The 144,179-nt window shown below is 39.5% G+C and overlaps 1 protein-coding gene and 1 non-coding gene across 7 annotated transcripts; one reads left to right on the top strand and one right to left on the bottom strand.

The window, feature by feature from the left end:
• Positions 1 to 63,211: 63,211 nt before the first annotated feature.
• On the top strand, positions 63,212 to 140,947 carry phf14 (PHD finger protein 14). Of its 6 annotated transcripts, none has more exons than XM_046416996.1 (18): positions 63,212 to 63,342; positions 65,876 to 65,986; positions 67,407 to 68,146; positions 69,319 to 69,451; positions 77,586 to 77,745; positions 78,574 to 78,685; positions 79,341 to 79,478; positions 80,422 to 80,568; positions 80,817 to 81,087; positions 82,597 to 82,703; positions 84,834 to 84,929; positions 90,941 to 91,047; positions 91,349 to 91,480; positions 95,191 to 95,341; positions 101,802 to 101,864; positions 103,734 to 103,855; positions 122,310 to 122,427; positions 139,593 to 140,947. In XM_046416996.1, coding segments are annotated over exons 1-18 (2,784 nt in total). In that variant the 5' UTR covers positions 63,212 to 63,341; the 3' UTR covers positions 139,668 to 140,947. The 6 variants fall into 6 exon arrangements, with proteins under 6 accessions (XP_046272952.1, XP_046272949.1, XP_046272953.1 ...); XM_046416993.1 differs by having other exon boundaries at positions 95,191 to 95,353; XM_046416994.1 differs by lacking the exon at positions 63,212 to 63,342 and adding an exon at positions 63,598 to 63,841 and having other exon boundaries at positions 95,191 to 95,353.
• Positions 113,475 to 113,556, bottom strand: trnal-cag. Its single transcript has one exon. It is a non-coding gene; the product is annotated as a tRNA-Leu (tRNA).
• Positions 140,948 to 144,179: the final 3,232 nt, after the last annotated feature.

Raw genomic sequence — 144,179 nt, 5'->3', positions numbered from 1 at the left:
TGGAGACTCATTAATTACCCCGAGCAGGGCGGCCATCCGCAGCCTTCTGGTTGGCCTGCCCATCACCTGCCCAGTTAAAGTTAGAAATCATTCACTGCTTCTAATGTCCTGGAAATGCATGTGTCCTCATCAAGGAGAGAATAGCAGCCAGTGTCAGACTCTGTCAGGGCTCTTTTGTCAACACAATTTGAAAAAAAATGAACAAGGCAAGCAAGGTGAGGTGAGGTGCTATTATGGTAATACACTGTAGCGTCAAAGAAAGAGAAAAAAAGAAAGAAGGAAAATATAAATGACGGACAACAATTTATGAGCCATAATTTTTAGTTGAACACAATTGAGCTACGAAAAGGAAGTGGAGGTGTCAAAAACAAAAATAACAAGAAAGTGAATAGTGAATTCTCAGCTCGTAGACTAAATGATGAGGGGCTTGTTCTGAATAGGTAAGTAAACTACTCCGAGGTCTCCTGGAGGCTTGTACTGAAATGTAAAAAAACAAATGAAACATACATAAAATGGCTCCATGCAGCTCGTCTGAATTAACCCCGGACTCCAGAAGCTGCGAGATCCCAAACTGATTCGTAAAGACATTATTTACACCCTTTTTAACCGGTACTCTTCACTGTAGCCGCTAAGCTAAAGGCATTAGCATGAACCCTGTCTGAAGTGAACTCCATTATGCATGCATGCAAGCCAGATGAAATGGGACACGAATCAGTTTTGGGGGTGTTGGGGCTACCACAAACTAGGACTACTCTGATTATTTGTGTTTCGACGATAAATCATCTGATGGCTGAGGAGGGACAACGGAGGCCGATGCGGAGTGCAGAGGTAGCTGTGCAGGGTGGACTGAATGATCCACAACGGGCAGGTACAGACTGGGAGCTGGGCAGGGAGTGTGATGAGTGATTACAGGAGAAGAGGAGAGGAAGGTGGAGATGACTGGCAGACCAGGCTCACCTGTGTATTACGTCTTTGTGTTCATGTGTGCATGACTGGTTAACATCGAACTTTTGTGTGGTTTGTTTAATGCGGTTGTAAAATGATTTTAATGAACTGCTCTTGTGTTTCTTATCTATGCTGTGTTTAGTGATGTTTACTGGGAGCAAAGTAACTGTGGGCTAAATTAATTTTATTGTCACTGTCTCTAGATGATACCATATCTGTGTGTTTGTGGTTATGTTCAGGGAGGCTCATAATGCAAGTGGGTCCAAAACTACTTCCAGTACTCAATTAAATGTTGAATGAACGTTTAGACAACGCAACCATTCTCTGTCAAGCCCACTGAGAATACCCAGGAAGAGAGAGTCGCTTAAAATGTTTACTGTTTTGTGGAAATATTAAAAATCCAAAGGCTTGATAATCAATAACCAGACTGAAACAGAGTGGGAAAAAAAAACCCAACAAAACAAATCTTTAGATATTTCTTGCATGTGTAACCAACCATTACATGATGTCAAGAAATCATGAAGATGAATTTTCTCTATCATTATCATCATCATTTGTGGGTGGATTAATCCCCAAAGTATCAATACAAGTATTAATGTTAGCATTATTCGGATGCCAAAAACTGTACTAATAATATTCACTTCAATGCCCATCAAATAATTGAAATGTATATCATTGCATACATTTCTAAAATAAATCATTCATAATAAATGCATTTTTGTATGTCTACGATGAAACATTTTGGTAATAAATGCATTCTCATGGGTCTAAAATTGAATAATCAAATTTTAATACTTTCAAATATGCTATGTGTCCGAAGTCTTCTAAATATACATTTTGTTGAGACATTCTTTTCTCTCCTGACCTTAAGGCATTTCTGTTTTCTCCAAGAAGGTCAAGGAAAGGACATTGTGCTTAATACTTTCTGTGGACAGCATTTAGTTTACTAAGGTAAAAAAGACTTCAGCTCACCCAGAAAGGCATTTTGAACTGTGCCTCAGCAGCCATGACCTGCTTTTCTACTGTAATGGCACTGCATTACAGCCAGTTCCAGCTTACTGAGTCTTAAGATTGAGCCCTTTGCAGTTCAAACAGGTGTGACATTCAGACAAGCTGTTCTCCTTTGTCCTTGGCCACAAATCGAGATCTCCCAAAATGTAATGTTCTGTAGCTGACTGATGCTTGAGTAGGCAATGGGAATGCTGGGTTGAATTTATCAGCTGACATTCACTGTCTCAAGGTGAGTAAATTATGTGTTTTGCAGTTCTCTAAATATTGGACAAATAGGAAAAAATCCAACAATTTGGTAAAATATCCCACTTAATTTCAAGTTATTCGGTCAATGGTAAATCTTCTAAGGAGATTAAGTGTGTAGTCTGAGGTTTAACATGAAACTATACAGAAAGTTTAAGCTCTAACACTCATATTCCAAATTATGTTCACATGGCAGTTTGGTTGGTGTTAGAGGGGAAAAAAACATCCCTCTCAAAATATTAAATATTAATTAAGATTGGAGGTTAATTCTTGATATTGGAAATAGCAGTTCAAAAAAAAATAATGACTCAAAGTTCATTATCTCTGGAGCTCTAGTCAAATCCCATTGGCTTCATCAGCAAATGGAACTTCTTCCATGACAACTGAGCAAACCCCATTGTTTGTGGGCACCTGTATACTGGGAAATTTGACATTTATGTGATTGTTCCTTCAGTAGTGCTGTATATATGCTGTGGGGTTTTCTCAGTGAGGTCCTGATAACAATCCTGCAGTCCTCACATCAAATCAGAATCTAAATATCTCACCTGCGTCAAATCACCTCATCCTTCAGGAAGCTGCAAAGCAAATTATCCGGCTTTCTTCTACTGTTTCCTGTCCCCTACTGTTTCCTATGTGTCCCTACCAACTCTGCTCATCTTCCCTTTCCAGTGTCTTCTCCCCTTTACATTAAGACATCCTAATGTCGGAGCAGTCAGTCACCTTGCACTGATGGGACCTGAGTGTTATAAAATAGTGAACTCGTGATATCCATCAACTTCAGAGTTTCTTCTATCTGACTTGCTGAAGAAAACATTTTTGTGGTTTTTGTATTTTTTTTCACAATTCTCAAAGATGATTGTTAGCATCCAACAGAGTTACAGCTCCTATGGAATCTACAGGCATTTGCCATACAGTTTTAGCTGCAAATAGATGCTCTCTTCGTGAACTGGCCACTGAACTCCTCTGGCCTTTCAGCAGCTGCAGTTCAGACTCCTATATATTGCATCTGCATTCATTAAAAGCTGCTAAAAATAGATATATTAAAATTATAATCCTTTCGAATTTTAGGAAATAAAATGCTGTTTTATAGCATTTATAGTGTATTTCTTCATAAATAGCCATTAAACATATTTACAACATAAAAACATTCTATAATTTCCTCTCTAACTGGTAGTTTTAATTGACAGTATAAGAGTCTGTCATTCCCACAGTCCTGATTCAAATTTCCTTCACAAGCATGAGAGATTCACAGGAAACAATCTAGCATGTAAACCAGTATTACTGTTTGTAATTTGATCTCACTGATATCAGCCTCACTGTTTACTGTTCACTCTCACAGTATCAGAGCCGGATTAAGGAAATTCAGTATTTCTTGCTGCTACAGTTTCACAGTAAAAACATCTTGCAACCCAAATGAGGCATTTATCTTCTGTCTTTACCATATATCTTTCAGAGCAAGGAAAAAAAATTGTTCCGTCCAACTGTTTTAAATTATGATGACACCCTATACGGGCAAGCATCGGTCTCATTACTTTGTAGGCTTGATCCTGTCTGTTATATAATGTATTTTAGCACATCCATGTGTTAATTTGTTATTTTTTTATAACTCATCACTGTAATTTATACATGTTGAGTGGCTGAAAATAGCAATGAAATTGTATTTTAAAGAATTGGGTTTTTTTGTGTAAATGTATTTGTAACTTAACATAATAAACACAATTATGTCATTTACACTGTATCAACAGATTAAGTCATAATTAAAAATAATTATTTGCTTGTAGACCTAAACCAGAAAATTCATATGCAATCTAAAATTATGTTTATTTTTAACTTATGAAACGAGGAGTTTTACTGTTGGAAAAAGAGAAAAGAAATACGAAAAGAAACAATTTTACAGGACAGTCGCTTGGTTTGGAGAATAACTTTGCTTTCACTTTGCTACATGCAGACAGACTGTGGTATCATGGCTTGGTTTCTAAATAAAATCTCCCTCTGAAGTGTGTGCTTCTAACTTGTGATTTATTCATACTGAATGCTCAACATTTTTTCCTTTCGGGGGCTTGAAGCAGCGCTCGATTTGTTTATCAAAAGCTGATAGAAAAAGCGTAATTCATCCTGGAATGAAGCCGCTCATTGCAGTCAGTGAACATGAAAATTGGATTCAGGTAGATAAGTCAATCTGTGGGTCGGATCCTTTTACTGTTGACCTGAGAGAGCGAGAGTGAAGAGGTGGAGCAAACGCTGCTACAGCGTTTCCATACCATATCAGTCCATAAATGTTTATTTACTTAACTTCATTTTTGCCTAAAGAAAGAAAATTTGTTTTAAAGTCAGAGATGCTTTCTTGTTATATTGAGTTTTTGCTTTGATTTTCTTACACTATCACACCAAATGTAAGTATTTCTTGCAATTTAATGCTTTTAATTACACTTTATGGTCTGAAAATCATACAACAACTAGATTTAGTTTTATATTCCCCCTTGAAAAAGACAATGCTCTATTTTGGAGGGAAATGCAAAAGCAATAAACTTTGCATTATAGAGCTGGCTTTCAGCAGAGATGAGTATGACTTGGCACTTAATCTAACTGGCCAAACACCAGATCTCTATGTTGTATTTTTAGAAAATGCCTTTTGCTCAGAACAACACAGCCTTCTGTGAACGGCTTTGCATTTCTCATAAAAATGTGGTCCCAGGACATGCAAATGTGTCTGAAAACACTGGAATTCACTACTGAGCAATGAGTCAGATTCTGTTGGTTGTGTGGTTTATTCACTTTCAGAAGAAATCCTATCTGGCTTCCCATAAACAGCAGTTTGTGGCGTAGCCAGTAGCTACATTTTCAAAGTAGCTTTTCCAGTATGTATCAAGTCACTGGACCACTAACCTATCTTGTTCTAACAAACTCTGAATGAACTGTGTATACTACAGGAAATAGAAACAATGCAGGGGAAAGACTTTGTATTAAGATTCGATCAATATGAGTCAAAATAAGGCAACATGGAATATAACTTGTCAAATAGCTTATCTCTATTGTTGGATGTATAATGAAGCAGTTCAGTGTTATGTCCTCATAAAGAGGGATTATCACTCAACATTTGGCCTGTGATTTGGAAAGTGCTGAGGACTGGTAGTGGTGCTTGTAGTGGTGGAATTACCATGGAAAACACTCCAGCCTGGGCTCCCAGAAAGACGGTTAGTCCCAGCAGGGAGTAAGAGCAGCTTGTTTATCAAAGGCTTGACGCTGCATATTTTGTTATCAGCTCAATGCACGGACGGTTTCCTGTTGGTGGGAAGTTGTGGAAGAACTGGCAGCCCTTCCATTCCTCTCCAGTGAAGAGCCAGGCTTCACCCCAGCCTACAGCAGCTTTTGTTCTCATGCCAACACAGGGCTGTACTGGGGGCTTCTCTCCATCAATGCGGAGAATTAACTCATGAAGAAAAATAGTATAATGAACACTAAACAACATTTACCACAAAGAAAGAAAATCATTTCATGTAATAATGTTGACTTTCAATAATACTGTTTCAAAGCCAAGTTAATTCCAGTGTAGATAATCTATTTAAGGAGACATTTTCTAATCCTGTTTAATCTCTTCCTCTGATATTCTTGCACATGTATGTTTTCTATAGTTGTATTTTTAACATATTAAACTTCATGATTAAGTGTCAGAATGTAATGTTGTCAATTGTCCCTCAACTCCTCACATTGATTCAACACCGACAAAAAGCACTAAGTCAGGAGAGAATCCTTGCTCATGTCCCCGTCTTGTCCTCTTAGATTGACTACTCTGACAAGATTGTGTGAGACCAGTCGGTCTTACTGCCAGCTGACTGCTTTGACCAACTGCAACAATGTAAGAAATGCATAGTCATCCCTCTACAGGTCCTTTTTTGTTTTAAAAAATGTACTGATTCTACCAGTAATCAACAGAGATGTACAGATTTTAAGTGAACATCATTTATAGTTGAAAAGTTGTCATGTCTATGTATAATTAACAAACAACTGGGTACAACAAAGCAGCTTCAGATACAAAATTCAATTCAGTTCAATTCAGTTTATTTAAATACTGCCAAATCACAAAGATTGTCTCATGACACTTCCCAATTAGAGCAGGTCTAGACCAAACTCTTTGATTTTTAGAGTGACCCAACAAAACCCCTATGAGCAAGCACTTAGTGACAGTGGTGAAGAAAAGCTTCCTTTTAAAAGGCAGAAACCTCAGACCAGACCCTTTCTTAATGTGGGTGGCCATCTGCCTTGACTGGTTGGGTTTGGGGGGGGGGGTGGGAGAGAAAGAGCGAGAGAGAGGGAGATACAGGGAGGGCAAGAGAGTGTTTGGGTACATAGACAGAGATGTATAACAAGCAATAACAACAGAATACTGGAATGACAATGACGGTATTAACAATAATCATTTTGATAGCTGTAATAGTAACAGTAGTAATAATAATCTAAAAATATAACAGTTGTCATTGTCAAGCAGGACCACAGCGGGAAGTCCAGACACGATCCACAGGAACCTGAGAGACAGTCAGCACCCAGACCAAAAACAGGCTTTATTTGCACTTCCCTGATCAAATAGCCTACTACTTGGACATGACGAGGAGCACATGTCATTAGGAGAGTCTCTTCCCCCTCCCTTTGCCGTCTAAATGTAGAGACAGCTACAAAATGACAGACATCCGCTGCATGGAAACATCTGTGGCCTAGCCTGACATTAGTCCAGCTCTCTATTTGGCAGCTCCTAATTCCTGTTCCAATTGAAGGGTGTCTGCATTGCCAAGAGCTAATGGGTCATGTGACGTACCCTCAGGACACCTGCCTGCCTCCCCCCCCCTCTTGTCGTTGACATTTGATCATGCAGAGATCCTCATATTTATTTTGGCTCATTTCTGTAACACATCCATTCAGAGAGAAATTGACGGCCTGTTTTAACTTAGCTGTATTCACAGAGAGTCCAATTGAATTTAAGCGCTGGTCTAAATTTCCATACTTAATAGTGTCATTATGACAGCAGCAATAGATGCACTCTAAGCTGATTGAACTAATTTACTGCTTTCCTCTTTTGTGCTGTTTTATTGTGCAGCTTAAGCTAGCCAAGGGGGGATTTCCTACAGCAGGTTTAGAATGCAGATACGTTCAGCATCTCTCTGCCAAACTGATCTCAGAGGCTTTGTCCTCACCCTTGTTGAACCACTGGAATTGCAGGAGGAGGATTGAGGATGATGTGGTTGTCTGCTGTTTCAGTTCACCCTGTCACAAGCTTTTAAAAACCTGTTCACAATAAGCAGCTGGCTGGGGACGCTCTCTTTTCGCGGCTGGCATGCTCAGACGCTCCCTGGATGCGTCTCCTGGCCGTCCTCCCTATAAAACACTCCTCGTTGCATGTGTAAAAAGCCGCATTTAGCATAATGAAATGTAGGAAGCAATCAGTGAGAACACTGACAGAATGCAGGCTGACACCCGGGATATTTCCTGCTTGGGAGAAGTCTAATGTGGTTTATACTCACATCTAGTCTCATAACTGCATAAATAGAGGCAGGACAGCTATGCAGATGCTACCCATCCGAGCCGCTTCGCTTCACCGTCCGCTCTGATGTGCACACACACACACACACACACACACACACACACACACAAAGCACAAAACAAATTAGGTTTATTTACATTTTTAAAGCTTGCTCATTGCTCTGCATCCTGTGCATTGTATTTTTTCTTTCTTTCTTTCTTTGCATTGTTCTTTTTTTTCTTTTAGTTTTGAAGGCTTTAATTACTGATTTTGGATCAGAATTGAAAGGGAAAGGTGTTTAATTTGCAAGTAGCAAATAGCCATAGCCATACACGTAACAGGAATTTTGAATGCCATACAGTGTTGCTCTCAAATCAAACCAAATGCTGTTCATCATAACCTGTAATAATCACAACAGTGTTAAAAAAGCTAAAAGAGTTTTATGCACTGACAATGTTGAAATCTGTGGAGCAACACAATAACTTGGACAATGAGATCTTTAAGTATGTCTGAAAACTTCATTTTACAGTATTCAAGCGCTGGACACTGCACTGGAGTAAATTTCCAGCTGCAGACAATGTAACAGTAATAATGCTTCAATAAGTGGAAGTAAAAGGTTTCAATTTGCTAGACGTAACATGTTTTTGAAAGTAGTTCACTGGTATGGGTTACCATGGTTACATCTCTCCATTCGGCAAGGGTACTGTGAGAAGGTGAGCACCCCCCCTTCTCACTGCGTCGGACACTTTGTGATGACGTGGCCTGCGAGGCAGCGTCTGAGCAGAAGGACTATTTGGACTTTGTGGCACGTGTATACAGGGTGTGCATAAACACACACACACACACAGAGATGGACTCTTTAACAGCTTGTATATAGTTTTAGTGCTTGGTGACATGTTTGGCGTGGCGTGACGCTTCGGCGCCGGAAACTCGGCCCGTCCACTCTTCATCTGTCCGTTTGTAAAGACTCTGGTCCTTTATACACTCACGTACACGTACTCACCTGCACTCCCGGTCCGGCGCCACTGCTCCTCTGGGGAAGCGCGCGCCGCTGCAGGGGCGGACTTTATTGAGCGTGGGGCAAGGGGGCGTGTCCCACTGCGTTCAGGGGTTTTTGTATTTCTTTATGTTGTTGCTTATGGAATATTTGTACAAAGTTATTGTGTGGTGTGTGAATATATGGTGTGTGGGTAAATGAAATGGTGCATTCTTTATTTTGGTATTAATTTATTATGATTAATAATATTGTATGGACCATTATGATTTTCAGTGATCCCCTCAATAATGGTCTGAACCAATTGGACTCAACCAGCAGCCCTATTTAAGGGAGCCTCATTTAGCTTCTGGTCATCTTGGAGAGAACTGCTATGATGTGCTGTGAGTTTATGCTATTGCTGTTTTGGCCTTGTGTTTTGTCTGCTCTCAGACTGTATTTAGAGTACTTGTGTTTCAGGAAAATAAAACCTTTTTTTTTTTTCTTCCTGGCACCTGAAGCTTTGCTGACTCCTGTTTCAAACCTCTTCCAACTGAATCTGAACTTGCCAAGAGCCCTTTATTCGGGGAGACCACTCTGGTCCCTCACAGGGATGCTGAAGAAGTGATATGATACATGTTGAGCAGTACATTCAAAAAGATGCATTCTACTGTTTATTCACAGAATCCTATGTTGAACAGCAGAACACATGTTGAGTATGTAGTGCAAACTATGTGATTTAGGATACAGCGTCATTTAGCCTCCAAAACTTTTACGATATCAGCAGATGTCAAGTCTAGTCATTTCAGCTGTTTACAGTAACAATGAACAGTGAATTGAGACAATGTTTCTCCAGGGACCAGGTGCTACACTAGAATTTAAATACACTTATAATAGCTGTACATAGTGCAAACTGAGGCTATACATAATGCACAGGACTATACAGCCCCCCCAAAAAACAAGGAGCAGCACCGACCAGAACATGGTCCTGTTATGGAAAGTTTAAGACAGCCATAAAGTACAAGTAGGGACAGTATTGTAAACATTACAAGGTATAAGGTGACAGTGTGCATGTTGTGTTGTGTAGTGAACTCTCATGGTTTGGGGAAAGAAGCTGTTGGTTGTAAGAGCCTGAATGCTTTGGTGTCTTTTCCCGCAGAAGAGTGAACAGTTTGTGTGATGGGTGTGCAGGGTCATCAATGCTGAGGGCTTTGCTGATGCAGCGTGTGGTGTAGATGTCCTTGATGGACAGGAGACCCTGATGAACTGTTCTCACTACCTGCTGCAGGTCCTTGCGATCCGCTGTGGTGGTGGTATCATACCAGGAAGTGATTCAGCTGCACAGGATGCCCTCAGTGGTGGAACGAGGTGAGGATGGGGGGAGGAAGATGGCCTTTCCTCAGCTTTCTTAATGGTGGAGCTGGTGTTGAGGGGCTAGGTGAGGTCAGAATGCTGTGGCTGGCTCAGAGTGGTGTTGCTGGAGATGTTGCTGCTGACTTTCTGGACACTGGTGACTTCTAGGGCACAGGAATGATGGTGATATCCTTGAAGCAGGTAGGAATGATGGCACAGCTCAGGGAGATGTTGAAGATGTCTGCGAGAACATCCACTAGCTGGTCTGCACATCCCCTGAGCACTCTGAGCATGTTGTCCGGCTCAGCAGCCTTCCGTGGATTTACTCTGCGAAGAGTCCTCCGCATGTCAGCTGCAGCAAGGCATAGTACCTGGTCGTTGTGAGGAGGAGTGGACTTCCTGGCTGCCACGTTGTTCTGTGCCTCAAACCATGCGTAGAAGTCGTTCAGCGCATCATCGAAGCATCGTTGTCACAGGTAGGTGTGGTCATCCTATAGTTGGTCATGGTTGGTTTAACCTGTTGTTGTGCCCCTTCCCACCCTCTTGGATGTATATTTGGAATGCATACCTTATTATTGTTAACGTAAGACAAGACAGGACCGGCCATCTTGAAGATGAAAAGTGTGAAAAGTGGGACAGTGTTCTGTTCAATAATGGCACGTGCATACTAGTACAGTTAGCATAGAAAAAAAAGCTTATACATGCTGTGCTTTTGATCACTAGAGATTCAATTATGGCTATGCTTTAAAGAAACCCTGTAAAATTGTTTTTGTAAGAAATGTTTTTATTTGGTGTCACTCTCCAAAAACCATTGTCTGCATTCTTAAAGCTTAACAGACATGGTCAGTGCATTGCCTCCCTTGTGAAAAATTTTTCCAGGGCAAATCTTTTCTTGAAAACATACTCTGTTTGCATTGATGTTCACTTGCTAGCAGTATTCTTCTACTGCCTTTCACATTTTATGATGCATCACTATTACTTGGTAATCTGAAATTCTGTGACAGGATGTGTATCATGTCATCTGGATGTTTGTGCACATGCATCCATCCATCCATGGGTCTGTTCATGCTATAACATCACTTTATTTTACATGAGAAATATTAATGGCTGCAGCTTAAAGGTGGCAGGCTGATGTATCTGTACACTGGCCATTCTTCACTCCCACTCGTTCTCCGTGTGTCACCCTACAGAAGTCATTCCTGCATGTAAAAAGATGGCTGAACTGGCATCTTTGCAAGTTTAAACTGCACTACATCCCTGGTTGCTGTGACTCCTCACAATCGTAACAATTTGTGACACGGATGTTGATTTTGGGAGGTGAATGGTACATCTGTCCTGGGAAGTGCCAGGAAGTGCAGCACAAAGAGCTGGTTTTGTCACCGATAGTCCTTCTCTCTGTGGCTGCCTCCGTAAGCCATAGAGCCAAAGCAGCCTCAACTGGCAGACAAACGACACAATTGCGGCACCGGAGCTGTCAGTCAAAGCTCCAGGGAAGCAGAACCAAAGGGGGGTCTCATGTGGTCTGCAATTTTCTTGAGGCCATTAAACCTACTCTTTTTAATTCCCTTTCTAATTCTCATGCTATTCTCAGTGTAAAGTGGTCTCTCAATGCTCAGCTTCCCATCTAAAGCTGAAAGACAGAAATGTGAAAAGCACTTTGCAAAACAATGATGAGCACATCGGCTAATTTCTCAGGATAAAGGGTAATGTAATGGTGGACATATTCATTCCGTCAAGACTCTCTGAAGAATCTCTGGCTGACAGGTTACTGAGTATTGTGGTGTAAGGACATAATCAAACACTAATTTGATTTTATTTCCATTCTTTGAGCACATACCTTTTAACAGTCAGTACTGGTTTCTTTTAATCATGACCAAGTTCCCTAAACTTAACAAAGAAGTTGTTTTTAACCTAAATCGTAATCTTTCCCTAATCCTAAGTAATTCCATTAAGGTCTCCTAAATTGTATCATAGATCATCAAGGTTCTGATTTCTAGTCCAAGTGTTGGGTTCTCCCATTGGTATCAACACAGGGGCACAGGGGCAGTCGTGGATCAGTGGTTAGGGTGTCGGACCCGTAACCGGTGGATCGCTGGTTCAATTCCCCGTACCGGTGTCCATGGCTGAGGTACCCTTGAGCAAGGTACCTAACCCCCACTGCTCCCCGGGCGCTGCACGCAGTCGCCCACTGCCCCGGGTTTGCTGTGTGTGTGTGCACGTCACTTGGGTGGGTTAAATGCAGAGCACAAATTTCGTTGGAGTGAGTTCCCTCCAATGACAAAATATGTCACTTTCATCTTTCATCACTTTCTTTCAACACCACAACAGTAGACAAATATTTCATACATGACTGATCTGTATCATATTTTAATTCTACACTGTGTGCACAATTGTTAGACAAGTTGTATTTTTGAGGATTAATTTTATTATTGAAAAACTACAGTGCTCTCGGCCAATCCAAAATTTTAATAAACCTCAAACCTGAATATTTAAGTTAGTAAAAGTGAGGTTTTGGCTTTCTTAGGAGAATATCTCTGTGTGCACAATTATTGGGCAACTAAATAAAACATTTTCCCATCTCACTTGTTTCAAAATTTACAGATAAATATTTCTGAAAAAAATCAGTGACCAATATAGCCACTCTTCTTTTTCAATAACAATCATGGAGTTTGTGAGTTTCTTGATCTGTTGACAATCAACTTTTTGTGCAGCAGCAACCACAGCCTCCCAGACACTGTTCAGAGAGGTGTACTGTTTTCCTTCACCGTAAATCTCCCATTTAAGAAGGGCCCACAAGTTCTCAATAGGGTTTAGGTCAGGTGAGGAAGGGGGCCATGTCATTATTTTTTCATCTTTAAGGCCTTTATTGCCTAGCCATGCATGCGATGGAGTGTTGTCCTGCATAAAAATAATGGTCTTCTTGAAAGATAACTTTTTCCTGTACCACTCTTTGAAGGAAGTGTCTTGAGTTGATTTTGAGTCAATCTTCAACCTGAAAAGGTCCAACTAGCTCATCTTTAATAATAGCAGCCCATACCAGTACCCCACCTCCAACTTGCTGGCGTCCGAGTTGAAGTGGAGCTCTGTGTCCGTTACTGATCCAGCCATGTGCCCATCCATCTGGTCCGTCAAGAGTCACTATCATCTTATCAGTCCATAAAACCTTTTGAAAAATCTATCTTCAGATATTTCTTGGCCCAGTCTTGACATTTTTAACTAATGTGTCTAGTTCAATGATGGTCGGGTTTCAGCCTTCCTTACTTTGGCCATGTCTCTGAGCAGGGACGTGCAGAGACCTCTGGTGGGGCAGGGGCTCAGTTTAGCAACCTCGATGAGGTTGCTCTACATTACACAACCCAAGGCAAAAAACAGCCCTGTCAAAAGGGCACTTTGAATGTCCATCAGGAAAAGGGCAGGTGCCTGAGCCCCTGTAGCCCCCCTTATCTGCACGTGCCTGTCTCTGAGCACTGAACACCTTGTACTTCTGGGCACTCTGAGTAGGTTGCAGTTCTGGAATATGACAGCAGTTGAGGATAATGGGTTCCTTGTAACTTCACGTTTGATTCTTCTCATATCTTTCGCAGTTAATTTGCGTATTTTTTCCCGTTTCTTGCGACCCTGTTGACTATTTGCAACAAAACGTTTGACGGTTCTTTGATCACGTCTCAATATCTTAGCAATTTCAAGAGTGCTGCATCCCTCTGAAGGACAATTTTTAGACTTTTCAGAGTCAGTTAAATCTATTTTTTGGCCCATTTTGCCTGAGGAAAAGAAGCTGCCTAATAATTATGCACAACTTGATGCAGGGTGTTCATCTCCTTAGGCCACACCCTCATTCAGTAAACACATACACATCACCTGATATTCTTACATGTTTATACAGCTTGGAGTTGGAAAATATGCATAAAAATGATGACATGGTCAAAATACTCACTTGCCTAATAATTGTGCACACAGTGTAATTCAGCTTTAACTTTAATTACTTAAATTGGAGAAACAGACAGCTAAGCACAGTACTGGTGAGGACAGGGGCAAAACTTATTTTAGCCACCTAAAAAAAGGCGATAAACTGGTAAAAAGTTGGTCTGTCCTTTCAACAGAGGAAACTGAATTGGAAATGGTTTCCTCATGTCATCATCACAACCCATTTGAGAACTAAATATGTGTCAGTGTGGTCCCCCTTCTCCACAACCAGATAAATGACATCCCAGATAGTAATAGTTGTTATCCTACCTCTGGTGTTTCCTCAGTGCATATTAAGATAGCTAGTGTTTTATCAGTTCTTGTTTATTTGAGTCCTGTATTTGTTCTGTTTGTTCATAACCCCACAACAGTGTGTCTGTGTGCTGCCGTGTGTGTGGGGAGATTTATTGTTTTACTGTGTAAAATAGTTTGGGCTTGTATGAAAAGTGCTGTACAAATAAAGTTTGATTGATTGAGCTGTTAATTCAAAATTGAGTTGGATGAAATGCCAGCATTCCTGCAAACTGTGGACTTGGGAACAACAATTTTAGGGGGGTGGGGGACACATTTATTTTAAATAATCATAATGCACGCCGTGATGAATAGAATATATTAAATGACAAAGAAAACTAAATTATATGTAGGACCGAATGAGGAAAATAATGAAATGTTGTTTTTGAGGAAAATGAAGGAGGGGGAGTCAAGTCCTCACCTGGAAAAAATCTATATTAAGCTGCTGAAACAGCTGAATACTAAATGATCATCTTACACATTATTGTTGTGGAAAACTAATAGGCTACACTGGTGACTGACTATGACAATGACAATGACTGGTCATTGAATAAAAACAAGTAATCAAACCCAATTTTTTAACATGTAGGCCTACCATTATCTTGTAGTCTATCGGTTGTAAATGGTTATTAACTACTTAGGCCAACTCAATTTTGTGTAAACAGAATTGTTTCTTATAGTTATATTAATATTATTATTATTATTTTATTTTTGAGCATTGGCTTTACCCAGGAGCTACAGGGAAAAGTCTTTCAGAAATTCTAAATTTTTAGTTTGCTGGGTTTATTAATGCAATTTTGTTCAGTTCAAACAAAATCCCCATGAGCAAGCACTTGGCAACTGTGGCGAGGAAAAACTTCTTTTTAGAAGGCAGAAAACCTCGGCGCAGACCCTGGCTCTGTGCCTTGACCGGTTGGGTTGTGAGAGAGAGATTAATATTATACTGTGATGTTATGATCCACTTCATGCATTTGATCTGGAAGTAAATCTGTACTTTTCTGTAGTTCTGATCTGTAGTTTTGGAAATATTCCACTGTACACTGGATTATTGTAAACCTTAAGTAAATTTAAGGTTTTGAAACATTTATGAGTAGATTTTTTTTTTTTTTTTACTGAAACAATAGGTCTAAAGTTCATTTAGTACCGATGTTGTATAAATAGAGAAAATGTCACCAATGATTTTCATTTCTTGTAGTTGTTTAGGGTAACATTGTTTCATTACAGTAAAATCAACTGAAATTCCACTCCAGGCACCCTTTTAGATAATGAGTTAATCAGTATTGATCAGATTATTGATCAGTGTCAGTCATGACTTAAAAGGTGACATATAATCAACATCAAACATAATGAGTGCTTTCTGTTTGGTTTCAATGTCGGGTATCGATATAGATTTTTTTTTTTTCATTTAACCATGAACCATATGCATGGTGGATCATATACATGTACCATTTTGAGTGGACTAAACAGCAGTGGAACAAAGACATTAGTGTAACAGCAACAAGAATGACTGATTTCAAAGTAAAATATTGGAAGGATTTCCTGTTTAGGGATTTCCATGTACTTCAACACAGGACTGTAATCACTTCACTTTTAGATGATAGATTTTTTTTCTCTTATCTTTAGCTTAGCTGTTTCAGTTTAAATTTTACTTATAACTGTACTACTGTCACTTCCTACTTTGATTGTTTAATCTTTCAAACTACATTGCAGTAAATTACTCTTCCAGCCCATATTGTGCTCTAATTAAAAGTTAAGTATCATTATTATTATTGTTAGTACCAGTATTATTTAGTTTCCTCATCCATTCTCCTCTGTCCCTCACGTGCCTCCTGCATGACATGCAAGGAAATGATTCATGGAGTAAACAAAAATTGGAAAAATTGAATAACAAATCAGTGACATGACTGTACTTTAAAAAAAAAAAAAACATGGGATTGAGTTGATGTTGAAGTTAGTACATTGAGTATATGGGACAGTGGAATATCCCATTAAGAAGGTTTATTTCTATTTACCTGGGAATGGAAGTGAAGAGCAGAGATGGAGCTGAAGTGGGCAGAGCTGAGGGGAAGCATCGTTTGCAGGGATAGCTTGGATTTCAGGAAGTTGCTGGCAGGCAGACAGGGAGATGAGGAGGAAGAAAAAAGAAAGAAAGAGACTATGCAAAAATTAGCAGGCAGCAAGAGCATATTACAGCAGACATACAGATCATGGCACCCAGCCATCCCACACTCACAGCAAAGATGAAATAATGGCTACATGCAGGCTGACTCCACTTACTGACATTACAGTTTGATTTCTTTTAAAACCGGTTCATATAGGGATTGATCTTGGCTATGTGAAAGGCACAACCCGAAGCTACTGTGCATTACATTTCAGCACCTCCGCTGGTTTAGATATCAATCAACTTTGGCCACTGGCCTGCCCGCTCAGAGGAGGCTATATTTGTGATGTACTTTCAAAAACCTTTTTTTTTTCCTTTACTGAATATTAAAACAACCTTAAAGATATTTGGCTTTACAAAGGTTTGAGCTTTGTGATTTCAATTTGAAAGAGCTGGATAAATGACATTGTCATCCAACACAGCTTTATAACTTTTTTACTTGCTTATTAATATTCAGTCAGCCGATGGATACGTTAGCAAGTGCTGCCAAAAGAACAAACAGTTTTACTGCTTTGCCCATACCAACATACAGGTAATGTAGATTGAATAAATAACTTGTTAAACTCCTGAAAAGCAGCTTACCTTTTATTCCCCTCCCTCCCTCTTCACATAAGTGTGCCATACTCAATTTCCAGCTTCAGTGAGAATGAAGAAAGATAGGGGGAGAAAATTGGAAGTTTGGTTTAGAATGCAGACAGCCCTGGCTTTCTGCTTGACGGCCTGTGACATCTCCCCGCACCACACTTTGCATGGCAGAATAGGAGCTTGTAATAGAATTTCCCCCACCGAGGAGGTTAATTATATCCCCCCACCCCCCACCCTTGCTGCAAAATAAAATAAAATAAAATGCGCCACATCGCCTGCAAGCTTCTGTGACAGCCGCAGATCCCTGTCGCCATCTTACCTTTAGATTTAATTCCAGGTTAACGTCTGCCATCCTGTCACATTATAGTGAGACCCTCAGGGGAACCTAAGGGGCCTTCAGCCAAGATGACTGACATGACAGCTTATGGCAAAGAGGAGAGAAGTGGAGGGAAAACATGCTGTCTGTCACTGTTCCATGAAGAGAGGTCATCGTGTAACTCGACTGAGAGGGTTTTGATAATGCTGAGGTTTGAATTTATCACAAAGCACATGTCAAAGAATCGATGGCAGTGGCTGTACAGAGGTTGTTATTTAGCTGAGTTCTTGCTGATATCTTGAAATCCAGATCAGATTGCGTATCATCAGGTTAGAATAGCAAAGGTGAGACAAAGTCATCATATTACAAGCTTCTTATGAAATCCCACGTCAACACCAACAAGTCCCAAGTTAAAATCATCTAAACATTTGAGCCCTAAACAGGTTATTATGAAGCTAGGAAAAGTAGCAGCTGTAGGCCTTCCATCAAGAACACCTTGCTAACACACAGCAGAAGACTGTTTATTTATTTCAAAAACAAGACCTGTTCACCCTGACAGTCAGTTGTTTTCTTTATTGAGAATTCATTGTCTGCATGTTTGTAAAGTTAACTAAGCAAGATTGTAGCTAAGGTTAGCCTTAGCTCTAACTTGCCATTATACATTAAAATTAGCTTCATCTTGTTGTTTTTAGTAATGCCTCAAATGTGCAACAAAGTTAGACATTGGCATCTCCTTAACCATTTATTTCACTGCACACTTTTATGAGTTAAGTTCATCTTTGGGCATGATGAGAATATGAAGTCATTCAAGGCTAAAAGCCAAGAAATTGAGCTGGGCTAAGGGTCAACAAATCTGTGACTCACAGCAAGTGAAACAGTATTAAGGCTTGTTTCTACTTGTGAACATAAATGTCGTTAATCCTGATGTCCTGCCTAATTAGTCAAGTTCATGCCCCAAGATCTGTCTGCCACCGCATGCTCTGAAGAAGCACGCAGCGATGTACTCAATCTTTATACAAGCAAGTATGTACAAGTCTAAAACCTTGTAAGGAAATCCCAGAGAGTAATGTCCATTACACTCTTCAATACCTGACTTTGGGATTAAGCAAGACTCTTAGAGGTATTGAGGTTAAAACCACAAAAAGGAAACATTTGAATAAACAGAGATCATTGACCTGGGAGCAAGCTTAAAATTTTTTTTAAAAAATCAATAAATAAAAATAAAAAATAAAAAGCTGTATATCCTGTGTGTGAATTTGATTCAACGCTTGTGATACTGGGGAGGTCATAAAAATACCCAGCCTGTAAATCATTGCATCCACACTACAACTAATGGTGTAACCTAAAAACAGCTTTAAGCCAACACATATGTATTAGGGTACAAATTACTTGCATCTCAATCAAGGGATTGGAAATTCACTGTTTAGCTTTAGCCTTTGTGATAATGGGCACACAAGGAGTGGCTCATTTCAAAGGCTTCATCAGATACGTCAAGAATCAAAAATACGACATGATCATGATATCATCTGGCCGCTCGTGCCTGTTCCTGCTGGATTTTCAGCAGTTTCACAGACTTCTATGTATTTCAGTGGGTGTAATGTTATCCTAAACAACGGCAAGAATGGCGAGAACAATAAAAATAAAACCTAAACAGAAATAAGCTGCAGTTTGTTTAAATACTTTTCTGATAGCACAGAAAGTTTTAATCCACAGCACTCAGTCTGCACTGCCCTCATCAGGACCAATATGACCAGCGTAACAGACTGACATTAACTTTTGGCTGACGTATATTTTTCTGGAAACTTTCTAAACAATTGTGGTTGCTTACCACAGAGGGGAGAGTTTATCATTTCGTCATAGATAATAAAATCCCAGGGTGTCCTGCCTTTGATCCCCCACACTTACTGCTATCTGAAGCAGCCGAGATGCAGCCTCAAAACATATTGGTTCATGCATCAGTAAGGCATGGTCAAAATCCTACCACAGGCCACTGTACTGCAGGTTTGAGAAGTGGAAAGAGTGGGAGGACCTCCTCCTCATCCCTTCAGGAGGTGCATCATCACTTCTGATCCATCAGCCTGCAGGGGCTGTGGCAAAGGGGATTTCTGTCACCTCAGGTAATATGGCCAACTGCCCATACAGGGACTGAACATAACTTACTTAGAACCCTGGCCATGGATGTGCTCTTCCCTTTACAACTCTGTCTCCATCATATTCACATTATGTGTTTGACCAGAGTTGGCCTTCTCCCAAAACCCGTACTTCATATCAAAACCTTTACCTCATATCTGAAAAGAATCCACAACTCGTGAGTATGTTGTATGTCAGATGTCTGACCAAATAAATCATTGCAGTGGGATGTGAAGGGATTTATCTCAACAGTCAGAAAAACCTGCATCGGAAGTTGTCTCAGTCCACTATGAGGAATCTTTAAGCCACCTGGAAACTTTCATTAGCATGGCTTTTAGTGGAGAGCTTTAGTGTCCCATGATGGTTTGAACCTTTTCACCTAAAGCACTAAAATTTTTTCATGCATTTTGAATAGAGATACTAAACTACAAAGGCGCCAAATACGGTCACATAATACTGTAATAATACTGTATTTCAGCATCTTTGATTAACCACAGAGATTTTGCTTCTCTGATAGCCATACAATAACTAGACGTAAAAGTTCTAGGTTTTTCCAGAAGGTGTTGCTATAGGAAAAGCCATTTAAATCAAGTGTTTATCCCAGAGAGTGAATGTTTTATGTTCATCCATTTTTTAAAAAAATTTCAAACCCTGTAAAAAATATGCCAGAGTGAAGCTGAAATACGAATGACGGATGAATGAATGTGCATAAATATCATGGCAGTCTGGGGAAAAAAATTCAATGAAAAACGTTGCAAATAGCAGTATTATTTTAAAATATATTTTTTTCCTATAGATTCCAACATGGGAAATTCTTGGAGCCTTTTCCGACAACTCTAAATTAAACAACAAAATATGTCATTTGACAGTGTCCTATAGAACAACACATAGAAGTGTTTTCTGATCTGACAAAAAACTCTTTCGTAAAACAAGTCAATTTTATGATGTGACAACGCTAGAGTCAGTGATATACAGTAGTTATCATGAGCCTTAGTGCACGTTATTATGAGCAGTCATAGTACTAGAGGATTACTGTGCAGTTATTTGATAATAACAGTAAAAATAAGTAAAAACAGTAAAAATACATAAAAATACATAAAAATACATAAAAATACATAAAACCAAGGATGGAATGCTATAATTCCTGCAAAATAAGGTAGGCAATGAAAACAAGTCCAAACAGAAGTGACCTTAGTGTCCTGAGGTTGACAGGGTCATGGTGGATATGAATAAGAAGCAATTGATTCAGGTGATTTAGACATGGACAAATTACAAATTTAGTTGGTTCATTTAGATAACTTTTTGGAAATGGCTCAAGGAGTTCCACGAGGTGAATCGATGAGAATGAAAATGATCACAAAGCTTCATGTCTTATTCCCAGTGTGTCAAATACCACTGTTTTATCCTGTCCATTGGCTTTAAATGACCAGGATTCAATTGACACGCTAATAGAAAACACAAAACAATATTTCATTCAATTGTCTTTTGGTGAGGCCAGGGTGCTCTACAATATTTCATGGCAATCATTGCAATCGTTGTTGAGATAACGAAGTGGACTGACAACCACAACACAATCCCAACTAAAAAAAAATCCTCACATAACCCCCAGACAACACATTCTGAAACACATTTGTCAGTGCAGCCAGCCAGGCTCATCCAAGAGTGTAATGTTTGTTTAAACATACAGAAGCATATAAGGTACTTCCATCAGCCCCACAGCTTTACCACAGTGTGTGGCTTTGAATAATCCACTGCAGACGATCATTGTTGGACGCCTCAAATCCAGCGTGCTTACTCTGACCACAGAGCAGTAAACAATGACAAGATTACATTTTATACTGAAATATTTAACGGTTGAGCTCAGACGTAATCCCAAGATTAATCAACCCTCCCTGAGAGCTTACATTGATCTTTAAAGAATAAAAGGCAAAGTAGTTTTTTTTTCTGTTTTTTTTTTTTTTTTTTTGAGGGAGGAAGAGAAGTAATAACAAAAATAAGTTGTGTTTAGTAGGTTGGGTTGGGGGGATGAAGGAAGTTACATTCTATGCAAGTCCACACAGCTGTTTATTATTTTGTTGATGTAGGTGCATTGCAGATAAAGCGTCCGGAAGAAAAAAATTGCAAAGGGGAAAAGTTGAGGGTTTATTTTTGCTAAGCTTAATTATATTTCTAAATGCTTCAGTGAGGTTTTCAAGAGCAGCTATCTGTAATGTGTAATATTTCATATTTATGAAGCATCTGCGTAATAAAGATAAGGTATTCAATTAACCAAGCTATAAAAACTCCATGTTATTAAATATTAATCATTCAACATATTGCTTTGATTTCTAACTACTTAATTACAAACACACTGCTCTGCTCTGGCACTGTGAGATGGACATTTTGTCGTCTTTTCACCGACTTTAAAGTGGGTAGCAAAACACTTCCCGCACAGCAATATAAAGGCATGTATGAGCTCAGTGAGGCCCGCAGGGCGCCGCTCGCGCCGCCGGCTGATTCTCACGCACAGAATGTCACTAGTTCCTATTTTGACTTTTCTATGAAAGTGACATGCAGCTGGTTATGAGATTAATTTGTGATGTGACCAGCTTCCCCTCCTCCCTGTGTATGCAGTATGTAATTGTATGAATGTTTCCTGGTCTGGCACTCCTAGTAACACAACCACTAATTTCTAATTTATCATTAATAATTCCCCATTTCCTGTTAAAACAAATCCTTGCTTAAGAATTAAAACATTTTCTTATGTACCATCACTATTATTAAGTTTTGGTCTGATTATGTTAAAGGGATTTCACCTACTTGCTGTTTACCTCACCTACTTGCACTACTTCCACCCTGTACTACCTCACTTTTGTACTACGTCCAGAACCATATTTATTTTACTTATCTTATTTTATTTTGTTTTACCTTATTCTATTTACTCTATTTACTTTACTATCTATCTATCTAGTTACTCGTTCTTACGTTCTATGTATGCACCAATCACCAAGACAAAGTCCTAGTAATGTGAAACCTCTTCACTTACATGGCAATGAAGACAATTCTGATTCTGATTCTGATTCTGATTCTGATTCTGACAGTTCACCAGAAATTCATAAACACATTTCTCAGGAGTTAATGGAGACCAAAAAAGAGCTACAGAACTAAAAGAGGACTGATTGTTGGACTTCGGTTCATTGGGTGGGTACATACAAATGAATGCTAATGTTTCTTATTATTATCAGTAACTGCAACATAAATAAAAGGAGCTTTTCCTCTTACCTGTAGCTCTATTTATCCATTCAGCCTGTTCTTCTGTGAGTTTCCAACTTTTGGAGATATCAGCTATGGAGATGTCTGCTTTATCTTGAATATAATAGAATTAGATGACACATGACTACATCACTTTTGGTGCTCAAAGCACAAAAGGAAACGTGTCTCCTGGTAGATGAGAGGTTTGTGCTTGTGACAGAACAGGATGCAAACATTGTAGAGCTGTAACATTAGCTAGTTCATTTACACTAAACAAAAACAGAAACACTTTTTGTTTGTTCTCGCTTTTTTCAGTTGATCTAAAAAATTTAATGCACACAAAAGACATATTTGTTCAAATGTGACAAGTGTGAGCACTTCTTGTTTGCTAAGACAATCCATCCACCTGACAGGTGTGGTATATGAAGATGTCGATTAAACAACATGATTATTGCAGGTGTGTTTTGGACTGGCCACTTGAGCCCTCGTCTAAAATAATTAAATTATCCATTGTTATCTGTTTGATGCCAAAATCAACTGCTGACACTATTCTTGCAGAAGAGGCACCCACTCCAACCCCCTGAGATGGGGTGTGTGCGAAGAAGATTTTGGCTTTTAAAGGGTGTAAATAACATCTTTACAGTTCAAATTGGGATCTCAGGGCTTCAAAGACATGGATTATGCCAGATGTGCTATATGGAGTCATTTTATGTTTTTGGGGTTTTTCTTATTTTAATTTGTTTTTGTTTTTTTGTAACATTTTAAAACAAGTTCCCATCTGCTTCACTTGGAGAATGCTATGGCACTGTTAATTTAATTTGTACTTAATTTGTGGACAAAGACACTGAATCTGACTTTCCATTGGTATGGGCTGAGTAGATAAAGGCTTTTCAATTATGGGCGAACTGTTCCTTTAAGCCTGACACAGAGAAGAGCCAACCCAACACCAAAGCAGATGGAACAGATCCAGTGGCAGCTAGACTACCAGTTTAGCAGTCCCACATTTATTTTATTACGTTTTCACCCTTTTCAACCATATCTTTAGCTATTCCAACTATTAAAGCCAGGTGCCAGCGTCCAGGATGGAGTGGCTGAGGAGGCTATTAAAATTTGCAATATACCTACACAGAGCAGTATTTACAAGCCACTGTGTGTGTGTGTGTGTGTGTGTGTGTATTGCTGTACTTGTGGGGACAAAAATCTGTTTATGCAATCATATTGCGAGGGCCCATCTTGGGGACAAAATGCAAGTCCCCACAATGTGAATCATTCGATATTAGGGTGGAGACTTGCTTTAAGGTTAGGTTAAGGTTAGGATTAGGTTAAGGTTAGGCAATAATGTTTATTGTTATGATTAGGTGGTGGTTAAGCCTCCAGGAAATGAATGTAAGTCTATATAATGTCCCCAAACTGATGGAAACACGACATGTATGTGTGTGTGTGTGTCTGTGTGTGTGTGTGTGCTTGAAGAGAAGTATGAATACATACCAGATGCAGTAAAAGGTCAGAACGAAAGGCTAATAACATTTAGCCTCTTTGCTGTTGATCAAACACGTTAGCATATATAGATTAATGTAGATTAAATATGAATTCATCAAGCTGGATCAATCAAAATGTCAGAAAAATGCTTTATAAATAACCTTTCCTTTCTGACATTGTGACCTTTTTATCATTGTGGCCATTGTGGCCTGAGGGACATGGATTTATGTCTCATCTGTTTCACTGGCTGCCTCATTGATAAATTCCACTGACAAACAAAAGGATAGCCTTGGAAACTGCTGTTTTCCCCTCTGCTTAAGTGTCAATCACACACGCACACACACATGGACAATCACTGAATTGAAGTGGCTATCTCAGATGTGTGTGTGTGTGTGTGTTTGAAGCAACAATACACAAAAACAGGTCAGGCAGACTGGGGCAGGAATCAGGTCTTTAGCCTGCCAGCCATGAGGTTGCAGACCAAGCTCCCCTCAGCTCTGCAGCATGAAATCCAGGGCTGTAGAGGGGGATTTGGCTTCTTGGTCTAAAGCCAAGCAGGGAATTGCATGACTGGCCATCACTGGCAGCTACACCCGAACCCGACGACGCTTCCCCTCTTATCTGCCCTTCGCCATCAAGCCGCTGCAGCTCCTACCTCGTGGTGCATAAGCAATATTTCCACCAGCGTCCTCCCCAAACCCTCCCTAGAGATTTATCTGGCTGTTGAAGTAGAAAATGAATATTTTACAGTTCACTTGCCTGATCAATTACCTACAAGCTGTTGCTGTATTTTGTGGCTGGTCGGAGAGAGCGCTTGTAGGTAGTGATAGAATGGTCCATAGGGAGCCTTCTCCTCTTCCACAACAACAGCAAAATCAAAAAAAAAAAAAAGAGCAAAGGAGTTCTGAATGAGACGGTCTCTGGTGAGCCACTCCATTTTGTGTGCACACAGCTCCAGAATTGTTGCGAAACAAATTAAAGCTTTTAGGCGTTAATTAGAGCAGGCTAATTTCTAGAAGTTACAGACACACTGGGCTGATTGTAAGTTGCCAAGTGCTCCTTGATTCAAGGCCAATTTGAATATTTACTAAATAAATATATAATGTCATCAGTGTTCACTGATTAACATCAATCTGCATGTAGTGTCTTCAAGGAATTTCTCTGTGATAATAATTGTGACTACCTGCTCAATGATGACTGTGCTGCTTGTGTGTTATACCATGCTCTGAGGAAAACAAAACAATAACCATCATTATCAGCACAACAGTATCTTAATGTTTAGGATAGTAACCATACAGCCCAGATGTCTCCTTATGGATCTCTTTGCACTGCATGGATGGATTATTGAACAGGTCTACCAGGCTGAGGCCTCAAAGCAAGAGACGCTCAAGTGTCTGTTACTTACATTTGTCCTTAGAATGTCAAAAAGCTCATTGAAAATGGTCACAGAAAGACATAAAGAATTCATTAGGAATTAAGAACTGACCAGAGTATCAGTCTATCTAAAGCTTTAGCTGTTGCAGGAAGCATGCAAGGCTGTGTGCAAGCTTACTGTTCTAGGGTCTAGTGATAGACATAGACATGTCTCTGAACCGGTACAGTACAACTACACACTTTTTTCATTGTCTAGCACCCAATTTTATACAAGTGCAATTGATTTGATTTCAATAATTTATTGCATTCATGTTGATATTTACATTTACAATTTGACACAACAGAGAACCAAATCATCTGTGGAAAACCAATATTAATATTAATCCTTGGGAAATGAAAGAAGGAGCTAAAAAAAAAGGATTAAAAGACAGAAAGAGAAACCATAACACCATATCCTAGACAAATTACACATTAAGTGATCAAATATGTATTCACATATTGTCAAATGAAATATGCAGTAATACACAGAACATTTAGAAAAAAAAGGTTTTGAATAACGTGAGCATTTGTTTTGTTTTTTTTTCTTCAGGCTTCACACACACACACACACACACAAACACACACTGTCTGCATATATAACAGCCAGCAGCAATACCCACACCCAGAAGAACACCACAGCAGAATACATTTGCCTTTGCTAATTAGTAATGTATAACTGTAATTACAGACAGGTTTGCCATTTAAGAAAGAAGAAAGAAGAACATGTGTCACACATGAGCAAAGACAACTGACATCAGGTTCAGTTCAGGTATCAGAACTCTAGTGAATTAGTTTTCAGCAAGACCTTACAGTAGAACATGGAACATATTTTGAGTTAGAAAGATTTAATTATGACTTACGTGGACATTATTAACACTTTTAGCTTTGTGTTTCAATTTCAATTTATTTATATAGCACCTTATACAATCAAAATTGTCTCTAGATGCTTTACAGAGACCCAGAGCCTGAACCCCCGAGCAAGCAGACAGTGGCAAGGAAAAACTCCTCCACCTTTTAACAGGAAGAAACCTTGAGCAGGACCCGGCTTGCAAGGGAGAGCCATCATAAGAACAGACAATATTTACAAAATGTTATTAATTTTTGGAGAATTAATTAATGAGAATCTTTGTGGTACAGTGTTCCCTCATCTCAATATCATGGGACTGTGATGGGACATGACCTCCAGGTGCCCCACAGACAGCGAATCAGATTGGCCCAACAGGAGGACAGACAGTATAAAGAGCAGGAATATTTAATACCACAGCAACAGGCAAAAGGTGTAAATGGCTCGAGAAAGAAATTAGGTAGAGAGAAGCTCAGGTGAGGAAACAGCAGAACAAGAAAGGAGATTATTGGCTGCAGGGTCAGGCTAACAAAGCTGATGCAGGGCAGGTTAGGGGAAAAAAAGCAAAAAAGAAGAACACGAAATAAAATCAGACAGAATTGTCAGGACCATGACACAATTTTTGACCATGACAGTTTGACACGAAAAGTAACACAGTCCCTCTCCCTCTCTCTAGACTAAACAAGCTGCCACTGACTACAAAATATCCTTATCAGTCATCAATGTTTTTCTGAAAGCTAAATGAAATTACCGCAGTTTATTTGGAAGTTTTGTCAACTGTTGTTTGTCAAATGCGTGTGCTGTAACTAAATTTTGTGAGATCTAATCTGACCACGGTTGCTTTTAGAAAAGACTGCTTTGACCTCTTTAGAAGAAGGACTTGGACGACTGTGTGATTTTTACCTCATGTCTGCATGCTGCTGATTTTCCTTTTAAGTCAAATTAGTGAAGTGTCTGATTACGTCTCAATCAAACACATCCATTGTCCTGCAATCAATGCTCTGATTGCAGGAGAGAAAGCAACTGTGCTTGGTAGTTTTAATAATGGTGTACTATTCATCAGGGGACATTCAGACATGGAAGTTGGCAAACCCTGCAATTCTTCCATGCTGCAATTTCACTGTGATCATGGCTACAACAGATTCAAATACACTGACTGTGAATATTTGTGTGAAATTCCGTTTGTTAAACAATAAAAATAGAGAAAATAAGCAACCTAAAGAGGTTTGTTCATAGTCACCCTGCCGTCCTACCTGAAAATCTTGTCAAAAATCAAACTTGACAGTCACTCACTCATATTAGCAATCCAGCTCACTCTCATTCCCAATGCATCAAATCCAGAAGCCTAGTTTTTGGCCCTGTGCTTCTTAGTGTGATGCTGCAGTTAGCCCTTTAGTATAATTTAAAGGTACTGCTCTAATGTATCAATACAAGGAGCGAAAATATACTATTGTATAATACGTTACCGGCATTACACCAAGAGGGACTTTAACATCGCATTCCTAATACACTTTGCAGCTATAACAAATTCCACTCTTGTTTTTCTGTTTCTGTGGGAATTTTTGCCCATTCATCCATTCCAGTTTAGCCAAAGGTGTGCAATGGGGTTGAGGCTGTGTGGTCCAGTCAAGTTCTTCCACACCAAACTCATCCAACCATGTCTTTCTGGACTTTGCTTTGTGCACTGGGACACAGTAATGCTGGAAGAGAAGAGGGCCTTCAACAAACTGTTGTTACAAAGTTGGAAGCATATGTCTGTATTGTGTAGGTCTGAATCAGGAAGGGCGATCAGATGGGTCAGACACACTGCTTTCTCACAGGAGAGCATACCTCAAGTCCTGTAAGTGACCAAATGTTGAAATTTCTCTGCTTTATATAATTAACTAACACATTATCAAAACAAGGCTTCAGCACAGTTTACAAATGTAGTGTTTCATTCAGTGAAAAAAAAAAAAAATGTGATACAGGCATAAAAGACAAAATGTCCACGTGCACGAATCTGAAAATTGAATCTGAAAATTATATTTTGTGACTATTTGACAAACTGCAGTGATACTTTGTTATATAACTTACATAAGTGCACAATTTATGTAAGCTATGTACGTTATTTTAGCCCAAAGCATAATGTTTCATTGAACCCAACCAAACAGCTGTTGTGAGTCAGTATTTCTATTATTTTGAACAGATGTATTTAGGTAGCTAGCCACCTAAAAAATTCAAACACCAGGACATTAGTTTCTGAGACACCGTGTTGTAGCTTGTTACCAGTGGTGATCAAGGTAAACACCTGTGTGGGGGTTAAAAAGAAATAACCAAATTAGTCAGCATTAGTTGGAATCATGGACATTCCAGTACGTTGCATTTGACCAAAAAGTTGAGTGAAATGCATTTGACAAAAACTAGGGCACGAACCCAGATTCATAAACGTGGTTGGGAGTGATTATTTCTGGCCTGGATAGTGTAAATTAAATCTGACTTTATTTTTGCTTCTGTTTATCAGGGTGGAGATGATAAGATAATCCGGATTGTGAAAATTGCTGGATTACACAGAAAATCATCACAATGGGAGTGATTGAGACTTTGCAAAGCGCCTTTCTGTCTGGCAAGAAGTTGATGCAAGTACAGATCATCACATCAGATATGGAAAAAAGTAATTTAGGCTTTGTGAATTTTAACAGTTATTCCGTGCTAAGAGCTGTAACAAAGGTTTTGGTAATCCTCAGCTTTCATTCAACATGCGAGACACACATGATGGAAAAGATTATGATGGAAGTTATTTGATGAAAATAGATCTGCTGGAGAATAACCACACCAAGTTTGCACATGTGACAATGTAGGATGTAGAATCCTATAGAGCACCAAACCTGAATTATGAAGAGAAATCATCTCCATTATCAGCGCTCCTTTTATCTGTCCAAACCAACAGAATTCATTCCATCTCAAGCTCATCAACTCATTTGTGAAATGTTGGAAATTAATTTCAGTCCAGTCTTGCTGACAGTGATAGAGCACATTCACTAATTATATTGTTACCATAGTGACAGTGTGGGACAAAGCATGGCACTGCAGGTTTAATTTCTAAAGAACAATTTTCCTTTTCAGTAATATCTTTTATATCTGATATATTCAGCATGTAAGTATTCAGTTCTATGAGGTTCCTTGCCTGCATTGCTCTGGCAAAGAGGCTGAAGCTGTAAGCCTCAACACTAAAATAGCAGCAAGAGGAATAAATGCAAACACATGTGCATGAGGGAAGTATGGCTTTTATGACTTTTTATGATTCTTATTATATCTTCATTCTCCTTTTATTGTAATGTAGCACATACTGTATGTGTTTCATGCCTCTAAAGGTTAGATGGCCTATATTTTATATGTGTCCATGCAAAAGAGACGGTTAGTCTGTTGGGTAGTTGGAGAATTCGCTCTCATCAACTCATCAAGATGTTTCCTTTGGGTGTGGTTTTTTTCAGCTCTTTCATTTGTAAACCCCAGCTGTGTCCTTTGTATAGTAGTTGTATAGTTGGACATCTGGACAACCAGATAACACTAAGGGCCAGATTTACTTGGAAAAATGCAAAGCGCAATGTGTAGTGTGGTTTTTATTGACTTTGTGACCACAGTCTTCATGTAATCAATGTCAGATTGCCAAGGCAGCAGGCCATTGCAAAGTTAGCTCCGTGTCAGCTTCAAACATGTAGACTAATGGTTCATTCAGACAGACTTCTCTGATCTGCTTTCAGTGTCTTACTGGTACTTAAAACAACACAAGTCCACACCTGCTAGTGGCTCGAGCAGTGCTTAATTCTAGCTCATGTCAGCACATTAATATGCTCACAATCATGCGAATCCTCTGGGCCATTTACTGACAAAAGCCACGCCATTTAATAGTTAAGAAGTATTTCATTTGGAATGACTGGTGGACAGGAAGAAGATTGTGTTTGGAGGAATGATTACGGGTTGAGGGGAGGGATGGAAGGGGTCGAGGGAAGGGATTAAAGGGAGTTGAAGGACGGGATGAAAAGGGCAGGAAAGGCCTGTGGCAGGAAAGTTTAGGAACCCAGAGGTAGAGACTCAGGGTGGGGCACATCTCAGGGAGCTTATGGCTTCATCATCCCCAAAGTCTCTTCAGGAGAGAGAACGGGTTTGTTGCACGTTGCTGAGGTATGCTTGGATGATGGAAGGTTGTACCAATGGATGGGAATAGCTTCTCACAGGTATTTTCTTGGTGATTTAATTAGTGAGAGGATGGCATGGTCTAGTTCCTGAACTTAAGTTATAATAACTCTATCATACATCTGTAAAACATTTAGTGCCAATCCATTCAATAACTGCTAAGACCTTTCAGGGAACTGAAGTGGACTGACCAATCTATAATGCCATAAAGCATCATTTTGGATGCCACTGCTTTTCTTGGCAAAATCTGCCCCACTCTGCCTCTGACTGGCTTACCCAGAAATTCTTATCCTAACAGCGTTTTATTCTGCCTTCTATAATGAACATTCAAAGATCGACAGACTAATTCCCAAAGCGCCTCTCATTTCCTGTCTTGATGCTGAAGATCATTCCTGTCCCTAACTCAAAAGGCAACTGTTGCCACATTCCTGACAAGAAAATAGAGATCATATAATCACTATGGCTTACCTGTATCGGCATCCAATTAATTTGAAAGTCATTACATTATAGCACTGAATGTTCTAACCCCAGCATTCATTTGTGGGTTTTTGTGGGAGAATGAACCTCAACCATCTGCCATCAGGTATAAATGTGACCATTTATTTCCTCTCATTGCTCTCACAAGGTATTTATCTACAGAGAAAATCTAAAGAGAATTCTCATTTTTATAAATCTATGTTTAGGTAGTTCCTGTTTGTTGTATATGATCTGTTTTGTGGATTGTTTGTCCAACTGAAGGTAGTCCCCTAGTCCAGTGCTGCTTTGTATTATTTTCTTGCAATTACATCATTAATGCCAGTCATGGTTTGTTTATTTGCCCTCTTATTCTGAGGTAACAGAAATATAATGATTCTTAGTTTCAAGTACACAATTATGTGTATCACATTCCATTTCTGCTAACAGATCCCCAGAATACTAGAGAATGCTGTTGTACCAAACATCTTACATCATTGCCTCATCTGTGTGTATCTGCAGGCAAAATCGCCTGGGGGAACTGAGGTCAAATGCAGGATATATGAAATACAGGAATGTATTCCCTGCATTTTTAATTGATTAAACACTGATCTCTGAGCTCTCCAAAACCTAAAGAAAGCTAACTGGCTGTCACAAAATACATAGTTTCACTGAAGTATTGCTACTTCATATCAGTGTACATGTCAACCAGCTACAGTGAACACAACAGCTGTAGGCCTCTAAAGTGAGCTTCTGTTACTCACCAGGTTATCTTAGTCTTTGGACAGGTGTGTGTGTTTTTCAACAGTGTGACCTGTCTTCTTTGACATCTTCTTTGAGTTGGTGTTGAATCACTTTTACAGAACTACCTTGTGTAGTATGTATGGATTTCTTGGAAGGTGTGTATATACACTGGAATGCAGACAAGTGCATGACTGACCAGAGGGGTGATTGGTCACTTCTAGATTGTGTACATATCAGGAAGCAAACATTTGTGATGATGCATGTGCATGGGAAAGCAAAGGTCAGATGCTGTACCTCAGTAACAGACAGCAGGCAAATCACAGGAGTAACAGGGGAAATCAGTAATGGCTCTCTTCTGCTGATGTATGTCAGTGTGTAATGGCAGTAGACCAACATGCAGTGTTGGTGCCTTAGAACTTGTAAACCAAAATAGAATCCAGCTATTATTAATTAAGGTTATTAAGTACATCTATGAGTTTTGTGCTAGGTCAAACCAAAATGGCTCGCTTCTAATCTGAATTTACTGCATTGGTAAACGTACGATCACTTCTACTTTTAATGCTTATGTTTAATGACTATTTATTGTAGTGAATACCCAGAGCCCAATTAAAGCTGATGGATTGTTCAGTACCTGTAGAACATCCTCTTGAATTTCACACTCATTGTAGCATCTAAGGCTCAGCTCCTGACATCCCTAATGTGAGCTGGAAAATCATCTAATATCTGTTCTCACTTTGACCACTGCCAGATGAAAGCACAGAGATGTTCATCGTGGTGACAAGCATGCATCTTAATTTTCTAAGTACAAGCTAATAAGGTGGTCCTAGAAGAATGCTAATTAGTTCCAGCAATAAACACATTTGTTCTGTTTGTCAAATCCCTTAAGTCTTTTCAGGCTAATGTGATTTAAACAAGTTTTTATTGTTGCAAAATGTGCTCCTAGAAAAATTGCATTATGCCCAGCAAATGAATTATATCAAGTAGTTAAAGCACCTCTAGCAGCTTCAACATTAAAGTGATGAACAAATTAATGCATCAACAATTAAAATCCAACAATATAATGTTCAATATTCTGAAAAATGCTATTCTGTATTTAATATTATAATAATACTCACTTTTGGTACTTACATTTTGACACTAATACTTTTACTCTTTTATCCATCCATTCATCCATCCACCCATTTTTTACACCTCTGGAGCCTATCCCAGCTGACTACGGGCGAGAGGGGGGGTTCACCCTGAACTGGTCGCCAGTCAATCACAGGGTCAACACACAAAGACAGACAACCACACACTCTCACACTCACACCTAGGAGCAATGTAGAGTAGCCAATTAACCTAATGTGCATGTTTTTGGTATTGTGGGAGGAAGCCGGAGTACCCGGAGAAAACCCACGCAGGCACAGGGAGAACATGCAAACTCCACATAGAAGGGCCCAGACCGGGATTCGAACCTGGAACCCTCTTTTACACTTTTATTTAAGTAAAAATTTGAATGCAGGACTAACAGAGTATTTCTACACTGTGGTTTTGCTGCTGTTATTTAAGTACAAGATCTGAGTACTTCTTCCACCTCTGCAAGTAAGAAAGACGATTTTGAATTTGTATTTCAAGACACTAACATTGTTAATTTGTTATAAGAACATAGGCAGTTTTTCCTCGCCACTGTCGCCAAGTGCTTGCTCAAGGGGGAATGTTGGGCTCTCTCTATTTACAATTTAATTAAAGAGTTTGGTCTAGACTGGCTCAAATTGGAAAGTGTCATGAGATAACTTTTGTTGTGAATTGGCGCTATATAAATAAACTGAATTGAATTGAATTGAAATATGTGTGTACAATAAATGTTGACTGAGCTGTGACTGTATTTTCCCCCTAAATGTTTTAAAGTGTTGCTTTTAGATGGTTGTATCTGCATAGACTTACATGTGTGTAATAATACAATAACTATAAATACTATCAATATTTGAAATAATTTACAGTCAATACTTTAATCAATATTCTTTGTAATTGCATTGTACCTATCCTATGCCCTGTACCTATTGATCCTGATGAGTTGATAAAAATGTATTTTCATAATCCACAACAAAATGTTTGATCTGTTTCAAACAAAAACTCTGCCTATGGTAAAGTTCAAGACACAAGAGGACACCACTACAAAAGATTTAAATGTATCTGTAATGACAGCTCAAAAGCAGCTGATGGATACAGATGATAGCAAATTAGCAATGCTAGCAGCTGTGGCCTCAAATAAGCAGCCATGTTGGCAGGCTGCAGGTCAGGTCATAAACCCCTGCCCTTTCATGTTCCAGGGACGTAAATATTTTTTCCCAAAGTTTAAGTTTTCCCAAATTACTGTAAATTTATTAGCATCTTAATGTTTCAAGTGTTCATTTTCTGATAAGTTTGGTTTTAATTAGTTATTTGATGATAAAATATGGTGAAATGTCATATTTGACAGCTGAGCACTGCCCACGATTGGATCAGGCAGGTGTATGTATGGGAACTGTATCCCGTGGTTCCGGTGTCTGATTACTACTGTGCAGACTCTGGCTCCAAATGACATCACAAGCACAAGATGGCAGCACTCGTATCTGGAATATTTTGGTTTCATTTCCTTACAGTGGGAAGACATGGAGACGCGACAGTGGGGTGGAACATGTCTGTGTTTTTGGTTTCAGTATAATTTTTGACTTGTGAAGACCTCTTAACCAGAATAAAATCCCATTCAAAATCCCATTGACATCTTTTACTACACTAACAAGTAAGGGACAACAGTTCATTCAGAAGTGTTTATAATAGAGCGGATTTTTAGACAGGAACTGAAAAAAAATTACTTTAAAACTGCAGAATTTTATGAACAAAGACAAAGGTGATACTTGCTCTGTACTTTCTGTACTTAGAAAGGAATTGTTTCATTTTATTAAAATCACGAAATATTGACTCACTACTGACTGCTGAATAATTTCAATTTCTTATATATATTGATATAGTGGATGCTAGTGGTTACAAACCAGGCTAAATGTGTTTCTGCCCTATATTAATCAGATATTTTTATTGTTTGGAATGTGTGTGTGTGTGTGTGTGGAGCTGAGTCTTTGTAGGATAAATATTAATCAAGTGGTTATGGCTGCCAGTTAAACATGCTGATGATAGAGGATTGGAAACAGAAATTGAAATGTTGAAACTGGTTTCTGGGACTACTGCTACTACTGAAGAAGCCCTCCTTGGACAGTTTTTTGGAGGGTGTGGACAGATAAACAGAGCAGCCTGGGGCATGAAGGGAAAAAAAAAAGCTTTGTAATAGCAGAGCATATCCTCCTGTCCTCAAGTGCAGCTTACCATATTTGCATCTCAACTGCATGTGCTTTGAAGATTCAAGGATTTCTCTGGGTCTGGACATGTACCACGGATTTCTGTTCCTTTACTGTCAGTCTAATATGTACATGTTTACCTGCTCTGTGTATGCATGTTCTGTACTGTATGTGTACATAATGTGATATATAAAGCATGAATTATGGGTCAGTAGTTGAATCTGCTTTGCATAATCATCTTTTTACCTTTTGTTTTTGCTGTATATAGTCACACACGGTGTACACTTGAGGATAATTGGAGTGCTGTGTTTGTTTATTTGCCGTATCTATGCAGAATATAATGAGAGCAGAGATTTAGCCATTGAGTAATTAGAATGATTAAGTAGAGAAAGACTCATCTTGTGCCATTACAATGACAAATCTCTAAACTTGAGGAAAAAGCAAAATTTAAAGTACCTTCATGAATAGGGGAAAAAAAATCAAAGCAGTAAAATGAGGAATGTTACCACCATGCAGAAAATGTGCACATTTTATGTGCGCAAGTTAATTATGCCACTTCAGAGGAGCCTGTGAAAGGATAAGGAAAGCTGCATAAATTTAGCTGTAATCCAGGCAGGCAGAACTCATTTGCAGGGATGGTCTTATCTGGGCACTGCAGCTTTCTCACAAAATTAACCTTGGATATTTGGGCCCAATTCAGCCAGCGTTTGATTCTCATTCTCTCTCTCTCTCTCTCTCTCTCTCTCTCTCTCTCTCACTCTCTCCTTCGCTCACACACATTCTCTGCATACAACCCCTCCCCCCATGTGCCACCCCCCCCTTCACTCTCACTCTGTTTGTCTTACTCTCTCAGCGTATTACAGTGTGTGAGTTGAGAGTTTATCATTGCAGTGTTACAATGAAATAAATACACTTGTGAAAATCCAGGTAATTTTTTTTTAATTAAAATTACCAACATTCTAAAATGTAACATATTGTCCGTAATTGCTTAACATTGTTACTTAACTTTATACCTTTCTTACACAGCTCAAAGTGCTTTACACGAAGAGTAACAACTGAAAATTGAGGAAAAAAGCGGCCAATTCAGACTTTAAAACACATCCAAAAAGATAAAGAAAACAATAAAGTAACAGTGAAATAGTACTCAATATAATGATGTATGTAAAGACCCTAGTGGTAACACTGAAAAATAAAGTTGCAAGAGCAGAGATTTGTGGCACTCCATATGAAATTGGATAGATAGATAGATAGATAGATAGATAGATAGATAGATAGATAGATAGATAGATAGATGACATATGATATAATTACCAACATTCTGACATATAACGTAATAAAATATTCACACAAGGCACAAATAATAACATACTGATTGCATTTGTATTTAGCTACAGTTACAGTTTCCCTCTTCTCCACTCATTCATTCACACACACACACACACACACACACACACACACACACACACACACACACACACTGATGGCAGCAAGCTACCCTGTAAGTCACTATCCTTACCACTGGGAGTGACTGGAGGAGTTCAGGATTTTGCCCACAGCCTTGCAATGAGTAGCTACCTGCTGAGCCACAGCTTACTCATCAGTATCCACAGCTCCCATGAGTGGGACATGTGATTAGTAAGTGGAACTGCTGAATTTGAAATCACTCCCAGCGTCCCTCAGCTATACAAAAATGTTTTTAGCCTCTTTTCCTTGCTTGTTTTGGTTTCACAGCAGCAAGTCTTCCATTTGGTTTGGTCTCACCGCTCTGGTCATCAGCAGGCGGCTTCAGTGGAAAAAGCTTGGATAAACCCACTGTATCCTACCATTTAGCAACAAGTTGGTGAACAGCTAAGGAGGCAAATATTTTTTCTCAGGAGTTGAAGGTGACCAAACCAGAGCTAAAAGGAGATCGAGTATTGGATTAAAATTCATCAGGTGGACACAGACACAACTCCAAATGAATTTTAATGTTGCTCTGTGTCTGCCAAATGTGATCACATTGATTTTATTTTTTTTTTTCCTGCCAAAAGATGAAACAATTGATTTTCTCTGCTGCCTTAGGACTTTTTGGGTGAGTAGACAAATGATTGTTTGGTTTTTTACGCTTCACTTTAATGTCAAAACTACTCCACCAAATGAAATCTGCTCAAAGATTGTAGGCCAGCCTCTTGAGAAAATCTATGGTCCACAACAGTGTAAAGTTTACACTGTAAACCCCAGTCATGCCCTGAAAAATGTTAATAAATCAGATTGGTGACAGAGGGTCCCACAGTTAATAAGGTTACAGTGAAGCTGAAGCACTCTTCAGTACAGCAGTCAATCCTAAAATTAAATATGGAGCTGGATAATCTCAGATCAAATGCATGTAGATGGACCTTGAATTTTCTTAAGTTATTGTTATGTCAAATGTATTTACTTTTCTTTCTTTCCTTCATTTTTTTTTTGTTCTGTGGCGCTACAAGTGGATCTGCTTTGCAATGAAAATTTTCAACTTGATCTGACAATTACGTATCATCATCTTCATTAGCATGATCACCATAAAATGTTAATCATGTGTTTCCAACTTGTTGCGATTCTTCCAAGTGAAGAATATCACAGGTTCAAGTGCTGACCAACACTATTTGGCAGTTCCCTTCAGAACGTTTTGTATCTTAGGAACTACTTTGTTTGCTCATGTCCAGTATGTCTATACACTGAAGCCATTTTCTGCTCTGGGCAGTGCTACATGCCTATGTAGATGTCTGTGATTACTTTGTTTTGTGACTTGTCATTGTTCCTACATGTTCCTACACTTGCAGGTGGGATTAGAAAATCTTTGTTGTCTGTTTTTAGTGATTTGTGAAGCATTACTTATGTCCTCCCCTTGACAGGTATCGTTTCCTATCCACCTTGATCTTGCAAACAGTCCTCTCATACAGAACTGTGCTGTATGGTGTCAACTGTATTTAATGGCAAAGTGATAGCAATCATAAAGTATAATAGGCCATGAATAAGTCATAAGCTCACATGATGTGATAAATCTTGTCAGAATCTTGGCATGTACCCAGTGAACTTATATTAGTTGCCTTTATCACTGTAATTGAGTTCTGCAAGAGAGAGACACTTTCAAGGCATTCAAAATTATTGAATTGTCATTTGTCTTGCAGGAGAAGTGTTTTTCCTCTGATGCTGACAAGGTAATCTTCCACTAGGTGCTCTGAAAGCAAGTGAAGCTTTTTTTCCAACTTTGACGCTACCCATAATCCTCGCTGCCTGCTCCTCTCACATCATTTTGGCAGTGCGTCACCTGGAGACTGATGATCCTGACAACGTCACCTGTCCCCATCTGTAACACTAATGTCCCTGTCAGGTGATGCCAACAGAAAACATAAATCAGCCCTTCTGCCGGGCTGCTAATGGGACAACTCCTAATGTATGTATATCCCCCCTCGGATTCATTCTGTATGCTGGAAACATATGCTAATCATGCCTTGGTGACCGTGAGGCATGAGTCTTCAAAGTCAGCCACAAATCTAAAATTAAGATATTTTCTCCTTTTTTCCCACAAAAAAAAAGCAAAATATTTTTCCAAGGTTCACTTACGTTTTATGACTAAGAGAGAATTGCCATTTCTCCTTCACTCATTCGGCCCTCTCTGTCCTGCCATATTGTTACAGCCTTCTCTCAAGTAGTTAGAACTACTTCCTGTTTCTATCCACAAAGCTCTGAAGATTGTGGAACTTAGTGTTTGTTAAAACCCCAAAAAATTAAGTAAACACAGTATTACCAGTTTTTCTAGAGCTGCACTAACCAATATTCCTATATGAATCAAAAAGTTAAATATGTACGTGAAAAGTCTGGCTTGTGCTGAAAAACCCACAGAGAATCATCACCTACACTACCTGGCCAACACGAAACAGCAGACAGACTTTGTTAGCTGAGTAGCTGGTGGAGAACGTGGCCAGAAATTTGACTCTGGATAAATATTGCACTGTCTGCTGTGTCTAACAGATTCAGAATATGACCTTTATGTGGAAATAATATGCCAATGTGCCCACAACTTGTTTCGTTGTACTCAAATGGGCAAAAAAAAAAAAAAAAAAAAAAAGTGTATGAAGTTAGCCACTGTGAGGGCTAGCATAGAAAAGTGATTTCAGAGAGAAGCACATAGAACAGTTTATATTACTATGCAAGGATATATTCAGGATGTCAATGTGTTAGGTGTAAAAAAAAGCTCTATACACTGCTTCTCTTACGCCCCTCCCCCAACACACACACACACACACACGCACACCCACACTCCCAATATTTTCATGTAACGTGGTGAATTAAGGTTTTATTTTGACCAAACCAGGTGAGTTTGGATGATAATGTGTCTGGTACAGTAAAATTATTGTTTCTTTGCAGTGGATTCTGGTCTAATTAGTGAGAGCGGCACTGGTTGGTTGGTTGTGGTCCATCGAAAATGTCTGTCTCTGTAGGGATCCTTTCCATAATGTTGTTAGAACAATAATCTGAGCCTGCCAGCTGCAAAACAGGTGTTTTTAGTGAACACCTGCAAACAGGTATTGTATTGTAGCCATTGCAGCCCATCTGTATACATTAGCTTCAGCAGCTAGCATAGCAGAAAGATACTAGTTAATGATCGATGTCATGAAGGAAGAGAAACTTATATCTCTTTCCAACCTCTCCAGGTATGGATCATCATTATTACACATCCCCCAGGCACAATGTTTAACAATAGCTCAAAATCCACAAAACTAACCTAAAAGTGAAGAAAATCTGATAAGATTGGTACAGGAATGTAGTTGTTGGACCCTGTGTTGGGGCTGGCCATTCCTACGTTATTATTGGCCTGTCTGTATTAGAGAGGCAGGACTGAACATTGGGTCAACTGATGCAGCTTTAAAAAAAAGAAATCAACTTCTTTATTTATACAAGCGAAATTCCAAAATCGATTCTTAGTCATTTCCTTGATTAACGTGTTGATGTGATTTGGATGCCAAATCGTATCAGTAATCATATTAGAGATACAAAAAAGGTGTGATTTTGGTATGCTTTTTCACACACATACGTCATGTTGTTATTTAGAAATCCATGAAGAACATTCTCTGCTGTGATCTCCCTCACCTTTAAGTGCATTGACATTTCAAATTGCCTCTTACCTCAGATAGGGGTCTTCATCCAAATGGACTGCTTTTGATCCTCTCAGACATCTCCACAGTAAAGTGTGATATACGAGCATTGTGGCTCCCACACTGCCTCATTTATTCACGAGGGAGTTATTAGTCACCAAATGAGCTGAACTTTCATTTGGTGAGACTTTGAAAATTCACTGCTAACCGTGCTGAGAAAATGTAAGAACTCAAAAGAAGATTGTTTAAGACATAATGTGATAACATATAACATATTCAGGGACACTGGAACATCTTTGCTGAGCATGACTTCATGACAAAATGAAAGCTTGTCTACAGAAAGATCCACCCATTAAAGTTATTTTCTATGGAGGTACAGTACGTGCATAGAAATGAAAGGAAGAAGACAGTTCCTCGCTATTTTTTTCTCTAATTGGACTGAAATTAAGTGGAAGAAATTGCAAGACAATTAACTGTGCTTTTTTATCAGGGTTGCACAGTCTGAAGGAGGTTCAGTGGTGGCCCGCCTGCGCTGCCAGCCACAATCTTTCCCTCTGCTTTTCACAGCCTTTGTTTATCTCATTTTTCAATTAACCTCCACGATTTAACTCCCTTCATAGAGCCTGGCGCATGTTTGCTCCAAAGAACAAATAAAATGGTCTCTTTCTCTCTCCTTCTCTCGTATGCTATCTTTTCTTTTTCTGTTTCTCCGTCTATCCCTCTGACTCCCTTCTCTCTTGGCTGCGGTGTTCTTTCAGCCCAGGATGCCGAGCTTTACGGCGCCTTGCAGGGTTTTAGCAGGCATGAGGCTGTATGTGTCAGATTAAAGAGGGGAAATCTGTGGCGTGCAGGGAGAGCTTTGTAGATATGGCAATTTGGTGATAACTTCCTCTTTTCTGCACCCTCTCTCCTGCCTCCTCCTATCCTGTGCCTTCCATTTGGAAGAAACCACTGGTGGACAGGAGGGGATGAGGGGCAGGGGGGGGGCTGCTGCCACTGGAAAGCTTGGACAATCTTTTTCCCAGATCGAGTTCGCCCTGCCTCTTATCAGAGGGGTTGGAATACATGTTTATTTTATTCAGACTGTTTCTGAATTTGCTTTCTAACTCAGCTGATCTTGTACTTTGAATTTAAACTCGCCTCAGACAATCAGTTCATGCAAAATGATTCTGAGCTTAATTAGAAACGTGTCTTGCCTCTTCACACCTGAGAAATTTGTCAATGCCTATAATCGACCCTATTGATTTTAAATGCTGCAAAAAATGTGAAATCCAACCCGAGAGAGCGGAGCTCATGCTGTGTTGTTTCACATTACTCTAACACTGGTTAAAAGTAAGAGACCAAACCCCAAGAGTCAAGTGGGATACTCCGTGATTAATCATTACTAATGAGGAGGGAGGCCCAGGAAGTACACAGCAAATGAAAATGAATTAATTGCCTGAAGAACTTCAAGTAGGAGAGTAATTGCATTACTTGTTTTTAGTGTCACAGGGGTGCCATTCCCTTTTGAAATCAAAGGCCAGTTTGAAAATCAAATACAGTACCATCTTGAGGCTGTACCACTCCTGACAAGACTGATTGAATGAATGTATCGCCAGCGCCAAGAAACACACACTGTTTGCCAATGACCCCCCCTCCCTTTTTTCCTTCCACTGTAGGGGGGATGTTTATCAGTGCCGCAACTGCATGGTTATGGATGATCCAGGTGCGATGTAGCGAAGGTTGTCCCACCCCGAGGAAGCCGAGCGCTGCTTATTTCAGCAGAAAGCTTCAGTGGGGAGCGAGCATTTAGCAAGCATAAGCACAGGACATGGTGGATGTGATGTCAACAGAGGGCCTCTAATAAATCAATCTGACCCTCCCAGATAAATCTGGGGTTTTATGATCTTGAACAGTGTACTGCTCCTGCTCCCACTCAGCAAGTCAGTAATTCGAGGATATACTGTTTCAAGAATTAAAGAAGTGACTGGTGAACCTTAGTGTGCAATGATGAACCATCAATCACTCCCAGCATGTTTTAAATAAATCTTTTCCAATTTTTTTTCCCCCTCAAATTTATGTATCACATTAGTGATTCAAGCAAGTCTTCCAGATTGACCGGTTGTCTTTAGCCTTTGCACGTCTCTTGTTTTTCCTCAGTGAAATCCTAAATCTATCGAAAATTAACCCTCTGAGGGTCATTAAAATCTACACTACATTTTATTATCCTTACTTTATCTGTGAATTTGAGAGTTTTAGCTGTTTTGGATAAGTCAAGTGCAGTGGTGCAAAATAGCAACGTCAACTTTGCGAATGTTTTAAATTGTCTGGGTACAATTTTTACAATTTTATTTTTAGCATGTTAACATACTGCATGTTAAACAGAAGGTACATCTGAGGGTCATGGAAATGTAAGTAGTTTTGCAGGTATTTGGTGTGTTAAGAGAGATGGTGGCAGTTGTATTAATACATCTTGAAGAGCATTAAACACACAGTGTTACAAGTCCACACAAAGATAAATCGCTCTGCATGAAAGACTTTTTCAATCTGAAGTCTGTGGTAACTTTGTCATGCTGGCACACTTGTAGTGATGTATGTGTTTTACACCAACCGGTTTTCACTTGATAATGAATGGATATGTGTAGAACAACAGCAAATAATACCATATTCATTTAGAGACTTTTAGTATCATCAAACACACAGGACACCGAGACAGTGTGGTCTTGTCTTGACGGTTTCGACTCCATGGTGCCTTACTTGTCATCATTTATGTCTCATCAATCTTTTCCAGAGCTCTCTTTGTGACCAGCATACAAATGCCAATATTACCTTCCGCAGCTGATACAGCAAACGTGTTAGCAAACCTTTGTTTATTTATTCATCCACGGCGCACACATTATCAATAAAGTAAGCTTTGTGCCCATCTCAACCATCTCCTGAGGAAAAATACCTGACTCTTTGGCTACCAAATGCTATGTTTTCCAGCTAGCCACTATCTTAGTCTGTCTGTTGTTGTTGCTGGGCAGGTAAAGAGGGTTTATCAGAGGTAAGCAGTCGTGTGCTGCTGCTGGAAACTTGATTAAAACAGAGTAGCATGCTGGAAAATGGAAAAAAAACAAAAGAAATACTAGGGGCTAGGGCTAAAATACTGAATAACACAGTTTTGAAGAGACAACAAAGTTGCCAACCTTGCTTTCTGTCCTCACAGGAAATCGGGTGCCTGGTTTTAAACTGGTGACCTCAGTGTTTAAAGCCATCACAGACTTTCCCCCCTCTGCTCACATTCTGTTCACGCACGACCAGCGAAGAGAAAAAAAAAAAAAAAACAGCAGCAAGAGACAAATTACCACTAAGGCATAATCCCTTTTCTCTGATCTCCCTGATTTTGGTTTAATATATATATAACAGGAAAGAATTATTCAAATAAAACTGCTCAGTGGAAGTCTGTTCCGTACCTGCGGCCATTTGGAGGGAGGCAGGGGAGGAGAGACGAGAGAGATAAATTGGAGCAAAGTATTGAAATGGCCTCCAAGGTTTCTCTCCCTGATATTTTCCTTCTCACTTTCTTCTCTTACTCGCTCACCTCCCTTCTCTCTCTCGGCCTTTCTTTCCTATGTTGGTGAAAATCTTAGCTACTTTAGCTCATATCCTAGCTAAGCCTGGTAATTGACTCTGGGCTGTTTGGGTTGATCTCCTAAATCAGACTCTAGAGCAGAGACCTTCAGCCCGCTGAGCTCACAGCCCAGCTTTGAAGTAATAACTGATAGGCTGCTGATAGCCAGTCAGTGCAGTTAACATTCGTTTGGAGGAGCATCAGACCAACATCAACATAGTTCAGGACTCATCCGTGTGAACAGAGATAAAGAGCTGCTGCATAGGGAACCTGCACAGGAAGGGATCAGCGTCCATTTATTTTATTAACCACGACCAGATGATGCTTTTACTAAAAATACAGGAATTTTTGATTTGAAGATTACAGAAAATGGAACTAGTCCCTGTATATGTCATTAAAGCAGTTATGAGCACTAACACGGTCTTACAGGGTCAGGGTAACCCTAGTCTTACATGTTAAGACTTAACATGACTTGTAAAGTCAGACAGAAAAGAGGTTGCTGACAGTCTAAATAATTATTTCACTGCTATTGTCAAAACTCTGGTTAATAAATTCCCTATCCTTTTGATTAAATTTGGAGAAAAACAAATTAAGACCATCAAGAATATTTCGTGTGTCATTTCATGCATTTTAAGTTTTTCAGGCCACATTTTATGAGGTCTGGATGAGCAGGGAAAGATGAAGTCAGGTAACTTTTGTCATGTGACCTTCACTGACAAAGCATTTGTATATCTGATGACCTGGGATGAGAACACGTTGGGTAATAGCTATAATCAGGAGTTATTTCTAAATGATAACTGTTGTGATTGGCAGGGTTACACACACACATGTGTGTAGCTTACTTATTTTTCTTATTAGCTCGTACAGCGTTATATGACAGAATAAAACATGCTGTCATCATAATGACAATGCAGTAGACTAAAAGGAACATATACATACTGATCAACACACAGTAGCTTAATGGTTTAGTTAAGTGATCATTTGAAAACTGCAGTCTGTTCATGCATGTGTGTGTGAACCTGGTGGAATGCTGCTGTTGCTGCTGCTGCTACTGCTGCTGCTGGATGCATGGTGATGATGCTGGCAGTCAGGTAAAGCGATGGTACAGCTGGAGAGTCCTGCATAATCCCTCAGTGTGAAAAGCCCTGCCACTGGCAGCTCATTTTGCTTCTGTGGTATCAGTTTGTGCTACAGCCTCCCACTACAAATCACAAATTGTCCCTCCAAAGCTGTTTATGCAGTTAAAGCAAGTGACAACATGTCCAAACCTGTTTGGGATTAATGCCATCTACTTTATTGCATGTATATACTATAATCTTGTGATTATGTTTTGATTGTATTTTTTGTTGTTTAACCAAAATGCAACAAGAAAGTATCTGACAGGTAAAACGGTCAGCAGAAGATATTCACTATCAACTTTTGTTTTCTGTATTCTTTCAAAGTTCTGGTGTACCAAATCAGGTACTACTACTACAAATAATAATAATAATAATAATAATAATAAGCTCAAACTAAACACAAATAATTCATTGATTATTAATGTAGTATTGTATGCTTGCCTGTACACAAATTTCACATTTATCTTGTTCATCTGACCTGCCATAAAACTCTGCAGGTATTAATTAATTCATTGAAAGGTACCAATTAAACACTGTCTCTTTTCCCTTTAATTAGTGCCAAATTATTAAGCTCCTTTCAGGAAATCCAAGCACAGCTATAACCGTGGTAGGTCAAAGTTGAAGCAAAGACTGCATCTGTCTGGATCATTTGGGCAATCATTTTGCTGCTAGCTGGGGATGAGCGAGTACGCCCTTTGTTTGTATCTGTATCTGTTCAGCCAAGAAAATGGTGTGTATCCATACACGCGATGGACGGAGCTTAAACCATAAGTGGGTGGTGTTTACAGCTGATGTGGTTGTGGTTAAAATGAAGTTGTTAATTTAAACCTGAAAATATACAGGATCATCAGAAGTTGTAATATTTATTTAAAAACTATTTACAGAACAGCCTTAGAACTGAGCTTCAGATCAATGTTTCTCATCACAAGAATAAGAAAACTAGTCACAATTTTTTTTTTTAATTTGATTGAACAATCTTCAGCTATCCAATGAGGATTTTCCTTCATCATGAGATACTAACATTTTACATGGATGTTACCTATGCTTGATTCAGATGAGTACTTGCTCAAAATTATTTTTTTATATATGTGTTTTCCTCTTCCTAATAAATTTGGCTAATGTGGGGCACAGCATTTGCTTTGGTGAGTCATAACAATAGAAATGAGGGCCGACACGTAAAGAATTGAAATGGCCCATAGCTTTCCATCATAGCTTTAACGATACTCACTGTGGTTCATAAGGGAGCTCAGCTGACAATATACTGTAGATTGAGTTAATGAGAAAATATTAACAATAGCCAATATTGTTTATCAGTGCAATGGCAAAGGTTAATAAATTCTTCCCATTATTGATTTGATTAGCTGCAGTTTTGGTCGTGAATGCTACTTTTCACCCTCACACCACCACCTCAACTGTATCTCAAGCCCACATAGCTGTTCATTCAGTGTACTAATTACACTGGATATTAATAATACTGCCTGCCACTATCTAGAGCTGTCTTGCAAGTGGTAACTATGAGAATTATTCTCATCAGTAGCTTTCATTGCAAATGACATGAGCTTACCACAAGCTGATGTGTACCCACATTTCATTTCACCTGGGAAGGGGTGGATATTGTGTTACTATGGTCGTATATGATAAAAATGTTTACCATAAGTTTTTCTGTGTCATAGAAAAGTTTACATTTAAGATTTTTTTCTTCTGTTCAGAATGCATTTTTCATTGGTATTTATCCTGTCAAAGTGAACCAAGGAGGAGGACAGTGGCTTCCCAGGCATGTACCTCGATGTGATGCCAGGGCTGAGAAACAAGAGAATCAACTTCTTTTGGAAGAGCTGTGTGGCAGTCAACAGATAAAGGGAGAAAACTAAGCTGTGATGGAACCTGCTGCCAACAACCAGCTTTACTCAACCTGCCAATTAACTGATTGTGGGCAAGTGATCAGCAACAGCTGGCATAACAACAACTTCCACCTTGCATGTTACAATCTACAAATACATGAAAGTAGTCAAATGGCAACCCATTCTACATGCATCTGCCTTTTTATTTTGGGTATATGCCATGCTGTCCTTATCCAGATCAATGTCAGTAACATGTGTCCAACAGCAGAAGAATCCCCAGTCCATGAATGGACAACATACAAACACATAATGAGTGCAATGCTGATGCAGGATATTACTGACCAGTCCAAGCTACTGACAAACTAAGAGGCCGCTTAGATCATAAACAAGCTCTTTGGAAGTTTCTTGTTAATATTTTGTTATAATTAAAGTTTTTCTCTGCTTTTATCATACCGTGTGATAGTCGCTCCAAATCCCCAAAATTTCTGGGGGTTGGGAGCATCATCAGACACCAGAACATTAAAAGGGTGTCTACCTGATAGGTGCTGTGTGGAATGTTTGACTGCTGGGTTTTTGTTTAGTTTTGGACCACATGCATGAGGACCTGCCATGAAACAACATGCCCATCATTCACTTCATGAAATAATAAAAACCTGCTAGCTAGCAAACATGGATGTAAATAATTCATGTTTCAGAATTTTCAAAAGACCATTTTAACAAATGTGCTGTGCGGATGGAGAATTAATCCTCAAGGTTATATACAATGTGTTTTAGTAATACACACTGGATGTAGAAATGACCAATGACAAGAAAGCTCCACAGGATGCCTTTGAAGAGACAGTTCAAAATCAAATATACATATTTTTTCCACTGACCTGCAGGGTCCCATGCCCAAGTTGGAAACCATCGAGTCATCAAGTCATATCTTGCAAGTCACAAATCATTAGCTCCAATGGAAAATCAGCCACATTTGGTGCTTGGCTGATGATGTTAGAAACAGCAAATTCACAGCATGCTTTTTCAGAAAACATAAAATAAATTGTTTTTTAATCTTTGAGTTTAGTGGAAGGCATCAAATATCTTCAAGTCAAGAACTCATGTACAAGTGAAATCATTGGTGTTAAGGTCCAAGTGGAGTTGCAAATCCTTGATTTTGTCAAGTCCAAAGTCATTACATTTGTGGAAGTTTGACCTGAGGTCAGGTCATGAAAGTTGAGTCCACACATCTTTTGAAAACTACAAACTTAGACCATTATGCAGTGAGATGCAATTTATAAATGATGTACAGAAAATAGTTTTTTGGTGGCTGGGGAAATTGGGAGTCATGACCTCAGTATTTATAAATCCTGGCGGCGGTCCTGAATTTATTCCGAATAAATTTGCTCTTTCCAGTGATTTTGGTCAGTTGTTGTGCGGGATTTTTTCATATTGTGCTATGGTCATGTTAAAACTATGTTGTTCTTTTAGTAGTGCACTGAACAGCATTTAACATGCAAGTAATGTTATTGTTTAATATTACTTCAGACTACATTGAGCACTTTTTGAAGCCCCTGAAAACTTAAACTGTAAGTTTAATCGTTCATTACCAGAGAAAATAAAAAAAAGCAATGTCAACAAACATGATTTGAAGCATCTCTTGAGTTTAACATTCAAAAACAGGGCTTATCTGTTTCATCAGGACTGTGTGGATGTGATTTATCAGACCTGACAAACCAAACAGCCCACTGACTATAGTGAGATTTTGATCCAAATGTAGCTAAATCCTGACTGCTGCAACGTACCTGACATCATTATTTGCTGCTGAGTTCAGTTTTATTAAATTCAGTGAGAGGAGCACGGAGTAAAATGGAGATACAGAAATCTTACTTATGGCAAGAGGCTGTGTGTGAAGTGTGTGTGGTGACCAAATAAGTTCTACTTTAAGGGACTAAAGAAGATTTAACAGCAGATGTATGAACAAAGCAGTTTGTGGCACAGATCACAAGGAGAATGACACAATGTGGATATTATATGTTATTTCATGCTCTCTTTGCATGTTTTTGCATGTCAATACAATAGGAGTTTGCTGTTTATTTGCTCTGGCTTACATCAACCTCCATATTTACTGTTAGTTTTACTGCCCTCTGCAGGATTTCACTGCAGTGCACACACACACACACACACACAAAACACACACACACTAATAACAAACAATTGTGCACTTTTACCATGTTGGCAGTGGAGCAGTAGATGCACATCCTCTGCAGCTGGATGACAGATTAAATACATCAAATCACCTGCATTAGTATATAATGACACTACCAATCCTCTTACTGGCATAGATTAATAAACAAATCAGCATATGCAGCACTCCCACATACAGTTAACTTCTCTCTCTCTCACACACACACACACACTCACAATTCGCTTTTCCCTCTCATAGTTGGTCTCATTTAAAGTTCTGCACAGAGCCATGACAATTAATCACACAATGCAACATAACACACCCTGAATGGTGTTCCTTGGGTCTCTAAATGGGGTAAATAACCCCAGCACTCACCATGCAGGGAGACATTTTGTCAAACAAATATGATCAAAACAAAACTAATGACGTGTAAATTGTTTATGATGTATTCTGAAATGAGCAGGCCCAGCGCGCTGTCTGGGAGTAATCACAGACATGAGAAAGACATAATCAGGAGGAAATGAATATGAACATAGCCGGAGCGCACTTTGACACTCGGCACAGTCTGTCAGAGAGGTCTGAGGGTTGTGTGATACAAATGTGTTGCGTCTGGCAGCAGGAAAACATGTGGTCTCTGCCATTTGTGCTCTGTGAGAAAAATGTTATTTCAAGAGTGAATGACTGACACAGATATGAAAAGTGTTCCTTCATTTCATATAAGAGCAATCATAACACTGAATGAAGTGTTTTTTTATACGAGAGGGGAGCTCTATTGAATTTCCTGAACTGGCTGCTATTGAACAGTGATTCAATAAATGAACTTCAAGGGCATCATTACCCTACATTTCAATTAGCCAACGCACTCCGGTTACCAACAAAGGTTGTTATGTGCATTGCAATAAAAACTGTATATTAAATGTATAATATTGAGTCTACTAAACAATTTGATAATAACAATAATTTTTTAAAAAAACATAAAAAAGCATTAAGACACTCAATTTCCTGAAAAAAGTACATTAAAACAAATACACTTATCCCAGCTGCACATACTGTACTGTAACTAGTGAACAGAATCCATTGTAAGTTGATACTCTAGATGACCTGTTCTTACTGGTGGGCCTCTGAGCACCTTCATTGGTACTGCCAAAAGCTTTGATTAACTTTTATTTGTTTGTTTGTTTGTTATAAAATAAAAAAAAAATTTAAAAAAGTCCAATTTAAATCTGTAATTCCAACGACTAGTTACAAATACCACCATCCCAACTGCAACATGGCATCCAAAAGATAAATATGTTTTGGCACAGATTCCTAGCTAACGTTCCCTCAAATGCAGTGATCACAACACAAATTGTTTTTGAAATAAAACCTGATGTTGGACCCAAACCTGCAACTCCTAAGTGAGCAATGAGAAAATGACCTTGAATACAATAAATTTAAGGCAGGCAGTGATGCTGAACTGACAGCTGTGTTGAACGTGGTGAAATCAGCCAGGTTTATTTTTTTTAAAAATTCATTATTTATTTATTCTAGTCATGTTGTGTTTTTTGTCATTTATTTGAAAAGGTGATAGTAGGGAATTTTCGAACAAAAGATGTGGCCCTTAAGTTACAAAAGGTTGGGAATCCATCCATCCATCCATCCATTTTCTATACCGCTTGTCCGTCAGGGTCGCGGGGGAGCTGGAACCTATCCCAGCTGACTACGGGCGAGAGGCGGGGTACACCCTGGACTGATCGCCAGTCAATCGCAGGGCCAGGTTGGGAATCCCTGCTATAGATCTCTCTTTAAAACACTACTGAAGACATGCCCTTAGTGTCCTCAATTGTAGCTAGCAGTAAGTCCCTGTTTGTAGTAATAGTAGCTTCAGTGTATTTTTCCAGGAACCATAGCCAACCTGTACCTCCAATGCGCCCCCCCCAACCAAAGCAGTGTGGCAATGTAGCCTCTGTGAGACTTGTGTGCAAACCAAAGCCAGCCCCTGCCAAGGCAGTGAATAACCAGCGCTAATCCCAAAGGCTGAAGCTCAGGATCTTACATCAGAGAACAAAAGCTCTATTTCCACAGTCTGACAGAGGCGTGGACACAGCAGAGGTTTAACAGGGTCCTAAGGGTGCTGCCCCGAAGGGTTTAGGACTGAAGGTACACACAATGTTTTTGAGAGAGATGATAAGAAAACACAGTGGACACAGAAAGCAAAAGACCAAAGCTGGTAAAGTACAAAGTCAAGTCAGGTTTGTTTGTTCAAGCACTTTCAAGGAGCCACATTATGAAGCAATAAATGATGGTGACCCTCTCCTCATACCTTTAAGGGTAATAAAATGCCATGAGAAGGAAAATAAAGGGAATATATAATGTAAAGAAGATGTGACAGCAATGACTACGTACAGTATAAATAAAGAAGATGCAGTGTATGGGCTAAATTAAGTGTTCAAGCTGTTAAAAGTTTTTTTTTTTTTCCCTTTTGGCATTTTTCTCCAGTGTTACACCAGGCTAAGAGCATCCTATTGCTGTACTGGATAGAGAGAGATTAAAGTAGCCTAGTACCAATGGGTGTGAGTTTCTCAGACTGTTAGCATTATTAGGTTCACAAGGTTGTGCTAACCCTACAGTCATTTGCTTTCATTGCCAGAGTGAGGTAAAAATGATCAATGTCAGCCTCACATGTTAAGTACAGAGCTGGAGTCAGGAGGTATCTAGCCTGCTCAGGATGCAGTTAGCCTGGCTGAGCATAAAGACTGGAAAGGGTGAAACTAGCCTGCTCTGTCAAAAGTTCAAAAGTTCATAATACACCTACTAACACATCCAAATGTTAAAAAGTGCAGTTACAGTTTTAATGGGTTTCATAAGGTCACAATTGGCAGGCAATGTGATGATTTTAGGCTGTGATAAATCTTGAGGGTGCCCACACTCTACTTTTTGGGCAAAAGATACAACTATCTCCTCAATACACACCTAAATCCACTTCTTATTTCAAAAGCTTTTATGTAACTTGCTGTGACTGTGGAACTGAAATGTCATGGATTCGGTACTATTAAAAAAAACTTTACATAATCAAGTTAAATCATTTAGAACAAATTCCCTGCTCACACAGTGAGGATCAGTGATTGGTCGTAACACATATTCACAACTTATTCACATTTGTGTCTGACTGGTGAATGGTCAGAGCGCCATAGCTACCACAGCACATTCACTGAGAAATATTTTCTCTTTAGGGCGACACGGTGGTGCAGTGGTTAGCACTGTCGCCTCATAGTAAGAGGGTTCCAGGTCCAGGAATCCCGGTCTGGGCCCTTCTATGTGGAGTTTGCATGTTCTCCCTGTGCCTGCGTAGGTTTTCTCTGGGTACTCTGGCTTCCTCCCACAATACCAAAAACATGCACATTAGGTTAATTGGCTACATTGCCCCTAGGTGTGAGTGTGAGAGTGTGTGGTTGTTTGTCTTTGTGTGTTGGCCCTGTGATTGACTGGCGACCAGTCCAGGGTGAACCCTGCCTCTCGCCCGTAGTCAGCTGGGATAGGCTCCAGCTCCCCCGCGACCCTGACGGATAAGTGGTATAGAAAATGGATGGATATTTTCTCTTTAATCACTCCACCCAAATTTTTCCTGTGACCCGCTTCTCCAACCTCTAGGCCACGGCTCACCCCAAAGCATCCACCACTACATTTTTGAACCTTCAAAGTGGCATTTATCAAAGCATTATGATTGCAAAAACAAAGACCATCTCATCAATCTGTGGTTAAGGGCAAGACAAGGAGTGAAAAAATGTGATTTGATTATGGTCTGTATAGGCCATTAGAGGAACACCAGAACTGACATAAAACTCAAAATGTTGCAATGCCCACACAACTGCAAGTGTCTCTTTCTCTATGGCAGAATAATTCACCTGGTACAAGTTCAATTTTCTCGTAGAAGAAAACTCATGGGACATTTAGCACCATTTCTATCAGACTGAAGCATTACATCACAGACACCAGTCACTCCCATCCACCTGCAGCATGAAAAGACCATCCATAAAGGAGATTACAATGGAAGGTGTAAACTGTGTATAGGACTGACAGAGTTCAGTAATTCAGAATCGCCCGGCTTACACACTTTGGCAACGAAAACACACACTGTTAGGGTTCAGGGTTCTTTCCCTTTGGTTTCCTTGTGTTCCCTTTTGTTTTCCCCTGCCTTGTGTCTGGTTCCTGTTCATCTGCCCTCCCTATATGTATCTGTGTTTGCGTGTGTGTTTGTCCGGAGCTAGGCATGGTCTACTTCACCACCAACTCTACTGCACAGTTGGTCCTTATCCTCTTCACCCTTGCCACCCTCATCCTGGACTACGTAAAGACCTGCTCGTTCATCCACTCTTCGCCAGATTGTTCGGTACCCTACCAGGATCAGACTCTCCATCTCTTCACTCCAAGAACCACATTCAGCTCTGTGTCATCTCAGTCCAGATTCAGCCACCTGTCTGAAGATCTGCCACCTGCTCCATGTTCCTTCTCCATACCTGAGAAAATATTGCGAATAAAGACTTGTTGTACTTCCATTTCAGTGTATGTATGTGTTATGCTTTGGGGTCCTGAACCAGTGTGTTGAATGTAAAATACAGCTCTGAACAAATCAATGGCTTGTTATTCAGACAGCTTCTTATTGTAACCCAAAATAACAAAAAGGCCTACTTACCATACTCATCAGAAAACTCTTTTCCAAAAATAATTTCCAAAAATGCTGTACACTAAAGGATATAAATAAGTACCAATGCCACACACACCCCCAGAGGCTCCCTCTCTTGGATCGAGAGAGGGATGTCCCACTAGCAGCAATTGCAAAAATATTTGTCTCTTTCTACTGCACAGACAGCAAGGTTTTATTAGTGGAGTTAAGGATTGGCCAAAAAGTAAATAAAATAAAGTCTTGAAAATTGCTAAATCTAGTGAGAAAGTATTAGATTAACAAGACTGGACTTTGCCTTTGTGAACACTGTATTCACAGTGAAGTTACCAGGTTTGTATCAAAAATCGTGTTCACTGAATGGTTTCATTGTCATTTGTTCAAAAAAAAAAAAACAACCAAATACTAAATTGACCTTTTTGTTTTTTATTTTTAGCCATCCCTTTCATAATGGCCACATGGGAAAAGTGCTTCAGTTTTCACTCATACAATCTGAAGCCTTTTTCCTGTGTTGCAGAGTTCATCACAATAATACTGTGTTTGCCTGGGTGTCCTTTCACTGAAACGTTCAATGCCACAAAATCCAGCTCATGTTATGCTTTCATTCTTCTCCTCTGTTCATTTCCTGCCTATCTTCACAAAGCTCTGAAAAGCCTGTTACAAAGTATCACCTTGTTGCTAGGCAGTTCTCAGAAAACATTAACTGTAACCCAACACGACATCTTTCTATTAACTCTGTGGGAAGAACTCTGTGTTTCCTTTTTTCTGCACTGTATAATAGAACATCCTCCTTATTTCACAGGGAATGTTTCACGTGCAGCATTGCCAGAAGCTAATTTACCATGACGCAGATATCCGGCACTGCTCTACCTGTTTTGATGTTGATGTAAATGGCTGTGTTTGAGGGCTTGAGGAAACATGATTTCTCCATACAATCTCTGGGCGCAACAGATGGATTTTCCCCTCCAGGAGCTGAATGAAGAAAAAGAGCATTCAATATGTAATTACCTTCCATAGACATCGTCATGGTGTTGTCAGGAATTCAATATGCACCCATGACACTGGCGGTGTAACACGAAGGAAATAAATGTTTGTTTGGTTTTGTGGAGGAGGGCGAGAACCACCTCGGTTGTTCATCATGAGAAGCAGGTCGAACCCCCGTCTGACACTGGGAGATGTCTCACCATGCCAACGAGTTTCTGTCGTAGTACACACAAATGCACACACACACACCCCCCACCAGCTACGTCTCTATGCAGTATTTGTAATGGCTCTGCGAGACTCCATCGCAATATATTTTTTATTCTTATTAGCTGCATGGGTGCAATTTATTTTCCTCTCAGGCGATGGAGGTGGTTGGGAGTGAGGGCAACTCTGGTCGGAGCTGATAAGCTGCTGCTCACACGCAGGCCTGCTGGAGGGACCAGATTTACCAGGAAGACAATGTCCACGAGGTCAGATGCTCACATGTGAAAAACACACACACACTCATTTGTATTACTCTACTTGTGAGGACATAAGCTATATCTCAACCACAACTTCTATCCTCTCTACTACATAAAACATTTGTGTTTTTCAAGCTGGGTCTTGAATTAAAAAAAAGAAAGAAACAGCAGGAAACTTTACTGCTGCAGTGGAGAGATTTTGGAGATGTGGAGGCTTTTCTTATGTGTGTATGAAAGATGATAGAAAAATGATTGAAAAAAATATTGATATGGCTGTTGTTGCTGATCTGGGTGGACATTCAGAGTTAAAGAACACTGCAAGCCCTTTCTTGCTAGTGTTTCAACTATGTCACTTTTATGTGCTGTTCAGTAGACACCCGTAATAAGCAGTTGTGAGACAGATATCAATGGAAGAGATGACAGTGACAATATTCTCAATTTTCTTCAGTCCAGGGCAATCAAGGCGTCATCATAAACTGATAACAATACTTAGTAGTCTTCAGTTCTCCACTTCACACATTATTACTTCTCTATAGTCTTGTTCCAGCTTTTTAAAATTCTTCTGTACCAATCCATACCTACAGATTCTCTACTGGCTTTCCCTTCCAAAAAACCAAAGGGGACAAGGACAGCTTGGTTTGTCCAACAATTCAGTTCAGTTGAAGTCATTTCATTTATATAGCAACCAATCACAACAGAAGTTGTCTCAAGACACTTTCTAATTAGAGTAGGTCTAGAACAAACTCTTTTATTTCATTTATGTTACAGAAAGAGCCAAAAAAAAAAAAAACCCTCCATGGACAAGCACTTGGTGACAGTGGCGAGGAAAAACTGCCTTTTAGAAGGCAGAAACCTCGGAGCAGACCCCGGCTCAAGATGGGCGGCCATCTGCCTTGACCGGTTGGGTTGAGAGAGAGAGAGAGAGAGAGAGAGAACAAGCATTCTTTATTCCTTTTCTTTTTTACAGTAGATCATTGGTTCTCCTGGTTCATACTGTGCCAACCCACTTCAAGTTATTTCATTCGCTGACAATTTCATTCATGCTTGGCGGTAATATTTTCTATGTAGACTGTACTCCCAAGAAGAGTGATAACATCAGCCATCTCAGCAAATCCTCCAAAACAACATCTGCTCACTTTAACATCTGTTTAATTATGATGACACAAAGGAGGAAGTCAGGGAAGGGTCCATCTGCAGCCTTGCAGACTCGACAAACCGAGCATCTTCAAACCTAAAAAGATCCTATTCTCAATGAGACTGCCTGATTAAATAAAGATTAAATAAAGCCTGGCCTATTATCAGAATTTGTTAGGAAAATAGGAAATAGAGTCCAAACCACACCATATCCAAAACACATCTACTCGGTTATGACTCTATGGTTACCAATGCATCAAAAGCAGCAGTCCAAAATAGGCCTGCAGTCTCCACTGGGAACAGGCACAAAAATGGGCATTATATACGTGGCAGGGCAGACTAACAAGGCACAGGTGGAATAAATCAGGGCAATCACAAAGAGGAAAATAGGACAAAGACATGAAAGGCAAATCAAAACATGACTCATTAGGACAATGAACCACAATAAAACAGGAAACAACTGAAATCCAAAACTATGACAAGAATAGTTTGGTGGATTTAGGTTCATGTGGTCAGGACATTAATGGGTGTGACATGGCAGGACAAAACTTTATATGGACACAGTATGCTGTATTTGGTTTACTTCAGTATTGGGACAGTTGTTAGCACTTAAACCTTTTACTCCTGTCCCTTTCAGTTCAAACCCAAACCTAATTTTATCCCAAAACCTAAACAGTGTTTTAAAAGCCACACCCAAACACATCCACACAGAAGTTTTTCTAATTGTTGTGATCTCATTTACTGCTTGTAATTGAAGAAACATATGGCAAATGGCATATGGCCTACACCTCACACACATTCGCACGCTTACATACAACATAGATATCACTGTGACCGTGTCCATATCCGTGACATCACAAATTAAATTAGTAATTACCATTCTTGATGAGCTAATTAATGATTATGATTACATTACATGGCATGTGAGCTCCATCACCTGAGTTAAACAATCCCAAAGTCATAACTATTCAGTTGTGCTGCTTGTTTGTTTACATGAGGAGACCGGAAGCAGCAGTGTAGCGATAAGGGAGAAAAACTATGCCTTGCAATGCACAGTCAGGACCACAGAGACGTCTATAAAGTGAAAGAAGCACTGCACTGTCGAAATATGACAGCCAATCCATCACAGAAATGGAGGCTGTGTCTAAAGCGCCAAGGAGAGAGTGTCTAGAAGTTTTATAAATAGTTGTGCCTTTTAAAGGAAATTGGAAGTTGTCAGACACATGCCATCTGCATTTATTTTTTTAATTTTTTTTTTTTGAGAATATCTCCAATAGAGGCACTCTTTGAACAGGACTGAAACATCATAGCATAAAAAGTGTCAGAGGCAAAAGCTTATCTGGAAGCGATTGAATCTGTTGCTGCACGGAGAGGAGTCTATTCACAGCCCAGTAACACAGTGTCAAGGTGCCAGGGCTAATGAATTGAGTCTCCATGACATCTATTAACCTTGCTTATATTTATGCTGTGTATGTGTTTGCGTGACTGATCGTGTGCGTGTCACTGTGCTTTGTTAGCTTCTATCTTTATGAGGACAGTTGACAAAAAACATCCAAAGGCTTTGATTCTTGTTCAGCAAAAGGGGGCCAGTTTGAGATTGGGACCTTAGGACTGAAGGTTTAGGGTCAAAGAATGTCAGGCTTTCAGTAAATTGGCAAGTTGGTGAATAGGATCACTAAAGGTTACAACAGCATGAACTTTCGTTATACAAAAAGTTCAATTAAATTTGAAGTCAGTCATTATATACTCCCCTCATGCCAATGGAAAGTGATGTTTGTTAGTGAAAAACATGGCTCCATACAGCTTGTCTGGCATAGTCTAAGCCTCCTGAAACCTCAAATTGTTATGAAAAGGCGTTACTTGATGAGATGCAGAGATCCCGAGTTTTCACTGATCTCGGCTAGCGACGCATGTACGTGTGTTCAAGCTTGTTCACCCACTTCCTATGTGATGTGTGCTAACACTTTTAGCTGAGCGCCTACACTGAAGATTTCTAAATTGTTATGTATTTTCCAATTAATCTTGGATGGTAGGGTTTTTGACAACTTGGATTATTATTGCTATTGTTTTTTGTTTGTTTGTTTGTTTATTTTTTTACATTTATATTAGGAAAATACTTCTATGCTGTTTTGCTGTGCAGATCCAAAAATGTTTTGTAAACAAATAAATCCAAGTACATAATGACTGAATTTTTATTTTTGGGTGAACTGTTTCTTTAAAATGAGAGCAGGTTACACTTAAAGCCAAACTATGTGTTGTTATTAGTATTGTACATTGTGTTAACTCACAGTATACATTGTAAATGGTTTTTCTGCCCAGTCAGAACCTGCTTTTATGATCACACCATATGGATCAGCTGATCGGCCATGATGTAATGCTCACACTGCATGTAAGTACAGTCATGTCCACTAACAGTTCCAATAAAGTTTATTCAAACAGGTCAACCACATCCTTAATCATGTTGACAAAAAAGAGAGAAAGGCGGGGTTAACTCTAACATTAGATTATAAACAATCACTTGATAACTCATGCTCTTCTGTTCAATCTGTTCCAATGGGAGTTAATTGTTTTATTTCTGTTTACATTTGCTAGCCTTAAAATTGTGGTTGTCTTGTACACAGGTCTATGTGTGTATTCAGGTTTTATACAGTTATCTCATTTTTATTTTATTTTACTTTGATATAACAGCCCAAATTGTATTTCAATAGCTTTTACCGAGATATGCCTGGTATCCATATTGGCCCTGCATGACCTGTACGCGTCATTAATCAAAGATTTTTTGATGTTGAATGAATGGCTGCTAGATTAAAGGAATTCTTATTGGAAAAAACATGTTGATCACAAAAAAATGTAAGAAAAGATACACCCTGTGAATACATAGCGCAAAATTAAGCCCTCTCAGTGCAACACTGCTTCATCGGTCCCACAATCTCAGATATGAATCGCAATCACTGTGAAATTAAAGAGCACAGAATATTATGAGAGATACCACACACCACACTCACAGTCTTTTCATCTTGCTGTCTTCTTGAAAGTGATACTGGTACATCCAGGCCATTAGGCTGTCCAACAGCTACTTCCCCTCAAGCTGCTGCAATTATCAGTTCTATACTCTTCATAAAATTTGATACATGACCAAACTGGTTAATCAGTTGCACTTAAGTATTATATTTTTCGCTGTTGGTGCCATATTTTAACGATGTGTATGTGTCAGACGTTATGTCCACACACATTTAAAGTGATAAAATGTCACTTTTGAAAGTAAAAACAAAAAAGAAAGTAAAACAATTCAGTCTTATTTGTCCTGGTAAGCGGTAGCTTATAGTCCTCAAAATACAAAATATGCCTGAAATTTACAGTGAGTCAGCTCACTTTATTGACCCCATCGGCTTGTGATATTGTTACATTACGTTATCAAATTTGTCATCATTACATAATTGCCACTGGTGGCCAAATTGGCTCATAGGGAGTTTTGTTCACTCTTGGCATCTTCCTGGACACTCTCATAAATATAATATTCCCATTCCCAGATTAATTTCCACATTCTCTCCTAGATAGCCAAGGTGAATGGTTTAAATTCTTCTTCATTTTCTTTGAGTTTTACTGGCAGTTGGCAAACAGCTGCTTTTGTTTCAGTCTGCAACCTCTCTTATTCCTTTGCAGCCTTGTGTAGATGGATATATTTATATATATAGATATGTATGTGTTAAAATTACTGCCAATTCATTACAACTACAGATTCACTGCAAAAAATTAATTTTTCTGCTATACTTGAACTTTGTTTCAAATTTCCTTGACAAGAAAATTAAAACACTTTCTCTTTAGAAACTACATGCTATAGATGAATATACTTGTCTCTGCATTCGATGCACAGAGATGAAGTCTCTCACTCTCATTCTCAATTCAATTTTATGATCAATGAAACAAATTAAAATAACACAAATCATCCTACACTCTTCCCCAAGGGCTCCTGGAGCCCTGTTTGACAACCACTGCATTAGATAGTAAAGCATTCTGTTCTACATTCATCAAAGTTTTCTCAAATTTAATCAGATTTACTTTAGTAAGAGCTGAAAATGACACTTCTTTAAATATGTTTTGCTCTGTGGGCTTCAGAAGTAAGAAGTAAGTCGAGGAACATTTTATTGCCAGTTGAGTAATAATACAATTCACCTTCTTCCAGATGTAGAATGAAATGTAAAGGCAGTCTCATGAAAGATATGCAGAACACAGTGTCACATGATTTACACCATATGAACGGACAAATATTCCAATTTAAATGCAAAATCCTGAGGTGAAGCGAGGCTGTAGATCAACACAGACATTTTGGTGCATTTTAGCATAAGATTCATAAATAAGATCCAATGCAATTACTCCTCTTCAAATGAGGTTTTAAACCTTACTTGTCATGGTACGTCCTTATAGTAATGTTTTTATTTTCTAAACCCTGTGTTATTCTTGCTCTCGACGTAATTGCTTCTGTCCTCTGGCTCATCAGGCTGACTGATATCTGTGGTGGGGCATTTTCTCAAGATCTCAGCTCTCTGCAATGGGCCTCCACAGCCTTTCCTGCTGCTCGTGTTAAATCAAACTTCAGTTTGTCACCGCCATCTTGTTTTATCGTCTGCTGCATTTCATTCCACCTCAGACTAATAGGCTGATGGTAATTTTAAATGTATGCAGTATGTTTGTGTGCCTCATTTGTCCCTTTTAGATGACATAAGCCTTCTCTGTGCTTTTTTAATCACAATATACATAATAAACAGTTGAATGGTCATTCAGTGATTTTTATATTGAATATATTAGTAATTAATACCCATGAATACCTAATTAAAACATCATCACTGTGTGTTTGCCATCTGCACAGGCACATCATCAACTGGACAATCGTACAAGTCCGTCATTTCCAAACTAATGAGTGTATGGTTTCATTTTAATCTCATGCATTTGTTTGTAGTTTTTTGTTGTCACTGCTGAAAGATGAGAATCTATCTTCCATTTGACAGTTCTAACATTTTATTGTTCGGATCATCCATCCAACAACAGTGTCACTCAGGGTGAAGACAACATGCACCGCTTTTCTTCCAGTGCAGGTTCTTCAGCTGCTTTTCTTCAAGAAATTATATTAATGTTAATGTATCACGAAACTGTTTTTACAAAACATTTCAAAGGAAACATAATTGCTGTGTGGATTATGTGGTTAAGGGCTAAGAAAATCAAAGAAAGACTTTTTTTTCCCTTTCTGCATCTTAAATTTCCACAACCTGCATTATTCTTCCCTGCATCACCCACAAATAGGCTCATACAGTGATGATTTATAAGTGATACAAATTAAGTCACATTAAACTGTAATTTGGGAGTTCTCTGAGCAGAGTGCTCTCTCTCTCTCTCTCCCTCTCTCTGTTGTTAAAGAGTTAATTTCAATTGGAGGGGAACAAAGCTGTTGTTCCGTTGGATTTAAAAAGAAAGAAAGAAAGAAACTGCTGCACCTTTAAAGTGTAATTCTTGATGCTCTCTCAGCGTGATACAAATTTTGGAGGAGGTCACAGACCACAATGTGAAATTAAATGTCTCACCCAGTGTTTAGAAATGTAGCCTGAACCGCTCTATATCCATCTGTACTGATCAGGAGTTGTATAAACTGGGATCTGCTCGGAAAAAAAAGTTGCAACTGAGTAAGCACACTTGTGTCACATTTACACTCGGCCTCACTAACATTATCTATGCAACTTCAGACCCACTACTTGTCATACTCTCTCCAACGCTATCTGGCTGCATCACAGGCTCTATGTTGATCAAAGCGCGGCAGCATAGAAAATGATGAAAATGTTGATAGTGATGATGATAAAGATGCTACTGTGATATCCCCAAAGTGTTTTGATGCAAGCTGATAAAAAACTACCTCTTTCCAGCACAATGCAGGGCCATTTGTCATCAAGCAAGGACAGTTGTAATCATCCCTTTTGCTTGCCTTCCCCATCAGTCTTCTCCTTACCATGTATCAGGATCAATCTCAGCTCATTTATTTTAATCGTCTCTTATTTGCTAAACTGGCAAAGTCACAGGAGGACAATAGTAACAAGGCTCATTTTGAATATGAGCCAAAGAACATCCTTTTTTTGCACTTGCACCCTGTTAACCATTTCTTCATAAAACCAAGCTAAAATCTGAATAGAGTAATTGGCTGATGAAAATGTTTTCAAGAGCATCTGCAGAGAATTACAAACAAAATAAGATTCAGAGGGGAAAATAATTAGGTTCATTTCAGCACTCAAGACAATCCAGTGTGAACCAATTTTGGCAATTCTGGCGCCAAATTGTCCCAAACATTTTAACAGGATGAAAAAAAATTCCATTACATTCTAATAAATTTTATACAATGGCATCATGTGGACGTTTGTTTGAACACAGTTGAAAACAAGAACCACGGCCTGATATGTTGTTACAGACTCTGGTTGTTAAAAGCATTAGTGCTAATACTTGTCATGTATTCATTTTTGTCTCTTTCCTCCATTCCTACATGGCACTCTTTTTGCTAAATGAAAAGTTCAAGAAACATCCAGCTGGCTATTGTTGGGCTTTTAGAGTACCCCAGTTACCATAGGCTATCCTATTCTGCAATTCTGGGAGATTTTGGAGCCACATATCACACACCATGCTTCATCACTATCATGAGAAAAACCAAACTGTATTTTACCATCCAGACAATCAATGCTAAACTGAAGTAACAAACCAAAACTACTTTGCTTATTATTTTTTTCATATCTTCGTAATGATTGCAGCAGTGTTCTGGGTTAAGCTCTTAGCAAGTCTTTTGGTGTGTACATACACACCAATGGTGTACAATGGTGTACATATGTGGTTCCAAAAACATGGAAAGGAAATTTTTATGTCGGACCAATGCAGAATTTCATTTTAAAAAATAAAGTGTATATGAATTAAATGGTAAAATATATTTTTTATTAATTTGCCTGTCTCTTTTTAGAATAAATGTCTCTCCAAAGCTAATGTCCTGTCTTCAAGCTTAAACGTCCCCATGGCAACAACATCCAATACGTCACTGCTCACTGTTTTCCATTGTCCACATAACATGCTGCTAAAGGGAGACGTGCCTCGTTCCTTGTAGTAATTACGGACTACAGAGTGAGTGTTACTTTCCACGTTGTCGCTTTCCACTTCAGACTTTCCACTATTTTGTTAATACTGATCTGTCGGCGCACCGATTTATCAAAATGATTTCTTGGCTCGAGCTGCTGCTAATTAGCGGCTAGTCGGCTACGTTAGCCTAGCCATGCTTTGTGACTAGCACTTGGTGTTGCCCATACTGCTAGTGCTGGTTTGTTTTGCTTCGTCAGTTAATGCCAGTTCAGCCAATCCAGTCCAGCCTTAATCTTAAACCTCTGTGCTATTGTCGTACTTACACCTATGTGAAACAAGCTAAAGGATTTTCATAATAACGCCGTAATTTAACGTAAAAGACTGCTGCTAATGCTAGCCACAATTAGTTAACAATTACCTCGCTCGGCAGACAAAAATGTGAGGTCCGACTGCAATGAATGCGAGGTTATTCGGCGGAATTACTGTGTATACAGAAACTTCTTCGGTTAAAGAGAGAGTGTGCGGTGAACTCTTGGCTGAAAAAGTAAGACTTTGCTAACGTTACAGTTGTAGTTTTGGAGGGCAGCGGTGCTATTTGTTTGCTAACTGTTTGCTAATATCAGACGCAGTGTCCAGCTGAGACGCCTTCATCATTCGCAATTTTGGCTCCGGAGTTACTGTTGGGATAAATCCCATTAAATGTATGTTATCGTTTCTTAAGTTCATTTAAGCAACAGTGGTTATGAAACGATGCAAAATGTAAACAAAACCCACATCCTAAACAATGAATAAGCTGAGCTGCGTCTTCAGCTTTTCAGTATTTCTATGTAATATGTACTGATACCAAGATCAAAATGTGGCTGTTGAGTGTTATGATACTCAAGTTTTAGTGGCACATGTGGATTCACTGACAGTGTTCACTGTTGCTATGCTGCTGCTGTCCCCCCCGGCACATGGCACTTATCAGCTTTATCACGTATGTTCAACACACACACTACTTCTCACCATCATAGACTGATTCTTACGGACATATGCCTTTGCTGATTGTGGAATGTTGCTTCTGGCGGCCACTCGTAAATGGCACGTAACTTTTGTTAGACTGGTAGATACTGCTGACCATCGACACATACTGACACGTAATTTGTGTCATATTATGACCAAAATGGTAAGACGCTTAGAATTAATAAGTCATAATAATTAGTGGCACGTGTCAGTAAGAATTGAAACAAGCTGATGGGAGATGGTTTCTTCTTGGGGGAACTTAAGTGACATTTGCTGGTTAAAAACTCAGCAATGTATCACTGAAACTTGATTTATAGTTTGTTTGAGCCTACACATGTGGTCTCCTACGCTTACACTGTAGCTAATGTGCACTTCTTAGCCAATAACTTTATGGCAGCTACAGAGATACCACTGTATGGTCTGCTCAGTCCTTGTGCACTATGTACGGTGTTGTATTTAATTTCTAGTGTAGCACCTGGTCCCCTGGAGGAACATTGTCTCGTTTCACTGTTCACTACTGTAAACAGCTGAAATGACAATAAAAACTTCTTGACCTCTTGTCTTGACCTCTTGACTTGACTTGGTGAACTGTAAGAACTGTAGTGGGCTGCTTATGTTTTCTCCTAGAAGTTTGTGATTCGGGTAGAAGTTGCTGAAGGTTAAGGAAGAAAAACTCAGCAGTCTTCTCTCTTGTCTGCAGCATGCATCTCGCATGTTACATGCATGTGCTCAACATGATCGGCGTTTATAATAATGAATAAACTCATGTAAATGATGGTGTGGCAGCTGTCTCCTGTTCACTGAGATAAGGAGAAGTGCCCTGGCTGTATCTATAGCCCCAATCTCTCTGTATTCACAGAGTGAAATATAATTCAAGCCTGACGTCCTGACTCCGTGTGACACGAGTTTCTAGTCTTGCTGCAGTGCCATCATTGGGTGAAATCATCTGAACTAAAAGTCAAAACCTATTTCACACATTAGTCCCTTGCATAAAGGATGTATCTGGAGTCAGGGAAATGCTACTAGATCAAGAGTGTCGTTTTACTGTCCACTTTTTGAGCTTAGTACATCACAGCACAAAGGCATCAACAGACATCCTGAAGAAGTTACAATAAGCCCACCTTCTAAAAGAAGGTGGTTTATAATTTTGAAATTATTTGCATAAATGGACCACTTACTAAACATGACAGCCAAGATGAGCCCAAACCTAATACTTTTATTTTAAATTTAGTTTGCATAATTTCATTTTCTTTGATAGAGCATTATGTAGATACGTTTACAGAGGATGATGGAATTGATTGAAGTTCTAAGCTCTTTTAGAAAACCTTTATTTTATGCTCTCATCTTTAATCCAGTGCATTGAGGCGAGGTCTGCCTGTACTGTCAGTGAGTGGGAGCAGTCATCTTTAGCCAACAGTTTAATTACAGGTTTTATATGGTACAAAGTTACAAGATTGATCCGATTACCTGCTTTGTAAAGATTTTTATAGTTTTGTACTACTACTGCACTCCTCAGTCTGAAGCTTGCTCAAACTATGTTTTCTTGTGTTTGTTCTCTGCAACTCTTCTTTTGTAGTGGACCGCAGTTTGAAGCGCCGGCAGGTGAAACCACTTGCTGCCTCTCTGTTAGATGCCTTGGATTATGACAGCTCAGATGACAGTGACTTTGAAGTGGGAGATGCCTCCGGTAAGCACAGTCTCTATAATGTCTAGCTGCCTTAAACCTATTTAATGTTACACTCTGATTAAACAGTAAAAGAAAAGAAAGATGGAATTTGTCGCAGACGTACTGAATCCTCTGTTTCTGTGTACAACCCCACTCTATGTATGATTCTGCTGGCAACGCGTCTGTGTTCGATCAACTGTTAGAGGGCAACAGAGAGGTAGAACTATCAAGAAATTTAAAAGAAAATGCTGAAAAATTAACTAAATTTATATATAAAATATGTACCGGTATTTTACTCGTGAGCCCCTCAAATATAATTTGGGACATCTTGTGCATAATCCTCAGCCCAGGGTTGGGAACTGCTTATGTAGAGCTACTGATTATATTAGCATTAGTCCTCTTCTTGTTGTTATTCTTATTATTGCAATTAATTGATTCCAATAAGCAAACTTGTTGGACCATATCTTTATCAGATTGGACTCTGTATCAGCAGGTACCTAGACTTGGTTAGTACCTTCCTGCTGTCTTGCACTTCCCTTACTTTTTAGCATATTGCAATTTACTCAATGATGCTAATCAAACTAATAACTTTACAGAAGGGGCCCTGTAGCAAGAAAGAGTTTTGTTTCAACAGCATCCACACAAAGCCCCTGCAACTTGACATATGGAAAACCACATAATAAATGAAATAAACTATAAATGGCAAAATAAAGGAAATGCAGGCACATCTGGAGTAACCTAAGGTATAAATTGAAACTAACTGTTAAACTGTTAAAACTGCACTTTTTCTTCCTGCTTTTTCTTGCGGTGTCAAGTTTACTCCACTACGTTTGTTTACACGTCATTGAATTAAAGAAAAATTCCTCTATGTCTTTCTTCTGACTACCCTGACAGATAAGCGGTATAGAAAATGGATGGACTTTCTTCTGACTTTCTGGAGGAAATATGAACTATAATAACATTACGGCTATTGTGTTTATTTGTTACATATTACTGTACCCACTATTCCTTTCTGAGGATAACACTGAGTATATTCCCAATAGTGACACACTGAACAGAATTGGAAAGGGAGCTCACTGCTGGAATTTAAATAAAGAGCACACTATTTTAATGGCCACCCATACAAATATTGCACCAAAATACAGTACTGAAATCAGTCTTTGCCAAAAATTCATACATCGTGACATCGTCGCACCAGTACAAGGGGGCACTAGCACTTAAAATAATAATAATAAAAAAAAATGTAAATTTCTAAACTTTTTTTTGTCAAGTACACAACTCCAAACACCATTTCTTTGCAAAATGAATTTTAATTTTAGTTTGACTTTAAACATGTCTGTCTATGCTATGTTCCAACAGCCGCTAGCGTAACCAGCCTCTTCAGAATGACCTCAGGTGTTCACTCTTTTCATTCTGTTATCATCGCTTTGTGTTCTGCTAGGATCTGATGGCACAGGCAATGGCAGCGATGAGGAAGGGTCTAAAGCAAGTGCTGCGGGTTCAGAAAGTGACTCGGACAACGCTGGTTCTGCAGACGATGGCATAGACGAAGAGGAGGCCAAAGACCTTGCTGCTGAGGACAACTTAACAGAAGATGACGAGAAGACCAAACAGCAGCCTTCCTCAGACAGCTCCACCAAAGACACCCCTGCTGTCACCCCACCCAAAAGTCGACGTAAAAACAAGAAGACATCCGAGTCTGAACCCGCCGCAGTTGCCAGCATGGAATCTACCTCAACATCAGGGTCCGGCAGCGTGAACACAGAAGAGTCCCAGGCCGAGCCCAAGAAATGGAATTTCCGCAGGAACCGGCCGCTGCTGGACTTCACCACCATGGAGGAGCTGAATGAAATGGACGACTACGACAGTGAGGATGACAATGACTGGAGGCCCACAGCAGGGAAGAAGAAAAATAAAGCAGCTGCTCAAAAAGGTGGAACTGAGGAAGAGGATGGCGGCAGCGCTAGTGATGACGACGATGATAACGATGATGACGACGATGAGGACGAAGATGAGGATGAGGATGATGATGACGACGATAAGGAAGATGGTGATGACAACAACAACAGTAGCAGTGATAGTGAAAAAGAGGTAAAGAAGCCCAAGAAGAAGGCAAAGAGCACGAGTGCTTTTGATGAAGAGCTGACGAATGACAGCATGTCCCAGGGAAAGGGCAATGAGGTTAGTGCAAATCCAGTGTCTCAAGTCTCAGACTCCAAGTCCAACTGAAATATAACATGTAGAATAATAATATGTTAATTTGTATATTTTCTGTACTCTATGTTGAGAATTGGTATATAGAGACATTTGTGTTCAAAGCAGTCAGGCTATCTTCAGCTCTCTGTCAACACAAAAGAAAATTTGTTGAGTACAGTAATCAGATCATCTTATAATTTTTACATGAAACGTTAACTTTGCGAGTCTGTCAAACCCCAACCCACATTACATTATTAGCTAATGTCTGCTTGTTAGGGCTGCAACAACAGCTTAACAGATTACTTCGTCAATTAACACTTACTTGTGTATTGTCAGAAAGCATTTTACGTGTAGTAATCATGGGTTCAAGCTGTTTGCTGACTTTGTAAAATGCTACAGTTTTCAGTGTTTTCCCGTTGTTTGGTTAAAGCTTGCTTTGGAGGTCCTCCATCAAGAAAATAATGTGTTCTTAAAAAATTACAGGCATTTGTTCTGGGGAAAGTCATTTATTGTCGCTGTTCTGCATTCATGCCCAAAACGGCATGGGTGCTGCATGAAAGCCTTATAATGGTAGGGAACGCTGCAGCAGGGGCGCCACAATGAATATATCAATGGTAATTCTACAGTGCAGCGTAGGAATAAGTCAAATGGGTTATATTCAAATTTAATAGAAGAAATTGCATGTCACTTTACATGTATTAAATGGTGTGATCCTTACTCAGTGCCACTGTCTGTCCTTGTTTGTAAACTACAGTTACTGGCATGTTGCATACATTGTGTTTGTCTCTGGCTCAGCTGTCAGTCAAACACAAAGTGAGGCACAGCCACACAGAGGCTTGTAGATCCAAAAGGAACCTTGTCTTAGTTACCTACCACTGCAGACAAATTACGTATTTTGTCTGCTACTTTGCATGGCACGACATAATACCAAGCAACAATATAAGTCACAAAGTCACTATATAATCCATTGAGAGGTTTAGATGGTATCAGCATGATTCCATGAGAATTTCTGCCATTGTTGTAATCGACTTAGCACAGTGAGCATGAGCATTATATATGAGAGTCACTATCTGCCAGTTGCTGGATCTGTGGTCAGATCAGAGGGAAGGGACACTGGATAAGTAGCTTTACTGTAGCTCTCTTTCCTGATTCCCCAGGATGCCTTGCTGGACCGGTCCCAGACTTGGAGCACTCAGCACATCCTCATCTGCTGCGTCTGTCTGGGTGACAATAGCGAGGATGCAGATGAGATTATTCAGTGTGACAACTGTGGGGTGACTGTGCATGAAGGTAAGCTGCAGAGTTAGTCTAATTTAAAAGTGTGTATATTTATGCGGAGCTGCGAAAGGTTCATGCTTAAAATCAGCCAAGCAACAGATGAGTTATTTATCATGACTATTTGTAATAGGTGCAGACAAACTCTACCAGATTAAAGCATTTTGTACTTTGCATATTTGCAGCCACTACAAATTAAAATGTGATTGCCCTTTTCTTTTGTTTCAAGCACTTCTATAGTGGTAATGGTACCATCATTGTAGAGAGTTATATGGCCACACAGTGCTTCATGTGCAGTGCTTGCCTTTTCTGTCACTCAAATTTCTGGTATTGAAATAGAGACAAATTTCCAAAACGAACAGTTTCACAGTCATGTTCTTTTTGCCCAGCCATTGGCCTAGAGTATGGAAAGAAGGGTTTGAACTTCTCTCTCAGGCTCTATTTTTTTCATACTTCATGCAAACCACTTCTGTCACCTTTCATGTGCGCAATCAAGTGCAACACGATGAATGTCTTCAAGAAGAGGGCTCGTGATTCATTGTGTTGAGATTACGAAAGCTTTCAAAAACTCACCGTTTTGGGGAGAGAGTGTGGAGGCAGTGAGATGCAGCCAATAGGTTGCTATGACCTCACACTTTTTGCCCTATCTTCAAGTGTAGCCATTTTCAAGTTTCAGCACTTTTGCGTTTAGTTATAATTGGATGACAAGTTGTATGACAGAGTTAGCTTCAAGCACACTGAATCTTTGATAGAAATTTTTCATAACAGCTATTTTGGCATGTCATATGAAAAAAAGCACAAGAGTATTTCACAAATTAATGCTTGCTGCATTCCACTTAGGGGACGTTCTAGTATTGTGCAAGCCAGCTCACTGACATTGCCTACTGGGACACTTAATGGAGCTGAGCCATTGTTAATGTTATTAGTAACACCTGTACTTTTCCTGATATGATGTCAAAATGTCAGTCATGCATGTCCCATAGTAGAAAAGCTCTTTGAGACACGTTTTCTACCTTACCCACTGACTGCACAGGATGCCTTTCAGCTGTGACGGATGAGATACTTGTTTTCACTCAGGCACACTAACGCTTAAAGGTACACTACGGAATGTTTGACCATTGTTTTGGATTTGGAGTAATATTTATACAAGAGGGTCCATGTTTTGGTTGTATCTAATCATGGTATATAAAGATGGAAAACATGAAACCTCTCAAAAAGTGAAACCAAATCATCTTGATGGTGGTAGGCTTCAGTACAGGGCATAACTCCCTCCCTCTCTCTGTTAGCAGATACGACATGGGCCAATCATATATTTTTTTAATAAGTTTGGTTTCAGTAAGTTATAAAAAGGTGGTAAAATGTCATGAGTGCCAGCTGAACGCTGCTTGTGATTGAGTCAGGAGGGTATATGGGTGGGATCTTTACACCGCAACCCCACTGCCTGATCACTACTGCGCAGACTCTGGTTGCAAATAATGTCATGTGTGCAACATTGCAGCACTGGTATCCAGAGTACAGTGTTCTGACTTCATTTTTGTACAATGGGAAGTCGTTGAAATGCGTCGTCCAGCTTTGTATATTGTATTTGTATGCACAAGGTTCATGTGTGAACATGCAGACTGCAAGAATTGCTTCCGATGATTTCAAGGTTTTTGACAGTAGGTGGCAGTAACTCGTAAGAAAGTGTAAGTCTGCACAAAGGAATAGAGGTGGGGAAGAAGACTGCAAACTAGCAAACATGAATTTACAAATACAAGGCTTAAATATTTAAATTGGCTTTTTAAATATTTTATCAAGAAGCTATTGTTAAGATACAAAATGGTACTAAGATCTCAAGTCCCCTTAATTGACTCCTGCTCAAAATGTCACATTTTTAAAAAGCATTTTTATCTCAAAAAATCAAAAAGCATAAACAGTTTTTGGCAGGGCATATTTTGGCCTGCGTCAGAATTCCTTTATTTATTTATCTCCGAAGGGAAAAAATAAATAAAAATAGACCATTTTGGCTGGTCTATTCAGTTTATTGCATTTCTATGTCAGTAAATGCATGTTTCAAGAAAACTGCTAGCCTGGCTAGCTAGCCCCATTTTACTATTCTTACATGCAGACACTTGTTTCTGTGTGCCTTATTTCAGAAACTAGAGAATTACGCACCACTACGCTGCATTGTAGGTACTACTTTTACTATTTCCATTCTGAGCTGAATTCCAACTGACAACTGTACATTGACCGGACGTGCTGATGAGAGGAAAGCTTGTCCTGCACTCCATTTTCTGCTCTTCATCCTGCAAATTAATTGAAATGTCAGCAGTCACGTCAACACACACGAATAGATCCAATAATTTCAACCTTAATTTGGTGCAGGGGATTGAGTCTTGTCAGGGGCAAGACTCCTTATGAACAAAGCGGTATAGAAAAATGGTTCAATGGGTGGATGGCTGTTACATTCTTATTGACAGACATAGACACTGGACTGATATTTCTGTTTTTTCAAACATCCCTCTTTATGGGCCAAAATTTGGTCTGAAATTTCTCATTTATCAAATTTGGACCTTGACCTTGGTCAAATTATGACCTTATTTTCACTATAACACTAATACTGTATTGAGACTAATGGCTTCATATTTCATTTTTACGCTGATGACATACGGTTATACCTTAATAAATTCACCACACTTAAGAATGCTGTTCCCACTATGGCACTGTCTAGCTGATTTGGACTCTCAGTCAAGCAATTTTGAAGGCATTAGCTTAGGGTCTGGGAAATTATAATTGGCATTATTTACTGATTTCTAACAATCTTTAGGCTAAATGTTTGATAGGTCAGCAAAAAATTCATAAAATAATCTTGTCCTTTCTTAAAGAATCAGTGGTTTTTACAGCTTCATTTTCTCATTTTGTTCTTGTGAGCTGGAAAAATGATGCTGTAGATATCATGCACCTGTTTGGAAAGATGTTTTCATAACGTCAGCTCGCTGTTGAGATCACAAAGTACCTTGTTCAAGGTTAAGACAAGGTCAGACAATGAAGGACTTTGAGGCAGAGATGAGAGATGAGGTGTCGGCATCTGGAGCTCATACGAGTCTGTGTTGCTGCTCAGCTTCACTGTTTCTCTTTGTTCTTGTGTTCGCACCACTGCCTGGACACCATCACTCCCTCTCAGACGATGAGAGAGGTTGACATGAAAGGTAGGCACACGAGACCTGGGTGAAAGATCAAAAGCTGGAATGAGCAGAAGTTCGCCGTGCAAGCATCTCCACAGTGGACATAGAGAAAACCTGTTCTTACCAGCAGGTCTTTTGATTATCATACTCTCACCAGTAATACAACACACAATGTTACCACACCACAAGTCCTCTCCTTGCCTTTATTTGCTTCTGACGTCAAAGAAAGCCCCACTAGGCGCTTTTTGGTTTCTATACATCTAAATCAGCATCAGGCCTTCATCCTTTTCCAATCCAGTGATATGAAGTGATGTGATATTGAATTTTAGACTTAAATGAGAGTATAATGAACTCAGATGTACTGTAAATGTAATTATTTTCCCAGATATGCTCAACTCATTAATAAATGTCAAATCTTTTTTTGATCTTAATAGTAAGAAAAAGACACGCAGATAATCACATAAAAAAAACTAAAAAAAAGTTGGGAGGTAGTCTTTTGCAGGCAAATTGCTTTTATTGACAGGTTCACAAAGTGTTCCTGATAAGTCTACAAAATATTCACAGTAGTGATATGGGAAGATAGCCAGAGTAGGGATGTATGCTTGCTGTACATGAGGTGATGAGGGATCAAATAGTCTTCTGTCCTCTGTTAAAGAAAGCAGATCTTAGCTGGATATTATTTTGAACTAATTTGGTTTGTTTTTTTTATTGGCATTTTTCCTGTATAAAAAAACATTCAGCCAATTTATTATTATTATTATTATTACCATTATTATTATTATTATTTATTTTTAGAATAAATTATCAATTCATATATCTGTATAGTATTAATAATATGAATGTATATACAATATTCCTCATTTACTGTCTTGATGGTGCTCGATAGTATTGTTAACATGTTGCTCCGAAATCTTCCATAGGTGTTCAGTTAGGTTGGGATCTATTGAGTATGACGGTCGCAGTAGCACATTATTTTCGTAATGTCGTCAAATCACATCAAATCATTCAGTGATATTTCCTTCATTCATTATGTATCTCTGCTCATTTATTCATATTTTTCTTTTAATTTGCCACTCATTTACGTTCTTGGGAATGTAGATAGCTATGGATAGACGATTAGTAGGACCCTGCTGCCAAGTTGAAAATGTGAGCCATCAATGTGCTGTCAGAATAACAGATGGCTGGTTCATTTATGTGAGGTGTTTGCCACTTTTCTTTTCATCCCATCAAAAAACAACCCATTGGAACCCTTCTGCAGTACCTTTATCCTATGGCTCATACCCACATGATTTTATATTCTCACTGCAGGATGCATTCACACCCAGTTAGTTAGCCTTTGTTGAAGGCAAGCAAACATTTCTTTCTATGAAATCTCAACACAGTTAAAAGTACTTCTCTTGGTTCAGTCAATTTTACCTTGCCCCTTCTTTTTTTCCTGCCAAGCTCGTCATTTCTGACAAGGATAATCTTTCCTTCAGGGATTATGGAGCTATCCTGTAGTCATCACTTTTTGTCAGCTTAGCTCATATTAGCCAGCAACCCGTGGCTTAACGGTCTGAGCTTTGTATCTCAGTTCAAAAGGAACATCGAAGATTTGTGCCACGGTTCAGCCATAAGTCTGTTAAACCAGCATGGTGGTCGTTCACGACCTCCAGTTCCACAGTTGAAAGCCCAATCAGTGAAGATGAAGCGCCCAACTGTTGCCCAAGGTATTCCAGTAATACCTTTCTTTAAGAAAATAAACATTGAGTGGAGCTATATTGGAGCTATTTGGACTTAGCCTCCTGCCCTTGCCACATACTGAGGAGGAAATGGAGGTAGAAATAGGCCATAGTTATGTTCACATCTTGGGTGGTTAGATCTTAAATAGTTGCTTGGTTTTGAAGAAGCCCAGCTGTGACTTAATCGCCCCTGTGGAATAATCAGCAGCTTGATTGGTATATCCTGGCTTTGAGCTGGTCTCAAGAAAAGCACAGTGGTCTGTGACAAGTGAAGATATACCCCACAAGCCTCCAAAGAGCAGAGTTCAAAATTAGTGATTCACCATGCCACACAGCAAATGGTTTCTCAATCAGAAAAGGACATGCACCTCCCAAACAAAGTGTAGAGCTGAATTAACAACTCCATCTGCCCCAGTGTTTGCTTTCGATGGGCTGCCCGACTCCCCAGTGTGGGACACAGTGATGGGCATGCAGAACATTGAGCTTTTGATTTGTGAGTCTTTCCGATTGCTCAAAAAGCCTGAAGGCTGGTCGACTGAATTAGGAGTTAGAGTGTTATCTTCCCAACGAAGGCAGAGTACTGATTGCTGCCCTCATTGGTAGTGAAGAGCATGTCTGCCTGGTGTAATAGCTGCCATAGAAACCACATCAGCCAAGTAATTGTTTAGGCAACCTCTGAAAATTAAGAGGACGACATTAAAATTCTTTCGCTTGGCTTCTTCTTGCTTTAATGTTTTTTTATTTTTTGATTTATTATTGAATGTTCAATTTGTGGTGCTGCAGGGTCACTGATTGACAGCTTTGGACCAGAGCAGACAAGTTTTTTCAGGTTTTACTTTTTGTCTTTTGCTCAGTTCCCACAATATTAGAATAGAAAAAAAAAGCACTACAGTCAACAGTATTGATTGACACTGTTGTATTGTGTGTGTTGATTTGAGTCAATTGAAAACAGGAAATAGAGCAGCCAGTGTGTACCTGGATGTTGATTTGTTTCAGTTTTATCCCTAAATTTTATGGTACGTGTCCAAGAAAAGCTCTTAAATGACAACAGCATCCTTTTGTGCTGTTGGTCCAGCCAGAAAGGATTGTCAAGTTTTTAGCTTCACATTGGTGGTGTTGTATCTGATAGTAACGAAGGACAAAACAAATCTATGGCAGAGCAAGAGAGAAGTTCATGCAGTTATCTCTTCCCATGGATTATACTGTCCAGTTGAAGAATGATATAATTTAAGACAGTAAAATGTTTCTTTGATGTGAATTCATTTGTGAATGGAAATTTTGTCTTTAATACATGCAAGGCGTAATAAACATAATTATAATAAGCAGTAGTAGGTCAAAGGTAACAAGTAAACATTATAATACATGTGTATAAATAATTATTAGGGTTATATATGATAACAGACCACAGACGCTGTCATTTTACCTGTCATGATCAGTGTAGTCACATAATGTATCATGTCTTGAGAGCCTTGTCAAGTTGCAGAAAATAACCTTATTGATATCATCTGGTTCCCGTTCTACTTTTGGTGACTAGAAACCACAAGTAACTCTTCATCCTGGAAGCATAGAGCTCTAGTTGGGTAATAAGGTACAATGAGCTCTTTAAGACAAGATGGTACCTGACCATTTAGGGCTTTGTATGTGAGGAGGAGAATCTTAAATTTTACAGGCAGCCAGTGTAGAGAAGCCAATGTAGAAATATTATCTCTAATCTATCAGACTGATAACAGGGAGTTGCAATAGTCCAGCCTGGAGTTATTAAATGCATTGACTAGTTTTTCTGCATCTTTTTAAGCCTAATGTCTCATGTGCTTAAGGAGAATGTGCCTGATTTTTGCAATGTTGTGAAAGTGAAAGAAAACAGTCCTTGAAATTTGAGCTATGTGTGAGTTAAAGAATATGTGTATCAAAAATAAGATTTATTATGGTGAGGCTTGATGCCGAGGTAATGCCATCCAGGGTAGCTATATTACTAGATAAGTTGTTTCTAAGATGTTTAGGGCCCAGCACAATAACTAGTCGTCCAGGTTTTTATGTCTTTAAGTCATGCCTGAAGTTTGGTTAGCTGATTTACTTCATCTAGTTTCATTGATAGATATAATTGCATGTGTAACAATGAAAATTCTTAGAGTGTTTCCTAATAATGTCAACAATGGGGAGCATGTATGAGGTGAATAAAGTAACTAACTTTTGTGTGAATTTAGGATTAATATGAATGAACTGAATTTGAGCTGATAAGTAAGACTGAAACCAGCTTAATGCAGTTTCTTTGGTGCCAGTTGAGTGTTCCAGTCTGTCTAATAAAATATAACGGTCAATAGTATCAAGTGCCAGTGCTAAGGTCTGACAGATGACGTTGACCTGTGCTGTGATGAGCTCTAAAACCAGACTGGAAATCATCAAATAAACTATTATTACGTACAGTGTTGCGTAGCTGATTAGTGACTGCTTTCTCAAGGATCTTAGAGAGAACAAGAAGGTTAGATGTTGGTCTGTAGTTGCCCAAAACCTCTGGATCAAGAGTTGGCTTTTTAAGAACAGGTTTGATTGAAGCAAATTTAAAGGTCTGGGGTACATAGCTTATTATTAGAGTCAGATTTATCGTATTTAGCAGCTAAGATTGATTTTGAGGATTAATTGGAGTGGCAAAATCAAGCAAATGCAGTACATAATATGGTTTTAGGCTTAGAGTAATATGGTCTTTGAGTTAGCGCTGTGATAAGAGAAGCAGTATCTCCTTTAAAGAGTAGGACAGTATGTGTTTGAGCAATAGCTGACAGTACGCAGCTAGCCAATTTATGGTTTAGATGAATGACGCTTACACCTTGCTCTGTTTCTGTCTCTCTGTGTCTGCTCTTTGTAGAACTAGTTCTGAATTTTGGATTTACCAATGCTCTAGAGTCATTGGAAATTCTTGGATCACATGACTTGGAAACAATCCTACGCAGCCACCACTGGAAACTACTTCCACATATAGTATAAATGAGTACAAAAAATAAGTATAGTATAAATTCAGTATAAAAAACAGTATTGTATAAAATCAACATTAGTGTAGCCTAAAATTTAACTGTAACATATTGGGTTTAAACGAAAGGAATAGATATGCAAAATGCATTACAAACGAAAATGTCAGCATTATCAACCAAACCTTAGAGATTTGAACTGTTTGGTATAGCATACTGTCTTGTAGTGACAAGCAATGATGTTCATGCCACTGCCTCTGTCATTGTATATATATCGTAATATCCTTTTCTGTGTTTTCAGGATGTTATGGTGTAGATGGTGAGAGCGACTCGATCATGAGCTCTGCCTCGGAGAACTCGACAGAACCTTGGTTTTGTGACGCTTGTAAGAACGGAGTGACTCCCAGCTGTGAGCTGTGCCCCAACCAGGATGGCATCTTCAAAGAGACGGATGCTGGGAGGTGGGATACAGTTGCTCGTTGACCTGGTCGTTCGTTGCCATTTACGAGAGGCAGCAAGTGGAACGTGTTCAGAAACAAATAACGTCTTAGTTAATGACCTTAGCTGGTTGAAATGCTGAAGGCAGTATGTACAAGCTAAATTCTACATTTATTCTCTAGTGGAAAGAAGAGGAAGTTGGATTGGGGAAAAGAGAGAGAGAGAACTGGCAGAGGAGTGAGAGAAAGGGATGGAGGGAAGAGAAGAGATAGAGGAAGAAAAGGAGTGAGAGAAAAGAGTGTGTTATGTGAAGCGTGGCGACTTCAGCCACGTTATCGCTGATAGTGCTCCTCAGCCAGGCTGCACCCGAATTTACTACTTCACTAGAGCATGAAAAACACAGCAAATTAAACTGTGAAGCTGTTGCTTGCTAGAGATGGATATCTTTATATTGGACTTCGGATTCTCCTCCCTAAAGTCCGCATTTGAAATTATGTCACACCCAAACTGTAGCTAGAGTCTGGGGCTACATAAATCTATGCATCCATTTCTTTTTGAAGTGTCTTAGCAACTCACTGCAGCCAATTTCATGATATTAAGTTTCTTATTATCTGCAGTAATTCACTACACTAAATGCAGAAATAACCACAGCCGTATGTTTTAATCAGTTTGATGGTGTTCACTGAAATCATTGACCAGAAATCAGTACATTTTAAATGTCACCTTTTTAAAAACTACTTTGCTCCTAAAACATGTTCAGGTCATGATTTGCATAATGTTTCTTCTGTTTCTCCTCAACAAATCAGTTTATTAGTCAGTTTGATTTTTTTTTTTTCTCTCTTTATTTTCAGATGGGTGCATGTGGTTTGTGCGCTTTATGTTCCTGGAGTAGCATTTGGAGACATTGATAAACTACGACCAGTGACGCTCACAGAAATGAATTATTCAAAATATGGGGCCAAGGCAAGTACTGTTGTTTTACCTGCTGACACAGGTTTGATTCATGTTGATTAAGGTTTACTGACATATTTACTGGCTCTGCAGGAGCCATGTTGAATGTATATGACAATATATTTTAGATGCATAAACACATGTTTCATCTCTCCTTAAAATGCTACATTTGGAATGCTCACTTCCACTGAAAACACTTGAAACATTTCAAATTTTTCAAAGAGAGTTTTAAAATCTTAATTCTTTCTTAAAATGAGCTGTATGACAGTTAAAGCTAAAGCTGTATGGGAGGTAAAGTACTGAAAGGGTTTGAAGTGTCAGTTGAAGTGCGAGGATCAAAAGGAGTTGAAATGTAATCTGTTTTAAGAATGAAACCAAGTGGAAGTGTCAAGTAAAGAGCAAATGATGAAAGCAGTTGAAATGTCAGGGTCAAGTCCCAGACACACCAAACTGATATCACAGAACAAGTGAAAATACAGCAACGACTGCAACCAACGGCCAGCTAACACATACAGACCACCACCTGCATGAAAGGAAAGAACTCTCCAGCAGCAGGTGGTGGTCTGTATTCTTTGTTCACAAAGGGAAACTGCTATGTGGTGATGGACTAACATAAACCGTCGTTTGCAACAACTCAACTCTCCCTGTTGTATTCTGTTGTATTTAGGAGTGCAGTTTCTGTGAGGATGCCCGCTTTGCCAGGACTGGTGTGTGCATCAGCTGTGATGCTGGGATGTGTCGCTCCTATTTCCACGTCACCTGTGCACAGAGGGAGGGACTCCTCTCTGAGGCTGCAGCAGAGGAGGTAAGGAACAATTTGGATATTCAGCCCACAATTTCTTAATGCTGCTTAATAATAAAGAAATCCAGGTGTTCAAGGTGAGATACCACCCAAACTGGCTTGTAAGGCTTCGTAGAAAAAGTTTTATCACATCCAAATGTTTGAAAGATTTACTTTATACTTTCAGGGTATCAAATCATTCAAACAAAATTATTCCTCCGCTTACAGAGACAGCATATTTTGGGAAGCCCTGCAGTATATTTATTTTTGAAGATGGGGGAGCTGAGGTTTGAGCGTGAGCTAACCAACTGGAAATGTGCTAGCATGGTTTAGTTTCACTAGCTCACCCAGATGGTTGGCTTGCTAACCATCAGTCGCCTTCAGCTTTGTGGTTTTAAATTCTGGTATGACCAAGGCATCAGATGCATGAAACTACTTTTTGTGTAGTACTTTATAATATTACTTTTAGCTTCACCCATTTTACTGACTAGCCATGTGCTTTGCTAGATCTTTAATTACAGGACACTGTCAAGTAACATAGAAATATGACCTTCAGCTTCATTATTTTACAGGATGACTTATAGGTTGTTTTTTAACAAGAATTGGAGTATTAATAATCACTGTCCATTCTGCAGGGCAGTTCGTGGATGCAGCACACATATCCTCTCCATCTGTACATTATAAGCATCCTATGGGCTGCAAGCCGCATAATCCAGTCAGTCGTACACAAAGGCTCCTATCACCAAGCCAGAGTGTTGATGGCATCCACTGCAGCAGCTTAGGCTTAAATAATTCTCCAAGGTCAACAGCTGGAAAAACTTCTGATTTTCATATTTTATTTCCTGTGACAGAGTGAGGAATGGCAGTGTGCTGGATCGATTTTAAAATGTTGTACAAGTTGTAAAAGACGATGTTCCCATCTTTACTACCTATTACAACTGTTGATGCGTGTTTTTTGTTTCCGCAGGACATTGCTGATCCTTTTTTTGCGTACTGCAAACAGCATGCAGACCGCTTTGACAGGAAGTGGAAAAGGAAGAATTATCTGGCCTTACAGTCCTACTGTAAGGTCTCTCTTCAGGAGAGAGAGAAACAACTTACTCCTGAAGCTCAGGTAATGTTCTCATTCATATCAGTTGCGGCAGGTAAATGTTAGCACAGCTGTTAAACATGTTTGTATCTCCATCTAAAAATGCCTTATGATTTACAAAGAGAAGAAGACGAGGAGAATATTCCAGTGTTTGGACATTTGTTACTTTTTCAGTTGATTTAATTTGTGGCAAGCACATTTGTAAAGACACTGGCAACTCACTTATTAACTTAAGGATGTGAACAAAGTGAATGTGTGTGTCCCACCTGCAGGCCCGAATCACGACCCGCCTGCAGCAGTACCGAGCAAAGGCAGAGCTGTCCAGGAACACTCGGCCTCAGGCGTGGGTGCCCCGGGAAAAATTGCCACGACCTCTGACCTCTAGTGCCTCAGCCATCAGGAAGCTGATGAGGAAGGCAGAGCTGATGGGCATCAGCACCGATATTTTCCCTGTGGATACGTCTGATGCCAACGCCAGCATGGATGGACGCAGGAAACACAAGCAGCCTGCCCTCACAGCAGACTTCGTCAATTACTACCTGGGTGAGGAAAGAATCATCTAAGAAACCTTTTACAGTTTTCCTGCCATTCTTTATTTACCAGTTATTTCTGTGCAATTCTGGGTGGATTGACCTCCGAAGCTGAAACGATTGGCAAATGTTTTTCCAGGTTAGTCCAAAATGTGAGCAGTGCTTTGGAAGCTCCTTCTTTGCATTGACTGAAATTGATGCTTTAGATCCATTAATAAACAAGATGCATGAGGACCTTGCAGACCTGGCTGGGGCTTTGTGTGGAAGTTTATGCATACAGATTACTTAGCCAGTAAATAATGTTTTGTAGTCTGTAGTTTGAGTACTTAGTATATGTAAGTATAGAATCACTATATAGAGAATATAGAGAAAAAGAGAGCCAGTATTTGATTTGATGGAAGGACTTTGCTTACCAGGGGCGGCACGGTGGTGCAGTGGTTAGCACTGTCGCCTCATAGCAAGAGGGTTCCAGGTTCGAATCCCGGTCTGGGCCCTTCTATGTGGAGTTTGCATGTTCTCCCTGTGCCTGCGTGGGTTTTCTCCGGGTACTCCGGCTTCCTCCCACAATACCAAAAACATGCACATTAGGTTAATTGGCTACTCTACATTGCCCCTAGGTGTGAGTGTGAGAGTGTGTGGTTGTCTGTCTTTGTATGTTGGCCCTGCGATTGACTGGCGACCAGTCCAGGGTGTACCCCGCCTCTCGCCCGTAGTCAGCTGGGATAGGCTCCAGCTCCCCTGCGACCCTCACGGATAAGCGGTATAGAAAATGGATGGATGGATGGACTTTGCTTACCAGACCTCTGCTCCTCATCTCTGATTTATGCTAGCAGCTGACATAGCACGCCCAAATGTTTGACGAAACTGTAAGTGGCAGAGTTGCAGCATGTTTAATGCCACCAGGTTTAGACAAGGAGGAGAAATATGAATTCTCATTAGCTCCACTAAGATCAAAGGAAATTATTTCATATAATACTAGGATTATTAAAACGCTTCCCACCTACCCTATCCAATTCCCCACGGGAAACCTGCATTATATTTGCGGTATCTACATTATTCTTTCAAAACAACACAACAGAAACAAGATCTTTCCTTAAAGAATGAACTGTAGACCCAAATACTATTCTCATTCAACTTTTACACACACGACATGTGAAATATTTCTTCAGTGTAGTTTGTCTTTATTCAAAAAGCAGCAGTGACACTTCTAATGACACTTCTAATCTATGAAGCTTCTAATCTATATTTTAATTTTAGCTAAAGTAAAAGGATTTAGGCATTTCTCTCCATACTGTATCTTTAACTGTTGTAACTGTTGGTTATGTTACTCTACCACTCTGCTATGTAAAAGCAGGTTCTTCCTAAATAAATGATTTGGGTTTGTGTGATGCCAGTAACCTTGAGAGCATATGCCATTAGTCTACAGCGGAGGGCCTATCTGCCATCAGTACACTCTCTCATGTGCTTTTTCCTGTATATAGATTGTGATCGTGCTATTGATTTTTGTCCCATTGATATTCAGAGCGGAACATGCGAATGATCCAGATCCAGGACAACATCTCTGAGCAGAAGAACTTAAAAGACAAGCTGGAGAGCGAACAAGAAAAACTGCATGTGGAGTACAACAAGGTGAGCATCACAATCCAAACCTACAGAAAAATCAGCCAATTCTGTGGACATGCTGGGTTATGAAAACCTATGTAAAGTGGAGTGTTCGCACGTATTTTTGCTGAAATTATAATATTGCATTAGTAAGATTAAACAGAAATTCAGACACAAGAAACAGTCAAATCACAGACCACGTGAACAAAGCATTCTCACCTCAGTGGAAAACACTGGTGTAACTGTGCCTTTTGTGATCTGTAGAAGTGGGTTACAGCCACCTTCATTAACAGAGCTGAATAAAATGGGCCTCTTAGAGTATGTTGGTTAAGTTCCAATGCTTAGTAGTATTACTGCTGCTGCTGGGCATCTCTGCTTGTGTGCTTCTTCTCTCACGCCCCACCTCTCTCTCTCTCTCTCACTCTCTCTCTCTCTCGCTCTCTCGCTCTCTCTCTCTCTCTCTCGCTCTCTCTCTCTCCCTCCCTCCCTCTCCCTCTCCCCATCCCCCAACCAGTCAAGGCAGATGGCGGCCCACCTTGAGCTGGGGTCTGCTCAGAGGTTTCTGCCTTCTAAAAGGCAGTTTTTCCCCACCACTGTGCCAAGTCCTTGCTCATGTGGGAATGTTGGGCTCTCTGTATTACAAAATTTAATGAAATTAGAGCTGGTCTAGACCAGCTCTAATTGGAAAGTGTCATGAGATAAGTATTATTGTGAATTGGCGCTATATAAATAACCTTAATTGAATTGAATTGGTAGGCTTAGAATTTTCAGTTACTTATTTTTTAGAGAGGAGGTTGATTCATATCAGTAATGCAGGTCTTGGAAGTCTTAGTGGTTATAATAGGGCATGTGTTCATGTGTTCAGTTGAAAGTGCAAAATTAAGGCAAAGAATTTGAGGGATTTTTTTTTTGGACAAAACAAGATCAGTTTGTGAATTTCATGTTCTGGTCGGTAAGATAAAACATTAATATACTGTACAGCCTACCTCAGCTTTTACCTCAGTTTGTTATGGACAGCGCGCAACTTTGCGTGTACAGCTGTGTCACCGCATTAGATATGGCCTTGCTATGCTAGCTGATAAAAACTGCTTCCTGCATGTGCTTTTCTCTCATCTCTCCTCAAGCATGTGACCTCTGTGAAGAGGCTGGCACTCCATCTGTCAACTTGAAGAGGGAAATACAACAGCAGAGTAAAAGTCACAAGAGTTAATGTTGCGTTCAGTCTTCTGCCGTGCGTGTTAAGCGTTATTAATGGAGTGTGTGTTGCTAATTGCACTGCCTGAGTTGCTCTTACATGGCTTTGGCCTTGGAGAAAATGCTAGTGGATGAATGTTGTTACAAGTCTCGCTTTGACAGATAAATAGCAGTAGTGCCCAGTATAAGGTTTACTCTGGACACAAGGCTCAGCTCTCAAAAAGAAACTGAAATAAAATATAGAGACTAAGTGAAACCAAAGCTTCCAGGCTTTGTTCCAAAAAAATCTCAATTCAGAGCATGAGATTTGTAATAATGCAAAAGTAACTAATAATAATAATGATATTAGTGATATCTGGACTTAAACTGACTTAAACTCTATTTCGCCATTTCTTACAAACCCTTTAAAAATTTGGAAAATTGTTTTTTGCCTTCTTTCAGGGAATAAAATAGAAGACTGATAACGCACACATGCTCTTGTGTTAAATGCAGATGTAGCATATGTTTGTCTTACAGTAAAGACTGAAAGTAGCAGGGAAACGGCTAGACTGACTTTGTCCGATATTCAAAGCATCTTATCAACATCTCTAAAGCTCACAAATTAAAATTTCACATCTCATCTCATTGGTTTAATCTATACACAAACAGAAATGTAAAATTAGCATTTTTTTAATTGGAACTATTAATCTTTGACTGTATATAAAGACTGACATCATGAAACATCATGATTGACAACTGAGTGCTACCCGAGACTGGTTCAGGCATTGTGTATTGGCGGGGGCTCGATAAAAAAAGCCCTACTGCCCAAGTATGTGTCAGTGCTGGTAGCCTCCAGTCTTTACTAAGCTAGCCTAGCCTGAACCTGACTCCTGCTTTGTACTGAATACACAGACATTATTTTATTTTTGGAGGACAGAAACTGTAGCACCCTGGCCTCATGTGGTGTCCTCTCCGCTCTTTCAGCTCTGTGAATCTCTGGAGGAGCTGCTGAATGTGAATGGGGAGCTGCGAAGTGAAGGCCAGGCCATGTGGACTCTGCTTGGGGGCATCCTGGGCCAGGTACCTTTGCAACTACTTTTCTTTACTTACCATCTCCTGTTTGTAAATTACCTTGTTGTTGTTTTGTTATTTTTGGGTTGTCCTTACATCGTCCCATTCTTGCGAAGGGAATATTTCAGGAATACCTTGATGGATTTGTTTAAAATTGGCGCAAACCTCCACTTGAACTCAAAGATGAACGGATTAGATTTTGGTGGTCAAAGGTCACTGTGACCTCACAAAACAAATTTTAGTTCATCTGCTTATAATTAGTCAATTTCACAGAAATGTCTAATAGGATAAAATGATGAATTGATGACATTTTATATCCAAAAGAGCAATGGTCAACTTTACTGTGACATCATAATGTTATTCAACACCATAACTCAGGAACCGAAGGGCCTGTGAAGATTGTGACCATATTTCACATTTAGATACTGAATTGGTGACACTAAATTTTGGTGTCCACCTTGTGCTGCTGGGTTGAACATGTGTGTAAAGCATGCACATTTTAGAATTTGTGGCTTTGCGGCAACATTCATTTTTTAAGCACTGTAGTCCACCACAAGCTCATTAGCTTTGATGATACTGAGCTTCAGGTGATTGTTGTCGCACCATGTGAAGAAGCTCTCCATCAGACCCTCTGTAACCTCTGAATGAAGACAGCATGTTTCTTGTTAGAGTCATACATGTTAGTTAATACCTGTAGTGATAACTTCCATTTGGTTGAAAAACACACTTACAGTAATATCTTTCATCATCATTCAAGATATTACATGTCTTCAGAGTCTTCACTATATGTGCTGTATGAGTCTAGAAAAACATGGATGTAAATTGCAGCTTTACTGGTTGGTGGAAGCATACAACCACCTGGTGGTAATTCTTGTTTAGAGTAGCAGTAATTGGTGCTGAAAAGTTATCCAGATTGTGAGTAGCAATTCTTGTAGCCAACAGTAGGGTAATACTGGAGTCTCTAATAAACCTGTTGATTAAATATAAATCCTTTCATTTTGCACTAACTCACTGACCTGTCATATGCCATGATGTAAGACCTGAGTGTGGGAAAGCTGTCTCCCATTTTACGTTCCTATGGCAACCAATTGCCAAGATTTGCAATTTTGGCTGATGGCTTATTTAATGAAGGTGAGCCACAGAAACAGACTGAGATCTTTAGTCTTTATGTTGTAGCAAATTTAAAACTTGAATTTACACACAAATCATTGTTAGGGTGCTCACGGAATGAAAGCAGCAGTTCAATGCTGCTTTCTTGAGGTTGAAATGTAGTCTATTGTTGCTTACAATTTTTGGTACAAGTTTTTGGTACACTAAATCCTGCTAATATTTAGTGTAAAATAAATCAGACACAATGAAATGAATAATCTGGATGAATATGTGAGTAGAGCATATAAATTAACTCATACTTTGTTAAATCATTTAGAAATGTATTAAAACTCTACTCAGTACATTCATTTGCGGCTACATGTGCCAAATTGCAAGCCAGCTAGCTAGCTAACCTATGTGACTGAAATATACACAAGCCCATGAATACACAACTCTGTCACAATTACACATTGATATTGTATAGTCTTTAACTGCATTAAGTAGAGTATTTAACAATAAACAACAATCAACCAAGTTATTTAGACCATTAAACCCAAATGTACCTAATGTGATAGCCAGACCTAGTATTCTGCTGTTATTCTCGCAAGGATGCAAAATTAGAATGTAAGAAATGTTTCTTTACATTTTAGCGAGCTGTATCTAATCGATCAGCTTGTCAACGCCTAACTCCAAACTTTCTCTTTTTAAATTGTCCTGTCAGTGTACCTGGACAGTTTCAAGAGAAGTGGACTGTTCATTATTCATTTATTTATCTATTTATTTTAGTTTAGTCTTTCAGTCTACAAGTAGGAAGCTGTCATTTTCCAGAAACGCAGTTTCAAATGACAAGACTTTGCTGAACATGCAGTGAAGAGCAATATACCAGAGAACAACCTGGTCCATGGGCCTGTCAGGTAATCCTTGAGTTCCCCTTTGAGGATGATTTTATTTTGCTAGAATGACATTACCATAAAACACCAGGACGGAAAATACCTGTTTGTCTATGCAGTATGTTCAGTAGTGGTGTTTCACAGCTTCCCAATTGTGGTCAGTTGTGAATGACAGACTTCAAGCTACAGATGTACCTGTGCAGTTAATGCATAATTTAACAAGTGAAATTTAGCTTGAAGCTGCTTACAGTAAGTTGTTAAGCTCATCCTGTCTGTAACTAATATGTTGAGAAAACAAGTTGTTTTGAATGCATCCATTTAGCAGTATTGATGTGCCACTTTTCTGCTCGCAGTCTTCTGATTACCAGCATTTTTTGTAAAGCTTGCATTCTGAGACTTCAGCACATCTCCTCCAATGCAGACAGTACATGACTGCATTCTCCCAAGCAGTCGCAGAACTTATTAAGCACATGCAGGGAGAGACAAAATAACTGGAATACCTTAGTTTGTAATGCATTTCCATTTACCAACATCACCTGTAACACAAACAAATGACCGTAATGAACCACAAATAAAAGGTACTTACTCACACCCTGAACTCTGTAACTGTAGTGGGGACATTCAGTGTTTATTCACAAACTGCTATAATCTGCTCATCTCTCTTTTCCACACCCACACCCTGTTACACCTCTGCTGCACATGTAGTATGCTGCTCCACCCCTTGCTATTTTTCTCTGTGTATTTTATAAAGTTTCAAGGTCTACCTACTAGCTTTTTCTGAAGCTATCAGAATCATCTTGCAGCAGTCAATCCACAACTAATCTTGATGGTTAAGCAGTCTCGACCGTCTCATGAAGACCACAATCTCAAAAAAGACTAGCAAGTTAACCTTAAATTATGTTTTTTGTAAAACTTTCTAAAGTCAAGAATGATCTTGGGTGCTCAAGAAGTAGAACAGTGATAAGAAAAATACGTCAGAGCCTTGTGGTTTTAGAAGGTGTGCCTTACAAAATATCAAGAAATAAAATATAAGAATGTTTTGTTAGATTGTAATGTAATATACATTTGCAGGTGTTGTTATAAAGTTATATTCTCAGTCAGCATTTTCTACTCTCTTATAACAAGGATCTGTGTCTTGTCCTCAATGATTACAGCATGCAGCTAACTCTGACCTTTTATTGAAATTATTCAATCATATGGTTCCTGGGACATTGTAGTCACTCCTGTAAGGCTTCATGTGTACAAGTATCAGCTAAATCCATGAAAAGGCTTATTAAAAGTAGCATCATTGAGAATATGAGCTGTGTAGATGAATGTACAAATGATACTAATGTGGTAGAAAGGCAGCTGAATGGTCAGGGACAAGAGGAAAACTGGCAGTGAATCTTCAATGACCACCATAAATCACCTAATTATGAACACGCAGGGTTTAAGTAGCAACATCAGTCATGGCACTGCATGCTTTTGTGTCATCTATCTGCCACATTTTCATCTCCTATTTGTCATCCTGCCTCTGCTCTTGCAAAAAATTATTGATGTCCCCAACTGGGACTCTCATCCTTCTTCCAGTACACACTCAGTGCTTTTGTTTCTGATGCTCATGGAAGTTTAGCACTCCTGGAAACTTCACAAAAATACACTGCAGGGACAATGCTTCTGGTATTATTGCTGTTGCTATCATATGTTTGCTCCTTCTCTCACTCCCCGCCCCCACCCTCTCTCCCTCTCTCTCTCTCTCTCTCTCTCTCTCTCTCTCTCTCTCTCTCTCTCTCTCTCTCTCTCTCAACTCAACCAGTCAAGGCAGATGGCCGTCCATCTTGAGCCCGGGTCTCTTCTGAGGTTTCTGCCTTCTAAAAGGCAGTTTTTTTGTTTTGTTTTTTTTCTCCACTGTCGCCAAGTGCTTGCTCAAGGGGAAATGTTGGGTTCTCTGTATTACAAAATTTAATTAAAGAGTTTGGTCTAGACCTCCTGTAATTGGAAAGTGTCATGAGATAACTTTTGTAGTGAATTGGCGCTACATAAATAAACTGGATTGAAAATTGAATTCAATTTTCCATCAACCCCCATAAAACCACTGTGAGGATAGAACAGGTACCAGGCTGCTGATATTATAAGAGGGATAAGAGTGACATTGTGGTCTAGTTTAGTGTCGTTCAACAGAGAAATAATTGCCAAGTAGACCTGCAAGCGGATATTTAATCTGTCATCATTTTACAATGAATAATTAAATCTGTCTAAGGATCAGAAAAAATGCCTATTGTCAGTCGAAAAACCCTAGGATATTCAGAATTTAATGATAATCACATTTTTGAGAGGCTGAAAATATCCTTGATAAATATCTTAAACAAAAATAGCTGACTGATTTTCTATGGATAAACTAGTTTCAACACTGAACTTACATTTAACCACTGCAAGAAAGACTTGTCATGAAACTGGACAGGATATGCAGTAGAAAGACACAAGTATTTTTGAATAATAATATTTTGCAGACTGTGAGGTGCTTGGTTTTGGCTTGTTCCTTTTGAAGCAAGAAAACAAACAAGAAAACCCCTCATACCCAATCATGATACATTCAGCTGTAACCAGTTAACCTGTTTACCTGTGGAATGTTCCAAATAGGAGGTTTTTTTGAGCGATACACAACTTTCCCAGTCTTTTGTCGCTCCTGTCCCAAGTTGCTTGAATCCTGTTGCTGGCGTCAAGTTCACAATAAAAAAAATTCAGTGAAGCTGTTCAGGTGAAATATGAAATATTTTTATTCCTCTCAACTAAGTATATGTCAAAAAGCAATTGTTTATTTCTGTTTTAGACAGCATTTCAGCTTTTGGGAATCATGGTTGTAGTCATGAAGCAGCCTATACTTGCTTTTCAGAGCTGTTTGTGAAAATGCTCTCAGCAACAGAAAGTGCTCAGTTTGTACCTGCACTGTAACATTTTGATGAGTCTTCCCTGAGGACAGAGCAGGGTGGCAGCAAGCCAGACAGCTTAATGCTTGTCTGTGTACCTGACTGTTTCCGCTCACTTTTTATTATCTGTACCTTTTAAACTTATTCATCTGTCTGATAAAGCTTGTTAACAATGTTGAAGCTGCTCGATATCAGCAGTAGAGACGCTTCCTTGAGGTTGGACACAGGTAGACTGCAGTCCAGGTTGAGGAGATAGCCCCAGCAGCCCCTTGTGCTTTGGTCACCCTGTCCCTCCATCTATCAGGCCTGCCTGCAGGGACGTTCCCTCGGTGCTGCAGGCAGAGCAAACGAGCCCAGATTAGAACTTCCTCAGGGAAAACCTTGTCTGTTTAGTGACAGACTTGGTCCCTACGAGATAAGTTTTCTAATTAACCCGTGTGGCAGCAATGCACCTGAGATGCGCAGGAGAATAAACTGGATGTCTGCTGCTGCTTTTCACCTGCCTGATACATCAGGTTTCCTTCGCTTCTCCTCACAACTCTGCTGTGAGGGAACTTTTACAGCTCTGCTTTGGTGAGCACTTTTTTTGGACAGTCCAAACTCTCAGGCAGCACAAAGCAGGTTATTGATAAATTGTCACAGGTCAAGTGCTCTGAGCAGCATCAGCATAGAGTTTCACTTCTCTCTCTGGGTCAAATTGGGTGAATTTGTTAATATAAGGAATATTCAGATTGACAGTTTGCTCTCAACATGAATTGGACACACAAATATGAAACTGAATGTTTTAAACTGCACCAAAATGTGTTTGTCATGAAGCAAAGATAACAGCTTGGTTTATTGTATTTGTTGCATCACTTTAAAATGCTCAGCTAACCCATATGACAAAAGAACATTTTATTATCTCTAGTGATATTTAACCGTGTTACAAACTTCAGCAATAACAAACAATAAACATTAAGATTATTTTCATTCTATGCGGCCATTGATTGGAACTACTTCCTACAAAAGAAGCAATGTGAAAGTGGTTCACAGCGTGTTCTGTGGGATAACCAGAGAAAAGGGTCATTATTCTTTGGAGGAAATGTTTCTGTTAATAGCTGTAGCATTAAAGCATTTGTGGACCTTCTTTTGGCAGAAACTAAACACTCCAGCTGTTCTGAAAGCCCCAAAAGAGAGGAAGCCCAGCAAGAAGGAGGGAGGATCCCCAGGGAAGTCTTCCAGTCTGCCAGCAGTTCTCTACAGGTGAACACACAGTGTCCAGAGAGATGCTAGGAAAAGAATAGGAAGCACTGAAGATAAAGGTTAGACGATAAAGTAAAGATAGTGAGACCAGTGTGCAGTTGTCAGGGCAGAAACGGTGTGCCTTACTGTGTATGTGCATCATTGATTTTAGACCATTTGGAGTTCATCTGTCACACAGTTTGTCAGACACCACTGTTTGAGCTGATTGACCACTGCTGCGTTCCTGCATTTTTACATACCAAAATCATGACTAAAAATAACCAGCCTTTTCTTTTACATAACTTTACATATTTTCATGCAGCTGTGGAATCTGTAAGAAGAACCAGGACCAACATCTGCTGGTGCTGTGTGACACCTGCAAGCTCTACTACCACCTGGGCTGCCTGGAGCCACCGCTAACACGCATGCCCAAAAAGACCAAGAACAGCTACTGGTAAGAAACATGGAGTCAAGAGTGGGGGTGGGGAGGAGATCGGAGTCATACATGTGAAAGAAACTGTGTAGGGACACATGAAGAACGTACTAGACCTCAGAGTTCCATCAAGCCATCTAAAGTAGATCAATATCGGCAGCTAAGAAATTACGAATACAACAAAATCTCAAGCTTGTAAAGGCCACAGAGTCATAAGTTTGAGGGACAAATCCAAACTGCTGCAGAGCTTTTTGGGAAGGTAACACAGTTCAAGAGACACACCTGCATATTAGTGTGGTGCTCTAGTGTACAAGTGGCAAATAACTTAGCAAAACCACTGACCACCATGGCCAGTGAGCAGTAATACTTTGTATGAAGGCCACATCTGTTTGCGTTATGGGTGCATTCCTAGTGAATTTTAATATAATAACAGTAATATTATATTTTTTATGATTGCACTCATAAACATACATAATGGTTTCTGATGCACTATATCAGCAATCATAAAACCTTACAGATGTGACTGACAGTGAATTATAATCACTGGATGCGGTATAGATTTTTTTCAGTGCATGACAATGCATTACACTTCACTGAGCACTAGCAATGAAAATATCTAATGAACTGTGCATTACTATAGGTGCATCAATAGGTACTACACTTAACACACCCACTGATAACATATGATACTGCATGGACTATTATAGCATACTATAGCTTGCTACATTTGATTGTAGAGGTGTATATGGTAGTCATAATGTATTCTAAGCTCATTAGTCAGCTTTTAGCAAGAGTCCATAAGGCATACTGTCATTATAAGTCACCTCTCTAATGTTTTATTGCTTTTGACATAATGCATCACAGCGCATGTGTCTTTATGAGTCATGAATTATTATGAATACCCCCATAATGCCCAATGCACATGATCTTCAGAGAAAGTTTTACTCATTTGGTAAAACCTCATCTTTTATACTAATGATTTATTCAGGAAAGTTTTATGTTTCAGCACAACATGTCTTCTGGAATAAATGAATGGAGATACTTCCAGAAGCAGGTGGCTGTACCTGTACACTGTACAAGCATACTGATAGGAAATGTACGATGTACTGGTTAAACAGAGAATTCATAAGGAAAAACCAGTTGCTTAATAATAATATTTGAAAGCAACATCATAAAACATCTTCATAATGTGTGTGTGAACTGGTATGGCTTTTTATATTCATTCTTTGCTAGGAGCAGTAAGACATCAGGATTCACAGTTTGTTTATGCATATCAGTCCTCACATTTGAGGCAACACGATTATCAGATGACTGATGCTGAGATGGAGAAATTGTCACAGTCAGTTCTCTCAGCCACTGCAGTTCCTTATCTACAGAGGAGATTTAATACATGTTTTTTCACATGTAATAGACAAAAAAGAGAGAAGCATTTTCTCTTTCTATAGTAAATGAAAGAAATGAAGAGATGCAGATAGTACTACAGGACAGGACCTGTATGCTTGTATAACACAATCTGTTGGCAACTGGAGTAATTCATTTAACATTCATTTTAAGAATTAAGCTCTTAATTTATTGGGTGAAAATTAGAAACCATCTAACTTGACTCCATGCAGTAAATATCAGTATTATCTTTAAGGGTTGTGTATTTGCTAGAACCTGTGATAAGGTACAGCCTTTTTCAAATACGAAACAATCCCAGAAACCTCAGTTTCTCTTGTCATTGTGGTTGAAATTTTGAGTACATTACTCTTCTAGTCCATAAATGCACATGTATGATCCTTCCTTCGCACCAACACACAGTAATGACAGCAATCAGCTGCTCTCTATATACCCCTGTTTCAGTTCAGTTCAATTTATTTATATAGCGCCAAATCACAACAACAATTGTCTCATTACGCTTTCCAGTTAGAGCAGGTCTAGACCAAACGCTTTAAATTGATTTTTAGAGAGACCCAACAAAACCCCCATGAGCAAGCACTTGGCGACAGTGGCGAGGAAAACATCCTTTTAGAAGGCAGAAACCTCGGAGCAGACCCCAGCTCAATATGGGCGGCCATCTGCCTTCACTGTGTAGGTTGTGAGAGAGAGAGAGAGAGAGAGAGAGAGAGAAGAGGCAAGAGAGTAGGGGAGTACATAGACAGAGATGCACAACAACAACAATAAGAGTATTCAGAGTATTCAAATGACAATGACAATATTAATAATAATGGTTTTGATAGTAGTAGTAGTAGCCGTAGTACTAGTAGTAGTAGTAGTAGTGGTAGTTTCCTAAAAGGTTTGAAGGTTTGAACTTTAAATGATACTCACTCAGTGCTGTAATTATGTTAGGTACCCTTAGAATTCGCGGTTTTTGTATTTTTAAAACTGGAGAATGTTGATTAGCTGATATTTGAACCTAATTTAGTTTTTGCAGAAACACTATTACAAATACGTAAAAAGATCCGGTTGTCAACCTGAGTTTCCTGTTACTACTTGGTGGAAGAAGTCTGCTAGATAGCGTGTCGGTGACTCTTTCTCTGCATTTTGGCAACTTATATAATAATCACTTAAGATCTTAATAAAATGCATTGCACTTTACCTACCACCAACAATGAAATGTTACGATAAGGCATTATTATGGATCCATCTACCCAACCGGTCAAGGCAGATGGCCGCCCATCTTGAGCCGGGGTCTGCTCCGAGGTTTCTGTCTTCTAAAAGGCAGTTTTTCCTCACCACTGTCGCCAAGTGCTTGCTCAAGGGGGAATCTTGGGTTCTCTGTATAACAACTTAATTAAAGAGTTTGGTCTAGACCTGCTCAAATTGGAAAGTGTCTTGAGATAACTTTTGTTGTGAATTGGCGCTATATAAATAAACTGAATTAAACTTTACTTAACACATACAATAATAACTTATTATAATGATATTATGATATTGACTGTTATAGAATGCTGTGAGTCCTTACCACAGCTGATAGTTGAGGTGTGTGATTAGCGGGAAACACAAAGTATAGCTGAAGCTGATGTAAATGTCATTGCATTCTGAGCTGATGATTGTGTCATATGAAAAGTCAGAGGATGCCATTTCTCACACAATTCAATATATCAACTAAATTGATTTAAAAAAAAATGATTGATTTTGTTGGCATCCAAGAAGTTGCTTTATTTCTGAATGCTGAAATCTTAAAATTTAGTGTAGTGTACAGTTAATCCTGAACATGAACACGCATATCAAATTTCATTGCAAGATAAAAATAACAGATGGTTCCTAGAGCCCCCCTGTTAGCACGATGAATAATTATCAACATCTGTCTGGTGTCAACAACGACTGAACATTATAATCATCACAAAGATTAGAGTTGTGTCGATTGTGTTGGATCGCGTACTGTTTTCACTTTGTGCACCTGCTGTCGGTTATACATTTCTTAATGCACAAATAGATTTATCAGCACCAGAAAAATAATCCTAGATTACTTTATTACCTCTTAAGGACAATCATTGTCAAACAGTTAAGTATTGACTGACATTTTGCAGTATCATTGAAAAAACAGTGCTTTATCAGAGAGTAATCAAACATATTGGTATACTGATTTTCTTTTTTCACTCAGCCCTATTGTGTCATTTGGGTTTTCACCTTTTGATCAGAAGGAGCTGTGAAGATCTGTTTGTCTTTACAGTAAAGACTAACGATTTGGGCCTGTGATAATAAAATCAATACAGTTCATTGAGAGGAACTCTCTCCCTTCTCCTTAGGCAATGCTCCGAGTGTGACCAGGCCAGCAGCGACGAGGCCGATATTGCCATGGAGACGCTACCCGATGGCACCAAGAGGTCCCGGAGGCAGGTCAAGGGACCAATCAAATTCATTCCACAGGAGATGTCGCCAGAGCCCAAAAAACATCAAGTGAGAGGCACGGTGTGTATTGACACACTGGAAATGTAAAATGTGTTCATTAGAAATATATTTCATTATGAGAATATATATATTTCATTATGGAAAAAAGCTGTTTATGTTACTGCTAAAGATAATGAAACAGTTGAATGTTCGGGTTGTTCTCCACTACAGTTAGAGTGTGAAAGATATCAGAGTTGACTAATTAATTGATCTGTATTGAACATGGTGATATCAGAAGACTGATGTTTTCAAACAAAAGCACTTTTGGTAAAGAAGACTGTTAGACCGAATACGGAAGTCAGTGGAAAAAAGAAACTAATGTGGATTTGCTTGATTGGAACTGTGGCAGAACGTGTCCACTCAAACAGAAAGAGAGGTAAGAATGGAGAAAAGATGGCAGAAAAAGCTTGGATCGAAATACTTGGTACCTTCCAAGAAGAAGGTCTTCAGATTAGTCTTTGTGCTGTCACTCACTCTAAAAACCTTCAAAAATTCTTTTAAATAAAGCAAGATTTTAAATTTGGCCACTCTGGTAATTTTGAAGCTATTTAAAAATGGGCTCATAGAAATATGTGGGAGCAGACATTCAGACACAGACTAGAATCTCAGCCTGCAGTTCAAGTCAAATATTGAAGCATCAAGACCCTACAGAATTAAAACACTGATGTCAGAAAGCTGTAGTGATTTTTTTAATTTTTACTGTTTAAAAAAAAATCAATTGATTTTAGCACTTGTCATTAAGATAAAATCTCTAAAACACGGAGAAAGAGGATTTTGCACTAATAAAGTTAAATGTCAATCCAAATTTATTAAGGAGTTAAAGGAAGCTGGAAGCACCCTACTACAGGGAACAAGTTTTATCACCAGCTGATGTAAAAAAACACAATAAATCAAATGAGAAAATCAACCACCCTAAGTATTTAAAGAAAACGTAAAATGTTAGCTTCTCTAAAATAAGAAATAACTTACAGAAAAAACATTCACCTCAGTCTTGCATGCACAGATATGATTTCCTCTAATAATGCACATTATTTGGCAGGCTGCCTTAACATTATGTGTGAATATATTTTGAGCTTAATCTGAGTCTTTTGTCCCAACAAGTTTTTTTTTAATCCAAAAAAATCTGATCATAAAACAAGTAATAAACAATAAATATGTGCGTACTTTTAGTAATACCCCAGATTAACGTTCTAATGTTCAGCACCAGTAGATATTCATACAGTTGGACAGTTTGGAAAGCCATTTAGACTACAGCGTTGTCAATCTCGTGACAGTGTTGCCATAAATCTTGTGGCTGTTTCCCTACGACCCTTCCTTCCACCATTAAAGAGTGACAGTATGTGCACTGTGTGAGCTGTGAGAGGGAACAGAACCCTCTCACCATCCCTCACTGGATCTACTTATCTGTGCCGACCATGCTCTGATCCTGTGATACAGAGCAGCCTCCCCGCTCCCTCAAGAAACACTCCAGATTGATATCTGACAGCTTGGTGGTGAGAAGGGGGAAGAGAGGCTGGGTTTGTCTTTCACTTCCCTTTTCTTTTTCCACTGTCAATATATGACCCAGTGCCTGGGTCTTGAGGAAACTTTCCCCTTTGGACTGTGGATTCTCACAGCAGAGTCAGTGCCATCGTACAGACTACAGTGTCTGTTACAAATAGAGAAATGAACAAAGAAAAGGAGGAGTGTCTCAGCCACTTCTCTGCTTTCTGCATTCTGTCTGTCTTAGAGGGGAAACAGTGTTAGAGCACAGTGACAGTCTGGGTTAATGTGTTTTTCTGCTCAGGTTTGGAAACCCTGGGCCCAGACGTGTGTCGAGGACCCTGCTGGAGCTCTCAGGGATTAAGCAGCTTTCTGATTTTTCTCACAGCCACAGCCACTCGGGCGAGGCACTTCATTGCAGCATTTATCTTCAAATGCAAGACGTGCAATGGCAGACGCTAAAAGGGCCCTGCTTTGCATTTTTAATGCTTTTAACAGGGCACCCGAGCGCTGGCACTTTTCTAAAGCCATGTTTCAATTTATCAGGACTGGCTAATCGACCTCCTACTGGCCTCCAAGGCTGCAGTATGTGTGTGTGTTTTAGGGAGTTTGCATGTCAGGAAGGTGTGTGTGTGTGTGTGTGTGCATGTGCATGTACATGTGCGCCTGTGCCTGCACATGCACGTGCACATTTACATGTAGCCAGAAGGGCTAACATAGCCTAGTGCCACCTTGATGAGCTGAGAATCTTGTGGCTGTTACTCATGACTCGTGGCCTGTGGTGAATGGTGCCTACTGGAGGAAAACCTTTAAAGTCAGCCTAAGAAGCTGGATTTTATTTAGCATGTGCGTAATGTCGCAGCTGTAAAATTAATGCTCTATAACACACTGTCTGATTTTACACAGCTCTGATAAAGATAGAGAGCATCTCTGTCCAGACTGAGCCTCATGCTAAGGCAACTTATTAATATATACTAGTATTTAACAGAAAGGCAACCCAGCTTTTATTTGCCTGTGTTTTGTCTCCTCTGTCCTGTCTCCATTGTCAGTCAACAATGCACTAATTGATTGAATGTGTTTTTGTGAAATAAAAAGTTGAGGTACAAGAAAATCATTCGAAACTGAGAGTAGAAAACTGGTACCAGGCGTGTACACAAATGGGAGGAATTCTGGTGAAACTACTTACTTACTGTACATTCTCCATAAGCTAGTGAGCAAGGCAAGGACAGAAGGTGTGTGTCTGTGTTCAGTTCAGCCTCTTACTAAACTCAACACTCACCGGTTATTTCCATCCACTCTCTTTCACCTTCTTCCTCCTGTATGTTCATGAAGTAAACTTATAGGACCTTAACTACATTTCCTCTCCAGTCAGCAGTCAACATGGATGTAGAGAGACCAGTTACCGTATGTTATAGCATGGCTTGCTGCTGCAAATAGGTTGAGAAATGAGAATGAAAGATGAATTCACCTTTACGCTCAAATGTTTAAAAGCTAAACTCTAAGCTCTCCTCCCGTTGGCAGTCAGTGCGGGAACTCCAAAGCCCTGCTACATGCGTAACTTTATTTCTCAAGTTCAATATTTTTATCTCACATGAGTACGCTTTGCTTTGTATGCAATCATGTCGTACAAAATGAATGACTGGCAGGGTGTAGGTCCTCAGAAGTCAGCTGAGTGGTAGGAACAAGGTCCGAGCCACTGTCCAGGATGAAACAACAAAGATCCAGGAATACATCAAGAAGTTGGCCCCCAGACATGAACTAATGAGTGAATACCTCAGACAGCAGAAACCTGACACTGATGAGGAGGACAAACCATCATGGATGGTAAAGCCCTTGCATGGCATGTACAACTGTGAAAAAGTGGCTGATATCAAGAAATCCTACCAATGGCTGCAGAAGGCTGCATTGATGGACAGCACAGAAGTGATAATACTGGCTGCACAAGAACAGCTCAGTACAAGATTAACAGAGGCTAAGGTCTACCACACCAGACAGGACCCCAGGTGTAGTCTGTGCAAAGATGCAATTCAGCATATAACAGCAGGGTGTAAGATGCAGGCAGAGAGAGTGTAAATGGAACGTCATAACAAGTAGCTGGCATAGTATACAATAACATCTGCATTGAGTATGGGCTGGAAGTCCCAAGGTCAGAATGGAGGACACCTCCTGAGGTAGTTGAGAATGACCAAGCCAAGATCCTGTGGCACTGACAAAATGGTGATAGCGAACCAGCCAGACATTGTGAGGAGAAGAGAAGAGAAGAAGGCAGTGATGATAGATGTAGCAATCCCAAGCGACAGCAACATACCAAGGGCGGAGAGAAGAGCCAGAAAGAATGTCAAGAGTAAAAACAACAGTGGTGCCAGTGGTATTCAGGGCACTGGGGGCTGCGACCCTAAACTGGAAGAGTGGCTCCAGCATATTCCAGATACAACTATATCAGTGGCCTCTGTTCAGAAGAGTGCAGTCCTAAGAACAGCCAAGTTACTGCACAGAACCCTCAAGCTCCCATACCTCTGGTAGAGGACCCAAGCTTGAGGAAGACACACAGCACCCCAGAGGGCATCAGAGTAGGATTTTATATATATAAACTTTTTTATATATATATATATATATATATATATATAAAACATTTTTACTACTTTGACTGTATTGGGCACTGTCATCCCTCCTCTTTGTCCAGGTCTTTGAGCCCCGTTGATGCAGTTTGCCTCTAAAATCACAGCCTTTCTTGTAATACTCTAACAAATTCCATGCTCGTGCAGAATCAGTGCGACTTTTGCTTCCAAGTGATAGTGGTATCTCTCACCATCGATTCCATGTCCATTGTTGGTAATTCACTTAGAAATAATGTAAAAAAGAGACTCCTTATAACTTCAGATTTTGCCTAATAATCATCCGATCTATGTGGCTCATACTGACATGTTCACACTCCCCTCTCCGTACATTACATAGATCTTAAGTGTTTCTAAACTTCTAACACTATTTTTTCAGAACAGGTAAAGCACCACTGACATGCCGAATCATGTCACTTATGAGTAGCCTGCCTAACTTAGTCTGAAAATAGCAATATATATCATACCTAGCTAAGATATGTAACATCTATATATAAACCTGTGAATAAAGGGAAAGAAAATGGTCAGGTCCAGGGTTAATTTTCTGACCCGTTACCATTTTTTTTTAACCCATTTCATTCCGCTCATTGTGCCAGTAAATATGCAGTGGTTCTTCTACAGGGTCTTGTCCCCCTGGGAATTACTTTTGAAAAAGTGGTTTTAGAATTTTTAGAATGGATACATAGTATTAACAACTACAGAGTATGGCATTATGGGTGGTTTGTAGCCTTTGTAGCCAAACTTCTTGAATTTTCTTTTAGATAATTAATTCAGTCTGACAGGGAAACTCCAATTGCCTCTAACTATAGTTGTTAATGTAGTTAGAAAAACAGTAATATGTACAAAAATAATGTGTGAAAAAGTTCAAAGGAGTGAATAATTGTATGTCCTCTTTATTAATTTAATGTAACGACATCCCCATTCAAACATAAGCAAATTAACAGGAGGTTTAAGGGAAAATTCAGGGTTCAAGAGACTAACTGAGGGTGGCTGTAAAACGTTCCTCCTAATTGGTCATGATTTACTGCTGTCTTCTACAGCACTAATGTTAAAACCTCCCATATGAACATATGGCATTAATCAGTTGGAAATTATGAGAATTAAGTTAATATATCTAGTTACTACCACTTCCTATGCTCGGTTAATTTCTCTAATCCTGTGTGAAATGATTCATGCTCGTTAAAGATGCACTGATGTACTTAATTAAAAGATTGATTTTGCCTGAGACTTATAAACTGCCTGCAGTTTTAATTTCCTCACCTGAGCAGAGCCTGAGATTAGCTGAGCTGTGAGGCTGAGCTTTTTCAGATGAACCAGCCACTGAACTGCACTGTGCATTCCTTGGCCTTATAGATTACTTCAACAGACACTGCTTTAATGCAGAAATAACTAAATAATGTCAGGCCTTTTGTTTGGTGGTGCAATCCCAGGAGAAATAGAGGAAGGTCTGTAGGAGTCAATTGGCAGCATTCTTGCGCTTAGCATTCTTAATGATAAGTGCTCCATCTGGCGACTGGTAGCGAGCCAAAGGCGGCAGATGGAATTGTTTTCACAATCTGTTTAAATATGTTGTCGATTTTTCTTCCCCTTTTAAACCCTCCCCAGCAGGTCCAACTCCTGCTTGCTAGCAACAAGAAGGAGATGTTTGATTTTTTTTTTTTCCTCGTGCTTATTTCAATCTCCTACAAGAAGAAAGCACACTTCAGACCAGTGTAGTGGATAGGTACGTTGCCAGATGTCCATCCAGCATTGTGTAGCTTCCATAGAAAGAATGTGATTGGTATCCTAGCTTGTTCAGCAGTCATGTTTAGTGCAACGGCATCACTAATTATGGAACTGGTTAGCCATATTTGCTGTGAGTTAGGGTAAGTTGTTACAGACAGCTAGTGAATTGGTCAGCTCATCTCCCTTGCAATCTAAACCACATCTTTATCGTGTTTTAGTTGTTCAGTAGAGATGCTTTTAGTAGAATTTTAAGTTCAATGAAAATATAGAGAATTGATTTACTTATTTTACCTGATCAGGAGGTAAGGCAACCTGTCTGAGAGGCAACATTCAGGGTAAAAGTCCCGTCCCTGCTGCTTATAAAACTCATTACAGTGAGTACGCTGAACTCACTGAAGCCAACTAAGATCAGAGTATCAATATTTTGATCAGCTCAAAGCTTCTGCCACCTGGCACAGATACTGTCATTGTTTACAGAGATTTTAGTGAGCGAAGCAAACTGAACTTGTACAGACAGAAAATCCTCTCATCTCAAGAAGGCGTTGACCCACTCAGAGGAAAGTAAAATACAAATTAAAATTTCTTAAGAGTTGTAGTGCGTTGTGTTTTTGGACATTGCTTAAAAGTGAAATCTTTCTGTTCCACAGAGAACTAGAGGGCAGAAGAGGAAGAGAGTTCCCATCTGTGAAGACAGAGAAGATAAAATTGAGGTTTGTCACTTAATTTTGCCACCGAAAACCACTACTGTTGTTCTGTCTCACATGCTACTGACATATTCTTCAAGTTGTTTATCAGCCAGTTCACCTCTGCTCTTTACCTTCACTAATTGCTTTACTTTGTGGAGTAAGTTTATTTGTCTTAGACCAACTTATATTGCTTATAGCTAATAATATGGTCCATTTTATTAAAAAGATATCAGTAAATGAATGGTCTTCTGCTTATCTTACTAAGCATGTTTTTTTTTACTGCGGGATTTGTATATATTTAAAGTCAGAGAAATCATTACTGTGTTGTGTGGGAGAAATGAGCTCATCAGAATATAAAATTCAAAAGAAACCTGCTTGACCCTGCCCCAAAGCGATGCTTACCCTCTGCACAGCATGGATTTCAATATAGAAATGATGTACATGGAGGCAGGCTTGTACATGCTGACAAGAATGAACTTTGAAGAGAAAAATCAATGAAGTGATTTGTTTATTTTACAGCTCTAGGCATGGTGATATATGAATTTAAGAAAATTTCAGTCAGTCAGCAGAGGTGCAATTCTAACTTATTTTTATTCACTCATTTTCTTTGTTTTATTCATGAATCCTTACCATGCAGCCTTCTGTTATTCAATTCAGTTCAGTTTGTTTATATAGCGCTAATTCACAACAAAAGTTATCTCATGACATTTTCCAATTAGAACAGGTCCAGACTGTACTCTTTAAATACATTTTGTAATATAGAGAACCCAAAGTTCCCCCTTGAGCAAGCACTTGGCCAAAGTGGCGAGGAAAAACTGCCTTTTAGAATCAGAATCGGAATCGTCTTTATTGTCATTGTAAGTGAAGAGGTTTCACATTACTAGGAATTTGACTTGGTGATTGGTGCAAACATAGAACGTGAGAAAGAGTAACATATAATAGTAGAATAAAATAGAATAAGGTAAAACAAAATAAAATAAGTAAAATAGAATAAATATATTTCTGGAGGTTGTCCAAAGGTGAGGTAGTGCAGGGTGGAAGTGTAGTGCAAGTAGGTGAGGTAAACAGTGCAAATGGTCAGCAGGTGGATAATGACATGGGCATAAATCAGTGCCTGTACTGAAGAAGGCAGAAACCTCAGAGCAGACCCCCGGCTATAGGTGGGCGGGCATCTGCCTTAATCCATTGGGTTGAGAAGCTTTGCTTTTTTTCCAAAAGTGTAAGAAATGGTTTTGCATTATCTACAAAGAATGAGCCAGGAGGTGTTTAGCGTAACTTAAACTGGACTTAAACTTGTGGTTTTAAGGGAAGTTATTTGATTGACCTGTGCCGTAGAATGAATGCTTTTAAAGGTACCAAAATATGTAAATGATCATTATCATAAGTCTCACAAGGGGAAACCATATTATTTGTAGTGAATATGAAGTACAAGCCCTCACAAGAGCCAGCAGTAATAGTCAAGTAGAGTGACTGTAGTCAGATTGGGTCTTCAGAAATAGTTTTTTACTTGCTTTAAAATCAATTCTGGGCAACACCCCTAAAATGGGTAAATGATGTGTAATTCATTTATTCTGAATTTTGAAGGGTGCTCCAAGATCTTGACGCAATAATACTTACAAACCAAACAATCAACTTTATAAATGACAGGTTTAAAACTGGTCTTGAGACTGATATCTCTCTTCTCACCTCTTTGTCTCAAAAGAAAACCAAAAATGTTGAACTATTGCTTTGATCAAACACAACACAAAGGGCAACACAGAGAATGTGCTTTTTTCCCTGAATTGCATTCAGGAAATCTCTAACTCCCCAGTTTAACATTTCATTTCTTTTTGCATCCCAACCACCAACAAGTGTCAACACAGCTCTCGATTCTAATCAGCCGTGTTTCCATAGGAACCACTGCCACGAGAACGCCGACAACGGCAGTCTGCAATGCAAAAGAAACCCAAAGCCGATGACACAAGAACTGAGTGTACAACCTGCAAAGGACCGGGCGACAATGAAAACCTTGTGAGGTAAGGGAATGTGTGTGTGTGTGCTCGTGTGTGTGGAGGTGGTGGTGGGTGGGGATAAGAGAGGGAACAGGGGAGCGAGGTTATTAGACATGCTGTGTGTGTGTGTGTCTGTTGGTCTCGTGAGGCAGCCATATCCTCCTGATGATTAAAGTTCAGTCTTCATTAGGCTCTGACCGTCTGGATTCTGCAGAATGAGGGGGCTGGGGGTATCTTCTCCATAGGCCCTCTATATTGACCTGCCACATACATTTGCACAGTTCATTAAGGCATAATGAATAGCACAATTTATTCTGCTCCTTTCTTGGGATTTCAGGTGTCAGGCATCTAATAACCAGGATTTTTCTTTGACATTGGAACTGTGTGAGAAAATAAAAAAAACTAGATCACAGCGGGCACCGTGTCGGCACATTGTCATGTGATAAATCTCTCTTAAAAATTTTCTAAGTTGTCATCTGACCAGAATTCCTTTCATGAAAACTGTCAACTGGCTCACTGTATGTTGAATCAGTTTGGCTTCTTGAACTGCCATGCTGAAACAATTCAGTGCTCACTACTTTGAGTGTGACATTGTACCACTTGTTTAATTGTACATTCTCTAATAGTGGAAAGGAATCTTTGAAACCTGCGACACAGACATTTGTTCAGTTTTTAAGTTTTTAAACATGTTCTGATTTTAACAGGACATCACCATAATTTCCCCTTCACATCGACTTTCATTTTCTGTTCCAAACTCCAACAACTTGACCCCTTGTCTTTATACATTCAGATGAATGTCCATTTCCTTACTACAACAACAGTTATGCTGTATGCAGTATTCAGCATTTTTACGATTATCTCTTTCCGATTGCTTATATCAACAAATTAATTAAATCAAAAGTTTCAGAAAATGGAAATACCCTGGTAAAAGTACCTCAGACTTGTATTTTAGGTAGTACTAGAGTAAACTGTACTGAGTGAGTGTTGCATTCAATCAAAAATTATTCTAACTTTTGACACATTTTTAATTTTACTGCAAGTGTATATCTGTTCCAAAGAGCGGTTATTGGTCTTCTTGACTGCCAATGATCAGTATTTGTGTCGGCCCTAAAACCGTTCCAGTCAGTTCCATTCACATCACTCTGCTCAGTAGGGCGAGAAATACAGTGGTCACTCAATACTTAATTCCACCTCCTTCTACTCGATAGCTGTTAAACTACTGTCAGTGACTGTTCAACTACTTTCACATTTCAGCAGAAATAAAATCTCTTCAGTACTTAAAAAGATTAGTCAATCAACATAGAAGAAAGAAAATGAACAGCCAACTGTTTTGATAATTGTATACTTGTTTAAGTCATTTTTCAATTCACGTTTTGTGATGATATAACTTCACACTCTAGGAGAATGTTCACCATTTCCTGATGAAAATCTTGATTGCAGCTCTCCCTTTTTGACTTGGTGTTATATGCAAGTATTGCATTCCATTCAGTTTGCTGTTTTATCCTTCAGCTGTTGAAAGAAACTTTTAACAGGAGAGTGGTTAGCATGACAAGACTCCCAATGTACAGTATGCTGAAAATAAGATATGTCATTTCAATACACACCATATATATATTCCTGATTCCCCCCCCCCTATTTGTGAACAGCTCAAATTTTTCCCATGCAGATATAAAAGTCATTTTAACAATGGCTTTTATTTGAGAAGTTAAGTTACTTTCATCTGTACTACTTTACATAGCAGTATGTGTAGACAAGAGGCATCAAGGATTTGATGCTTTCTCATTTACATCCATGCAGCGACAGCTTGTACTGCCTTTTTAAAATGACACGATGTCCATGGCAAGAGCAGTATCAGGGAACTAGACCTCAACACTTGAATAGCAAAAGGTGTTTCTGTGTTGCTTGTCATGCTCTTGAGACAGTGTTAAGTTGTGAGGGTTGCTGCTCGGGGTGTGAGGTGTGCTGCCCTGACTCTTTCTATCTTTGCATTGCACAGGTTGTGAGAGCCGGGGCAGCCACCTCACCTCCCCATAAAAACTCGGGACAGATGACCGTTGGCTTAGAGACAGAGAGAGGCAAATTGAGGCGTTTGAAGAAATGGCGCTCGAATCAAACTGAAGAACGAGACCGTCATGCTGCCCCACAACCACCTCTGATCCAAACTGGGCCGTCAGCTGTCCGACGCAAATTGAGCGGAACTGTCTCAATCCAAAACATGGAGCAGAAATGCTGAAGTGTTGTTGGAGCCAAATTTTGTGGGTTATTTTTTCATTCCCAACTGCTTTTACACTGTACAACTAACTTGGTTGATTATTTTTGTGACCAGTTGTGACTCCAGTTGCATCTATGCAATTGTCTGCATCTGCAAAGTTTTGACCAAGTGAGAAAAAGTTATGTATTTATACAATTCATGTATTAAACCACTTTGGCAAATAACCACATTACCTTTCTTGCGCTATATAGTTAACATTAATCAAAAATAAGTAGAGATACTAGAGCTGCCACGATTAGTCAATTAATCAATGGTGATCAATCAGTGTGCTAATCATTTAATTGTTACCGTCATTTACAAACCGCATTTGCTGATTCCAGATTCTTAAATGTAAGGAACTGCTGTTTTTCTTTGTTATTTATGACATTAAATGAATAGTCTTTGGGTTTTGGACAAGAATAGTAAATTGAAGACATCATTTTGAAATCTGTGATGAGAAATTTTTCACTTTTTTTTTTGACATTTTATAAATAGATAATTGAGTGATCATGAAAATAATCCTCAGATTAATAATTGTTAGTGGCTGCCCTAAAAGAGACCCAGATTTCATTTGTAAGATATTGAGTCATGGATTCATTTAATGGTGTCATTACTTTCTTAATATAATGTATTTCCTTTAGAAATAGAATGTTAGACAAGTAGGAATCTTTCAGCTATGAAGAGGAAATCATTTTGATTTGATAAAATAGCAATATACCTGTTATTGAAACATGAAGACACTGAAGAAACAGCTTTCTAGGTGACCCATGGTATCTTTAAGTCTGTGTTCAATTTTGGCTGCTTCATATATTAAGTTTGTCTAAAGTTAGCTTCTAGACTGCTAACGTGGTAGCTGAGCTTCCCTCTGCAGGAAATGAATGGAATACCGTTGCTTGCAGTGTAGAGGCACAACAAAAAATCTCAAAGTGCTGTGAAAAGCAGAAAACAGCTACGCTTAGTTGATTTTTGCATCTTCTGATTTGGAATGCTATCCGGAATAATTCCTCTCTATGCCTCTAGGTGCTGACCTGTGAATTCTTTTAGATTAACACTTTTCTTTTTCATTGGTACTATACTGGTGCGCTGTGACCTCTCCATACGACTTCTCATGAGTACCAATTAGTATTATTGATTGAGGTCATCTGGCACCCAGTCACCCTGAGCATTTCGGTGTAAATTTGATTCCTTGCAAACACATTTGAATTTAGGCTTCCCCAGACTTGGGTGTTGTGTTGTGTTTTCTAAATAGACGGAGGAGCAGAATTAACAAAAGTCGGTGTTGTGTACAGAAAAGCCAACTGTTTGTTGTTAGCAGTAAAGTAATGATACCTTAAAGCATCTGTAGTAGAAACAATCTAGTGTCGTTAGCGATAATTACAGTTAAATATTAGTCTAAATGTCTCTTGTGTCTTAAGGCATTTAGAAGTCTTCCTCTGTCTCCATATCTTGAAGTGACAGTTAAACTGACACGTCCTCAGAAGGAAGCCCAGCTTTGTCTCCATGTCCCTGGTGGCCCCTAGTCAGTGCTGTCAAAACAACAGTTGCTTGCTGCTCTGTCAGAGCTCGTGACAAGTGTCATATTCTGCCCTCATATGTCACTCTGTTGCCTATCGAGGGCCCTATATGCATGCTTTTGGGGACAGTCAAACCCATGCAGTTTACTGCTTTGTGTTTCTCTAGAGTATGTCCAGAAACAACGCCACTTTGGGTTTGTCTTTAGAGATCAGGTCTGCAGAATGCCTTGCTGACTCTTCACCAGTCCTTTGCCATCATTCATACTCAGTCGGTCTAAAAGACTGTGTATCAGTTCTACAAGTGCATGGATATGTATTTACTCAGATCTGTACAGTAATTTAAAACTGAAAATAAGTGTGTGGTCTTGTGAAAACTGAATGCCAGGTAGCTGTGTAGTGTGACGATGTGTAAAGTATTTATTGAAGAGGCCACACATACCTGTCTTTTACTTTTTTGTGCTTACATTCTTGATATATCATAAACCTATGAGTTAAACTCTGATTTGTGATGTAGTCCTAAAGCGACTACTGTATTTTTTAATTTGCTAACCTTGTTTACAGACATGCATTTAAGGGAATATTTCTGATTAATTGTGTACTGTATTACTGTGATACTGTATGAAGTAAGACTGTGAATGTGGCTGCTGTTGTGTATGTGAAGTGTCTCAGCCTTTGGCCTATAGCTCTTGAAAATTAAGCAGAGCTTTAATAAACTCTTGACTTTTTCACCTTATTGCCGCAGTGATAAATGAGTGTCAGCCAGCTAATTAATTGTTCTAAAGGTGCAGCGGCGGCGGTCCGTTTGTGCGTGTAATGCCCTCTGTCATCTGTGATTTATCACCTGGGAAGTGGCCTTCTTGTTGGGGAGGCATGGCTCAGACGAAATGTTGCCTCTCAGCCTATATACACTATAGTCAACACTGATCTGCTGGATTCTCTTACTGCAGTAACTGACAAGGTTTAATCAGCAGAATCAGCGTAGAGTTTTTATTAAGCTGAAAACTGTTTGTACACAGTTTTATGGTTGCTGGTTACAAATATCTTCACCTTGACATTTTAATGCCTAAGGGTGCAGAAAATTTCTCACATCTGAAAGAGATCCAAGACCTCTTAAAAATTATTTAGAGCAAGGATCATAATGGTAGTCCATAAAAATGATCAGAACTTCAAAAAGAAGTGTTGATCAATTGTGAGACAGTTACTTAATCTTGAAACCTGGGGAGACAGTTTCAATCTGGTGTTCACTTAGAAATGTCAATATCTGAGAAACATTAACACCTATCAGGTGAACGGAAAAGGGATGAATCCAAGCACTAGATGTCAAAAATATGCACAAACAATCACAGACAAATACCAGTTAAACTGTAACAGAATTCGTTAACGTAGCAATATTTACAATCAAAACTACCTCAAATCAATAAAAGCTGTCATAACCTGTGATTGAAAATTAAAACAAGCACAAGCAAATGTACTACAGCTAAAGCAAGCTAGCACAACCGGTGTGTGTGTGTGTGTGAGAGAGAGAGAGAGAGAGGGAGAAAGAGGGCAAAGATGGCGGATGACGTCACGTGACTGACAGTGCCATGCCAAGTTCGAGATGGCGGGCTTAACTGCGAGGTTTGAATGTAGAGTACGGAGAGCAAAAGACCACATGGTCTAACACGTGTGACCAGCAGGGAGATGGCATCGAAGCAAACAGAGTTTATACTACCACGCTATCCCTATGCTCAGGTGTCTGTGGATGACTGTGTGTAGGTGGGTTAGTGGAAGAGAGGAAAGAAAGAGGAAACAACAGCAAACAGAGCAGGGGATATCCCAATCCCCACCGAAACAGAGAAAGCTGTACTTTTTTACCATACGGTAACAAGGCAGGTGAACTGATAATCGTCTGGCTCGGCACCAGTCCTTTAACTGGTAAAATCTCAGGTTATTGGCTTGGTCGCAGTAGGCTTGACAAAAACACTTGCCGCAAAGCATTGAGTGCAAATAGACATCTAGCAAATAACAGAAACTGCACAACATTCAGTAAACAAAGGACACAATACAATAATGCAGTTAGCAAACAATAAATGTAACACGACGCCCAGACTTGAGCCTCTTACTTTACGTTGCTCCAAGGTGATGGAACATAAGCTACCAATTCAGCTACCTGAGAAGCACACCGAGGTTGAATCAAACACAAGCAAAATCAAACTGTGAGCAGAATGAGTGAGATAGCCCCCTTGGATTGTGAGCTTTTATAAGATCACAGCAGGTGGGAATAATCATCCACCTCAATCACCTGAAGTGGGAACCTCGAAAGAGGTGGAAGAAACAGAAGCCAGCCAAACAAACAGTATATATTCCCATCACAGACGTCCGTGGCTGAAGCTGGCGGGCTCTTTGTTTGCTCCTCTGGCGGCTATGGCACATCGATTTCCTCAATCGGCAGTGGGAGGAAACTGCGCAGTCGATTGGAGAAAAGGGCGCAATCCGTCATCTCCTTGACGAAGTCCTTTCGTCCAAATAAAGACGATCTTGTTGCTTGACCAGCAAATTTGAGATGAGTGGCCTTGGTCAGAATGACAAAATAAACAAAAAAACAAAAAATGGGATCAAGCTTGACTTGAGGTGCTCCCTTTGAGTGACTGAAACACCAAAGTAAGCCTGGAGTAGCTCTTGCAGCCACAATGGCACACAGGAAAAAAGCTTGGTGAAGCGGAGCGGGGATGCTTTTATTACCTGCATGATGTCTGGACGGGCCTGGGGATCCCAGGGGTTCCTGTGAATCTCATCCAGTGAGAGGCCAGGGTTTTGGAATTTAAACCAAACTTCACACCTAGATGAGATTGGTGGGGTTTGGCATTGTTTTACCAACAGCTGTAAAAATCTGGCTCAGGCTTCTGGAGCAACACGTAGACTCCTCTGTTGTCTTAATCTCAGCACACTGCGTGAGATACCAACAGTAGGTTGCATTATGAATCACTCACATCAGATTTCATGGCAGTGGTTAAGCTTTTAGGTTTCATGACTGACCTTGGAAATAGCATTTGAAAAAAAAAAATCTTAGCACAAAGTTCACTTATTGGAAATTTTCTGCAGCTTTAAACCATATTCAACTCACCGTGGAGAACTGTAGATGCCCCAATCCCTCATCCTGGGCCCCTGGGTCTTTGGGGACCCAGCAGTAAACCGGAAAACCAGAGATCAGCTCAGCTACAGCTGGTTTCTGGTTAGGGGATAAGACTGAGGCCAGGAGGCACAGAAAGAGGAGGGGCTGAGCGATAAAGAGAGAGAAAAGCTAGCAGGGAGGTTCTAGAAAGCAGTAACCTTTCCGATGACGAGTGCGTTTCCCATTACTGCTCTGACACCAGATCCGGGGAGATGATTTAATGGCGGCATTTTGTTTTTGCTGACTTCACCCTTTTTTCCCCCCTATTAAAACAGAAAACACAAGAGCTGGGACTGTGGCTGTGTGGGAAGGGTGGCCAAGCAGCTAAAATCTATTACTCCTAAACTTCTTCCCCCGTCTCTTTATCCCAGTGATTCCTCCACAGTGTGGGTGCGCTGAAATGCTTCCTGAAGTAAATGCTCTCCCCTTTCCCTTTCCTCCTCCTTAAATGGTTTCTGTCTTATCAGCTTTTAACTGTACAGTGAAGTCTCCTAACCCATTTTTTAATCATTACACACCGAATATGAATCCCTGCGGGTGTTTTATATCTTAATTGATTACCTTGTCATAGGACCGTTTTAATGGAGTTTCAGTGTGCTACAAGCTGTTTGTATCTCTAGTGGAATTTACACAGTGGGGTACAGGTAGAGACTTGAGTTTCTGGCCTGGTCACATGCAACAAGGCCAGTTTGTCCCGCAGAGGTGAGGGCATAGACCTGCTGAAATCCACTCTTCTCCAGGCTTGTACCCAGTTCACTGGGGCCCCCTGCTGGAAAATATGAGAAACTTCCAACACATACGCAGCACCAGGTGAGAGCTTTAAAGATCGCTTCCCTTCTCTTTCCTTTCCCAGCTGTGAATGAGTTGTGTCCAGATGAATAAAGGCAGATGCTCTGACTTGGCTCTCTCCATAAAGGTGTGACTTCAGCACTCCATTCATTACTTCCCCCTCTTGTAAAACAATGGCTCTTTTATAATGCTGCAGTGACCCAACAGTGAATCAAAAAAGTAGAAGGCTCACGAAGTCCAATAATCCAGTCCTTTCTATAGAAAGACACTAGCGCACTTTGTCATGGATGAGAGTCAATGGCTGAGCGCTTTGTGTCATATTGATTCCTGTCACGTGGCCACTCCCAAGATAATTGCATTGCCCACTTGTGATAAATTCACTGCCTTGTTTCAGTCACTTGGGCTCAGATACAGGAGCTGTTAGAGAGAAAAGAAGTTTTCGAGGCCGCAAACCCACCGTCAATACATGGACCTATGACTGTGGATACAAAGCAGCTGGGAAGCAAAGAGCATCAATAAGCCTACAGGTTGTGTCTCATTAAGGTTATTTAGCTTCAGTTTTGTGTTTTTGATTTTTGTCAGCTGGTTCAGTTTTGATAAGGAGAACATGGCAGTTGATACCTTTCAAAATAGCTACTCCTCAAGAGGTTCAGCCACAGAGAAGCTAATCAAAATAGGCAAAATGACTGTGCCTTAAACAAGTCCCCCAACAACAGTCGCTCACATTTAACTGATATGTTGACACTTACAGCAGACTTGTTCCCAATAAGAAGGTGAATTTAAAAGAGAAAACCCCTGCTACACCCCTTCTTAGTCTAACTGTAGCTTATGGTTGCTAATGTTAACAGACTTAATGTTTAAAGTGCTGCATAACAGATACTACAGAATTAGTTTGCTAACTTGTATTAGCATTTATCATGATCACATAATTGTTACATATGGACACATTAATGCTGGGATGTGCTTGAAATGAACTTGTTGCTATTTCCTGTTGTCATGACTGAGGGCCAAAGTGTTGTTCATGCTTGTTGTTATAGAGAGGAGTGAGATATGATACGAATTCAAATGGTGCCCAGGTACACACTTTGGTAAAGTCTTTGTAAATAGTTGAAAGAAAAGGGCTTGAGAGAGAAACTCAGACCCTGTACCTGCTGGAAGTAGGCAGAATGACATTTGGACTTGGATTTTCAGTTCCAGAAAGTTACCAAAGATGAGACACAGCAGTTTAGTTCCATCATCAGAACGTTGCAGTAACTTATATTCACTGATTTTAGCAAAGTTTACAAAAATTAGCAGTATTAAATTCTTGTTATTTTACAAATTACCTGCTACATCAGAGCCTAACTAGGACATTTTTTAAATAAATTTATCAAATGTGACTTTTTTGATGCAGATCATATATAAAAACATTGACTGTGATAATCTGATAAAATGTTGAATATATTTTTGATCGGTCATCCCTAGTATGCATTTTGTACATACATGCAAATATTTGTATAATTACTTGTACTTTTGGTACTTAAATACAGATATCAGATATTTTTTTTGATTTTCACTGAGGTACCATTAGAAGAAGAAGAAGAATCAACTTTATTGACAGTATATATATTTTTTACATACACACACTGAATTTGTCTTCTGTATTTGACCCATCCTTAGTTGAACACACACATGCAACACCCGGCAAATTACATGCAGTGAAACACACACAGCAGCAGTGGGCAGCATCAAGCGCCCGGGGAGCATATTGGGGGGTTAAGTGCCTTGCTCAAGGGCACATCAGTCGGCTAATGAAAGGGGGGGGCATTTTTTCACATTAATCACTCCACCACACCCAAATTTTTCCTGCCCGTCCGGTGGGGAATCGAACCGGTGACCCTACCATCACAAGCCGCTTCTCCAACCTCTAGGCCACGGCTGCCCCCTCATAACGCATGCTGTCAGAAGTGGGATTCGAACCCACCCTCCAGAGGAGACTGCGACCTGAATGCAGCGCCTTAGACCGCTCGGCCATCCTGACTCTTTCACTTTTACCAAAGTAATTGTTTTAATAGATAGGGTTATTGTGTGGCACACTACGGCACAAATACCTCAAGCCTTTATACAGTTATCCTGTTGCTTAGAAGCTTCCTTTTGAAGTTTATCAGGAAATCTTTAAGGTTTGTTGCTTTCCACTGTTGGGACATGGTTCACTTGAATTACCTTTTAATATTTTCAAATTAAAAAATTTTTGTCCATATTTGACATACAAGTGACTCAGTCTAATATTGTTTCATATCACCTCATCAGTGTGATATAGTTTAGTTATGGTGATATGTCACTGAATATTTCTGCCGGCTGTGTGAATGAATGGAGGCTGCTTGTGGTTCTTTGAGTAATTGCGCTTCCTCTTTAATAGATTTGAACAGAAATGTGACAGTGATTTTTAAAGAGGTGGATGAGATCAAATGAAGTCAGCTTGGAATCAGACCCACTTGGTGAGGACGGATCCTGGGGTGACACCGGAGGGGGGGAGCGGAACTGAGAACTTCAGATAGAGATTAAATACCAGATGAAAGTGGACAAAATCGCCAACCGAGAGCAACACGTGTAGCAGACAAAAGCAATCAATCATGTCGCCCTCCACCACCTCACCTCCAATAAGATTACATCAATCAATAACCTCTCTTATGAGTGATTGGATTTTGTCTGCTTCCAAAGTACAAGGGAGAGGGAGTGGGAGGGGGGCTGCTCAATTTTCCCGATGATTAAAGCAGGGCCAAATTGCTTTGATAACATCAAGGACCTTGCTGTGGTTGGATGTGTAAGGGCAGTATTGGGAGCAGATGGGCTGGTGGTAGCAGGTGGCTCAGACAGTGAAGAGACTGAACACTGGCTACATTACATAGATTGGGCCAGTGAAGGTCCAAGTTCGCCGTTCTGCAAGGGCCCAGTGCCACTAATATTGGACTTTTATGGATCAAACAGCAGTCACAGCGTTTGTTTGTCACTATCTACATAGTTAACCAGTTGGCTAAAACAACAGGATTTAGGTGTAGGTGATATGAAGAGTTTAATGAGTCTCAATGGATGTACTAGGTGGGACAAGTAAGCAGTAACCAGAATAAGCCTTCGACACCAAACAAACATGCCCCAAGAAGTACTTCTCTTTTAGCCTTAAAGTGACTATAATGGCTCATTTTTTATCAATTCATCAAATGACAGTGTGATAACTGTAAAATTGCAAGGGGATTGCAGCAATTTATCGCCTGAATCTGCAGCTCCACTAGCTTTATAGAGCTCTGTAGTGAGTGTTTAGCTGTCTGACCACAGCTTCGCTGTTTTGGTTCACTTTTAAGTAGCAGTAGGCAGTTGTTTTCAGTCAAAAAGCTAGTGCACTACCCGCTCGGTGTGCACTACCTGCTCCACACCATGACATTTGAACAACTATTCAGAGTTTCCAGAAGAGAAAGCCAAATTATTGTGGTGATCCCCTGATTTTTCCTCTTGTGCACCAGCAGGTCAAAGTGTCTCTTATCTTGTAAAATATCTTAACATATGTTGGATTGGTACACTGAGACATCAGAATCAGAATCAGAAAGACTTTATTGCCATGTAAGTGAAGAGGTTTCACATTACTAGGAATTTGTCTTGGTGATTGGTGCAAACATAGAACGTAACAAGTAACATATAATAGAAGAATAAAATAAAATAAAATAAAATAAGGTAACACAAAATAAAATAAGATAAGTAAAATAATAACAGTCTAACAGTCTAACAGCACAGGGGAAGAAACTGTTCTTGTGGCGTGAGGTTTTGGTCCGAATGGACCGTAACCTCCTGTCTGAAGGGAGTTTCTCAAAGAGTCCATGTCCAGGGTGAGAAGGGTCAGCTGTGATCCGACCTGCACGCCTCAGAGTCCTGGAGGTGTACAGGTCTCTGAGAGATGGAAGGCTGCAGCCGATCACCTTCTCAGCAGAGCGCACAGCACGCTGCAGTCTGTGCTTGTCCCTGGCAGTGGCCCCAGCGTACCACACGGTGATGGAGGAGGTGAGGATGGACTGGAATGATGGCCGCGTAGAACTGAACCATCATCTTGGTTGGCACCTTGAGTTTCCTCAGCATTCATGGTTCCAGGCAATGTACAGGACTTTTGTGATCCTCTGACTTTCTCATAGCGCTTTCCTAAGGTTGACATGTTGTTTTGGTGTAAATGAGAGTGTCTGTGGTGCTTTAGGTAAAATCCTCAACAAAATTCCTGCACAGCACTAAGCACAACCCAAAAAAGCATAATTTTCCAAAAAAGTGTGGATGATGCCTATAAATAAAACTAAATGTAATAATTTGCTGTATTTGACAAATATTCAATTGAAAATATATTTACTCAATATTTTAACTCATCAATTTCATTGATTTTTGTGAATATATGCTCATTCTGAATTTTATGCCAGCAACACCAGTACAATAGAATGTAGCGATATCACATCGAGAATATCATCATCTAAAGAATCTCCCCGGGTAAAAGCCAAGGCTGAAAATTCACATTGAAAGTCCATTACAATTGGTCCCTCAGGCAGCACTGCATTGAAAACCAACACGATTGTATAAAGGATATTATAACATGAACTTGGAATGGGAACACTTCAAAAAAACACATTTTGATAGGCAGTTGTCGATAAATACAGTTCATCACTGCAACAAATTCAAGTTAAGACTGTACCATGCAAAATGAAAACCATATGTCACCAAAATCAAGAAACACTGCCATCCTCTCTGGGTCCGAGCTCATCTGAGACAAAGTGGAAAAGCGTGATGTGGTCTGATTAGTCTGCATTTGAGATTGGTTGTGAAAATCATAGATGCCTTGTCCTTCCTAAAGCTGAAAAGCATCATCCATATTATTAGAGCACAGGCCCCAACCCAGCCCCTGTGATGGTAAGCGTTAGTGCTTATGACATGTGTAACGTATGGCACACACATCTGTGAAGGTACCACTGAAAATATGGTGTGCATTATGTAGTGCAAAATATGACAACAGAGACTTCAGGCTGTGAACAATTCCCAAACAGTTACAATAAAGTTTGAATGTTAAATAGCTTGCCTTTGTTCTATATTTAATTGAATATTGGCCAGTATTTGATAATCATTGCCTTTTTATATACATTTGTGAGTGAGTGCTCCTAGATTTTTGGGTTATATTACTGATAGGTGGCTGGACCAGTGTTTGCTAGTTGTTTGTCCCTATTCTCCCCTCCTTTGAGGTGAGTTAGACTTACCCTGTCCTGTATCTGTCTGTTCAAAACACATGCAGATGAAACTGATGAATCAAATGAAAATTGGAAGAGAAAATGTTGTCATGTTTGTTTGACCGAACTTGCCACTTAGTCCCTTTGACGCCAGATGGTGGCACAGGTGGAACTGGTAACTAAGCGACTACTTGCACAGCTAGTTGGCAAGCTTCTGTTAATGGTGAGGTCAAAAGCAACATGCTAGCTAACTAGCAACATGCAAGGGCTAGTAAGCCACTGTAGCCTTGCAAGGTAGCTGGCTTGCTAACAGAACAATTTGTAGAGCGAGAGGGATGTATTTCAGTGTTTACACCATCAGCTCCTGTCTTATAGAACTAGCTGTCATGACAGATAATACAATAACATCTTCTTTCATTTGGGGCTCTCATCAACCCTCACATGTCAGCATTGTCAAGATGTTTTGCTTTTGGTCAAGGCAAAATTCTGCTCCAAGGCTCACCAAAATTGATCTTGACATGAAAGCTACTTAGGCATTTACTTTGTCTCCATCTGACAGCATAGAATAGAATTAATTTCTGCCGTCAAGCTGTTGTTGTAAGCATTACCAGGTCTTCACAGCAGTGGATAGTGGTTGTGTTAGTCAGCTCTTAGTGTGTGGAACCGTCCAAATTTAAAGCTTAGTTTTGCTGAAATTGAGAATAGAGTTTAACCCAGCTGCCATGGATGAATGAAGATTAAAAACCACATTATCACGCAGACAGAGAAAACAATGTATCTGCCTCAGTGAGCACTGCTTTAATTCAGAGATTTTCCCTACGATACAACAACAAACATTACAAAAGGTTCATTAAGGTAAAGTAATTAGAAAAGCATGTGTGCAATCATCACAGTCTTGCTAAATAAAAAGAGTCCTTCTGTGAGTTTGGAAGGTCTTCAAAAGTCTCCAGCAGCAAAACTGAGGAGTTTGCTCCTTTCTCCTTAGTTGGAGATTCATGTGAAATCAATTGGCGGCTTGTGTGCAACAAAAGGAGTGTGCTCATTAGTTGAACACATGCACTTTGGTCATTTGTCTTCTATTCACTAGGTGGCCAGAGGGCACTTTAAATTTTCCATCGTTTCCTAGGCAGATATGCCTGCTCAGCCCATCTAAGCTGTATGTGTATATGTGTGTGTGTGTGTGTGTGTGTGTGTGAGAGAGAGAGAGAGAGAGAGAGAGATCCACCTGCCTTGGCATGTTTGTGTTAATGTGCAGCAGCTGTTAGCTTGTGCCCCTACAACTCATAAGATGCCAATTATCTATGCCAATTAAATTTCTACTCTGATTCGACCAAATCTATCACAGTTACTGTGTAAACACTGCTGGTTTATTATTAGACCTAGTTAGACCAGCTTCTCTTAGTCTAGTGCCAGAGGGCTGCTTTCCATAATGTTATGCTTACCAGTATTAGTGTTTGACCCTAAATTGGTCCCGATGCCCACATGTTTGAAAAACACTGCCAAAAGTGCACTCTTGGATGCCTCTGTGGTCCGTAATACATGATAAAGTGCCCTCTAAGGTGCTCTTCCAGTGGACAAAACATTGTAAAGTATCTTCTAGGGTGTTTTTTCACTGGAAGGAACTTGATAAAGTGTTCCCTGAGGTGCCCATCCAGTGGAGAAAAAGTGATGAAGTGCCCTTTAATGTGCCCTTCCAGTTGAGAAAACATGATGAAGTGTCCTCTAGGGCACCGTTGCAGTGGAGAAACTGTGATGTAGTTCCATATTGGCTGCTGTGCATGCTTGAAAATTTGTGAAAAAGTTGTGGGCTTGTAACTGTCTACTGTCAATATTTGTCTATGTTGTTCTTCTATGTAGTGCTAGTATAATTAACTTGAACAGCATATCAGCTAAAAAACAGATACATACAATACATAGTCTTTCAGCATTTCAATTAAAACAACCTGTCATGTTTGTCCTTTGTAATTTATGATGTTTATTGCATGTATGTTTCTCTCTCTCTCTCTTTCATCCTCTCTGTCCTGTCTACCTCTTCTTGTCCTTCACCCAGCCGACTATCAGCAGGATGGTTCTCCCTTGCAAGCTGGGTCCTGCTCAAGGTTTCTTCCTGTTAAAAGGGAGTTTTTCCTTGCCACTGTCTGCTTGCTCGGGTGTTCAGGCTCTGGGTCTCTGTAAAGCACCTAGAGACAATTTTGATTGTATAAGGTGATATAGAAATAAATCGAAATTGAATTGAATCGAACTGGTTAAAGAGGTAGTCGTAGTTCCCAGTGTGTTTTTATTACAGAAGTATTGTAGCTTTAATGTCTGAGTCATGTAATAAAACTATTTTAATTTTAACCAGCTTTACCAAAAATGCATCATATCCTTCTGCGTACTGGTGCCCCATCACATACAGCTGGTTCCATTTTTTTTTTTCACCTCTGCCCTTCAGACAACCTGAGTACACCAGTGACAGTCACAAAGAAGGTTGAGTCGCCACTGTCTTTTGTTTGCCTGTAGGATAATTCTGGTTTCTTAAAACTTGGGTTTTATGTTTGTGTTTTGGCCTTTATTCCTCCTGCATAACCTTCTACCCACTGTAGTTACTGTAGTTGTACACCAACAGGATTTTGGCAGCACAAGAACAGGCACTCAGTACAAGATCAATAGAGGCTGGGATCTACGACATCAGACAGGACCCCAGGGGCAGGTTGTGCAGAGCTGCCCCTGAGACAGTTCAGCACATGACCAGCAGGGTGTAAAATGTTGGCAGGAACAGCGTACATGGAACTCCATAATCAAGTGGCTGGCATAGTATACAGGAACAATTATGCTGAGTATGGGCTCGAAGTACCAAGGTCAGAATGGAAGACACATCCCATGCATTTTGAACATCTTTCGATGGGTCTAGGAGACAGCTGAAACTGTCTGGAAGTTGATTACGAAATTCAAATTAGAAATTCACAGGTAGTTTGCAAAAAGAAAATATCTTCATGAAAACTGATTTTTCAATAACCTGAAGAAAAGAATGTTGAATGACCCTCTGCAAGCTCTTGACTTGTTAAGACTGGATGTCCTGTGGAGTGTCCGCAACTTTTCACAAATGTCATCTACAGAGTTGCATTTGTCTCTTGCGCCATCAGATCTGTAATGTTTTTGAGCACACACACCCAACACAAAGCTGGCTTCATTGTTGATTGCTAGTAATTGATATCCAACACTGGCTGCTACATTTTATCCACTATGGGGAGGGAGGCACCCTAATTCATTTGAAAGGGGCTGTAGCAAGCTGACAGAAATCTTACCTGCAGGAAGATTGTAGGTTTATTTCATTTTAACTAACTACCATGAGACAAAATGAATATTAAAATATTAGAATGTCATTGTTATGACATTTTATCATTTTGTGTACAGTGTATAGGCTGCGGTTAAAGTTACACATTTTAACGTTATCTCTCCCTTTTCACACTCAGTAAATAAATTGCAAAATACATTGATACATTTATGTACATTCAGATACATTTAAGACATTGGTGTATCTGAGCCACGATGAACTGACCTGTGACTGTAGCACAAAGAGAGGCGACTTTTCTTTCATTTATAAGGCTGACTGCCCTTCAGCAAGCCCCTGCTTAGTAAACACACACTCACTGCACAATTAGAGCCAATTATGTGCTAATCAATGAAAGAGATTCGCATTCACCAATGAAAATCTGATAACAGCTTAACATCCACGGAGGTCAACCTGAACCCTCCCTATTCGTCTCCATTACTAGTCAAGGAAGGACAGCTGAGGGGTTTGAAGACAGGGAGAGAAACATAGCAAGACAATAATGATAAGTGTGTCTCACATAGATCTCACTGACAAGCACAAGTAATGTAAAAATCACCTCATAAAATAAATAAAGTCCGAATGGGGGCTTACAAGTAGATGTGCGCTAGTTTTTGTGTTTGTTATAATGAAAAGAAACATAATACATTAAAACAAAACATTAAACTGAAATAATACTTTGGTTATTGCTGTTGTCATCTTGATTACCAGTGTACATTTGTGGATGTCTTTTGTTGCTCGTGCAGCCACCCATCTTGCCGATGATTGACGAGTGATTGCTCGTAACATTCAGTTTGGAGTGTGCCTTTGAAAACCCTCCATTTCGAGGTCCATGTACTTCTTCTTACTCTTCTATACCAACAAGACAGCTGCCCAGAGTCAGTCTGTTGCATCACAATCAATATGGCAAGTTTGGTACTATGCTTCTATAGAGACCAAAACTTGTCCTTGTTATTTTTAAGCAAATGGGAAAAGTTTCAGAACTCAACTCCTGTTAAACCACAAATTGTTGTTTTCACATTTCTTTTTCTTTATGATTCAAACAAGTACAATATGTTAATCATCTTTAGAAAGTTGGCAGGAGTAGTTTTGGACTTTGGGCTGAGTCAGGGTAGCTGTTGTCAGTCTTTCTAAGTCATTCTCAGCTAACTATGTCATGATTCTAGCTCTACTTAATGTACAGACATGAGATTGATTCTTGTGTCTGTGTTTTTATTTTTTGAAGGAGGACATATTTGCATCTTTCCAAAAAATTATTCCTTTAATATATGCTTCTTGGATCATGAATCTTGGATATTGTAGAAACGATTTTACAGCAGATAGTGAGGAGCATATATATATATATATATATATATATATATATATATATATATATATATATATATATATATATATATATATATATATATATATATATATATATATATATACATACATACATACAATACATAGTCTTCAGAATTCCAATTAAAACAACCTGTCATGTTTGTCCTTTGTAATGTATGATGTTTATTGCATGTATGTTTCTCTCTCTCTCTCTTTCATCCTCTCTGTCCTGTCTACCTCTTCTTCTCCTTCACCCGGCCGACTATCAGCAGGATGGTTCTCCCTTGCAAGCCGGGTCCTGCTCAAGGTTTCTTCCTGTTAAAAGGGAGTTTTTCCTTGCCACTGTCTGCTTGCTCGGGGGTTCAGGCTCTGGGTCTCTGTAAAGCATCTATGGACAATTTTGATTGTATAAGGTGCTATATAAATAAATTTAAGAAAATGATTAATGGCATATAGACATATCTGTCAATGTTTTAGTAAATAAAATGATATTCTGGGTATAAATGTGGTCATCATCTTCTGTGGGCAAGTTTTTCAGTGTGTGTCTTCTGTGTTGTCTGAGCCTTATTACTTTGCCTGAGGAGACAGAATCAGTCCCACTTTAGTTGACCCGACAGGCCTTTATCTGACACTAACAAGGCCTGTATTTATTGGACCACTGATATGAACCATTGGACAGTCAGTGAGTGTGTAAGGTCAAGGGAGTGGGGTGATTAGAGCGACTTTGGAATGCATTAACAAAGTCTCATGACTGACAACTAGCTGCCTTGTCATCATCCATCAAAGCTCCTGAGCTGGCCTCATCATTGTAGCAAGATGGTGGCTTTATTTATCAGAATCAATCAGAATCAGAAATCCTTTATTAATCCCTGGTGAGGAGTAACACATGCCCTCCTGTCTGTACATCAGGTGTGACGAGTGCCAGCTCTGCTATCACTTCGGGTGTCTGGACCCCCCTCTGAAGAAATCCCCCAAGCAGACAGGATATGGCTGGATCTGCCAAGAGTGTGACACATCCTCCTCCAAGGTGAGTGTGTATTCTATGTGTGTGTGTGTGTGTGTGGAAACAACAAGATGAGACATCATTTGGGTACTTACTTAGTCAAAATTACTATCAGGATGACATTTTAATGTATTTTAATTTTTTGCTATGACAGTGCCCCCTATCTTACCAGCAGTACTGGTAGTTTAATTTGATTGGTACTATATCTGTGTGTGCAGGCACTAATAGGTCAAGACAGATATTGATTAACTTGTTGTTACACCATATGATTTGTTTCAGTTAGCTATTTAGATATAGCTATAGATACAGACAAATCTTGTATAGCTCATTTCTCATTTTGAATGAATGAATGAATTAATATCAATATTAACTTTGCAGCTAGTTTGCCACTGGTTTGTTGGTACATCTGTAGTTATTTTTGCCAAATGGGAGATATAGCTTTTACAAATGTAGGCTGATATAATTTTTTTCCCCTTTTGGCTTCTCATAAAAACAGTCTGAACAATATAAACTGAACAAGGCATTACTGAGTTCTAAGTTCAGAGATGGAGCTGTGGAGTTTTGGCAGCTTAGCCTTTTGTTATTATCAAACTTGACTGGAGTTAGATGGCTAATGACAGTTGGACACTTCATGTTTTCTAGCACAGGTCTAGCACAGTGCTGAGCAGAGGAGCTTGACAACAATTCAGCACGTGTTAAAATAACAAGCACAAAAAGTAAAGTCTGGTGAGAGTGAGAGTGTTAGCAAGGTAGCATATCTTGCTTCCACACAGTGGATATGGGTACAGTGGCCTTTTATTAAATCACTAATGTCACACAATGTAACTATAGTACATTACTCAACAGTACTGATCATACACATTTGAGGAATATAAATTAAAGGTAGGACATGCTCAATTTCAGCTCAAACAAAATTAAACATTTTCATTGTGAGGCAAAATGTAGGTTTAAACAGAAAACGTTAGAAATCAGCATGTAGTAAATGTGGTTTCACTGTATTGCACTTGTTAAAGGTACCCTGTGGACCACTATGCCTTGGGCCAATGTTTTTATGAGCGGGCACTTATTTTGTCCTTATGCTTATGTTTAACTAGTACATGCACGAGGACACATGTATACACAACAAAATACGTGAGATGTGTTGCAAATAAACGTATCAGTGTGCCAGCAAAAGAACACCGGCTGGCTACAAACTGATTTTGTAAATGTTTGTGAGGATAAAAGTTCATGCAACGTCATACCTCAAGAGTACACACAGTGTGAAAAATATAGAATGTATATGTAACTATGTTTGTTTACAGGGAGACTGAGGGGTTTTCATTTATTTTCTTTTTGTTGTTGTTCGCTTGTTTTTATGAAATTGTATTGCAGTAAAGGTTAATATTTGTCCACCGCTCAGCCTGGTGAATGTATCCCCATTTCCATTTCTCTAGAAACTAATAATCCTTCTTCGCCCCATCTATGTAGAAAATGGGGCCTGATTAATGCTCCTACAGCAGAATTGAATTAGAAAAACCATGTTGAAAATTCTGAATGATAGATCATCAAAGATCATCAAATATAAAATTATCAAGAAAAGCTGTTTTTTGATGTTAAGTGGTCCCCATATAAATGTTTAAGAATCAAATTTGTTTCACACTGCACCTTTAGCATGTTCTTACATTCACTAATGTATACAGACATCTAAACTCTAGTAATGAAAAACACATGAAAAAATCTGAAGTCATAATTACTTCAGGCAACTTCTCTCAAAGTCTCAGGATCAGATGTGAACATGTGTCTTCTTATAGCCATAAAGGTATTAAGGGATAGTTCCAGTCTGTTGAGATCCCACTCGACCTTCTAATGAACCTCAGCATAGGTCTATGAAAAAAACAACCCTGAATTTTTGTGCATCTTCATGGATTTTCTTTTGGTTACTTCATTCAGCTAACAGGTGCTAATGATCATCAAATCCACATGTAGGTTGAAACACAGTCATTAATTGAAACAGAAACAGCTGTGTAGGATGCTTATGACTGGGTGAGGAAAAGCCAAACTCTGCTATCAAGGTGAGGTTGTGGAAGACAATTTCATGTCACATGACATACACCATGGCAAACGTGAGTACAGCAACAAGACACAAGGTAGTTATACTGCATCAGCAAGGTCTCTCCCAGATAAAGAATTCAAAGCAGACTGGGGTTTCAAGATGTGCCCTTCAAGCTCTTTTGAAGAAGCACAAAGAAACAGGCATTGCTGAGGATTGTAGATGCAGTGGTCAGCCAAGGAAAGGCAGCAGATGAAAAACATATCAAGCTCAATTCCCTTTGAAATCAGAAGATGTCCAGCAATGCCATCAGCTCAGGACTGGCAGAAACAAGTAGGACCCAGGCACACCAGGTACACCCACACCCACTGTCCGGAGAAGTCTGGCCAGAAGTGATCTTCATGGAAGAGTTGCAGCATAGAACGCCATACCCAGCTCCGACAATGAAACAAAGCCAAAAGACTCAACAAAGCATGAACACAACAAAGGAGAACTGGGGTGCAGAAAAATGGTTGCAGGTGCTCATGACTGATGAGTCAAAATTTTAAATATTTGACTGTAGCAGAAGGCAGTTTGTTCTGTGTGGCTGTAGAGCAGTACAATAATGAGTGCCTGCAGGCAACAGTGAAGCACGAGGAAGGTTCCTTGCAAGTCTGGGGCTGCAAATCTGCAAATGGACTTGGAGATTTGGTCAGGATGAATGGTGTCCTCAATGCTGAGAAATACAGGCACTTATCCATCATACATTACCATCAGGAAGGCCTATGATTGGCACCAGATTTATTCTGCAGCAGGACAATGACCTCAGACATACAACCAATGTCGTCACTATCTTCAGCGCAAAGAAGAGCCCTGGATGTGATGGTATGACCCCACAGAGCCCTGATCTCAACATCACTGAGTCTGTCTGGGTATGAAGAGACAGAGGGATTTGAGAAAGCTTATATCCACAGAAGTGTACCTAGAAGAACCAATGCTGTTGTGTTTTTCTGGCATGGATTGTACAAATAAAGTACAATAGTTGCTGTAGAATTCAAATCCCTGTGTTAGATGAAACCTGTTCAACATCATATTTTCCCCTTAAATCATTGATTCATACTCTATCCACATATTCAACATTAAGCTGGTCTCTGTGGGTTTACCCCCTCAAGTCTGTGTGTCATTGCACTCATTCTGCGCTCTTTTAGACTTTTGTTTCTCATTCCCTCTGGAGTATCTTGTCCCTGTGAAGTTGCTTCCTCCTCCTCCCTCCTACTTGTTAACATCAAATGAGAGAACCTCTGGGTTTTGGCTCTCTCTGCCCCAGAGTAGGGCGACATTTCACTGGTGACAGGAGGATAACGTTTAGTGTGTTGATGTGACAAATTAGTGTGAACATTTTTCTCTGCATTCCTTTAGCAAGCAAAGATCACTCGTGTTCAATAACTCTAAGCCTGTTCAAAGCGTTGGTTATACCAATATGTTTATGTTCTTGTGTGGAAAGTAGCTGATAGATTTATGTAAGGGGTGCACGGTTTGCAGTTCTGAAGCATTTTCACTATTCGATTGGAGTTCATCCGGCACATTGAAGAGGCATGTTTAAGCAACAAATGGATGAAAGAAGCCAACACGTGTATGCCATTTTTAATGTTGCAAGGTCTATATTTTGAGAGGCAGTTAAGAATGTGACATTTTTGAGAAAGCATGGTGTACAGACCTTTTAAGGCGCAAGGTGCTCAGAGTGTCTCAGTAATAGCAAGTGTGGGGAGATAATTGACTCCACTAAGGGCATCTAAAAAGCACTCTGAGATGAGAGCTGTATTTAAGGAAAGTTTTATTATCTGCTTTTAAATGCCAAGCCGTGCACCGTTTTTGCCTGTGTGTGTGTGTGGGGGGGGGTTCTTAAATGCCAGCATTAAGTGCAGAATATTACCTGATCGTTGCGACTGAGATTCAGCTGCTGGCAAAGATAGCTTGCGGTCAACTCCTCTGCCTGACAGTCTGCCACAAAGAATGGTACAGGAAGTGATTTATCAAGGCTCCCTGTAGCCACTGCTCTTATCAGAGAGGAAGATGTATGACATCTGAAGGAAACGGCTTCGAGCATCTCATACAGTATGTGATGCAGACCACAGTTTTGGTTAAATGCTTGTTTGAAAGCCAGCCTCTTTGTGTTTTGTGTGTGAAAGAAGTAAATAATGAACAAGATAGTATCTGTGCTGGTGCAGTTTCAAACATTATGGTCTGATTGAGTTGCGATGTTTGCAATTTTAGATCCCAATATGATAATGTATTAAATCAAATGAGAAAAATTTGTATTAAACAAAAGCCAGACATAAGAGTTGTTTACTCCATCAAATTAAATAAAAATCACCTCATGACACTGATGCAAAAATCATACACAGAGAGCAATAACTGTGATGCTATGTGTAGGCACAGCTTTTGTACACAGTGAATAGCTTCCTCTGAAGTATCTGTGGTGTTGAACTCAGTTGCACAAATGAAAATTGACAAAGGTGAAGAATATCTACATACATCTACATATCAATATCTTCATACCTTCACGTGGCTGGCCAGTCACTGCCTGATGTTGACATGTTTGATGTATGTATGTTTCCGTATATAGTTTGGTACATTTGAACTGGTTAGAACAGTGACATTTAAACTGGAGGTGAAACAATTTAATCTAATTACCAGAACTGAAGAGTTACTGAAGACCAGCTAGAACATGCCCTAAAGGTGCTACTCTAAGACACATAGGATCCCTCAGTTCCTTTCTAACAGAACCATAATAATCTACTGATATTTATTTTTTGGATTATGATTGTGATTGTGATCATCAGATGCTGGTCCCAATGGTTTGTAAAATGTTTTCCATAACAAACGAAGAAGTATGTTGATTGACCTCTGCAGCTACATCCATCTCATGCTTGTCTCCACTTTTGTGGCAATTGTTTCTGTCATTCGTTTTGATGGATGTAGCTCAGTAACTAGCTATGTGCAGGAGAGACAATACCTCTATTCTATAACCAACTACAAGCCCCGATTGTCTTTCTAACCAGGAGAAACGGGCATCAGCGAGCAGTACACCAGGTCTGTTTAAACACTGGACTGTTCAGAGGTTTGGGTGGTGATTCAGAGGTCTAGAACCAGGCTATTAAGAAATTGTTTTTATTTTTATATTTTATTTTTTATTATTATTTTTGTGTGTGTGTGTGTTTTTGCTTATCTTTGTTGTTGTTGTGCAGATGTATTGAGTTTTTGGCTTTTTTTTTTTCGAATGGAGGTTAGCAAAACTGTGACTCTGGTTTGTGATCCTCAGGTCATTTGTATTTTGGCTGCGTGACCAAATAGAAATCTACTACCAAATTAATTTACATATACTTCCTGCCAAAGAAAACACACCCTGTGGCACGTCTCATTGTCTGGAATTCAGCCTGTGAGGTCCTGGTTAATAACAAAATGTCTTTTTGACGATGATTTGTCCTTGTGATTTGCTTGTATTGTTGAGATGTTTGCAGAGCAGTAGTCATTACAGAGCAGCTGCTGGTTTATAGTTTTGCGGGAAAATGCCGTTACAGACATGTTTCTGTTGTGCAAAGGGGCAATAAAAGACTTTATTAGACAGGCTTGAGTTCATTATAGACGCTGTGTTTCTCTCGGCCTGTTCGGCTTAGATAAACCTCATTCTGACCAAGGCCACATCCCTCCCGCTGTCGCCCCAGGCCCTCACTGAATTGATTTCAGTAATAAAGTGACAGTCGTGCCGTAATATACGGATGGCCTTTAATTCAAGTCTGTTCCTGTTCCAAGCGGTGCTTGTTTAAGGTTTTATTTACACCCTTGCAGCATTGCCCAGCATTCTGGGCTCCATGGTGAATCAGACCAGGAGATTTGGATAAAAGGTTTAAAATGCCAAAAGCTCTTAAAGTTGCTCAGGCAGTGTTTAAAGAACTCAACTGTGAACTTGTGTGGGATGCACTACTTTAGCTGCACTCAGACTTGTTGTCATCAAAAGGATTGCAACTGTTGAAATTATAGTGTGTAAAAGTTTAATTTTCTTCACTTCCTCCACAACTATAGGCCTACTCCTACTCAGCAAACAGTTTGTATTTGAAGTTCTTCTGTGACCTCAGAGTATTTATCTCTGTTTATGTGTATATGACAGTTATGTGTTTAAGGATAGAGTTGGCCTTTTTGTACTACACTGTGTTTATGAGGTGATTTGTAGCAGCCAATGTTCATTTTGATGTCATTCCCAATTCAGAGGAAGATTACCTTTACAAGCTGTGCCATCAATCAGCAGCATCATCACTTGACCTGTGAAAGACTGTAATTAGGTTAGCCTAATTAACTTAATGAAGTGCTACACTTGGCTGACTTTACTATATTGAGTAAATTGAAAGAAAAATAGGCATCATTACTCATCAGATGTTCTGGTATTTAGAATGAGGCGGAGGAAATGCATTTTACCAACTCTTCATTCAGTGGGTGCCTCTCTTAGTGTAAAAAAATCTAACCTTTAGCCTGTTTTTATTTTCTCAATGAGGCATTTTTCATTAGCGATCTGATTGTATTAATCAGTATCATTGGTGCATTTATAGAATGAAGATAAATCCTTAAGTGTGCTTTGAATTTATTGTTCTTTTTGTTCTGTTTAATCTTAAAGACTGCGTAATCAATAGGCCCGACAGTGCTTAAAACATGATAACCTCATCAATGACCGTTGTCTTGGCCAAAGTTTTACTACAGTTGAATGTGATTTAAAGGCAAGCAGCAAAAGCTAAATGGGCCACTAACTAAAGTAGCCTGTAGGGAGCACAGGACATGGTCAGGGGTGGCCAGGCGGGATGCCGAAGACGAAGAGAAAATCAATGGCTAGGAGTCACCTCAATCACTTTAACTAGGCGCTACAGATGCCCATGGCCCTCTCAGGGGCCAATTTGCGGAGCAAACAGGAGTGTGTGATTGCGGTCGGGATCCCCAGTGGCACCAGCAGTCCATTTCTCTGGACCAGGTTCATTCTAATAACCCTCTTAGCGCAGAGGGTGCATGAGGCCACTTTTCGTATACAACCCCCCTCCCCCCCAGTGTTTTATGTCCATAAACAGTGAAGCAGACACTGAGTAACAGCACTACGAGCCTTCGTTAAGATAACATTCCCACAAGTCCCTGGCTCCTGCTGCGTGGGCAGAAAGCATGCGATATTCTAATGGCATTTTGGATAGAGACACCAGCGTTTCCTCCTATAAATATGCATAATAAACTTTAGTTTGACAATTCTTTTAGTGAACTACAGTTGAAAGTAGGTGTACTTTGAGTTTATTTTGGCCTTAACTTGTTAAATACCGAAATATTGTACATAATCATATATTGGCTTGTTTGGGCAAATGCTGTCTTACACAATTCTCAAATTCACTTAAGTCCATGTTTGTTTCTGTGTTTGAACTACAACTGAAATACCACTACTACTATTACTACTAATCTGTTTCAAAAACATTAGATAAGTCTTTTGTCGATAAAGCCTAACCCTAAGCCACATGATTCTGTGGTGACACATGTATGCATCACAACATGAAAACCAATGAGACTAGTATGGACGTGAGACTAGAAAGAGACTGGTTGTTACCACTGTATAGACAAATGTAGTGGGGCAACTGACCGTTACACTAACAGGGACTTTAATGATGTCTTTTTAATTTTAAATACATACACAGCTTTGTAGCTGTAACCGCTTCCACTCTTCTGGGAAGGCTTTCCACAAGATCTTGGAGTGGTTCTGTGGGACGTTTTGCCCATTCATGCAGTAGACCATTTGTGAGGTCAGACACCGCTGATAACAAAAAGGCCTGGTTCATAATCTCCGTTTGAGTTCATCCCAAAGTGTTTGATGGGTTTTGAGGTCAGGACTCTGTGTGGGCCAGTCCAGTTCTTCTACACCAGACTCATCCAACCATGTCTTTATGGAGCTTTGCTTTGTGCACTGGGACACAGTCATGCTGCAGAACAGATGGGCCTTCCCCAAACTGTTGCCACAAAGTTGGAAGCATAGCATTGTCCAAAATGTCTTGGTATGCTGAAACATTAAGATTTCCCTTCACTGGAAGTAAGTGGCCTAGCCCATCCTCAACCCCACCCATACCACACACCTGGGGCATACCAATAACAAAGAGGTGTGCCCAAGTACTTTAGTCTGTATTTTGAATTGTTGATGTTTTGTTTTTTATGTGTCCTCACTGGCTGTAGGTATTATGTTCTCAGGTTGTTTGTCCAGTTCTTTTGAACCTGGTATCTTGGGAACGCCTCAAGGATATTTCTTCAAATGTGATACAGATGTCTGCTTGGACTCAAGGATGAACTGATTAGAATTTGGTGGTCAAAAGTCAACGGTCTCTGTGACCCCGGAAAACCTGTTTTTATCCATAACTCGAGAATTCATAAGCTACTTATGACAAAATATTACCCATATGTTTAATAGCATACAATGAAATTATATTTAATATCCAAAAGCTCAAAGGTTAACTTCACTATAACGTCATGTTTTATGTCCACTTTTTAACACTACTTTTAACTCTGGAACAGAAGGGCAGATTGTGACCATATTTGACATTCAGTCAGATACTGCATTGTGACACTAATCATGTGTGTCCACCTTGAAACTGTGCTGATTGTAGAGATTAACTGAGCTCCCGTCTGAACATGTATGTGAAACGCACAGAATTTGTAGCTTCTTTGAAGCAACGGGCCATATTTGAAGTATTGTAGTCCACTACAAGCTCATTGATTTTGATGATACTGAGCTTCAGGTGATTGTTGTTGCACCATGAGATGAAAATCAGTGACTGCATACAGTATATTATATAAATTTGGCCATCTGGACATCACTGCAACTGCAACTTGACTGGTGGCAGCAGACAAATTAGAAGTGGTAATTCTTGTTTAATGAATTTTCCTCATTAACAATCTTTTGCCAGGGACAGACTTGAGCTTGCAGAGAGTGCAGACCAGTCCAGACAACAGCCAAAAGTTTTATCTTAGCCTTTAATTATTGACTATTTATATTTCTGTTGTACATGTGGCAAATCTTCAGTGCATCAGAGTAACGCTCGTGTTTTGCTCTGCAGTGGTGTTGAATAAGCATAATTATGCCATGAGTTTGCAGTGCATAAGGACTTGTCATTTTCATTTGTTTATTTGTACAGTGGATCAGATATTCTGTGTATCAGCATCATGTAAAACACATACATCAATTTGTGAGAAGTCTCTTCCTCTTTGTTTCCATCTTATAACGCCAAAAGGGCATTGTCCCTTTGACATGTTTCATGCCCCTAGCCTTGTTCTTAAATAAAGCAGAGACACACTGCCAGTTTTCCCACAGTGCCTATGAACTCAAACCTTTTTATGATTCTCTGCTTTATTCTAAGTGCTTTAAATTGGAAATGGAGAGAAAGCAGCTCTTTTTCCTCGTCTGTATATCCTCTTTCAGGAGGCATCTGCAGTTATCTGACGATGCAATAAAAAGAAAAACCCGCTTGTGAATTTTACCTCTGATTAAATTAGGTGTTGCCTGGTAACTTCACCTCAGTATCAGTCATGCCTCACTAAAATGGAAATACGTTTCTCAGAAAAAAAAAAATGGAAATTAAAGAATGCCCTTTGTAATAAATGAAATGGGAACTGCAAATATGCTCAGTCATGAAATTTAATTGTGCTCTCTGGTGACTGGTTTGGGTGCTGAGGAGCAGAGGTGCAGGAGAGGCACTGAGGCCAGAGGTGGTTAAATGTAGCGCGTAACGCACTGCCTGAGAAGGCTAATGAAGCCAGTGTTTATGACCCACTGCAACTGTGTCATCTCTTGAATGGCAAAAAAATGCCAGCGCACATGTATAACCACTCAAACAGACAGACAGACACACACACACACACATATGTATATACATGTCTTTTTGGTTTTTAGAGGAAAAGACTGACAAGGTGCTCAACCAGAATGCTTGTTAAGTGCTGGTCACGTATCTACAATATAATGCCACAATCCCCAGCACAACTGTTATGATGTTTGTTTGTTTTTTTAATTTCAGCAAAACAAATACATCAATTAAAGCTATAGAAAAAAAATGCAATCTAAATAAATACAATTGCACTTAAAACTGTGTTTTTCAAGTGTAACTAGTCCCTGTTGTGGTAGACTCATGTAGTCTACAGAACACCAAAAAGGACAGTATTAAAAAAAAAAAAATAAGACATGATGAAATAAACTAGAGAAAAATTTCCTGAAGAAAAAGTGTGAGATGTTGTGAGATATTGCAAGCTTTTGTGTTAATTGGCATGATATTTAGAAGAATTAATAATGATGCGGAAAATAATTGGTTGAGTTATAGCTGTAGTGAGAGGGATTGGTAGCCTTAAAATATTTTAGTATTATGTTTAAAATCTATAAACTATACATGGCATTATATCAGCATATGTACAGCTGATAGTGTGCAGTACTGAGCATTTTAAAATATGAATCCAGTTTGTGCTGGATGAGTGTCAGTGATATGAATACAGCTGCTGTGAATGGAATTGAGTTTTAAACAGTAATTCAGAAACAGTTAACTGAGTGTTAGTTTACATTTACCAATAACAGTTATCAATAAGTATAAACAAGAAAAAAGATGTACAATTTGATATTATTTATTTTGGATATATATTTGGCATCAACTTTTGTTGAGGACATAAAATGCTTTACATGATCATTGACAAACTGCCTTTGATCTTTTTTTTGTACAAATATTGCAATAAACAAGCAAATTGTGAATTGAAATGCAAACGCAAAAATGCAATTATGAAATCAATACTGTACAGGCTATCATAAGTGGAACTTAAAAAAAAAAAGAATAATGAACAGAAAGTTGGAAGTTGGAACTTCAGATTTCCGTAGTTGCTCTGTTATTGTTTGTTCAGATCCATCCATCCATCCATCCATTTTCTATACCGCTCATCCGTCAGGGTCGCGGGTGTTTGTTCAGATGTATATTCATTTTAATTACTAATTTATTACCATTTCAATTGATATAAGTAATTTAACCAGTTGTTGTTAAACTGAGATGTGATTCAAAATGGGCAGCAACAGTTTCAGGTTTACATTGCATTTGAATATTTTCAACTCAGTTTAAGCTGATATAAACTGTACATGAAGAAGCTCGATGCTTGCTTGCTCTGTGCATCTGAACATTTATCTAAATGTGAGGGCAGTGAATCCATCAAAGGTGAAAGGACATTAATGCAGATCTTCTGCATACACATATTGTGCAGTGTAAGACACTCTCATAAATAAATACAGTGAAGGCAGAACACATGATAAGAGAATGAGCCACAGTAATTAACTGCTAATTCTTTTGAGGGCTGTATAGGCTTGATAAAGCAAGGCAAAGCTTATTAAAGTACATGCTGTGTTGTACATTATGATTCCTTTACAGTGTAAATTTAATCCAAGTTTATGAGGCTGATTGCATAGGGTGTGCGGTTGGCACGTCTCTTTGTGTGTGCGCGTGTGTACAGTAGCGATGCGAGGCTGAGCACCATGAGAGCTCGACTGGTCTTTGTTGCCACCTAGGGCTCAGTCTGAGTTCTCTCCCTCTCTCTGCATCGAATGACAGCCACCACACTCTGCTCCTGCCCTTTAAAACACCGACCTCAACTCCAATGAACAATGTGGCATTTCATTATCATATATGTATATGTTAGCGCCAGAGGGGCCCGCCAGCCTATGGAAAGGAAGCGATGAAAACAAGCCCGGCCTCCTCCTCCCTCTCCTCTCCTCTCCTCTCCCTTGTCTCCCCAGAGGGAATTGATGGAGATATCCCACAATGCCAGAGCCCATCAGCTCCTGCAGGCTCATCAGAGGGGGGGAGCGTCTGCCTCTTCGCTCTCCACAAAGCAAACGTCTCTAGCAGAGGCCACTGATGCAAAACACAGCTCCATACCTCAACCTCTGTAGTCCACAGTGAGAGAGCAGGGGGGGGAGGCAGAACATTGGCGCTTCCCCTCCGTCCTCTTTCTCTGGATCAGTGGCTGTAGCTGCACTCTGAAACGTGTTACAAATTTTAATACAGCAAGAATAACACAGAGTCTTCAAAGCATATATAATATTAGGTTTAGAGTAATAATGATGGCTAAGTGTGTTGCAGTTTGCTTGGATACATATTTGCTATAGTATTTACAAATACACAGTTATGAATTTGTTTTATATTGTTGCTATGACATGGAGGATTTTCAATCCTCTTTTGTGTAACGCTAATATAATAATTGATATATACATAGTAAGGTTTAACAATCTGGAGAAAAAAAATGGATGTAGAGTAGTTTTGCCTTCCATTTTTCATTTTCACAAAACGAAATGATGATGTGATATTTGTTGAGGCACATGCCTCTTTATTGATTTTTAGGCCAGGGCATTTTCATACCACCACATTGCCTCATCTGTAATGGTATGTTGGGACACATTTTACCTTTGTCAAAACTGCAATTTGGTTATTGTTCTTTGCCATAATGTGATCAGAGTCTTGCTTTTTAGGTCCACATTTACAAAACTCACTTCTATGTCTGGAGGCTACATTTGAGTCACGTCTTAAAATAATACTTGGTCAGTTAATGAACACATGGACATGTGTTTATTTTGTATTTCTGATTCACAGCAGGAGGAGGGGAACGAACTTAGTGAACATAGTGCAGCGTTTAGCCGCTGAAGAGCCAGATATTTGTCTGAGGAGTTGGTAGAGACCAAAACAGAGCCAAAAGGAGAGTGAGCATACATTCATCAAACACTCCTATGTTGTTCTTTGTCTTTTTGATGTCTAAATAGGGAATAACACACTTGCTTGTTCACATTTATAGGGCAAGTAAAAAATATGTCACAAGTTAACTTGTTCTGTTCTGTGCCCCAACGGTTTAGATCATCTTTTACTGTAGCGCAGTTCAATATTGCCATGAAGCTAGTTTTATGAATTATAATGACTGACTTCTCTGCACTGTCTGATACAGTATGTGCTCTCTAACCGAAATTCCACCCCTCCCCAAACAACTCACATGCTCCCCAGATGATTTGTGCATTTCAAATATGATTAACAGCTCATCTTCTCCATCTCTTAGACACTTCAATTGCGTGCTGCACAGGCGGTTTCAGTAGACTCATGCCGTAAGCCTGACTTAAAGTGTAGATAAATGAGGAGTGGGCCCTAACGGAAGGCAATTTTCAGCTGCGGTATCACTTGAAGTGCGGCATTTCACTGAATTCAAAGAAACATGAAAACAGATGAAGATTGGGCAGTGTCTCTCCCTGCTGCCCCCAGACAGGAGGGAGAGGAGGCTCAGCAGGCAAACAGACAGCAGGATAATACCAGCAATAGTGAAGCTGTGGAGCGCTGACACCCATCTGCTTTCCCCTTAGGTGGAGACAGGAGTGATAGGTGGCTGTGGGGTTGGAGTGGGGAGGATAAAGAGTACATGAGAAATCCTGTGAAGGCCCTAGGAGGCCAGGAGGACTGGTGTCACCCCTCTCCCCAGGGACGCTCACTAAATCAGTGGAGGAGCAGGCATGGGAGGCACATCTCTGGCTTTATGAGATAGTTAGCATGCACTGGCCCCTCCTTTCCTCTTGTTTCCCATTTAAGAGCTGACTGGCCCTCCGATAACGGATGGTGCCACAGGTAATTGGAAAATTGGCAGGCTTGTCAGGGAGATTTGGTGTATGGCACGAACGTATACGATGGCGGAGTTCATGAGGTGTCACTCCACGGCTAGATTTATATCAGCCCTATGGGCCGGCACCAGAAAGTATCCAGAGTTCAAGAAAAAGTATCACATTTTTCTCCAGGGAAGACTGCATATCAAGACTGCTCCAGAGGCACCGACAAGGCTCCTGTTAGTAAAGAGATGATACATGGGCAGTCCTTTGCATTAACCCTAACCTTAATTTACTGTTTCTGCAGATGCCTTAAAAATTGCTGCAAATGGCTCTGCACATCCTCCAGTCTGATTTATTTACACTAAGATCCAGGAAATACATGACTTCAGCTCATCTTCATCCCAGGTTATCTGACACTTTAAATTTCAATCTGTACTATCAAACGATAGCCAAGGCCAACATGTATTTTTGCCAAAGGTTTCAGAATAAGAAGTTTTCAGGGATCTTCTTGTCACCAGTGAAGGCTATCTGGCTGATTTCTAAAGAATGCTGTATGCAGTTTACTTATCACAGTTCACTGACACAAGAAAAGGGGACCTGTGGGGGCCCTAGCCCCCCTGCAGCATTTTTGAGTCTCCATGAACATAATGGCTGGATAGTGTTCCCATGATTTGCTAAAATGACCACCATTATATCTTTGATTAGCTGAATTCCTCCACATCAGCCATGCCAATGTCTAAGTCCTGTTCTTTTACAGACATCAGAGCAGGCAGTGAACTATCATAAAGGTGCTATAGTAGCCATGACAACCTCAACAGGATAGGTCACTGTATTAACTTGCATTTTTACAACTTAAAAAATGAGCATCTAACCAGTGAAAGCTGTATCCATTTCATGACATTTTGGTGATCACTGTAGAGCTTGTTGTTGAGCAGTGTCATTAACAGGAAAGGAGCTTGTGCAACAATTTTCACTCCTGGCATAGATTTTGTCCATAGATGAAGACATTTGACTTTTCCATCCACATTTTGGGTTATACAGTTTTTAAAAAAAATTTAAAAAATGTGGAGAAAAGGTAATAGCAGTTGATGTGTTTTTTGGCGTACCACTGCCCTGTCTCAAGGGATGACAGTGTTGGTCAGTCATTCTACCATTGCAACCAAACACAAATGTCTCTAACTAACTATTGGACCTGAGTTTTTCCTTGCCACTGGCGCCAAGTGCTTGCTCATGGGGGAATGTTGGGTTCTCTGTATTGCAAAATTTAGTAAGAGAGAGTAGAGTTTGGTCTCCCCTGGGGATGAATTGCAACAACATTTCATGAGTAATAACTGTGCTAATTATGCTATCATGCTAGATGCATAACATGGGGAACATTGTACACACTTAACATCATCATGTTAGCTTTGTCATTGTGGGCATGTGCCATGCTGATATTAACATTTAGCTCATAGCATCACTGTGTCTATCAGAGCTGTTAGTCACAGTCGCTAGCACGGCTGTAAACTCCTATGCTTCCTGAACCTGCTTAACAGCTTCATGAAATAGAGCTATAAAGATTATTGTCTTCTAGATATAATTACAGCCTAACAAATCTTTAGAACAAATGTTTGGGAATTTTGTTTCAGTTAGTTTGTCAGTAGAAACAGTGTTTAAAGATGAGGAAAGTCTGTTTAAAAGAAGTAAGAACAGGTATGTGCTTTTTTTGCAAAGGAATCAAATGTTAAATGACGTGAAATACACAATATATTGATAAAGACTTATTCTGAAGCTTGTCTTTTCAAAGACTTTTCAAAGCACGCTGAAAACAGCTTCCCTGGGGTTTTTCTTTATGGGGCAACAATAACATTATGGTTTGTTTGTTTGCTTATTGAAGTAGCTTTTTAGTACCAGCTTTTTTTTATAGGAGGGGGAATGAACCAGATCTGTCAGGAAAAGTTTACAAGAGACATTGGTACATGGATGTGAGTGCACAACAGTGAAACCATGCTTGATTGACAGAGAATTATAACCTAACTAATGTCTTCTCTCAACTAAGTGGAGGAATGTGGATTCATGAGGTGTTGTGGGCTGCAGATCCTAACCTGGTGATCACACATTCTGGTGTGTAGATGTGTTCATTAACCTCTGCAGGGGGGGATAATTGTATCTGTCAGAGTCGTTTAATCACCACTGCAGCTCTCACCACTGTCACTTTCACTTTGTCTGCTTTACTAAATCAGCTGACTCCCTGGCAGACCCATTATGACTCCTGCTCTCTATGTGTCCCTTTCTTTTTGCTGGCTTTAAAACTCATAGATACATTTAATGAAACTTAGAGGTGCATCTTAATGCACTACGTCACATCCATACATCAAAGTTAATATAGGAAGTTCATGGAGTGATAAATCAACCAATAAAAAATCTAATACCAGCATACTTGCAGTCGCAGCCTTCATCAGGTCCACCCTCCTCTTCGACATCATACTGTTTTGCTCACAGTCTCCATGATCTATACCTGTGCTACAGTGGCCTGTAACTGTCCAACATCACAGTCTAAAGCTATTATAGCTACCTAGCTTTGATAAGTATCTGTCGCCCGGTGGGTTTCCTTATAAAAGGTCTCTCTCATCAGTTTTTATGAAAAGATGAAACATGTTTGTCAGGTTCTCCGTCTGAATTGTAAGCTTATGGGAATCTACGGATTCATGGACATAGGACATTTGTTTTGATGAATGCAACTTGAGAACCAGGGGTACATGTTTAGCTTTTCACACTACTGAGTCGCAGATGTTAATCAAACAGAAGCTATAGCAGAGGGTTATCTAAGCTAGCCAGCCTACAAAATAAACTCTATTGAAAACTTTACATTCCACATTACACATGGTCTATTTAAGCAGCCATCATTATAGCTTGCTTAAATTTTCAAAGATACATGTTGCTCAGGCGGTTGACTGTATGAACAACATGAGAGCTCCCCAGAAGTGAATCCAAAACATCTTGATCACCCCTGGTGGCCAGCTACAGTAAAGATCATAAACCCCACCCCCTCCATGACAGTTGGTTGCTGTTTGCAACTGGGTCAGGCAGGCACATGGGTAGAAACTTTGTGCTGTGGTTCTACCGTCTGGTTACTACTGCACAGACCCAGAGCCTGAACCCCTGAGCAAGCAGGGCAGTGGCAAGGAAAAACTCCCTTTTAACAGGAAGAAACCTTGAGCAGGACCCAGCATGAACGCAAGACGGCAGCGCTCATATTCAGAATATTTTTACTTCAATTTTGTACAGTGAGAAGGAGGAAGAGATGTGCCATCCATGTTGAACCCACCCACACCCAACACACACACACACACACACACACATTTTTGCTTTACTCACACTTAAAGAAAAGTATGTTTTTGGCATCAGTTTGATAGATGTATGAGCTTATCAGTGTTCTCAGATCCACTTACTGACATTTTTTTGTTCATTGCTAATGCTGACATGTTTTAAAGTGCCTTCCGTGATGTAACCTTTTGATGTGTCATGTGTTTGTAGGAGGAAGAGGAAGAGCACCTGGAGGAAGATGACTCTGTTAAAGAGGAAACAGCAGAGCAGGAGATTCCGAACTGAACCTGAGCTAGAGGACGCAAACACACCACTGCTCTATGGTTTCACCTCCAGTCTTAGCATTTCTTTTCAGACTATAGCACATGCAACTTTCTACTAGCCTCCCAAAGTTTTTAGACAGCCAGCAGTTAGCTTCCACTCCAAATAGTTTAGCAACCAGAGGTGTATTTTAGGAAACACACTTTAAACAATGATATCTTTAGATTCAAGGGTAGAGTTTGTACTTTTTATGAACAGACAGCCGGACAGATTTTAGACAGGTGTTCATGAAGCAGCACATCAGAGCATCCAGCCACAGGGGCACACACACCACAGTGCTTCCCCTACAGCAGAGGTGTGTGTCTGACTGTTAATGTCCATCCACCTGATGTATTTATGATTATCATGTAATCTATTTTCATACACTAATGACCATCAGACAGTGTGTCCACACAGAGTATCCTCAGTGTCTTGTTTACAAGATGAAGCTAGCAGAGTGGGTGTGAGTCCACACAACACTCCTTTTCCCTGCCGAGCATGCTCACACCGGTCCGACGTCAGCAGCTTTCCACGTCTTCGAGAGCATTTCACTCGACATTTGACTGGAGGATTTTATTTTTATACTTCATGTATATCTTCTTACTTCCCCCTTTTTAAATATCCACTTATTTTCTCACATATTTACACTTATGTATGAGTTCTGTTTCTGTGTCGGAAAAAAAGTCTAATCTTTGATTTACAGCTTCGTTAAGTGCTACATACCAGACTATACTGTCATTAAATTTCTAATAAAATTCTTCCATGTCTAGGAGATGTGTCTATTCAGAGATTGTATTTACATACTTTGTAAAGTAGACTTTATTTTGTGTTCTTCGCTTCTCCTTTTTCTTAAGCAGATGGTTCTATGACCTGATAGTAGTCTGTGGTCCAGACTGGGTCTCCGAGTTCCCTGGGAATAATCGCTCACATGTCGGCAAATCTTAGCAAGTGAAAGTTCACTGAAACCTCAGAGGCGGCAAATGTTAAATTGTGTAAAATCAACTTCCACATGTGATTTGATACTGAATATGACTGACTTTATGCCAAATTAGAAATAAAAAAATTTAAAGTGATGATCACATGTAGTTTATATGACTGTTAACAGAGAGCCAACAGATCCAGAGACTACTGTCAGGACAAAGCGCTGTCAGACTCTCACAGTAAATCAAAAATTTTCCCTTAAAGTGCCAATAAATTTGAACTGCAAAAAAAATGTTTGCTTCTCTACGACTGATACTCAAATCACATTAAACCTTTGAAATCTCTTGATCAGAGTGGTTCTTGGTCTACGTAGTATCTAAATGACTGCGTGACAAAACAATAGCAGTAAATTATTGTCATATAAAGCCAGGAAATCTCATTCGTTTTTGATATAAAGCCAGAATAACACCATAGGCTGCAACATGGGGCACCATTTACCTTCACGCTTGTCATGATTTTAATCCTGCTCAGACAATAATATCATACTGTCCCAGTTACCTGTGGTTTTTCAGTGAACTGTTTAAACATAGAAACAGTCCAGTCCCACTTTGCAATTGTGTAAAAGTGTATAAGTGTACATAGAATTATGCTGCTACAGGGTTTCATCTGCTCAGCTCATAGCACAGCATCCGATGAAGTAGAAAAACCGATCAGTCAACATCAGTGAAAAAGTGAAAATGTGTTTTACAAGTCCAAAAACAAGCTGATTGATATCCGTTTAAGGTGATTCTGTCTATGCTGGTGTACCTTTGTGCAGGCAGGCTGATTTAATGAGAGCTTCATGTATTTAATGCCATTTTATTTTACCATTACCAAACTGGTGTTAAATGGTATTAAATGGTCTTTCTATTTTGCCCCATAATCGACATTCAAACAGAGACATTTAACTACCGTGTTAATTAAATTGCAGCTAAATAATTAAAGAAGCTAAAGATATTAGCATAGTAGGCTAATATCTTTAGCTTCTTCTTGTAGCAAAAGTCCACTGACTGAAGGTCATGGTAATTTACCATTAAACTTTGATTTAATTAATATTAAAGAACCACTTCACCCAAAAATGCAAATTTAGTCATCTACTCACATTCATTCCAATGGACAGTTGGATGAAGTGGCTTAGTCCACAAAATATTTCTGAATATTTACAGCAAAATAAGTGTTGTAGCATTCCTGTAAACAACTGAAGCAGATGGGGATTTGTTTTAAAATATAAGAAATAAAAACAACTGGGAAAAAACATGAAATTGCTCCATAATCCAAATCACCTGAAGCCCAGAGATCCCAAATTTATTTGAAGATGTTATTCGCACCTCGCGTACAAGTGTGTGAGCTTATGCACCCACTTCAAACAGGTGAGCACCAGCTCTTTTAACTGTTTTAACTCTTTTAAAAGACTTCCTGCTTATTGGTTTTGTGTGTGTGTTTTGGAGGGAACTTTGTGAAGTTGGAGAAAATAAGCCCTGATGATGTTTGGCTTGAGTATTACATTTTCATTGAAAAGGCTTAGCCCTCGTGAATAAAACTAACTTACGATCAATTTTTATCTTAAATGGGACTTAAGCAGAAAACCACCCAAGTAGCTATTTACCAAAATGTACTTTTACATGGAAATGAGCTTATCTGAACGAAGTTTAGAGTTTCCTTCTGCTTATGTTAAGGTTTTGGTTTAGGATGCATACATACATTTCTTTTTAATATCAACAGCAGTTGTCTTTTTGCCCCAGCTCATTCACTGCACTCACACACACTCTTAATGTGTGTGTTTGAAACTGTTTAGCAATCCACTATTTTAATCCACTGAATAATATGAGTTGCCTGGTTTCAGACTCCTCTACCTTGTTTTCCAAAAGGTATGACCTTCTGTTTTGGTCTGTGGCTATTTATTAAATAATCTTTGGACCAAGTTCAAGTATAGATCCAATTTAATCTATAAATGAAGTCCCTTATGTTACAAAGGGGGAGTGTGGAGTTTGAAAGACAGCCAACCAAATTTTTGTGATGAGAAATGTGGTATCCAGTCTTTGGAGCCTGGCCCATACTAGAAACTCTGTGTTTAGGATTTGGCAACTAAAAAACATGAATCATACTTTAGCCTTTAGTCATTTAACCTATTTAACCTCAGCATAAAGTACATGCCCTCTTAAAGAATTAAAGACCTGTGATGAAAAAGTGTTTGTGGAACAGTATGCTGAACAGAAAAACATGAGACTCTGTGAAATGTGAAAATATGATGTCAAGTCAGTAGTGGATAATGTCATGAGATTATTCAGCCTCCGTGTTTCAAGGGACTGAAGAGTTTCCCTCTTACTGCGGAGTGTAACCTTCCATTCACACAGACCACACACTACTGTACAAGTCCGTGCTGAGCAAGAATGGAAGAATGTGTGTGTGTGTGTGTGTGTGTGCGGGAGGGGGGTCCTGCATATCTCTAAACCCCATCACACTGTCTTCTCCTCTACTGTGTTTCTCAGATCTTCATATTCCATCAGCAGTCAAATCCGGGACATCAACATACTCGTATTCTGACATTAAGGCATCGAGGGGTGTAATTCCAATTTGTTTCAAAGGAACTATTAATTTGCCCATTCCGAGGCCAGGCAGGAGGGAAGCCCTGTAAGACTGCTGAACCGTGAAAGACATTATCTGGAGGCCTCAGATTTTGGTGGAGAGACATGTAGAATTGATGATGGGTGGCGTCGACGCCTGCAGACGTTTGAGCCGGGCTCCCTGCGGATGAGCTCCCAGCATGCCATCTAAGAGCGATGTCATTAGGCGTATGATAACAGCGATGGGCACATTAATGACAGAGTGGCCCGCGCTGCCACCCAGTGCCCCGCCAATCTCCCATTTACGCCCTCAGCATACTAAACAGCTCCTGATGAAGAGAACATACGCAGAGCAGGAGTGGTGCTTAACAAGTACCTCTCACAACAACAACAGAAGAAACTCCGCTTGCTTTGTTATGTCTTCACATCCACATCAAATCCTCACCATCACACAGAACACACACTCGTCATGATGCTGATGCTGCCAGTGTTACGCAAACTCATCTGTCTGTTTCAATTACGACAGTTTTACAGACTCTGTATCGAATCTGCGCATTTAACACATACGTTTTCTAACATTTATTTTAACACAGAAATTGTGACTTGGGTTGTGTTTAATATTTCTGTACTTGTTTCATTTTAATTTCTTATCACCATTGTGTAGTATAACTATCATCTTTTGCATTTACTGTAAATCGCATACATCCCTCATTGTACCCTCAACAGGATATCCACTGGACTTGTGGAAATGTAATTAATAAAAATATATACAAAAATATCAATTCAATCAATTATTACTCTTGTTATATCCAGCGGCTTGTTAACACCTGACTTGCAGAACATGAACATGATCATTGAACATAAATGAAACGTTTGAAGGCTCACTAGAAATTGCTGTGTTCATTACACAACACAATGGAAACAAACAACATAGTGTCAGTTTGGCTGTTCTATCAATGTAAATATTTTAAAT

This window comes from Scatophagus argus, chromosome 17 (assembly GCF_020382885.2).
Source record: "Scatophagus argus isolate fScaArg1 chromosome 17, fScaArg1.pri, whole genome shotgun sequence".
Classification (NCBI taxonomy): Eukaryota; Metazoa; Chordata; class Actinopteri; family Scatophagidae; genus Scatophagus; species Scatophagus argus.
The sequence above is the reverse complement of the archived record's forward strand: the minus strand, read 5'-3'. Positions and strand labels throughout refer to the sequence as shown.

Excerpts from the sequence above, each read along its gene's own strand:
- phf14 (XM_046416993.1), top strand. Across the intron at positions 81,088-82,596 it reads CTTCGTCAATTACTACCTGG|AGCGGAACATGCGAATGATC; the intron begins GTGAGGAAAGAA and ends ATTGATATTCAG. Across the intron at positions 91,048-91,348 it reads CTGCCAGCAGTTCTCTACAG|CTGTGGAATCTGTAAGAAGA; the intron begins GTGAACACACAG and ends ATTTTCATGCAG.